Below are 114995 nucleotides of genomic sequence, written 5' to 3'. Positions count from 1 at the left end.
ATAGCTAATGCTCTGTTTCCCTAATTATTTGCTCTGAATTGCCAAAGAGAAGTCTGCCACTCACTCTTCCCAGTCTTCTCAACTGTAATTAGTATGTTTTGCTCGGTGTAACTTTTTTTTTTTTTTTTTTACCTCTTCCCCTCCCCTCTAGCCATTTCTATTTGAAGTAATTGGAAGGCCATTGCAATGAAAGCTGAAAGACTTAATTCTCTTGTGGCAACATCTCTGTTTGACGTGCTGTTGAAAGCATACTGGGTATTTTTATGTTTCAGAATACTGCAACTAACCAAACAGAACAATAAATACTTTAACAAAGGGTGGGGTGATAGCTGTTGCTGAATAGCATTACTTCATAGCTGCACATTGCATGGCTTTGGATATATGAGCCACAATGAGGTGCAAGGTGACATTCTTTCTTGCCCCAGTGTAATGCTCTGTATAACTATTCAGAGACACTTTAAAAGCATTTGTGCCCTTTAGGGTATCCTGGAGAGGGGGTGAGGGTGGTGTCACTTCACTACTAGGTCAATGTCTGTGTGCTAGCATAGTCTGGCTGATGGATCTGGTCTGTTTCCCCATCCCCAAACTAAACAACAACCAACCAAAAGTCTATGTCAGTCAGGTGAGCTAGTAGTAAAAGTATTAGTCAGAGTGTGCAGTAATTCTGTGGTATCTATCTCTTAAAAACTAGAACAGATTAAGTCAGGATGATGGCAGATCTCTGGTGCAGTTCCCAGCTGTCAGGTATCATAGGGCAGATAAAAGGTTGTCCCTGTGGTAATCATCTTACAACACAGAGCTGAGCTTTATGAATGGGAAGAGTCTGTGGGTTACTGCATTTAAATGTTAGTTTTAGGAAAGAATTTAAAAACTTGGCTTTGTTTCATTTGAAGCTCTAAGCAGTGAACAAAAATGTTTTTCAGTCAAGCATATTTTTCAAACTGAAACCTTCAAGTATGTATCTGCTTTTTCTCATCCTCTCCTGAGGGTGAGAGACTGAAAATACTGCTTTGCTTCTAGGCTCCTGGAGAGATGAGACATGTTGTTTACAAATGATTTATGTTTCAAAGTAGTTGATAGATATGTTTTTTGGCTCATTTAGTCACTGCTGTGTTTCAGAGAAAGCTGTCCTCTGTAAACAATGACATGGATTTCATCGCTTGAAGTTCTTATTTGTTATCCTGTAGCCCACCTCTTGAAAAATGGTTATTCATTAGGACAGATACCCAACGCAGAGTGAAGAGCTGGGGGAAGAAAAAAAGCAAGAGGGCTGGAAGAGAATGGTTAGAGGTTGGGAGGAGCAGGGCAGGAGGAGCACAGAACTGTGTGGTCTACTCTTGCATTGGGGTGGTGCATCACACATGAAAGAAATGGGGGATTTTTTTAGTGGTTACCAGCTCATTTGCTTCTTTGGCTTCAGAAGGTGTGAAAAACTGCTTCTTGTGTGCTTGTATCTCCCAAAAGACTCAACTCTCGTTACTGAGGAAAGTACCTGCTCTGTTCCTGCAGTTCTTAGATGAACAATGGGAGGTAGGACTGGGGACTGCTTTTAAATCCTTATATTGCCTGCAGAAAAAAATCTATGAGAAGGGAAGAATCTTAAGGTGAGACGTCCAAAGATTCTTCTCTATGTCTAATTAACTCCTACTCACAAGGCCTTGTCTGTTGCCACTGGTCATAGAGCCATATGTTGGATACTCATAGGACTGCACAGGAGCACTGGAGAAATTGTCTGATTTAATAATTGAGCAGGACCTTGGGGTTTTTTTGTGCTGTGCTTTGTTGTTATCATATGTTCTTTCCCTCCCATTCAGTGCAAAGTGTCTAAAATCAGTTTGCCTGGTGTTCAGAGGGAAGGAGATCCTCTGAGGAGCCAGCATATTGATGGGTGAAAATATCCTACAGTAATGATTTTACAGGTGGATGAGAAAATTCTTCTGAGGCCTGTATATCGTTACTGGTGAAGTAAGTCTCAAAGAGTACAGTTTTATGTCTGAAAGGAAGTCAACTGATCTGATCATGATAAAACAATTTCTTTTAAGCCTAATATGTGAGTAAATACTAGAAATTTATGGTTTCAGAGATACCAGATATTCTTTTAAGGACAATCTAAGGTGGTAAATGACTTCAGCAGTCTTCAGTATCTACAATCTGCGTTAGAACAAACCCACACAATATTATGATGAACTTAAGTGTATTTGATCTTTTTACTAATCTTCTTCAATAGCATTTACGCATTACATGCATCCCTCGTAGTAGCATTGTGTTCTTGGTGGGTAGATCAGATTTGGTGGTTATACAAATAACCTTTAGTCCTGTGTGCACAGCGAGTAATTCCTGTATGTTTTGCAGATCAGGTCAGAAGCCTGAGGAAAGTGAGACAGACACCCTAATAAAAAAAAAATCTTAGCTGAGGACACGAGTCTAACCAGTGCCACAGCACCTAAGCATCTTCCCCTCCTTTTGTTTTAGTGCCCTACCCATTTGGACCCTGACTTCGTAGCCTTTTTTTTTTTCTTTCTGCTCTTCTTTCTGGGCAGGTGATAACTAGATGTAGCTGTATTTAATCTCAGGACACGGCATAAAAATGAGGTTACTTAGGTGTATGTGAAAGATGGTGTCCTTGTTTTCTTTGTGAATATGGGTAAGACTAAGCTTAGATTCCAAGCTTCTGTAGAAATGGGTTGTCCAAGCAGAGGGAGGAACACCTCAAACCATCCAACAGAAGCACTTTACAGTAAACAGACAGAACAAAACGGCTACAGCAGCACAAAAATTGTATAGCCAAACTTTGTCACATAACGTTGGGTATTACAGCGTTGCAAATGTGAAATGAGAGGGTTGGTGGGAGGCTCTTCCAAGAGAGCATCTTTCTTCTGGCAGGCTTGTGCACGAGGACAGGTAAGGTTAAGAAGGACCACGTGTACCCCAATGTTGAGTTTTCTTGCGCTCTTTCTTCCACTCTCCTTAGAGTCTTTCGTTACTGAATCTTACAAGGGAAGGTAGCAAAGCTTTGAATGTTGTGTTAGCAAATTGGTTAACCTATTAAGAGTAGACAAGAGGCTTCAGAAAACGTTAATGATTCTTTAAAAAATAAAGAAGAGCTATGTAATTCAAAGACCAATGCTGCTTGTGGATAGAAAACTGGAAGAAAATTATTGTAAATCTTTCTACTTTATGTTAATAAAATTGCAGTAGAGTGAAAGTGATCGGACACTGCATATTTTATAATATTTTAATGACTATCACAGTTAATATACATAACTTTTCTATTTTTTTCTTTTGTATAGATACTTCATTTCTAATGATATTGAAATATCATACTTTTTATAGTTGATTGCATTTTGAACTGCTACCACTGTAATACAAGTTTTAATGATATTTGCTAGTGTTGTGTATTCTGGGCTTTTGTTATTTTGCATTTTTCCTTAAGGAAAAGCCTCAGCCTCATCTGGAAACAAATGATTATATCTTACACTTTTATTACAAGTTTTTAGTTCTCATGGTTGTGATTTCCATTAAAACCTAATGATAGATGGTTTATTACTTACCTCTTGCAGATGTTATTATTGCTTAAATGTTTTATGGTTGTAGGACTTACTTTAGGATTTATTTGATTGTATTTTCTTACATTGTTTTACTCAAATGTAATAGTTGAAATCATGATTACCTTCTCATTTGTTCTGTTGTCAAAATTGGCATAGTTTCACCAGGTACTATCTTGGTCTGTTCTACATACACATGCTCTTAAACTTGCAGTGAAGTTCTGAAAACTGCCAGTGGCTCCTTGTGCAGAAATCCACTTTAATCTGGTTAGAGACTTAAGATAAAACGTAACGATTCATCCCACCTTTTCAGTGGAAGTTTCATGTTGTAGCCACAGGGTGGCATCGCTATGTTAGTTTTGTGTAGATTGTTACCCAAGTTCTTAGTTTTCCCTTAAGTCCTCACAGCTTGATCGATACTGTTATAATTGGACTGCTAGTTTGGAGGGGTGGGTGTTTAAATTACCCCTCTCACAAATCTGTAGGTCCAAAACAAATGTTTCCAAACCAGATTTTTTTTTTTATCCAAAATATTTTGTACTATTCATAAAATACAGCCTGAAATTCAAAATGGACCATTTTGCTGTCTATAAAGACAAAAGCAAAATGTAAATCATATGCATAAACATAAATTGATCATGCCATTTTTTTAATTTGAATTTTAACTTATCAGTATTATGAACGGGGTATTTATATGCCAGGCAATGTGTAAGTTCTATCACTCTATTCTTAAAAAAAAACAAAACACCACAACAACCCAAAACACAACCAAACCACAACAACAAAACAAACACCACCCCTCCTTCCCAGCCCCCCACGTTCCACATCTTGTTGCATTAAATGAACGTATTGCACCCAAGTTGCTTCTTGTAAAGATGGGAAAGAGTGTGGTGATTGCCGTGCCGATAGCAGGACTGCAAAGCTGGACTTTGAGATGTACCGGAGGGCGCTGAGCGAGCAGGCTGAAGTCACTAGAAGGCTGCCGTCCATCACCTTTGAATGGCAGTGGCAACTGGGGGATGGTCCTGATGATTAAGAAAAGGTGAGGGTTATGCCATTCTTTGAAGAGAACAATTTGAAGTATGACAGTCTGCTCAGTCGTCTGACCTCAGTCCCGCCCTGGGGACGGTCACTCCATCCACAGCCCAGGCTGGGTGCTGACTGACTAGAAAACAGATTTGTAGAGAAGGACCTGGCTGTCCTGGGGGGTGGGTTGCACCTGAGTCAGTGTGTCCTTCCCATGGTAAAGGCAGGCTCTGTCGGGCTGCATTAGCAGGAGCAGAGGCGGAGTGGTTTCTCTTGTGTGTGAGACCCAGAGGTGTTACTGTGGCACATGGAGGCTTTACTTGTCCTGAAGACCTTACAGCGCAGCGAGACAACCCTAGCAGGCAAGAAGCCTGATGACTTCCAGTTCACAGCCAGGACATGTCTGTGGCCTTCACAGCCTATCAATCAGAAGGATAACTATTTTATGATTTTTCTTGAGATGCCAAGGCTGTACGGTGCTTTTGAATACACTTAGGAATTTGTAGTACTGCTGAAACTCTTTAGCACTCTTAGACCTGCTGCATTCTTCCTCAGCTCTCCTAAACATTGATTACTGCTAGCTGTCAGAAACGAGGAACTGGTAAAAGGATATGTGGTCTGAGAATGTCCACTCTTACATCCTGTTTACTCTGCTAGAACTACTGATATGATGAAACTTACTCATATCCTTAAGTGTTTTGGTGGGCCATGCTGTAGAGTGCAGCACTCTGCAGAATATAGATTCCTAAGCCTAAAGAAACAATTCAACCAAGTAGCTTGCATACGTACAAAAAATAATGCACTTTTCTGTATCTCAGTCCCCGGGAGTTTCATTTTAGGAGCTTGATTCTCCCACGCTTTCTTGCACTGAGTAATACCTCACTAAATGAGTAATCTGATTGTTCTGATTTCTCTTTCCATGATAGCAAGATTATTTACTGCCCTAAACTATATTTTTTTTCCAATATTTTTAAACCCAGTAAAAACAAGCTTAGAAACCTGTAGTCATTTTTAATTAACAGGGTAAGGAAGTAAAATACAGTAAAATGCAAGGCTGAAAATATATAGTCAATGTGCAAATTTTCACAGTCTCCTCATAAAAACATTAAGAAAACCAGCTCAAGTACTTCCTTCAAGCCTTGTTTCATATTCTGCTGAGTGGTTTGACTCCACGTTGTTCTGGAAGTCCTCACTTCTCTGAAAATGAGAGAACTTGGTCTCAGCTGGGTGTAGCCACATGCATGGCTGCTTACAGAGCTGGTTTGAGATACCCTGTGTATTTAGACTGGTCAGATTTTCACCTGAATGCAAGAGCTTTCTTACTCAGCTGTTGTGTGGAGTAAAGAATTCCTACAGAAAACTGCTTCATTCACGTGAGTTTGTACCAGCACTGTTCAACACAAGCATCTCTTAGTCCTGAAAATATCTTTTGTTCCTCACCTATCCAACACTGGAGTGCACTGTCTTAGTGAGACCAAGAACTAGAAATTATTGTAAGTAAGGGACTTTCCCTCTTCACTGGTACAAGTCGTCTTCTCTTTGTTTATTCCATGCACTTTCATATATCCATGTATTTGTGTTTAGGATCATTGCTATAACCTTTTTTCTTACATCGTGTACTGACTTTGTCCCTTCTGTGCTGATGCTACTGATACGGATACAGCAAGAGGTTGTGCCCTTCTGTTCACCTTAATGCTACTAAGTTTTCCATTTGTGGAAGTGTAGTGCTGTCCCTGCTCTGCTGAAGGGATCGTCGGAGCTCACAGTGCTGTCCCTGCATTGCTGCTGAAACCTACTGCAAAATGCTGCGATTTGGGGTTCTTTCATGTTTTCCTTAGTGTCAGGTATTGTCTTTGGTTGTGTTTTATGGTGCAAGTACAGCTTAATACTCAAGAGCTGTGGCTTTGAGCTGTGTCTGAACTGTCCGCAATATTAACTTCACAGGTAGTCTCTTCTGCCCAAGTTAAAGAAAAACTTTCTATTATAATAACGAGCGCGTCAGAAACGCTGTCAGAAATAAGGCTGCCCTTGAATGCTAATCACTTGGACGTGAAAACTAGTTCAAACTTCAACACTCGTTCTCTGTATTTTCTCAAGAATTTCAGTTCTTGGGAAGCTCTTAACTTTATTCCTCCAGAATATTTTCTTAGTTTGCTTAACTCATGCTACCATCTGTTGTTCAGTAACTCTTCAGAGCCAAGACGGCTGGTGGAGATCTGAGTTCTCTTAGATCAGCACTTGGCACCGTGAGCTTTTTCACAACCCAACAAGCAGTTCCAACAGCTGCATGCATGAATCACTTAAGTTATAGTACCCTGCAGCACCCTGTAAGAATGGGTTTTGACAATCTGGTCAGATGCCACACAAGCAAAAGTGCTATGAACTGAGCTCCTTGGAAGGTGTGACATAAATTGATTATTGTTATTTTGATACTTATTTTAATGTAATGTGCCTTAAAGTTTCATTACTGCTCAGAAAGCTTTGGGAATACCTAGATTGTACAGTTAATTACAAAATAATTTCAGTAGGCTGGGGAGTGTGTGTGCACGTGTGTTTATTTGTTATAGCAAACTATTCTGACACATTCCCTATGGCATTTCATATTACTGAGAGACAGTTTGCCCCAGCAATAAAACTGCTCTTCACATGCTTTTGAGTCAGTCTATATTTAAACCTGTCTCCAGCAGTATTTTATTTCAGTTGTTTTAGTCTGGTTTGCTTAGCTGTGGATACATTCCTGATTACGCTCTATGTTTGTTGAAAGATTTGCTATCGTGTACCGTTCTTCTGCAAATGCTACAGAACATCATTTCATTCAGAGTTTAGCAAGCTGCAAGAGCACGTCTTTAAGGTTTGCAAGAGGATAGCGCGGGTGCCTTGTTGGTTTTGCAGCGGTTAGCTGACTGCACTAACACCAAGCCCAAAGGGCAGCTGTGGATCAGCCTAGTGCCATTGGGCAAACTGAGCTACACAGCTGAGGATCTCGTCCTGCGTGCAATTTGTGTTACACTCTAGTGTTGTCATTATTTGTTTAATGATAACCATTGCTTTGGCTGAGTATTTATCACAAGGCCATTCACAAAAGAATTTATGGAGTCCATATGTTTGTGTTTCACCGAGCTGCCTAAATAAGGGGGGGGGGGGGGGGAAGGGGGAGGGAGCAATACGGAGGTTATATTGTCTTGATTTTATTTTGAAGCTGCATCTGCAGACTAGCTGGAGCCAAGCAGGGTAACTATAGGATGGGACAGTATCATCCAGGAATAGGGTGTTGAAACTTCTTGGGCAACTTCCACTGAGCTGCCTGGCAGGACTTCCCCCCCAGTTCCTCTTAGATAGATCGGTGGGTTCCCAGGGGATAACGAGGGATGGGTGCCAGAGACAGAAGGCCTCAGTCTTTCTGCAGAAGTAGGATGGGAAAGGACATGATAAAGTCAAATACTTGGTGGTCTTCAGTATTTTGTATCTTCTAGGAAAGCCACCACACCCAGACCAGCAGCACACACAGTCCTGACCCCCCCTGGAACCTATGGCCAGGACCTTCTCCCAGTTTGTGTGCCACACCAGATAAGTGCTGGTGGGAGAAGGAAGGACTGCAGTATAGGCTTTAACTACCCTACCTCCTTTTGCTTATTAAATCTGCACTTGTCTGAGACCAAGGAAAGAGGGTCTTGCAACTTTCTTTTACCATTTAAAAGGGAGCTTAGCTGTATATTGGGTCTCTAAAGTCTCCACAGTGACCCAAGGAGCATCCAGCATCAGAACACTGCCCAAGAGAAAATAATTATTTAGAGTAAGAGGTGTTATGTCAGTTTATAATACACCCTCTAAAAAGGACTGCAGAAGAACATCTGAAATAGGCTAAGGCGGCATGAAAAAGAGTGAGAGAAGGCAGGGCAGAAGAGGAGGAAGGAATCCATTGTTTATTGTCTGCTAGGAATAGACAAGAGGAAGGAGGAAGGTGTCATAAGGAAAAAGTCAAAAGGTGAAATAAAGAGAACTGGAATTCGGACAAAACTGACTAAAAAGGGAGGGGGGACAGAAATGAGCAGCCTGGTCTCTACAGGTAACACCCAGCAAACTGCATCCAACCTCTGTGCAGCAGGGAAGTGAAAGCCCACCTCCCGGTGCCAGCTTTTTTCCTGCTCCCAGGAGAGGAGATCCGCTCTGCAGAAGCAAGACAGATGGCATTACCATTGCCTGTGCTCCTGTGGGGGATTTTTCCAGATGGGGAGTTGGAAGCCTCTTTGTGCTGCTCCAGCCTTCCTCTCCAGCAGCCCTCGAGTGCTCCGGGCCTCCACCAGTCTGCGTACCCGTATCATCTGCTACTGAGCCATGTGCACACATGCATCTCCGTACTGTGAAAATTTCAGCTGAACCTGTTAGAAAAATGGCTGTATTTATATCTAGGATTTTCTGCATGCTTGAAAAGTATCCTTGTTGACTTTTCCTTCCTTGTAACATGCGCCTGTGTTTTTTCATTATCGAGAGATTGCTAGTAACAACTGGGCCACCAGCACTGATCTGAAAAGAAAGTTGACACAACTGTTTTGTAAAGAGGAACCCCAGACAACCCTGCGTCACTCACACACTGGCTTCATCAGTCAGTCTCAGTGCTTTCCTATAGTGTTAGCACACACCTACCTCCAACAAAGCACAGATGTGACAAAGTTTCTCAAAGTTACCTGGAAAACTACTGGGCAGCCCAGGAAGCGACACCCTCATCACAACTCAGTTTGCTGCTTACTAGAACTAAAAATAATAATAAAAAAAATTCTTAATTTTAAATAACAAAGTTACCTTTGATCTCCACTTCCTTAACAGCTGAGCAAACGAGCATGGAAAGTAAAACTTTGGAAAGGTAACGTGATTTCAAGTTTTACAATCAAGTAAAGGGAGATACTAAGTTTAATCCCTTTATCTTAGTTACACATTAAATTTATGACAACCTCACCTGTGTAAATAAGTACATTTTGTTCCGCTTTCTTAAGACTTCCCTTCCACTGCAACTTTCCAGTCTGCGGTTGCACCATGCCACCTTGCTCTTTCCACTCTGTTTTTATTGTTTCATTTTATACTTGTTACTGGACTGTCAGCAGGTGTTTCTGTCTTCCTATTTAGTTTTATTGCCCCCAATAACATCGGAATAAGGAACAATCACAGCAGCTGAACATACCCTACGGGAAGCCTACTATATGCTGCAACCATCATAAGAATAGTATTGCTCCATTTTCAGTATTAAAGTTCATTAAAGGGCTTACGTTTTGAACTTTCTGCAAATCCATGAAGCCTTTCAAATCATAGGAGCGATTTAACAAATAAATTAGAAAAGTTCATTAGCTATTAAAAAATAAAAATAAAAAATCACTCAAATGCAGTATTGTGCCCACATGCCAGGCCTATGCGTGGGAAAGGTGTTGCCATTGTTCTTCATAGTCAGATTTGCACTTCACCGAATTAAAACTAAAAAGCCAGTTTCAGGTGGAGGAGCCTCTACAGTGCGGACTGTGCCCTCAGCCATTCTGGGGTTCCTGATGAGGCGCTGCTGCCACGTGCTGAGCTGCCGGAGCTGTCAGGAGACCGAAGTCAAACCAGCATTTTCAACAGCAGTCGGCAAACTGGAAGCATATGCAAATCCACGGGGTGCAGCTGCGAGGCTCCAGGTGGCAGCCACCTTAAGGGAGATGGCAGCTCCAGCCCGCGCTACAAACTATTTCTGAGCGACCCGTGTCAGACAGGTGAAAGGAACATTACAAGGAATCTATTTTGGGCATGACACTGGAAAGGAAAAGCTGCAACCACCAAAACCAAGCGGAGATGAAAGTGCCCGGTGGCGATGCTGTTAACGCAGCCTTTCAGAAAGAGCCAAAGGATCCCGTCAGAGTGCGAACCCGAACGCAAAGCAGCCATCAGCCTCCACCTGAAAGAGTAACATCGCTCAGGGTTTTCTCTCCTCGTCACGCCAGGAAGAAACCCGGAGTATCCAGCCTGCCTGCACCCATCTCAAGCAATGCAAGGGCAAGCACTGGTGTTCCTGCTTTAGAGGAACATGCTGACAATCTCCGGTTCAGTGATAATATACTAGAATCCAATATACTCCTCGTATCCCTGAGGAAATTACTTACAAAACTATAACGCAATAAAACCTGTATGAATTCAACAAAGATGCACATACTTTGCTTACAACACTAACTGCAACGAACTTGGGATGACCAGGGCCAATGTCATAAAAGAAAATGAGAAAAAGGTGGGACTTGGACAACTGGAAAGCATCTCAAAGCAAGGCTGGTGCTCAGCCACATAGATTGTATGAAAGCGGTATACAGGTCTTGTGAGTCTTAAAGTATAAATACATACCACAGACAGAAAAAGCACGTGAACACCCTCCCTGACTAAAGCACGTGCTCTCAATCCCAGGCCCTAAACCACCACACAGAACCACAGACTCGCTGAGGTCGGCAGGGACGCCCGGAGCTCGTCTAGCCCAGTGCCCCTGCTCCGAGCACGGGCGGCAAGACTTCCCCACATAAGTCCAATCTGTTACAATCACTCTACTCCAATAAGCTCAAGGAAGAACAATATTACTGGGTTTGCTTTTTTTTCCAAAACAATATAATGTTTAAGCACGTACTTTCTGATCATTTTCATCAATTTCAATGAATTCCCAGGCGCTCTGCTGAAGGTCACATTTGCCATTTTTTTGTTCTGATACGGGTTTTCCTGGTACTACGCAACAGTTTTCTGGCTAACAGTAAGCACACAACACTGTGAGGAAACTGATACAGTACAAACTAAAGATCACAAAATTTGGGGTAGGGATTTTGTCTCCTCTGTTTCTCTGAAGAATCTTCACTCTTGTACTTAAAATAATTATAGTGACTTCTTTGGGGTGAAAGTTATGCATTATTTTAAAAATGTGCAGAATTTGAGAGACCGCCAGAAATCAGAAAATACAGCAAGTGCCGCCTGTGCGGTCATCATCTTCTTGAAACAAGCTCCAAGACCTGATGAAGACACAAAATACAAGCAGTTACCGCAATATGAAAGAAAACATGAAGTAACAGTGTGGAAAAATTCCTAAAAATGGAATCTTAGCATAGACCGGGGTTACATTTAAACACGGGAAGAAGTTGATAAAGTCCACCTCGAGAGAAAACAGGTAGCGAGCAGTGGCAGGCAGACAACTGTGTGAAACAGCGCTTCAGCGAAGGAGAAACCGAGACCCGAGTTACCAGCACGCTGAAAAACCACAGAGGGAAGCAGCGTTTTCACATACAACGTCCTTGATCTGCTCCTTAAGAAAGAACCCACCATCGCTCACAAAACCAGGATGGTGGCCAGCAGTTACAAAACTTTAAATTAAAAAAAAAAAAAAAAAAAGGAAAAAAAAAATCATGGCATGCAGGAACTACTGTAACAAAATGGTTTTGTTTAAAATGATTTGAGACACAGAGCAACTAGTCATCACCTGATTAGAATGCAACATATGTTCCATTAGACAGAGCTACCAAACGTCTGTACGCTCAGCTGCATTGGGGATAATAAGCTCCCATTTGCTATAGGCACTGTGTGTTCTTTTCGGTTTACTTCTAGTGGCAATTAACCTCCCTGTTATTAAGAAAATTGAGCTAAAAGTGGAAGACAAACACACTCATTTGCAACACCGAAGAAACAAGATCCTTTCACATTTGCCCATGTCTTCAAATGTGTTTTTACCTCCAAAGCTCTTTTAGATACAGTGAAATAAATCAAACCTTCCTCCTAAATTATCGTTTCCCAAATTTCTCAGGCAGAAAACCCACGCAGCTCTCAGGTGTGGGCTTTACATGTGTGGGCTTCACTTCTGCAACTCCATCTCCTTGGAATTTGCATTCCCGCTACAGGTTGTGACCTCTAATTTGGGACCACTGTCCTAAATCCTGCTACTGGAAATAAAAATCTGACTTAGCTCTCCAAAAAGCAATGGGATATTTTCTCTGACAAAGATTAAAAAAAACCAACATGAACACTGAGGAGTGTGAAGAATACAATACTCTTGCATGGAGCCATTAAATGCATGTAAGCAACCCAAAGTAACAGACAAGAAAATTCACTCCCAGTTAAAGCAAAGATCATCCAATTCCAACAATCAAGGAAAGGTTTTACCCTCACTCCTCCAAAAACTATCCTAATTTGTTTCTCAGGTGAAAAAGCAGGAAGAAATTCCAATAGCAGCCGAGAGACTTGAGGCTTGCACAAGAGCACGTGGAGGCTACCTGCTGGAGGGGTGACGGTGGAGAAAGAAGGAAGAGCTGCTTAGTTTATTGGGGGGGGGGGGTGAGAGGTCATACTTTGTGCAGAGTTGGGAGTGCTACAAACCAGGGTGATCTTCGCCCAGTTTAAAGGGAGAACAGCCCGCCATATCCTAATGGGATCATACTGGAGATTTTAGTTACACAAGAGAATATAAAGTGGGATTTGCAGAATTACCAGGTTTCTGCTGATGTCTCTTAACCCCAAACAGCACAAGCAGCTTTGTTTTGACCAGTGCTCAGCTGACCCCTTCCGACTGTAGTCAGAGGCACACAGAGAGACTCCATGTTACTTATTTGCTCTTGCAAAGGTTTTTTCTGTTTTTCTCCCAACCCAAGTGTCAAGTTTACAACCGAGTTCCCAGGCTGTAACATATGTATACCGTCAGTGTTCTACACTTGGGATGCACCACCTTTGCTGTGGTGTACCACACCAGAGCAAGATGACATTTGTCAATGCCAGAAGGAAGAATGCGGAGGTTTTGGCTGTACAGAGAATTAGAAGAGTTTTGGGTTTTCAAATAAAAGAGCTAAAGGAACATGCAAGATTTAAGCAGTCTCTGCATATGTGGTACAAAAACAAGCCAAGGTGAGCAACACCCAGGGCACAGACTTTTGTGATAGAATTTTCTGTGCTAAATCAAAACTTAAAGAACACACTTCACGTTTGCAGGTAGACAGCTGTAATGCTGGTAATCATTCAGTTATAGAGGAGAGGCAAGGCATTTTGAATAATCACAGGCAAAATGAGGGAGAATACCCAAAAGACCCCGTATTCAGGTGTGGCACTCACAGCTCACTGTTGCTAACGATACTAAGATTCCCAGGCTTTTTTGGCGGCTTTTTTTTTTTTTTTTTTTCAAGTTCCATTTTATATATGGGAGATAAACCAAAAATCCATTAGCAACAACTGGCAGAAAAAACACCGTTCTGAGACATAATCAGCCTCAACAGAACAACCCAATCCATGTCTGTTCCTGCATTTGGAAGAACCAGATTTTCCCAGGGCAGATTGTGCTCATTCGTGTTGCCCATATTTGGATGCATGAAGTGTCTTAGTTCAGAACTTGTTGGGGCTTGTAGACTTGCAGAAGAGTTCTTTGGACTTCGTCCCCTGGCTGGCTGCAAACTCAGATGAAGGCTTGGGAGCAAAGGAAGGAGAACAGTTAAGAGATCAGAGTTGCAGAGCGGGACAGCCTGTCCAGCATCAGTCTCTACAGAGACACAGATCCCTTCTTTCACCTTCCCTCCTTGCATAAAATGTGCGGTAAATTCTGCTGGCAATTATAGCTTATTCCTTGAACCAAAAAATGTTTTGGATGTTTAATGGCTTACTACAGTTGCAACTTCTGTGCTTCGTTTGAAGCATACTGCAGTTCTTGGATGTTCTTGCATTTTTCTCTGTATTCTTGTTCGAAAAAGGACATTCCAGCCTTGTATAACTACCTCCCAGAAGCGATTAATATTAGTCCCTAGAAAGGAAACGCAGTATTATATATTGTACACTGGCCCGAGTGACTGGAATAGAAATACCTTTGAAGATTAGGGCCTCAGTAACACAATCTCACTGGCATCAGGAGGCCAGCAAAATGAGGCCTGTCCCTCATTCACCTCAAGACAAACTATTTCTGGCACAGGGTGTATTTCTTTTAACAAACATTTTCCAAAATTATCTTTACATAATGACAGCACAGAGATGAAACAACTAAGGAGGGGCAGAAAAGCCTAAATCCCTCAGTGATGTGCACATCAGACTCGAGAAACTGGAGCAGTTGTTGCACCTCTACAAATTCAGAAGGCTCCTACCACAAGAAATAAGAACCTAACTTGTTAAAGCAGTTTTTATTTAAGTATTTGGAGGGAAACTTTCATATCATGAGTAAAAATACTAGAGTTGAATGTTGTTAAAAAAAAAAAAAAAAAAAAAAATCAAGATGATGGGCTCTCTGTGCAAAGACAGCAGTTTCTGACAGAAAGGGGAAGCGAGGGTTTTCATAACATACTCCCTTTCAAATAAAAAAATTAAATGCTAGTTAACTGCAGTACATGTCATCATTTTTTATACAGTCAAGAGAATGAAAAACAAAAAAAAAGCAATTTAAGAGAACGCAACCTACAATGGAATAAATTCATTCGCAGCAGAGACAGAGTAAGACTGCTTTTTATGAAAATTACAAAGAAACATGATACAACAAAAATAGGGTGTGGGGAATTTTCCACTAAGATTAAAAATGAAAAACAAACAAAAAAAATTCACTTTTTGAACACCATTATTATTCAAACACATATGAAGTTTCAACCTAGTTTTTTTTCTTATACATGGGAAACACTGTTAAAGTGAATCTTCAAGAGTGAGAAGGCACCACGACCTGTTGGCCGATACCTTTAATGCACACTCAAGAAAGAAGAAATGATCTGGCATGATGCAAAAAATCATTAAGTGTTTGTATATATTCATATATCTTTTCATTAAAAAAAAGCGGCAACAAGTCATTACTTCAGTGCCAAAATGTACTTTTGTCTGGTTGACTCACTCATTAAGATGATTTCTCCCTTAGACCTGTATGGTATTTTTATACAGTGGTGAAAGTGGGTGATTTTGCATTGTTGCATTTCATATCAGATTGGTAAATCAAGCGTTTTCTAGGTTCTGAGAAGCCAATCCTAAGAAGTATTCCTAAACTCTACGCAAATGGAATAATTAAATGCACTGCCTAGAATGGAATACTCATCTGTACGATGTGGCAATTCCACTGGATTCGGTTTGATATGTAATGTCTTGTAGCAGATGTTATAACAAAAATAACTTTTGCTTTTTGATTTACCTCACTGAGGCCATTAATGCTGTTCCTATAGTCGGTTTTCTGGAGTTGGATGACACTTCACTGCTGTCCAAAATGAGTTTGAACCTTAACCCTCCAGAGTTTGTTCACTTTGTTGCTTATATTATTGCACTAGCTACTAAAGTCTTATATCTTCCTATATAAATCTAATTGTTCAGAGTGCAGATTCTATATTTAGATAATGAACTGTATGAAATAAATAAAATAAGGGGATTTTTCTGGTCAGAGTTGCTGATATGTTGAATACCTTAATTATTTCTAAAGTAAACAGTTTTGGTGTATATTCTTAAAAACCTATGGTCATTCAGCATAAAAGCCTTGACGTAATACTTTAAGAATGGATTTGTTTTCCTTCTCAAAAATGCATCAAAGAATTGTTTTAAATACAGAATCTGTGAGGCTTCCTACAAATTCATCTAAATCGTAATACAAACACAGTTTGTAATTCAGATAATATAGAAAGTTCTCTAGTGTCCATTGAAGTAAGGTCCCCAAAATGCAGTCTGTTTTGTTTCTGAACGGGAAAACATTGCAAAACATTAAGCGGTTCCACTGGCTGAATAGGAGAACTGAGGAAAATGAGGTCTTCTCTCGTTATCTACACAATCCATGCTGTCATCTGAAAAACGAAAAATGAGAAAAACAGTAGACAACATTTGCTACCTTTTTGATTTTAAGTCAGCAAACAGTAAGATAACGCACAGTAGAGTTATTTCAGAAAACTTCACCGTCCCCCTTTTCTTCCACAACTTGAAAGGGCAAAGAAACAGAAAGTCTTAAATCTCACTCCATTAAATGGGCATCACAGAAGATCCTGACTGTTGTAGGTAAACAGTTGTTCAGGTGTCCATTTAAAATCGCCAGGAGCTGCATTGCTTAAATCCATATTCAGTGTTCTGAATTTCTGGCAATTGCTGTTTCAGAGCATCAAACGTGCTCAGTTACTATGAAAATAAAATATATTTTGATTGAATATGGACATTAGCCCATACTCAATTGACTGCTTCCATACACACGGCGTGTGTGCAGATGTATGCATGCAGATCTCAAGAACAGAATTATTTTCCAGTGGGAATAGGCAGATTCAGAAAAGACAAGAGTACAAATAATTTCACTATCTTCTAAAACGGGTTTTTCATCTCTCAAACTGGAAAGATGTGGAAAGTTTCACATCAGTTTACCAACTTCTTGGTCAAATACGTATATAGAAACCCAGGAAGTTTAAACTGATGCTTTTTCAGATGTTCTGAAGAGACCAGGTAACGTTACAGCAAATTATTTCTGGTCAACTGGAGAACATAGTGGGCAACATTTAGGAAAAATTTACCTTGGTCAGGAGGAGTGATTGTTATCATCTGTGCTGTAAATTCTTCATCAAAGTATCTTGTATCTGTTTCAGACGTAACTTGTGGCTTAAACGGAGGTACAAGCTATGAAAAGAAAAAAAAAATACTGTCCATTTACAGGTTCTTGCAGCACTGTTTGAAACAGGTCGAATTTCAAATAGAGTTATAAGCTACAGTACCTTTTACTACATTCCTAAAGAAAGTTTAAAAATGCCAGTTCATAAAGAAGGAACCACATACAGTAAAAAGTATTTACTTAGGCGTGCGCTTCCTATTTATGGGGCATTTAAGGCATTTTGCCTCTAGGATTTAGTTGCAACTGTGCTGTACATTGGACCAACCCAGGAAAATTTAGGACAAGGCAGCAGTAGAGTTAAGTTTTTTATATTCCCAGTCTCCAAAAGCAGTTTGATATCAACTCTGAACTTAGCAAATCTGGAGTGCTTACAAAAAAAAACCCCAAAAAACCAAGCACACTTAGCAGTGAACATCTTCCTCTTGTTACACCACGAGTCGCACTATTTGGGTTTTATTCTTGACACTCGCTTGGGCAGACAGGCTGGAAAATCATCCATGTGTACCTAGGCAAGCTCTGGCAAGAGGAGCTCCAGATGGAGCGGAGCTGCTTGGCTGGGGCTGGAGGAGGAGCGCGCCCGCAAAGCGGGCTGGTGGAGCTAGTTGCATACAGATGCACAGAGTTGGAACACGTACAATTTTGGAGGGCAACGGCGCTGGGATTCAGACCTCGCTCACCTCCCTGCTGCACGGTGCGGTAGAAACAGAATGTAAACACTGTTCTCAGCCCTCCCACAGAGGACATGTAATAGCTCTCGGCGCTGGGCTTCAGTTCGCCCACCACTGGGGTTAAGCATGGCCATCTTTTAATAGCACTGAGCCACACCAGGCAACAATTTAGGAGCGTGATTGAGGAAGTATATGGCTTCCAATCTGAAACTGCAGGGAAAGGTTTATGAAGGCAAATGGTAAATTGCTCCAACTGGAATTAAGGAGTGACCCCGAGACTTGCACTTCTGCTCTTACAAAAGTAAGAATGACACTGACAGAAATCACTACCTGGAAAACAGCAGATCTTGAATGTACAAAACACCTCTTTCCCACCCCCAACTTTTTCTCCACCTTACATCTGAAGAATCATTTGCTTGGCAAGTCGGTAAGTAAGAAAAGCACTAGCTTCAAGCTCCCTGTTGCCACAGTCATCTTTCTGATCTGTTTTGAGAGCACCTAACAGTGTTGCCCTGTCTTACAAACAACAATCCAATGAAGCTCCTGCATTTTCAACATGAAGACTTTAAGAAGTGTAATCTACACATAAGGTGATATTTCTAAATACAGAGAAACATTCTACAGTTTTAAACCAATCTTTAAAAATTAAGGGACATAAAAATTCTGTTTATTAAAAGAGTACAATTGCAGTATATATTAATCATCATTTTTTAAAATTATTAATTATCCTCTGTGCCCAAGGATGGCTTAAAGGAGCCCGCAAATGTTCCTGCGAAAAAAAATTAGGTCCTTAGAAGTGGTCTTTATGTCCTGAATTTAAGAAGGAAAAGGAAGCAGGATATCCCAAAGCTACAAGTCACTCTGAACCTTACAGTCCCCCTGAAGCTATTGAAGAGAAAACGCTTCGCATTATAATGTTAATAATGCTATTCTCAATCAAGTCAAACCAGCATATAATGTATAAAAACCCTCCTGAGAATGAGCATTCTTTCTTTCACATTTTAACTCTATTCTCTTTCTCCTTACAGCAGTTGTCTACCTATTCCTTAAAGAGAACCTTGGTTTGTTTTTGCCGAGCTGCGTGTGTGCACGCGTGTGTGAAGTTCTAGCTGTCCTTTTAAGCTAATGGTGGTTTTGGCACTCGCAATACTCCCAGTTGCTCTAGCTTGCTGTGCGCAGCACAGAGTGATTTAGGACTTGGGCACTGCAGCAGACACCTGAACTCCGCACATCAAAATGACTCGGAGCAGCAATCCTAAGTCGGAACACATGTGTAATGGGCTAGTGTGGCCTGTATCATTTTCCCTTTTATTTTAGTATCTGTTAAAAGCAATTTGAGACAGATTATGATGCACCCACGAGATAATTTTTTTTTCCCCCCGTGCTGTCAAATTCAGAACATTAAGCTGGAAACAGAGGGGAAGCCGCAGAAAGCTCTAACGCTGGCTTTACCAAGCAAATATGCTTCTTTACTGAAAAGCTGTCACTGCAATAGCTCTGCAGTTCAACTGGCAGAGAGGTGCCACCTGGAGCCTCCCACTGCTGTGGACCAGCGTGACACCCACAGGTTTATGTTGGTTTAAGAGACAAAAAAGACCAGGAAAAAACCCATGTGATTAAAATCTCATTTCCTATGTTTCGTTTGTGGGTGGGCAAAATACTGCAAATTAAATCGCACCTTTCTTTGCACCAGAGACAAATAACAATGCTCTTCCAGGAGAGCCTAATGAGTATTTTAAATTCTTGGGACAAGCCCAGTTATTCAAAACTCCTTGTAATTCAAAGCAAAGCTATGTTTCCAAAAAGCTTAATTACAAAGCAAGTGTTCTCGATTACCCCAAGCCTATATTCATAAACATATTCACCATTATCTGGAGATAGCGGGTAACCAAGCTTAGCACAAACACCTCTAGGCAGCTGACAAAATTCAGCTTTTATCCCTGAGACTGCGTTTCAGGTAAATGCTGCAAGATCCGATTTGGACCACCCAGAACATGGGCAGCAATTACTCACAGGCTTTTTGAAACCTCTTCACTTGCACAGCATGGCTGTTTCAGATGCACATGCTAACGGGACAGGAACAAAACCAGAATCTAGTCTCCTTGGATATGCCGAGGTCAGGAATAGTCTCAATTAGCACACTGTTTTCTCCAAAATATTTAACATTTGGAATTTCCTGGTAATTTCCACAACAATCTGAGTTAGGACTACTATGGAACAATTTAGGAAGGCTTTCTCAGTCTCCAGCTTGTGTAATTTCTCCTCTATTCAGGGAACCAGGACTACCATCAAATGAAAAATAACTTCCCTGAAGACATTTGAGCCTCGTTATCAACTTTTTACCTTAAACTGCAAAAAACAGCAAAACCCCAAGTATTCAGCTTGTCATCTGGGTGAAAATGGGGATAACCTCCTGTTCAGAACAGTAATTCAGATATACTTTTTATGTTATACTGAATAAACTCCATGCAACTCCCTCCTGCCCTCATGACCGCGTGCAGCTCTCTCTCAAGGGATGCTTTGAAAGGACAGAAGTCTAAACTCTATCTTACACTTTCAAGGCACAAAAACTTATTTTATGATTTTTTCAGTTCCCTTTAGTCACACAAATGGGTGAGGAAGTGAAAGAAGAGAAGGAAACAGAGCACTCTTTGTAATTGTATATAAGCACTGGACAATTCTCCCACTACGGTATAGAAACCAGCAGTGTTATGCTCTATTTTTTTGAAGAACACAAACATTGCTAATAGGTCACTGTATTAATTTTACTGAAAGAATCCAAAGAATTAAAACTCAGTTTCTGCTAAGTTTCTTACCTGCTCCCACCAACTGGAGCAAGAACTAAACTGTACTTAGAGATCAAATGAGATCTGGCATCATGAGGGGCTGCAGGGGTAAGGAGGGAAATTGGGAAAGGCTGGGATTAAGTAAGATCATGTGGCTCCAGTAGATGGAAGCCTTGAATCACCAGACCCATGTTTTAGTTAGCTGCGTTTCACCTAAGTGTTAATGGGAAACGTGGCTGGTGAGAATCAAATGGGAGAGGACAACAGCAGATTGCCCTGAGAGCACAAATCGGGGCATCCTGGAAGAGTGGAATAAGTTATCTGTGAATGAAAGGACAGTGAGACACAGACAACTGATAAAACACGCTCGTAGGGAAAGGGCTGGGCTCTTTGACTTCAGTGGCTCCCACTGGAAAGCCTACAAACTCAGTGGGTCTCAAGGAAAACCAATGAGAAACACCGTAAAGTGCAGACACTTTGCATCAGCCTTCTGTCACCAAAAAAAAGATAAATATTAGGCTTGGATTGATGTAAAAGCCTTCACTTCTCTGCATTTGCCTATTCAGTCTGTTTTCATCATTCAAGACAGGAAAAACGCAAAGGGAACAAATAGCCCATCTTCCACTACTGCTTCTGGGAAGTTTTGCTTCAGACGCTCAGGAACCACCAATAACTCCTGGGCTTGCAAGGGATACGTCAGCTGACAGAAAGGAATGGCAGCATGAATTCACAGGAAAAGCCATTTTAAATACTTACATACTATCTAAATTCGGAAGCAATTTTGGTTGCATCCTATTTATTCAGTCACAAAACCAGGTATCTCATTGAGAGATACTCTTCTCATTGCGAAAAAACGCTTTGGTTCAGTAATCCGATTACAGTACTTTAAGAAACATGAAGCAATTTAGCCTCGTTAAAAACAATTGCAAACCTCTTCCGTGGAGGGCTTCTGTGTACCTTACAGAAGGCAATAAAATTTGAAACATTCAGTATATCCACAGCTACAATTCACCTTGGGAGAACAGTTGTATAAGTACCTTTTTCTCGTATACGTCTTGCCAAACAATGCCAGCAAAGAATTTGTGCTGCATAATCTCCTTGGCATCATCAGGACCACCACCTAACCTGTTTGGGGCAAAATAAGCAATTAAATGTTTGAGTACAGTTATTTTTCTCATAAAGTTTTTATTAAACGGTAACGAAAAAACTCTGAGTTTATATAATACATTTGGGAGCAGTTCTAGCATTTGCTTCATATTTGGTTTTGTGCGAGGGCTGCAGGATAGGCTATTTTAGGCTTCAACACAGTTCCACTAAAAGATTTGAAAACAGGCTAACAAATAGAATTAGAATAAAGGTCTCTCTTAAACAAACAAACAAACAAATAAAATTTAAAAAAAAAAAAAAAATCACAATTCAAAAGACCTGCCCTTCAGGAAAGATGCTGTTCTAGGGACCACAGCAGATCCTGCAAGTAAAAGGTCTGAGCCACACACCCCTCTTTCTAAATTAACAAGTGACTACCTCTTGCAATTTTCTAAAGCAGAGTGATACCAGCAGTAAAACTGAATTTGATTTTGAAGACAAGGATTTGTAAGACAAACTGATTTATGCAACCTGATTTAAATTTCCATTAAAGCAAACAGTTGACATCTGCAGTGATAATATCGTGTTGTATGCAAATCCTTCCTCCTCCTTGGCTTCACAAAAGCACAAAGGGTGTTTTACTGACTTACGGTATATCAAGATAAAGCACTTTTATTCCAAAATAAAACTGTCCACACAGCTTATAGATGCAATCAGTTTAGTTGCAGTCTTGAGCTAACAGATGCTTAAATTTTGCTGTGGAGGTTAAAACGTTCTCTAAAAGATTGAACCACATCTGCAAGCAAAGGCATGCACTGAGAAAACAAAACACATACTGAGTAATCAGCAGGAGACTCACTTTCAGGTAACAAGGTTAAGAAGACGCTCAGGATTTTAAGCTGAAGAGGTGTCACCATGTTGATCTGGGCTGACCTCTAGTATCTGCCCGTTCTCCGATTCTTGGTGCCACTGGCAAACTGAGATATTACCCCTATTTTAAGAGCTTGGAACAACGGCTCTACGTGACCAAGGCTAAAGCTACACCGTGACAGAAAAGCAGGTCAAGGACTGTTCTTTGAACCTGAGTGCAAGCCAGTCCTCATCCTTGCTGCACAGCAGTTGGCCCTGAATCTCCTCTGCGCCCCATGCAGTAACCCTGTGGCCCTAACACATGATTATTTGGGGGTGGAGGGAAGGGTTTCGGTTCAGAATATCAGAGATAATGTGAAGGCTGTGCTACAGCCTATTGAAGTGGTGGTATTTTGACAGCTTGAGACTGTACTGCATGCTCTGGGGCATAGTTTGAAGGTACAATGCTATTAGGATAGCGTTGGATGATTGTTTAGTGAGGAGTCAACAAATACAGTGACACTTTGTCCATACTGCTGACTGGGAATGGATCCCGGCGCATGCAACCCTCTCAGCCATGCCCGAGCACTGTCTTCAGAGAGCACAAGCTGGCAGAGGCCACAGCTGTACCAGAGACACCAAGCAGCAGAGCTGCCCGGCACTTTAGAGTCCCTGCTTGCTTCCCAGCCCTCTTTCATTTAGTGGCACAGCAACCTAAGGGGCTTGCTCCTTCACATTCCTTCAGGAAACGTGCAGTGAACAGGGAACGGATCCCCAGTCTTTGAGTCACAAAGTGTTGGGTGATGCTCTCCTTCCCCAGGTAAGCTCTAAGACCAAGCCTAAGTTCACCCTAGAGCCCCACAGGCCAAACCAAGCCGGATGATGGCTCTCCCATCTGCCTGGCAGCATGTTATACAGCTGCAGAGCAGCCTGGAACAGAGACAAACTCCAGGGCAGCCTGGGAATAGAGACAAACTCTGCGGGTAATCATCTCTCGGCTGCTTCCTCACAGGTCTAGAGGCTTTGCCAAGTCTCTACCAGCCTCCTTGTTGCTTCCCCAGTTCTGATGATGATGGCCGGTGAAGAAGAGGGTGGAGTCGATCCTCTTTATCCACAGCTGTCAACAGACTGCACTTCTGCACAGTTCAGGAGGGACTATGAGCTAAGAAGAACCCGAATCTTGTTTTGCAGAAGCATGCAGGAAGGCTGGCTGGCTGCAGCCAGAGTGCTTTGGAGAATAAGTTATCTAATATGAGCCTTTGTTCCATGAAGGGCAAATACATACTCAGGGAAATGCCAAGAAAACCCCCAGATGTTTTACTTACCTTTTAAAACTCTATACTATTAAACAAATCCATTCAAAGCGAAAGGGAAAACAACAGAAACTTCGTATTTGGATACAGACTTATTCCAAAACACACTCCTGCTTTTCAGAATAAATACAAAAGGACCCTCTCAAAGAGAACAAAATTAAACCAGCACCTAATGCAAAAATTGTGGTTAAGCACCACTGTGAACTGAAAAAGCAGCAGGTATGTCTTTCATAAGGACGTGCAACAACTGAAGGAAAATATAGCAGTCTTTAAAAGATTATTGTACAATAAAGTTAAATTTTGTGCATCTAAGCCTTCAGACAGAACCAAAAATAGTATAAATAGCACTTAAAAAGAAAAAGCTACTGAGATTTACACCATACAAGGAAATAAAGCAGAAAGTGTACAGGCCAAAAATCAATTAAAAAAAAAACAAAAACAAAAACAAAGAAAAACCCCCTCTTTAAAACCCAAACTTCTGTCTAAATTGGTCTCTCCTTTAAAGATACCTGCCAAAAAATTCTGGTTATTCACTTAACTTCCCTCAATATTTGAGAGTCTTGGTTTCTATATTTCAGCTAAATCCCTAGGAGAAAATTATTAATAAAGTGCAACATCACTACTAAACTGAAACAATTTCCACATTTTTTAATTTTTATGGAACTGTGTATTGCTTGCAAGTTCCTTTAATCATTTAATGACAAATGCCTGTGCTCCACAAATCACGGGCAATCAGCTATCTCTATCACAGACAAATCATGTGCAAATAATTTTAAAAATTTATGTACTATAATTTTACATATATATAAAAATATAGTGTATAAACACACAGTCAACAGTGAAAGCATTATTATCACAGGCCAGAAGACCCCAATTAGATCACAAGAAAAATACTGTTTCTCTACTTGTCCACGTAAAAGTAAACAGTGCTCAGCACCCATGTCCATTCTCAGCTCTTTAAGAAGAAACCCCCAAATTTCTAGTTTTATAGTTTAAAAGTTTCTAAAATAAGGACAGCCAGGCTCCAACACAGGAACGCGGGCAGCGACCGCCTTCACTCTGCCCTGTCAAATAATCCCATTCACAAGCTTATGCTTCACCATGTTAGGAGCTGCAATACAGATTCTGACTCTGGGCGAATCCTCATTCGAAGACTGTCATACTTTGAAGTGACAGATTTCTGTTGTTTACAGATTTGCACGTGCACCATCCTCAACTGAGAAGATGGCCACAGTTTTAGGCATCGCTTTTGTTGCCATTCTGTCTTCATATGATTTCTCTGACTCCCCCAGCCCCCAAACCTGGTTCTACAACAGTGCAAAGATACCCACCGGGCTCAAGAAAATCAGCTCAGCAAAAGCTATTGGTGTTCACCACCTCAGAGCAGAGAGACACGTATTTCTCCTTCTCTGATACAGTCAGGATTGAGACTAGTAACTTATTTTACTATGGCCCTTACCTTCAGAGGCCTATAATAGCCACAGGGAAGGATTTCAAAACCACATCTACATTGCTTTCCTGTAACCAGCACTATCAGCATGGAGAAGCTCTGGCTGTCTTTGGGAACAGTGTGGTTTGATGACTCCAGATTTGGAAGGAAAAGGCCACATTCTTCCCAAAGCCCTGTACATGCAGTCTTTGGGGGCTTTCCTGCTCACAGATTAAGACTTTCGGAAAGCCTAATGCAACTCCCAGCTCTGTACTGAGCTTTAATTCCCCATTTCTTCATTAACGACATGCATGCGACACAAACACAGTGGATCCAGTAACATTGGAAAAGCTCCCACTCCGCAACATTAACAACCATTGAGGAGTCACATTTGAGGATGCTGAGGCTTGGGAAGTCTCTGAACTACTGGTTTCTAGAAAGTTAGGAAAACAAAAAAAGTCTCTTCAAATTTACCTTTTCTGTTTTCCTCAGCTTCAGTTTAGATTTCTTATGGGTGAACTGTCTGAGTTTGTCCAAGCTCGTTCAGAACAGCTTTGGACTGAACTGATTTAGACTAAAATTATCATACACAACAGCTAAATTTCAGTCTACCCCAAAGCACCTGGTGAAATGTGTATGAAGATTTGATGAGCACTCTGCAATTGAAGTGACACCCAGGACACTGGACTTGTCTGGAGATAGAAACACTTTTGTACTCAGTACACATGCATTTCGGAGCAAACGTAAGAACTTGTCACGCACAGTTTCAAAACTCTGGATGCCCACAAGGCATGAAGCCTGCTGCCCAAGAGAAGTATTCGAGGTTACCTCCTCCTCCTGCTTGCCACCAGCTAGCCAGAGCCACCTCCAGGCCCCTGCAGTCCCCACGATTGTCACCTCTACCTCTTCCAACTCCAGCAGTGGCTGCGTGGGCTGCAGACCTAGCTGTGTCTGAGAGCAAGTTTGCTCAAGCCATCTACCCTTCCCATAGCAGAGCACCACAAAGAGAGAACACAGACATACACCTTAACTACAAATCACCTTCTTTCACAAGGAAAAAAAAAAAAAACAAACAAAAAACCACAGAGTTTGGTTTTCATGCAGGTGAAGGCTTGATTAACTCTGATATTCCTGAGCGTCTGCAGCCAAAGTTGCACTCTGAGCGTGGAAAGTACCTCCATCACTAGAAAGAATGAAGTGCCAGGTCTCTGCGCGCCTGCAAAGACTGATCACCAGTTCCCTGCGGCCACCTTCAGCACTCCAAAGCCAGAACTACAACTCTGTGAAGTCCTTAAATCTTTTAACTGGCATTTTTGAAATGCTGCATCTTCTTACTCTCATTTTTCATGAATGGCAAAGTCCAACAGAACCACAGAAGACAAGTAGATGAAGCAGCTTGTGACAAACCCCATCTGAAAGAGGCCGAATAACCCTGACCTATGACAGGAAGCACCAGAAAAAAAGATCAAAATTCAGATGAAACCATCCTGAAGTTCTCTCAAGTTCAAAACCTGCCAAGATTCAGAGCTTGTGAGACATTCCGCTGATTAGAAACGCACCCACCCGTCTAAACTCAGTCCGTTTACATGGAGCGCTCTGATCCGTGCCCACTTCCACAGGTTGCAGTCTCCACAGCCAGAGAAAGAATAATGAAAGTTAAAAACTTTGCTGTTTTATGCATGGAAAAAATACTTTGATTACCTCCTTCCATTTGATACATGTTACAAAGCACCAAAGGAGAATTTCAGGTCAGATTAAAAGGAAATACTTACAGAATAGATTTTTTTCCTTCTTAGGAAAATTAGGGCTTGCATTACAAGATTAATAAACTTCTATCAATCCCCAAAGAAACTTCAAAATTCCTTTTCTCTTACAAAATGGATTTTGTATGACCAAATTTAGAAAACAGCCATGATTAAAAGCAGAATGCAATTTATTGTTCTTCACATTTTCCCCATATGCCTGTAAGTTTGAGACTGAATTGGTATTACTGAATGCAGAGTGCTAAGACTGCTTCTATATCCCCATCGTTGAGCTTCGTTGTATCAACCTTTTTTGTTGTTGGGGTTTTTTTTGAGGATTTTATGGGAAGGGACAACACCTCCCAGTTTCATTTTTCTCATGATTTTGGCTGTCTCCTCTCTCCCACCCTGGAGTGCATCAGCAGTTACTAAATGCTGTCAATTCTGATGTTTTCTGCCACAGAAAACATTACGATGACACCAACTTCTGTCCACCACTGGGCTTTGTGGAAGAGGGGATTTCTGTTGAATTACACAGTGGTTCCCCAAAGCATCATCAATGGGCTAATGTCAACCAGACTATCGCACGTTATTTAACTTTCCACTGAATGTATTTTCGTAGCTATCTGGCTGTTTTTCTTCAATACGGGTCCACGAACTCACTATGAGTCAACTACCAAGTATGCCGGGCGCCCACCCCAGCACACAGACCCCACAGTGAACAGAACATAAAACTACCAGGCCAAGACTTAGGACTTCTACCCCTAGTGCTTCCAGCTCAGCTCTCCATACTGCCTGAAACACCACGAAGCACGGGGGATTTGCAGAATTGCAACTTCGGTTAAAAAGTTGAGTGAACGGTGATTGGTGAGAAACCCGTATTTAAGAATGGTCCATGATCCAAAAAGCTTGGGAAGCACCAGTGTAATTAGCAAGCTGCGGGCATGTGTGCAGGCTCGTCTAGTCTATAGTTATGTCTATCAGCAGCATGAAAATCATCTGTCCAACAGATCAGAGCATCGTTGGTTCCAAGCCTGCAGAAGATACATGTGAAGAAGCGGCTATTTGTATAAAATGAGCATATTGTGGAGTAATTATTGGCATTGGGAAAACCTTGTAATTAGAAACAAGTGGGTGTTCTTTGTTTGTAAACAAATTGCATTTTGGTTCAACAGAGATGCTCCTTTAAGAACAAATTACAGCAGATGCTGCTTGTGTTTCCAGTGACTGAAAGGACCCACCTGAACAAGCTACAAAAGGGTCACAACTGTATCTAACCCTACGCTTTCCTGGACAGGAATCCTGTTGGCAGGGGCTGCAACCACACTCGCTTACAAAGCGCAGTGCCGGGGGCGGGGGGGGGGGCTGCTAATCAATTACAGCACCTTCTCCTGGAGGTCCCCTCGCAGGAGGTCCCCTCGCAGGCGCCAGGTTCAGGAGGGGTGTGCAGCTGTTGCTACCTAGTACAAGGCTGGCCATGATCCCGACTACAACTGTTCCCGGTTCCCCATATCGCCACTATATTGAACCCTCTGGTAGCACAAATGGTGGATTTGCATTACAAGACCTCTCAGTAGGATTTGCCATCAAAAACAGTGATGGAAACAGCCTGCAGGGATGATAAAAATCCTTGCTAGAAGTATCCATGTACCAGCAAAAAACATTTTCCTGCTATGTGCAGGCACACACACAGACTAAACAAACATCAGAAAGCAAACCGGAATACTCTGCTGCACCTCACATGAAAGATTTCCTATTTGGGGCCCATTTACAGTGGAAGGTTCAGGACAGGAGATCAGGGGCAGAGTCACAATATTATTTGTTTTTAAAATGTCTGGGTTGACAAGATGGCAGGTTTTTAAACTGTTGTTTATCTTTGTGAGAAGGTCAACATCCTTTTTGGATCTTGTTCTATTTTCTTTTTGTTAGCCATTAAGGGCTTGGGGTTTTTTTTGTTTTGTTTTGTTTTTTTTGTTTTCTGTTTTTAAATCAAGGGTTACTTTTTAAATAATACAGCACAGAGGGGGAAAAAAAAAAAAAAAACAAAAATAAAAAACAAAAGGAGGAAATAGGAAAAGTAGATTAAGCATGGTATAAACTCCACCACAAACATGGTACAAACACCACCACCTACTGTCCAAAGCAGGATGCTAAATCACTGGCACAGATTTAAAAAAAAATTTCAAAAAATGGACAGCACCCTGAACTGGGACAGAAGGTGAAAGTATTGAGTGTAGAGCAGCTTATGATGCACAGCAACCACTGGATTTGTTATGACCGAAGGCAAGGTTCACTTGCTTTGTCCCAGGCTATAGTTTTGCATTAATATCAATAATATTCTGAATTAATATTCTGAAGTTCTGCCTTCTGATTACCAAAGCTGCTTCATGTCACCACTTGCAGTGTCAGCTCACGTCAAAGGTTAAAATAAAAATGAGTAGGTCCACTTGCTGCATCTTGGTGGATGATCATTTTGAATGGATTAGAAACAAAACTACAATTTTGACTGAAATACCTTCCTCAATTTTAAATAAAGTAAAATGGCTGGTATGCGTGCATGCAATAGCCCTTTGTGCGGTACCATGTTCAATTGTTTTTCAATGATGGCGATATGGGCATTTCATACAGCAGCATAGAAACAGTCACTTTTAAGTCACCTGTCTTGAGGATAGTTCCCTTTCATAGACACACTTCTGTATAGCACAATTATTAACTTATTTGTGAAGCCTTCAACAGAATTTCCCCCCCCCCTTTTTTTTTTTGTATTTCTAAGGGCACAAGTGCTTAAAAGTGCAAGTAGTAAGCAACAGTCTCACCTTTGCTTAGGATCTTTCTTCAGCAAACCTGACAAGAGAGATTTTGCTTCAGGTGACAAAGTGCGTGGAAATCTAATCTCCTCCATAAGGATGAGTTCAAAGAGCTTTTCGTGGTCCTGATTGTAGAAAGGGAGCCGACCACACATCATTTCATACATCACAACTCCTAAACCCCACCAGTCCACTGCACGGCCATAGTCATTATCTTCCAGCACCTGCAGAAACATAAGGAAAAGGCTTTAGAAGACATTCCCAAACCAGGTATGAACACAGAATTCAATAGGCAAAATTTACCCCAGCAAGATCATCTTTTCACGTCACAGCCGAAACCACCAGCACAGCATTTGCAGAGGATCCATTTGAGAAGAACTGGCATCCACGTTCACCACACTAGGTGAGCAGGAAGGGGGAAAGGAGGCAGTGGGTACATTATGGCAGCTTCCTTCTCTTCCTCCCACCCTCCCTCGCATTAGGACCATGATAAGCACAACCTTTGAAAGCCCAGAGGCTGAGAACTGTTCTCACATTACAGAGCCAGCTGTTAAATTCTCACTTTTTTTGTTGCAAACTGCTCCAAATGGGATCTCATTTTTTTTTTGAAAAAAACCTAAACCACCAAGGAGGGGCAAATAGAAAAGACTGTCAACTCGCTACCTTGCAAGTGACAAGCCAAACATGCCCATCATCTTCGTATCAACCTGTACCCCCCAAAAGGGTGGCTCTGCACATCCTGAAAGACTACCCACAAATACTAAATGACTAATCTACATTAAACGCTAAGAGCCAGAATGCCACTCCTAACATTTGACCGGCTGTAAGGCCGTTAAAATGGCAGCCAAACTGTCTGGAAATATTTCCCCTCCTCTCCCCTGCTCCCTCCAAAGGTACTTGCTCACTAGCTCTACCACTCCTGCCTCTGCTTAGAGGGCTGCAAACCCAGGAACTGTCAGTGGGGTGGACTGCTGCCAGATCTCACAGCGGGAGGAGTCCCGCACAGTTCATTTTTCCCTTCCCCTGGATGCTTCTGTGTAACAAAGCCCCGGCGGGTACAGGGACTCGGGACCCCAGCAGTGCCCTCCATCTCTCCCGCTTGCTCCAGAGAAGCCCCGTCGCAGCGCATTTCTCATCTTCCGCACTGAAGGTTGCTGAAGGGAGTGGGGAGTGTTTTGTGGCTTGTGGGGTGGATGGTACGAGGACTTCTCTAGACTTTGTGTCTCCTACGCAGTTGTCCGTAGCTGACACCAACAGGCTCATGTTCCAGACCCTGTCCTCAGGTTTTAGTTGTCATCTTTACTCTTTTCACGGGTCTGCACTGAACTGCTTACTCTTGCTAAGAGGACAAACCATAACCGCACCACCATTGTGTCTTCTTGTTGCATGGTGTGTGTGAGCTTTACATTGCTACAATTCAGAATACTTCACACTCAAAATTAAAAGGATGAAAGAGCCAAACAAAGTTGACAAAAGTTTAACAAAAGCAGTATCTGAACCTCTTACAAACCTCGATAAAGGTTTTGCACATAAAAAAGCAGCATTGAGACACTCCATGTTACAACTGTTTGCACTCTGCTTCTCTTTATTCACTAATTATTCCCCTTAATTATCTGAGCGAAGGAAAGGGCCTGCAGTAAAAATCAAAAGGCTGCCAGGTATTAGATTACCCCACGTTGGTCTATTTACGGCATCCCCTGCCGTATGATTCACACCAAACGACAGCTGGCTCTGCAGCTGCCCTGTATATGTATACGGCCGACACAGCTGCCGGCCGGACAGGATTCCGGGAGCTGGCCCCGTCCTTCCCGAGGCATCGCAGCCCTTCAGCTCACAGGAGATATTGAGTGACAATGCAGTTACCGCTCTCTGAGTCACTCGTTCAATAAGCGCTTCCTGTTCGCACTCCCCTACACTTGGGTTACCTAAAATAAAACAGTCATGGGGCCTCTGATTTTTATTTTTATTTTTTAAACTGCTGCGAGATATGCAATAGGAGAGGATTGAAAGAAAAACAAAACCACAGAGGCTTTTGTTGTATATGTAATAAATACTACAGGAGCTTTCAAAATGCAGCAAATGCTTCAAATGTTACTTTAGTGTGTATTAACACTCTGTATTATAATCTAGATTACTAACTACAACTCTTTCCTTGACCGCCATTAATTCTAAACAGAATATAAAATGCTTGTTTCTTCAAAGTGCTTTACCACAACAAGCATATGCTTGTCTTAGTGATTGCACAAAGCAGAGCAATGGTGTTAGTATCAAAAATATACCGTAACAAAAAAGGTATTGCACTCATCCATGATTTATTGCAACACACAGGATAGCTGGGGAACAGTAAAGTAACAAGGTCATTTCACTTAAATTAAAGGATCATCGTTTCTTAACAAGCAGCTCTAGACTGCTGTGAGATGGAATTTGAAAGAGAAGGCACAACAGCTGTAAACATCACAGCCATCGATGCATCTGACACATCAAAGCTGACATGGTTCAGTCACTGTCAGCCATGCAGGAGATTCCAGTATGAACCTAAAAACAACGATGCAACAACTGTACAAACACGCCGCTACGCTGGATTCAAGTTACAAATGCAGACAAGAACGAGACCCCTGCTTTTAAGGATGCATGACCTTAAACGCACAGAATATCGCTCGTGCACAATGTCCAGATTTTTTGCATGCTATCGACCAGATGACAAAAGCCTCCAGAATTTAACACTCCAACTCACAGATGGGATTTACAAGTAAGGGAGAGAGCTGGGTTAATCAAAAGGATTTGTCCTTCAGTGTTTTGGATGAGCCAACTCATCATAAATATTAAAAAGAAAAATAATAGCAAATAATATAACAGAAAGAACAACATAACGCCTGCACAGGGAATCCCCACATTCCAAGTTAGGAAAAAACCAAACCAATAAATATTTTTAGTCTCCTCATAAAATCCTTGATGAGAAACTTCAGCAACTGATTTTAAGAGGGAAGCTAAAATAAAAGCCATGTTTATGAATAATAAACACTCTGTCGTGCTGCTAATTACTCCCTGCATCAGTAAATCTCAAATTGTGGTGCATGGACCCCAATTTAGATTCACTGAAGGCTTCTGGTGATCCATGGAGAGCTGGCAGCTACCACCAGACTGGCTCCACCTCCTTGCTGCAAGCTACTTCAACAGGTGCCCACGTTCTTCATTATTACAAAGAGACTGGAGGCCCTTGAAAGCAGCTGGGAGTTAAAAAAAAAAAAAAAAAAACAAACACAAACCAAAACCAAAACAAAACAAACAAAACCCAAGAGCACGCTGCCACCACTATGCAAGCAGAGAGCACAAAAGTGCTGATCAGCAAAGACATCAGCTCTCAGTAGAAATATTCCTCCTCCACTCTGGTTTCCATACTCCTGCATACTTCAACTCAAGAAAGGTTTGCAATGCCCAAGTCTCCCACCTCAGAGAAAGGCTACATCCTGGCTGCGCCAGCAATGTATAATCTGCCGGCAGCCCAAGACTTGCTTCTGCCTGTGCTTCACGCCGGATGGAAGCCTCAACGTCGGGGTGGGAAAGCACCCACTGCAAGGCAACCAGCCCTTCTGCGAGGCACACGGCGTCAGCTCAGGCTCGGTGCCCTACTAATACAGCGAGTCTGCTTCCAGACAGCTCAGAGCGTGGGCAGAGAAAAGTAGTGTCTGCCTGCAAAATACCATGTATACATATATCCTCTATCACACACTTTCGCTTTTGATCTGCTGTAACTAACTCAGGGCTATACCACCACCTGTGTTGCACAACTCTCAGGAGGAGTTATTTCCAGGTTGAAAGTTGCAAGCACGCGTTTGCATTTTACACTTAGAAAAAAAAAAAATAAAAAAAAATCCCTAAAACATACAGCCTGGGGACTGAGATCCCCTGCTTGCATTTATTTCCTCTGAAACTGAAAAGTTCAAATTAACACTGAGAAACATCTCATGCTCTTACAGTCACAAAACAGTTGGATCTTTTAATGCACACCATGCTCAATACTGCAGAAGCAGCTTGGTCTGTCCTGTTTCTGAAAACATGTCACTTTATACTGTCTTCAACGAATACAAGAACTGGATAATACTTTTACTTCTTAAGCAAAGTCCTCTTGATAGCTTTCAAATAGCCTATGCAAATTGCAAAACAGTCACCAATCCATCAAGTAATTTAAGTTCAAATAATATTTGATTTCTGACACAAGAAACAAGCGCTGTTCCAGTAAAATGTAAATATTCCCTAAAGTGAAAGGAAGATACTACCCTGCCCGAAAATTATCACATCTTTATGCTAAAGATACGTCCCAGAACATGATGAATAAAAGATTCTCAGTATGTGTTGTTATATAACAGTAGTTACTGTATGAACACATTATGGCACAGGAATCATTCTGTATCACTACTGCTATCATGGATGGCACTTAAGAATATAATTTAGTACAACAGCCAACATAAACATACCTCTGGTGCAAGATACTCTGGAGTGCCACAGAAAGTCTTCATTGTTGCTCCGTCCTTTATGCCTTCTTTACATAGTCCAAAGTCTGTTATTTTTATGTGTCCATCTTTATCGAGCATAAGATTTTCCAACTGAGAAGAAAAATCCAAATGAAAGACGTTATTACGTATAACATACACTGCTCCTGAGCAAGTTAATGAAAGACGTGAATTTCTGCAGATCAGTTTTCAACCTTGTTCTCACAGGGGTCAGAACCATAGTAGCTGCCAATGTAAATATGCATTTATATCACTTTCCTTAGTTCTTTAGGGAACATTAGGTAACTAATTTGCAGTCTTTGTGTAACTGATCATATACATAGAAAGAACGCAGAATGTAGGCATTGTATTTATGCTTCTACAACATTATCACCAACAGAACACCAGTTCTTTTAAAAATATATTAAGTATTTCCCCTCCCACAACTTCATCCCTGCTTTTACTCCAAGTGATTTTATGAAGTATTCTGTACCAGTACAGGAGAGCAAATGAAAGAAAAATCAGATGCAACATCAAGGAACCACTTCCAAAGAGACCCTTTACGTGAGAACCACTTTATACATTTACTCAGCGCTTGGTATACATCCTAGCTTGTGCCACTAATTTTTGACAAGGCCATTTAGATTTGAGGACGGAGTTTCCAGATAGCATTCTTCATTAGAGACTGCTCCTAAATGGAATACCAGTATCCCCTCATTCTCTCCTGAAAACATTTCTCAGGATAAAAAAAAAAAAAAAAAAAAAAATGCTATCGTTGCATTTTCCTCAAGAATTTCCCAAGTTTGTTTGCCCTGAGATTTCTTGTTTGGCTGTTGGTTTTTTTCCCCCCTTCTCTGCTCACCAAACAAATAAGCAACTTGAAGCTTATCCAATTTTCTAACTGCAAGCAGGTACTATGAAGATAGTGCTGTGCAGCACATTGCAAGGAAGCACAACATCCACACAGCATGAATTCGCATCCATCTGATAAGACCTGGGATGAAGAGCCCAGGATTATGTTTCACCACGCAGAAGAGCCAGCAAGGTTTCTCTTGGAAAATAAGCAGGCAAGTGAAAATGTAACCCAAGTAGCTCAGTACATCTTCAAATTCTCTGAAATGCTGCCAGGGTCCTGATAAATGCATTATACAACCTCTTAAACTATAAAAGCGTTTAGATATCCCATAAACCCCAGTCCAACAGCTGTAATAACTGTTACGTTAAAGTTCAGTCAGGAAAGGTTTTCTTATAGTTCAGGCTTAAAAAAGCCAGAAAGCCTATGAAATTATTCTTCTACATACCTTCAAATCTCTATAAACCACATTCTTCTCTGAATGCAAGTAATCCAGTGCTGAAACAATCTCAGCTCCATAAAACCGAGCCCGGTCTTCAGAAAAGACACGCTCTCTTGACAGATGGAAAAACAACTACAAGAACAATAAATTGTTACCTTTAGATTGCACGTGTTTCTGAGTTATGTCTCACACTTCACAGGCCATCCTGCTTGGAATGCAGTATTACCTAAGAGAAAACCCTTTCCCACCCTCACCCAGCTGTGTTACCAAATGTGTTAAAAAGCATCATAAATTAAATGACTAGACAATTATATCTCATATTCACAGATGCACGCTGGTAACCAGTTTGTGTACTGCACATTCTTGTATGTGCACAAAATTATAAAAAAGCCATTTTGACTGAACTACAATTATATATTAAGACTACAGGTGATATTCCAACTTTTCCTTCTGAACTGCCTAACAGTAGTTTGGTGCGTCCCGTTCTCCCTCCAAAGTAACACATGCTCACAAAGTTCATTAAAAAGTGTTAAAAGTTGTCTGAAGAGCAACTAGAAAGCAACCTTGCCTTCTTGAGTTACTAAATCTCAGATTACAGTACGCTGCTGTCATGTAAAATATGACCCTGCATCCAAACCCTCTATTCTCTAAAAATGGAGTTAAGAAAGTTAAGAGTCTTAATATTAGTTAAACCTGCAAACACCTCTGTTTAACTGGGGCAACTTGGATTAATTAGAATTGCGAACATGGACCTTACCTAAATAATGTCAAGCAGAAATAGCAGCAGTACAGGAAAATCCTAAAGTATTAAACATTATTACATTTCCCTTACCTCCCCTCCATTAGCATACTCCATAACAAAACACAAGCGATCATGCGTCTGAAAGGAATACTTTAAAGCCTGAAACAGATTCAAAGCAAAACTTAGAAGACAGATCACACTGACAGTTACAAAAGCATTTTTAATAGATTTTCAGAAACATAGACAGACACGAAATTTTCTATTTTAATGGACTTTCTATCCTTGGCTCTGTTGCAGCTGAGGATTGATCCATCGCCAACTTATTTCATTAAATATATTTAATATAAACCACTAAAATATAAAACCTTATGGAAGCTAACAGTAATGCCTATAACGCTGTGAAACAAAGTCCTCCCCTTCTTAACAGTGATACAAAAAGTACCAATTGTGGCCCTGAAGTTTCCTCCCCAGGCCACAAGCTCCCCCCATTTTCATCTCACAGACAAGAGGCCACAACCAAACCCCACAGCACAAGGTTTTACCACCCCGGCTACAAGCCCTCTTCTATGAAACACATATATATTTACACACACCAGCCCCCTTGTCTCTGCCGGGCTGCCTGCAACTGCTCCCTGCTGACAGCCTGCCAGAGGATTGAGCAATGCTGTCAGTATCAATTTGTGAGCAGTTCACAAAAACAGACCGAACGGAGGGTGTGATGGAGCATCACAAGGTGCCTTTGTACAGTCCTGTCACGTGTATTGCTGTGGCAAGAGTAACATCAACTTGTTTGCCACAGTCTTAAGTTTTTTGGTCATAACCCAGTCTCATAGCTGACTTCTCAAGACAGCCCTTGTTTTGGATATTTGGGTTTATGAAAGTATTCAAAAGAAAATACTGCATATGATATCGTCGTCTTCATTACCAGGGGTGGCATTTTTAAACCAGTCATATTTTTGCAGAGAAAGGAAGGATCGTGTTTTAAACACGTCAACAAACATTTACTGATTATACCCAATACAGCCAATATTTACTTCCAGAGGCCACGCTTAAAAGGTGTAAATTCCAGCTGAGCCCTTAGGTAGCTGGACAAAGGAAACAACCAGGATCCTACACGGGGCTCTTAGAGGGCTTAAGCGGTCAGGAACAATTCAGAGCCAACTTATAATAAATACTAGAAACAAAATCTTGAGGTGGAACTTAGGTATCTGAACTCAACCCAGAGAGACTGCTGGCATTGGGGGTCTAAACTGAGAGTGTGCTTTGGTTTTACAGCTAAGCCATTCCAAAAGGAAAGCAGCGGATAAAGCATGGTCCTGCTCTTCCCTGTCCCATCCCACGTGCTCCTACCACTATCCTTTGGCTGGTATTACCACTGCTCTGATTCAACAGCAAGCTGGTTCTGGGAGCTTAAAAAAAAACAACAAAAGCAGGCAAAATTAAAGAGTTTTTCCCCCCACTATATCTTCCTGAACTTGTTTGTCACAAGATCAGGGTCACCCTGATCTCTGCTACAAAGAGGAGACCAAGAATTTGGAGGGCAAGGAAAGCAGATACTTCTCTCCGAGACAGCAAGCCATTAAATGGGTGAGCCATAAAGTCAAACCACACCCTGAATACACTGTCTTCAAGAGGTACTGAGGACCTGCTCTACAAGAATCAGAAGACTTAAAAAAGCATTTTAATTTGTGCTTCCCAAAAATGGAAGGGTACAAAAATACACAGCCACTCTGAAAACACAGATCTTAGATGTATTATATAAGTAACAAAAAAATAAGGAAAGTCTTGGTTTTCACGATGTCAAGTTACACTCAGCAGAGGGAGAAATGCTTACTGTTAAGAATGGATGCCGTGAGTTCTGTAAAACACGGTTTTCTGTCAGCGTGTGCGCTACTTCATCCTGAAACACAAGCAGAAGGAAATCAGCAAAGTGATTCCCCCGATCAGGGGTCCATTTCAGCCACTAACGGAGCAATTATTTACAAGTACTCAGAGAATCCTTGGTTTGACTTTCCCGAAGCTGGTATCAATGGTGAACCACATTCTCAAGTTTCCCATCTACTCACCTTTGCTACAATAACCTCCTTCTTCAGAATTTTCATAGCATAATACCGTCCGGTTGCTTTTTCTTTAACTAAAATGACCTTTCCAAAAGTGCCTTTTCCCAGTAGTTTAAGGTATTCAAACTCATTCATGGTCTGTTAATAATAATACAGATAAACAAGAACTTAATTATATGAGCTAACAACATGTATATCATTCTCGAACTAGAATTTCTCATTCATGTGAGAATAAATTGCATATGTGGGTTTTTTTAAAATCCTTTTGCTTAGTAGGATTCAGGAGCAGAAACGATTCTTCCATAAAAATGAATACCAGTGCACTCCCAAAGATAATCAATCAAACTATTCAGGGAAAACCATAAACTTTCAATTAACAGAACACATTTTCACATGACTCAACACTCAACTGTGCAAATACAACTCAACATATTATTATTAATCCATAGACATTTTGACCGTTTTGTCAGTGCAGACATTCACTAAAAGGCACGTGTTGCTCTGATTCCAGGGGTCTAACCCACATCTTTTTTCTGATGTTCCCCACCTCTCTAGGGGACCAGCTTTCTTGTCCTTCATTGAACAGCACCAATACCCACAAACAAAACAGCCGCCGCACAGATTAGCCATTTGCTCTTATTTGTTTTGCCATTAGGAAAAATGTTGGGGAAAATCAGAATCTGAGAATCAGGCTGAGGATAGTCTCTGTACTGTCGTATCAATGACTATTGCCAACATGGTAATAAGTAGACTTATACAGCTGCTACTGCAATCTCAGTTGGGGAAAAATTTTAAGATGTTCCCAACAGCAAACTTCCTCCATATTCTTCGCTAGAGCCGGCTGAGGAGACTTTCTGCTAATTGTTCAACACAGTTGATGCCAGGGTCCCAGTAATCATTTTGGTTATCCTCACTAACATGCCCAGAGACACAGTCACTGTCTCAGAAGAACAAGTATATTTGACCAACGAGGTGGTTCTTGCTTTTCTACGAAGAGCTGCTCAGCAAGAGCAGTTATCTGTTCAGTCAAGGACACAGAAGGCTAATGGCCGCTACAATTCAGAGTGATGTGTAAGTAGCCACCCATGTCAGTCTAAAAATCACTGACATGACACAAGGCTGGCACACACACCAGTGATGACACTGGCGGATGGCTATCTTTTCTCTTAAAAAATGTCATTGGTCTTCCCAAAACTGAAACAAACTTATGAAAGTGAATGGGGATGACAATGGTGAGATAAGGACACAAAGAAGTGCGCTGGTACAATCCACAGACACAGCATTCGCATGGGAGAAGGTTCTATAAATTCTTTCTTACAAGAGCAGGTGGGAACACTTTGGAAAATGGAAACCCAAACAGGAGACCACGAGGGGGCAGAAAGAAGTGAAGGGAGGTTGAAGACAGATACCTAAAAGGCCTCCACAGGGCAAAGATCTCCTCTGGCACACAACTCCTTTCATGGAAGGCCGTTGCTGAGCTGGCCCTGTGCATTCAGACAATGCTGTGTCTGATGCAAAAACCCTCTAGGAACACTATGGACAGACACCACAGCAGCTCTCTGGGAGTTAGCTTAAACCCTTAATCTGGAGCAATTAAATCCATCCTAAATCCTGCAAATCCACTGGAATATCTTTGCACCAGCCTGCAAAGAGTTTACACAGTCACACGGTCCAGCAGGAGCTATGATTTCGGGCTCTGTACCACAGGACAACAGGCAAATCAAATCCAGACCTGAGCTGGCCTTGAAAGCCATCCAGTAAGGACACCTGAACTCAGAATTCCAGTGGACCCAGACAGGCTTTGCCTGGTACCTGCTCAGCTCAGACAACTGTTTCCCCCAGAAGCTGCATCTGCAACCAACTGGGTAATTTTTATGGGAACAGATGTGTCTCGATGGCTATTTCTTGTCTACATTTGATAAGACCTAAAAAATCCTGTTATTCCTTCTATGCTTACTTACCACTTTGTGTTTTGGCTTTGTCATAGAAACTTCCATTTCTTCAGCACCTGAATTATCACTGGGAGAGCCAGATCTAAAATCCATCATCTCTTCCTCCTGTTTCTTGAGGCTGTCTGCTACTGTCTGGATGGCTTTTGTCCATTCTTCCCTGGCAAAACATAAGCAAAGACATTTATTACTTGTGACTTTAGATTACCATCTGCCATGGCAAGGGTCACTAAGGAATACAGAGCAACTAATGCTCTCTGATGAATCAATGCAACATACAATGAATTATGTGCATTTTCAAGCATTTTTAAGAGCACTTTTAATATATACATTCATTAGTCGTACTAGAAACAAGAGACAACTGAAGTCCTCCCCATCTGGATACAATATAAGGTTTTTCAGACAACAGAATTCCTAATAGGCATTCAGTCAGTAGCTCAAGATATGACCTGGTGATAATTTTACATAACAAAAACAGACTTGCCAAAACCAAAAAGCAAAAGGCTCCCATGCAGCACAAAGCAATTAAATACAGCTTCTCCATTCCTATGGCACACTGAAACATGTATATCCAACTACTGGGGGGGCACCATGCCACCTCTTCGCACATATATCCCAAATTTTAATGGCAAGGGGTGTTCTAGGAGAAGGTATTGAAGCCCAGGACGCTTAGGTTATTCCTCTGTTGTAAAGACAATAACATAAGTACAGCAATTCCTGTGGAAATTTTAGCAGAATGTCAACAAAAGCAGTGACATTTTATCTTAGGCACAGGTCTTGGTTACGATGAAGTTTCCAGAGCTGTTTCAGCGATGGGTGCTCAACTACTGACCCCTTCAAGTCCCATGGAGACCATTTCCACTCCAGTGTCCTTTGGGAAATTTCACACCTTTGGAAACTACTTAAGTGAAAGTTTTTGGCCTTCACTTCATTTCACTGCAAATTTATTGAACATAAAGCATATAACTCATAAGGGCTTACAGGATTTTGGGACAGGCTTTAACACATACAGGGGCTGAAGACAGGTTCAGTGGAGTCTGTGAAATTACCATGTTTTATTATCTTTTCTATCTGTAGGGAACGGGACATAGTGGTTTAGTTGATATTTTCTGCGCACTGGCTAAACTCTTCTCCCAAGGACACCTCAGGTCGCTACTACGGCAGGAACAGCAGCAGTAGCCAATGCTGAACAACTCTATGCATAATCTGCCATGAAGCCATTCCATCCTTAATCAATGTCAAATTTTTCACCAGTTCTATGAAATTATTAAAAATAAAATTTAAAAAAATCATATCTGAACATATGAATTTCATTTTGTGATGGATGGAAGAGGCAGATCATTCCCCAGAGGAAGCAAAGTCCATGGGAAAAAGTACCCAACATAAGATTCTAATAAAAACTGCACCAATTACACATAAGGTCTTTCCTGCCCTGCGCATTTCTTATTTTGGATATTGCCTTAATGTGCACTATCCATCCCTGTCTGGGGCAGCGAGGTAATGATAAACATTCTGAACATTCTCCCCACATAGACTATTTCATTCACCATCACAAACACATTCCTTTATTTACTAGTCATTTTTCATGTTCAGAACGATTACAAAAAACCTTTTCCTTCTATATTTTTATTTCTCCATCTGTCTGAAAAAACAAGTGTTGGTTTTAAAGGCACAGAGAATGCTAAAGGTGTATCTACCTTCACCCTTTTAAGATTTGTTACTGATTGGTTGAGAACTTGGCCCTGCTGAAGTGAGTATCTCTGATTTCTGGGGGACCAGAATTTCACCCTCAGCTTTTATGTCTCAAGCGTACACAACAGAGGTGACTAACACTCCGAGCCCTGAAGTGTCACAAAGCTGACTTAATTGGCTAGGAGGGAACAAAACAAGACTGAAATACAATCTTCCCCCAAGTGGAAACTGTTATTCACTCCCTTTAGGGTCACTGACCACAAAGCTACTAAAAGAAACAAGGACCAGTTTCTTTTTCTTTGCCTTTAATTTGATTTCACCTTCTTCCGCTCATTGTAATAGAATCAAAAGCAATAAACAGGAACCTTCTTTAAATCTGTGCATGCAAAGGCTACAGAAGAAAGGAGCAAAGAATATTAAGTAGAATTTGCTGATCTTAAAAATAACCATGTGCCAGTGTCATATCTAGGGAGGACAAGGGTTTTAAAATACCCCTTCCCCTAGGGCAATGGTACCGGAATAATTTAAGTTTAGTTCCTGAAAATCAAGTAAATATTTAAATACTCTGTAGTTGTAGAATAGCTGTGCTGGAAAACTGTTCTCTCAGGAGGTAAGAGATCAATTCTCCAATGATGAGAGCACAGGATGCATGCTCTTAGCTTTGTTTCCTAACAGCTGAAGCAGAAATCTGCACCTGCAGCAGAAAACTATCACCTTTATTATCTAATTTGCATAAAACATTAGCAATCAGCGATGATACAACTAACTTTTTTCCTTTAAAAACAGTGTCTAAAAAGACTGTAAAAGGTCAGTATTTTGATACAACTCAACTTTGCCTGAATCTGTTTCACTTGTGCTCACCCTTCCAGCAACTCCCAGATCAGAAACCCTTCATTTCACATACCATAACATTTCCAGTGAGAAATGAACCTTAAGTTTCCAGAAATAACTACCTGTGTGCTGTTACACACCTGCGCTTGTCCATTTTGGATACCCAACCCAGCAACATTTCATTTACAAATACTACTCAAAATCCACTCTCTGAAACCCCCTTTTAAGGTACCTTTTATACTGGAGCATGCACGAACTGAGGCGCTCAAAAATTATTTGTCGCTTTTTAGTCGACGTACATCATCTGATAAATAAGGGCTTCAGCAAAGGACTCGCTATTAATGCTGAACACTTGCATCTGCTTTTGCAAGTAGTTTATGTATTAAATATGAATGAAACATACCGCTCCTCTGGAGTCTCCACATGAAATGTTCTTTCAATTACTGTGGTCCACTGGAGGCATCTAATGATAAATGTGTTTGGTTTAGGTCGTTCTGTCTTCATCAGCTGGCACTCTACCACAATCAAGGAAGAAAGAGTCATGGTACATATAGCAGGCTTAAATAATCATTTGTCTTTATTCTTATCTAGCAAACTGTTGCGATTAATCAGCCATAGAAATCTCTGCAAGTACTTCTTTAGGAGACTTGAGACAATTTACTGTGTTGATGAAATCAATAAATAGCTTGGGAGATAGTCATCTAAGCAGCACCAAAATCAAATTCCGCTTAGAAAGGCTCCACATTTCGTCCACCCAGAGAGGTAGGTAGAAATGTGATGTGATGACAAAGAAGCCATTCAGACTCGGGTCCTACACTCCAAAGGTCATCCAAAGCAGAGCACACGGACAAAGTCAGCTGATAACACAGCAATTACACCCACTGAAACTAAAGCCAAGCCCCTATGTTTCCTCCCTTTGACTTTCCCGACATAAAACCCTGTCCTTGGCTTTCAAGGGGTTGTTAGAGAGCATGTTTGGTCATTTTGCAGCAACCTTATGAAGACTAGACTCAGCATTTCCATTCCTCAAACACTAGAGGGAACATCAAACTGCAGAGGCACCCCCAGAGAAGACCCCGTTCAAAACGCCTTCAGGACAGCTGTGGCAGATTCGGATGCTGTACGGACACGCAGCTAACAGCTTTCATGGCCGCCAGTATTTAAGCACCACCTAAAAAGGCTACAGAGGAACAGCTACATGCAAAAACTCCGCTTCCTTCATAAAAATGCTCTCTCTAAAGCTGAGCATTTTATTTAAAAAAAAAAAAAAAAAAAAATCACACCTATTATTTTAAGCTTCATTGGATGTTTCGAGCGTTTATCCGTCAAATTTGGGCCTGAAAATGCACCTGATTAAGGGTACACTAGCTATACTAAACCAAAGCATCTGAAAACCAAAATCAATGAAATAACAACAGAAACCAAAACGCCGCATTTTTCAGATATATATAAATAGAAAATCTAATGCTAATTAAACAGCTCCTGCTAAAGGAAAAGTCGAATTAAGAAACCAAGTGAGCAGTGGAAAAAAAATTAAAATAAATAAAAGAGATAATTGTTTTGTGTTTTTTTTCTTACATTAAACTCTTTTCCTTGCAGTTAATGAAACCACAAGCTTGCTATTATTTGGTCTTCAGGTTCTAAATCAACTTCCAAGTAAATAAAAAGGCACTATGAAGACAAGAAAAAATTTTCTGCTTACTGCTAGAGCTATGAACATCCTCCACCATCAGCAATGTGCAAGTCGAGGACAAAATCCAGACAGAAGAACAGTGCACGTTACTAAGGCTACATTGGTATCGTTAGGTTAATTTTATTATTGTGAAAATTTAGAATGTTCAGTTTTAAATTCAAGCTCTTAATTAGCACCAAGATAAAATATTTACTGCCAGTGTTTTTGGGCTCTCTATTTTTGGCAATATATTTCATGCCTCATTTGCTACTGGAATTATAAGCTTTTGAATGAGTAACTTTGCATTTTTCATGACAAGAAAATCTAATTTTTCTTTAATAGCACACTGAGGTTATGCTGCATCCTACTAAAGCACTGCAATTAGATAAGAGAAAGTTTATTAACGAGTCATGAAAAGGTTTCAGTGTGATAAACAGCACTCCTTCATTCACCGAGATTAAAGAACTTCCACACAGCGAGGCAGCCGTGCTCGCAGAGCGCCCTATTCAGCCTTCCAGCCACCTCCCTCCTCTTTGGCAGAATGGCACTGAAAGCTGAACACAAGCACACCAGCTGGTGCAGCCCAGTAAGCCCGGTTCTGATAAATTCAGCTCAAAACATCTCATTGCTGCTCCAGGATCGCACACCTTAGCTTAGTTGGTCGTCTTTTTTGTTGTTCGTTTGTTCTGTCTCCCATTTTCACCTGCTTAATGTGATTAGATTAAGGCTGGGGTTGCCCTCTATGAGCCTGCACAATGCAGTCCTACCAGATACTGAATTAGGCTGAACATTCGAAGAAGAACATCAGGCTATTTCTAACCTTGTGCTAATCCAGAGCTGTTCTCCTATACTTATCCAGAAGTGCAACATTATGAAGAAATAAACTGAGAGGTTTTGCTTACTATTTTTTAAAACAGACTTCAGATTCACATTTAGTGCCTCAGATTAAGTATTCTGAAGTAGCAGTACAGATATTCAAACCAGTCACGAACTCTAAACTTTAACCATTTAATTTCAGCATAATAAACCACACAAGGCATTTTCTGTCATAGAAGGGGACCAATTAAACATCACCAATTTTCCCCTAAATCAGCACTGTCCATTGATATTTGTTAAGCTTGCTGATCCAGCAATCTTTAAGGCATACAGCAAGATGAATAATAGAGATTTGTCAGTTAATAACCACTATAATTCAAGTATGTCACATAGAAGTGTTTTGTTTAGTGAACAATATGCTGTCTAATTACCCTGCTCAATCATAACAGCACATATCAAGAAATACAGAAGGCCTTATTTTTAAATTGCTTTACCAAAGTGCTGTACCACATAGGTTTCGGAAAGTTTGAAGCTACCACTTAGTTCTCCCCATATATGAGAAGCGCATGGATTTTTATCAACAAAATGATCGAGGAATAGTTTTTTTCCTACTTTTAAAACCAACTCTGCTCTTTACTGTAATTGGCAAGCTGGAGAAGAACCAAACTTGCCTTCTATAATCATGCACCACAACATATGCACCACTACAGCAAAGCACAGATAGAGATGCCATATAACATTAGGTCTGATTCATGGCACGTTTGGGGGTTCTGCTATAAAACCATTCACATTTCAAATACAGGCCGAGGGTCGCCTACCCACTTTGAAGACAGTCTTTCCTGTCAAACGGGCCAACATAAGTATTCCCCATTTGCAACAAAGTAAGTACTACAAACAGCAGCCTGTTCAAAATGATTTAAATTGCTCTAAAGACCCTCTTGATTCTTTCCTGGCATTTGGTCTTTTAAAGTAAGTAGGACAGAGAAATTGTTCCTAACAGGAATAGACACCAAGGCATTCAAATGTAAATTAACATTTTGTATTTGAAAGACACTTAGTATTATCCCAGTGACTTTCTAAAATGTCACAATATTTGCTTCCCCAGCACTTAAGCTAAAAGACAGATTACTTGCGATGAAAGTGTCAAACTCTGCTCCCTATATAATGACATCATACTTAAAACAATAATGTCAAGGAAGAATCTTTCCCATTCCTGCTTTGGTTTCTTTAAGGAAGGGGATGGGGTGGTTGAGGGGAAAAAAAGAAAAGTCAGGCAAGAAGAATGATGAATAAATAAAACTTTGGAAAGGCAAACAGGAATATTAAGTTGAAGTGCTCCTTTTCTGCTAGCACCACCGGGTAGATTTGCCCCCAAACAGCTCAGCACGGCAGAAGCGAGGAGCTGGGAGCCTTGAGTTACAGACCTGGTCTAAGGTGGCCACCAGTAACAGCAGACAGAAAAAAAAAAAAAAAAAAAAAAAAAAATCTGTCCACTTATCTGGCCATCCCATGCCCTCTGATAAATGCTCGACTGCAAACACGCAGTGTTTTCCCAAAAAGGAGCACTCATATTGTTGAGCAGTTAAGTTTTCAGCTGCGCAACAAAACCACCACAGTCCACCCTCCTTTTTGACAGTCGGAGAAATAATCCCTTCTTTCTAACAGGAACAGCATCTCTCTTCATGTGGTTTTTCACAATATACTGCTCTTCTCAGCTATATGGTTTTAAAGGCTTACAACCTAATAGGCAGACATACATGATAATCCCAGATTACAATCGGTATGAAGGCTACTTATCTTGCAGATTTACAACACAGGCTCTATTGGTTATTTATCCGCAGGGTCTCTGGAGCAGAATTTTTTAGGTACAGGCTTTTTTATTCCTTTTATCTTGCTAGTGGTACAGAACACAAACACAAATATGACTCAAAAATCACAGTTAAATGCTCAGGCACCATCTTTCAGAAGTTTTGCTTTGGTTTTGGGTTTTTTGGGTTGTTTGTTTTTTGTTGTTTTGTTTTTGTTTTTGTTTTAATTAATCATCAATAGGTAACTTCCAGGGAAAATAAACTCCTTAAACATATCATTACATTCCACACATAAATATATGGCTCTTTTAAATGGAAAATTAGGTGGAGAAAAAGAAAAAAAAAAAAAGTAAGCCTCTCTTTACCCATGGAGGCCCTAGAAACAAGTTTTCAAAGATGCACGATCAAAACTCTCACAGACTGAAAGGAAAAGGCTAGTGTAAGAGAAAGAAGAAACTGTCAAGCACATCGAAAGCACACTCTATTTATTGCTAATATTTTCTTCATACCTGTTAAGGGAAAAGACAGATCATCATTAGAAGTTATCTTTCATTGTTTTCTCCTGAATTGAATATTTCCTGCCTCTCATGGGCTGACAAAATCACTTGATATGAATTTTACACTACAAGTAAGAAGACTTCCCTAGTCATGAAAAAAAAACCTTTTATTTGCAAGGATAAAAAAGCCTACATTATTTTACAGCAGAAGAGGGTAAAGATTTTAATCAGAAACATGGGACCACTTCCAAAGAACAGACTGACAGAGACAGCCTGCCATCTCATTAAAAAAGAAAAAAAAATCTAGTTCACTAATTAACAAAAGAGTCAGGGTATCATGGTCTCTTGGAAAAAAAAAAAAAAAAAAAAAAAAAAAGAGGATGAATTTTTACAAAACGTTTAAGCTAAATTCCCCTCACCTTTCACTGGCAAGAGGCTTCTGCAGGCTGCCTCTGCAGCACGAGGCTGCGTTCTGGCCTGAGCCTTCTTCCAGAGGCAGCTCGACTTCATTCACGCTAACTTGATAAATTAACCCAAATGAAAGTACCAGGCAAGCAGGTTCAAAGGGAAAACTTGTGGTGCAAAACACATCCAAATGATACAAGTGTGGAGAGTACCCAGAAGGGAACCGCACATCAGGTGCTGGCAGCACTGCATGCCAGTGCCCACATGAGAAATTAAATCCTGGTGGGGCAATAGCTGCTTCTGTGAGCCCAAAACCACAACAGTGACTTCTAGCGAGAAGGGCCCTCCCTAATCATCAAGGCCTTCCTGACCTGCCACTGGCTGACCAGGCAAGAACTACTGCTAGGATCATCCTTCTACCCACCACCCTCGCCACAATCCTTCTTACGGGGGCTACACCTTACTCTATAGGCATGTGTCATGTCTTTTTCGACAATGCTCGGATACCATGGTAACAAACTTGTTTATCTAGAAATGCCAAGACTGATGGGCTCAACCTGCCAAAAAAAGCACCATATTCCTGTTGTGAAAACTAATTTAAATTAACCCTTTTTGAAGGCAACTTGGACAAAGAGAAGGCAATGGACACACCTTTTTTCACTCCTTAGCACTGAGCTGCAGTAAATAATTACCATAAGTAATGCAGTTAGCAGCAACAGGACGGAAGCGTCCTACAAAAAGTGCTTTTGTTGAAAGCCTCTGGCTACAGACCAAGTACCAAATTAATTTATGAATTAATGGCTTTCTGCTGCTTTTTTTTACCTTCTTGATCCATAGGAGATACTAGGCTAAAGAGAAAAGTACCGTGTCATTACCAAAATGAAAACACTACGACAATTCTCTCTCTAAAACTAGACAAAAAATCCCAAAGCACTCTTGGCATCCTGCACAGAGGCACCAGGCAACAGCATGTCCATTATTCATTCCCATCATCAGTCAGAACAGGTATATATGTTGCTACCAGAAAAAAAAAAAAAAAAAAACAAACAAAACACATTTGCTTTAACTCCTAGTGTTGCCCAGCCTTCTTTCAGGCCCAGGGTGTTCCAACATACATCTGTCTGCTTAAAGGTCAACTACAAAGATGAACCCCATATATTTCAAGCTACCCTGTAACGAAGAGGGAAAGCTGCTACTACCCTTCTCTCTGCAGAACTTTGCTTCCACTAGTCACCAGGAACACGGAACAGTCCATTGGTAATAAAAATACATCATTGTGGCACCTGTTAAGTGGTGGAACGAGACATAGGCAGACCAAGAGACAGGAAAGATTAAGAACGGGAGAAAATAAAAGCTGGAAGTATACAGTGAAAGGTTAAAAACACATGTCCTGGTTTGAGGCCTAAACCACAACAACATGAGCAAGAAAATGAAATTATCTTCAGAGTCCTCTATCACATCCTGTGCTGCAGCACCTGAGCCAAGTCAGAAATGTTTGCACAGGACAGAGTGCAGAGGTTAGGAGATGTTATGATTTGGCTCTAATAGAAGAAATACGGTTTTGTGCTCAAAATTAAGAAAGAATGAGTTACTTTCATTAAAAGCAGCGCTCGCTCCGTGCTCTCTTATGCTAACAATCAAACAACTTTGACCTATGTCAACACCACTTGAATCCAGATCTGGTGGCAGAACAGAGGCTGAAAAGCTTCGGCTGTGCCTGCTGGCCAAGCACTGAGACACACGCCTGGGTTAATTTTCACTGTAAAGCAACTTGCTGAATATCAGATATACAAAACATTAACAAATAAACCCATTTTAATCTATAACCAGAAACGGTAAATAGTAGAAAACTGAAGAAGAAGAAAAAAAAAAAAAAAAAAAAAAAAGCAAAAAGCAGAGCATCAAACCTCCACATCACAGTCATTCCTGAGAAACACAGGGGGATTTTATCATCTCAAATAAACACATTTAGTATTTAGATACATTGCTCTGGGCAGATTCGAATCTAACTGATGCAACTTACTGGCGCTACGACTACAAGACATCAACCCCAAACTGGATGAGGGAGCGTGTAAAAACACTTACGAGCTACTGAGAAGTTATTTAAAGGCGATTCCCGCTGGTCGACATCCTGCGGTCGTTCCTTGTAGCCAATGAACGTGCCATCGTTCTTTAAAAGAAAATACCGTGGCCTCCATGTTTTTATGTATTCTCCTGGAAAGAAAGTATGGGCAAAGGGAAAGATCATCAGAAAATACTCTGAAATACTGACTCACCAACTATTTTTTTTTTTTTGAATTATTGAAACTATATGTCATCCTGACATAGCAGCAGTTTTAAGAACATTCAGTTCATTCTGATACAAACAGTGGAAAAATACAGGCACTGAGTCAGATATTGCTAGCGATGTTAACCATAAAAATGGGACTTCATAAAAGGTAAACAGCTATGTTTTATTCTTCCATCTACTCCGATTTCCATTCAAATTCTGCAACATCTGCCTTAAATGCATTTTAAATTTTAAAAAAATCAGAGCAGATGTCCTATGTATTATTTTTGCTATTGTCATTTTTCATACTGACAAGTGGAGAAATTTTTTTCATTTACATTTTGCAGCGCAAGTATTTTAAACAACAATGGGTAATTTACTAATTAGTCAACTGCTTTATCAAACCAACAGTCAATTTTAGAACATAAGAAGATAATTCTCTGCTTAAGTTACATAACATCACTCACTCCTCTCACAACATCTCAAGCGTGAAATGCAAGATGATATATCACAATATGAAGGGGAAAACACTGGATGATGTATAGCCACCACAAAGAAGAAAACAAACATCTATTCTGAAAGATATTCCACCTTTCTTTGTCAGAGAAAACATCCCTTGCTCATGTGATGCTACTGCTCATCTGAGTAACCTGTGCAGGTAATAGTCACAGAACTGTATTACAGCCATGCTCAAAATCTCCAGCAGTAGAACAAAAAGAAAAGAGTTAATCAAAACCTCAGTTATTTACTGGATTTACTCAGTTGGGCTTCAGGGAAGGAAGACAGGGGTTCTACCTGTGGCTCTTCTGGGTGATATTGTTAATGTGTGCCTCAGTTTCCCCCCACTGCTCATTGCCCACGTTATCCTCATCTCAGGCAGTCTCTCCAGAACCTCAAACAGCTTCACATGGTGTCAGGCTGGGCCTCTAGGTCCTACAAGGTCCTGTAGTAATGTTTCTATTTGGCCGAATCACAAAAACCTCACTCAAGGTGCTATTCAAATCAGGGTACCAGCCATACTTATCCAGTTCTGCTCACCCCACCAACAACTGATTTTAAAAAATTATAAAAAAAGAAGTGGTCACTACAAAGCACCCACAGCTGGGCAGCAGCTATACCCTCCTCCCTCCAGTATGGTTTCTTGTTTGTTTGTTCAACATCAGGGAGAGGACGAGGGAGCAGACTAGGAGCCAAGCTTCTTTCTAGTCTGCCGCAGCAGGGGCATGCCTGTGCACCCCACGAGGTTGCCCCTGCAGCAGCTGGTACCCAGTGCCCACGGTTTCATCTGCTGGCGAGCTCTTCAAACAACCACCGAGAACAGTGAGAAGAAAAGGCTACCTGGATTTATTGGCTCTGGCAACCTTCTGCTGTTCTCCTGTTCTCCCAAGCTCCGCTCACACCCTCTTTTCCCACCGCTCGGCTCTCCTCTGACGGTAATTTCTCTCCCAGCGATGTGCACCCTGCCCCAGGAACTCCCCTGCAGCTGCTTTGCCTCCTTCCTCTCCCCACAGACCTCCTCTCCTTCTGCGGTGCAGTTTCAACCTGCTTCGGGCACCAGCTGTGTCATTTCTTCTCTGTTCAGACTCATACTTTTCTCTCCTGCCCACAGAAGAACAAGCAACCCCGATGCCCACACCATGTGGCCGTAGGTGCGTGCACCCCTAGCTGCTGCTTTCACCTGTTTAGCCCTCGTTAGGCTTTTAATTTCTAATTAAAGCAAAAAACTTAAGAGTTACTGAACCGGAGGAGAGAGTGACACAGAGCTACCTTTCCAACAGCAGCCATGCCTGCAGAAAACATCCATTTGCACTGATGAAGCAGGATGTGGGGCAAGAAAGAAGAGAGGAAAAAGAATGAGCACAAACCTTCCCAGTCTTTCGTTTAGAGATGTCTTTTACAGCTGCAAGTGTTATATTAACCTATAAGGGATTTACAAAAATGTCACTGTTGCTTTAGGAATTTCAGAAGAACTCACCTAAGCTGTCATGGTCTGACATTTATAAGCAAGGCAGTAGATGTAGAAGGTTTGGTTGTCGTCATCTTTTTAATTCTGACCTTAATTAAAAGCTGCAAACTTTCTGGAATCAGTAGGAGATTATGAAGCCTTTCACATTTAAATTATCAGTCCAACTCAGCCCAGATCAGTGAGATTACTCCAATCTCATTACTATTACACCACAGATGTGACTACAGGGACAAGAAGATACATGGCACGCTCAGCCTAGCTCTCAACGAGAAGTTTGCCAGGTAAGCAGGTCAGGGAGGCGGCTGCCCAGAATATCACAATTTTGGAATGCATTGTTACATACCTGACTCGTTGGTATTTTCTTCTCTTGCATAAACAGACCCAGAAGACCTAGGGAACCATCACATACCCCTTATCATACCTGCATTTAGGATTAAATCCAGATTGGATGGGATGAAAAATATCTGAAGAGGGGCAAGACATCGAGAGCTTCCATTTCCCTCACTCCTTAATCTATGCTACACGTCTTTCCTGTCAGTATTTACAGAGCAGACATTTATTTTTTGCAGGTTCTGAAATTATTATCTGGTTATTTTCAGTGAAGTATGCATAATTTTACACAAAATTACACTGTACTGTCACAAGAGAATCTTCCTCTTAGATTAGATGCTTATGTTTGGCTCCTGTACTTTCTTACAGCTTTATTCCACCGATCTGTTTCTCTGTTAGAAACACATCATCTAACAGGATTAATCACATGGTCTTTAAAGTGGTGTATTCCATACATATATAGCATCCTCCTCCACACTCACTCTTCACTCTTTCTGTGTGAAAAATCAAGGATTTCATCACTGACAGGCATTTTTCAAGGACCATTCTACTTGGGCCTTCCCTTATCCATTGCTTTAGCTGGTTCTGGTTCCTGATCCATCTTTTTAATTTGCAAAAAAAGTAACGTGATTTTAAACTTCTTTTTCCACATGTCTGGAGCTTAATGAATCCTGTAACATGGCAAGCATACACATTATTGATTATTGCTCCTGCAAGGGCAGTACAAGGCACATCTGTGGTATCAATTTTACTATGTAACACACCGAGGTTATACTTCTGCATCTTGCAGCAAACTGGCAAGGCATCGCCTGCTGTGTGACTTCCCGATCAGATAATCTGTAAGGATAATTTTACACTCAAATCTGAGCAAACTATCATTCCTCTACAGACATTCTGAAACACAGACTCAGCAACACAGTCATCAAGAAAACGTACAAAGTGTGTATTCTTAAGAAACAAGTTATATTTTTATGATTAGCTAAAAACCATAAACTTCCAACAACCTGTCAGGAGGACCACGTTGATCATGACAGCAAATCTGAATCTTTTAAGCAGAAAAGGAGTTTGTCAATACAGACAAAAAATTATTATGTGGAACTTCTGGGACAAAGCTGACTGAAAAACATTAACACCTTTTCCTTCCTCTGATATACTCAGTAAGCTGTCATGCCTAAAGAGTGAAGTGAGCTGTTTCAATTTTTGCCCCGTGTTCTTTGTTCCTGTTGCGGTTTTGTTTTTAAGAATCATAAGAAAGAAGTTACTTGAAGTCCCTACTATTAGTAGTTATGTAGTCACACTAGAAGAATTGTACCGAGTACAGTAAATGCAAGCATGTGTGGCAAATTCTATCAGACAACACTAAAAAAAAATAATAATGATCCACCATGGAAAAGTGAACAATTTACAAAGCAAAACATTTTTTCCTCTGTGATTCACTGCTTGTGTAATGCCCTGGCAGAGCCTTCTTTGTTTTCAGTAACAGAATGCTAACACTGCAGAGACAGGAAAGCAAAAGCATGGGTTATAAATCCTACATATAAAATCCTGGAACCAAATAGACTCCTCTGTAGCTTGCTATCTTTATTATTTAAAATCTTTATGTACCATTCTGTTTACTCCAAGCAATTTCCAAATTGCAAAGATCCCCAAACTGTATATATCTGGAAATATACACGAAGATTGTTATAGACCTATTTCCCTTTATTGCCTTGTGTCTGCCCCCACACACTGCACATTAAAATACTTAACACACACTTAGAATGTAAATCCATCTCGTGCCAGAAAAGCTTTTTCACAGTAACACATACTGCAAAGCACACTTACGCCTGAATATTTCAGAAAAAGTTAAACACAAAACTCTTTCGGCTCATGAAAAGTTAATTCTACTGAGGATTTACAATAATGCAGGGTTAGGTTATTTTCCTCTCCTCCCCACAACAGTATCTCACCGAATCTGGAGCTGTCTACCACTGATAGAGTGTCTAACATCAGAAACAGCTGCCACTCCCTGGGAAGCTCACGGGGTAAGTGGAGAATAATGAGCAGCAAGCACCAGCAGAACAAAAGAAAATCCATCTTTATTTACCAACTGCTGCATGCTTGTTGCTGCATCAAGCTCATTCAAAGCCAACACCACACCCTTTAATTCAGAACAGACTATATTTAAGAAGCCTCTGCTTTTTTTTCTTTTTTTTTTTTTTTTAAATCAACTCATACATACCAATGGTTTGAAAAAAAAAATCATTAGGTTAACCAAGTCAGCATCCAATGATACCTTTGATATTTACAAAAGCACTGGACTAACTATTAACTTTCTTATGCCCCAAAGTAACCAGAACAAGCCCGGGAGCACCGACTGAAAACAAGGTCTCACTTATATCAAATGCACTCAAGTGGCTACCACAAATATACGGATAAATAATGCATTAAACTTTCTGCTCTGAGCATCAGAAGTAGCACCATTAATTACAATTAAGGTTAACGCTCAAAATATTAGAGCTTTTGAGTTATGCAAGCCTTTGCTACGTTCCCACATGCTCCGGAGATGTACGACATTCCTTGATTGTACAGCCCTGAACCATCCGAGGGAAACACGAAAGTTATGCCAATTGCAGCGCTAATGTGCCACCGGTGAAAGGCGGAATGACTCATTTCTGAGACTTCAATGGCCGCGAGCAGTGGTCTGCATCCTGTCGGCCTAATAAGGTTTTGGCAAAACAGATGCCAGCTCCCTTGGAAAGACGTGAAGCTTTCAGGAGCTGCCATCTCGTACACACTGAAGAGCGGGATGGGGATTTACAGTCAGTTTCTACTGCTTGAGTAAATAGGGTATGTGTCCACTCACTTCAAAACCAGCTGAAATCAAAACAGATTTGGAAAAAGAAAGCAGGGCTTGAAAACTCGCCTTTGCATTTCTAAAGCACTCGGAAGCAAGCCCTTTCCAAACGCAGAGAGCTAATTCTGGATCTTGACAACTTGACACCAAACAATTAAACAAGTTTAGGGTGACCCGAATGAAAACTCTCAGTTCAAATATGTATTTATTTTTTTTTTTAAATAGCTGCACAGACACCCACCAGGCTTGTGCAGCACTCTTCCTTTCCCTTAACAAACTGTCAAAGCGAGATATTTAAACACAGTGCCAGGTTTTCAGTAGCTTGTGGAAAGGAAAAAGAAAGAAAGAAAAAAAGAAAAAAAAAAAAAGAGGTTATGCTAATGTCTTTCCCAACACGCTCTCAGGGAAAGGAGGACCTCTGGTTTGTCTGCCTATTCAGAGGCGCAGCAAAGGGGGCCGTTTTCTTTGATGATTTTTTTTTTTTGGCCCCTCTGGATGCCTCCTCGTCCGTCGCCTCTCGCGTACAGCTGCGGAGGCGCCGCCTGTGCCCTGCATCCCAATGCCTGTGCCCTGCATCCCAATGAGGCGGCCGGGGCTGCCGCCAGGGATGCTCCCCAGCGGGGAGGTCAGCCTGCAGCCCGCCGCCAGCCTGCGCTGGACCAAGGCTCCACAGCTCCCAGCCCGGCTCCTCCGCGCCTGTCACGGCCCCAACGCAGGGTCCCCACGGTCGCAACGGGCTAATTTGGGGCACAGCAAATCCGATCCCCGCTTTGTTGTCCCTCGGGCAGCTGGACGGTCGTGCGGTGTGCCGGCAGCCCGCATGGCCGTGACTGACGTGACTGCCAACAGGTTAAGAAGAAATACCGCCGCCTCCTCCTCCAGCTCAGCTCCGGCTTTTCTAAACCTACTGTCGTTTCTCACGCTCACACAAAGCTGCAATACAGGGCACCTGCTTCATTATCATATCTTGGGGGAATTTGGGGAGGGAGGGAGGGAGGGAGGAAAGAGGGGAGCTGGAGGTGGGGCAAAGGGGGTGGCTGGGCGGTCTGGCCTTCGAGCAACAAAGGGAGCCCCGCCAGGATCACTCCTGGTCACCTGGCACCCCACATCTGTAAATTAACTTCAGAAAGCGGCAAACAGCCTTGGCTTAGCACTTCCCACGACGCTCCATGGGCGCGCTGTGTAGAAAAGTAAGCGTATTGGAAGGTACCTCTGTCTTTAGTTACACAACAGCACAGATGGGAAACACCTAACGAAGGCAAGGAATGGGCGCTCTGATTCACAAAGCCTGGCCATGAGAGAGATCAGAAGTCAGGTTACAGAGAAAGAAAAACAGATTCTCACCCAATACTTTCTCCATGGAGGGGATGGACAACTACCACGTTCTCCGATTCCATCTCTGTCAAAGATTTGAGATCACCAGCTAACACCACCACTACAGAAGATGACACCTCTGTATTTTTTATCACTGTATTTCAATTGTATGGTTATGTAAAACAGAAACAAGAAGGTTTATCTTTTTCTTTTTTTTTTTTTTTTTGCTGAATTTCAGTTTAGAAGGTCAAAAATGTTGCCATATTGCTTACAGCAATCAATTTAAGCAATACCAGATATTCCCAAAGGAGCAAAAGAGAATTAATCAGCATGTAAAAAACTCCTTACTCCTACCTTTGGCACAGCTTAGTCAGGCTAGTCCTAACCTACAGCTGTCTCCAGTGGGAGAAGATGTAAATGAAGTTTCATTAAAAACAGCAGTTTTAAGGATAGCTACATAAATTACAGGAAAGTATAAAGCAATTTCTTAAGCGACGCTGAAAACAATCTCAGAGTGAATTGCATCTCCACCACCTAATGGTGGGAGCAAAAGGACTTAAAACTACCACAAGGTGTCCAATACAATTAGAGAAATCTTTTCTGTTAACATGCTCGCAAGCAACTACAGTATTTTAACAAAATAAAATGTTCCTGTAACAGAAAGTGCTGTCACGTATTCCTCTGCTTTTGACAGATGCCCAATTCTCTCATTTTTATAAATAAATAAAAATGACAGAGGAGGTGTCAGATTCTCTGAATTGAATTAAACATGCTTGGAACAATTATGTCTCCCCAAGTAATTTTTACCTTGACACTATGATGGAAAATAGCGCAAGCAGCTAACAAGGCACTTAAGCTAATAAGCCTCTGCAACTTTTTAAATATCTTCCCTTAGAGGAGGGAGGTACCTATAACTATTCCTCGAGCTCAATCTGAAGTTAATACAATCAGTATTTCTACAAGTCAGGCTCTTAAATACACTGCATGTATTTATGTAAAGGGTGTGACTTAATCCTCCAAAGATTTTATGATCTCTACTAAAAATACAAAGAAAAAAAAAAAACAAACCAAAAAACACTAAACATACCACACCCTGGTGTATTTAAACAAGGCAGGGCTTTTCTAGACATCATCTAAAAGCTGATTTCATTATTTTACCTCACAGCCTCCTTAGCCATGACTCCTGCACTTATCTGAACGCATGCCTTATTCGAATATGACATACCCAGTTTTGTTCTTCAGTAAATCCTGTCTAGAGACTGACGGATACCATAAGAGGGGACAAAGCAAAGAAATGCAAACACACCAAAGCTCTTCCAGCAGTTAAACAAAATAAGTCCGTCCGAAAGCTTACAAGTATTCCTTAGCTTGTATTCCTAGGGCTGCCTACACACCGAGGATGTTCAGGAAAAGCATCACTAATTGATTAAAAATTGATTTCAGGTCCCTTTTCCCTACTCTGCTCCATTAAAAAAAGGAGAGTCAAAAAGTCAGGCGAGAGCAATTTTTATGATGCATTTATTTGCTTTGCAAACATTAAACCTGAAAAGTACTCAGCAGAAGCTCCCCATTAAAATCCCAAAGCTGGTGAAGCTGAGAGGTGAGCTGGTAACGTGGAGGGGTGGGTGCACTTGGGAAAGCGAGAGCAGGAGAGGGAAAAAGCAGGATACAGCCACACAGCAAACACCCATGGTGGGAACTCGCGAGTCCCTGGCCCCCTCTTCTAGGCTCCCATTACTAGATTATTGTGTCATTCACAAAGTGAATCAAAACCTCAGGGAATTGTAAAGAAATGGTTGAAAAAAAGGCTAAGGGACATACGAGAGAGATTTATGGAAACAGCAGCTTTTCTAAAACAGATGATATGGACGAACTTCAGAGGCCGTTTGAAACAGAGGAAAAAAGCTCTATTTGTAAAAACTAAGCTGCAGAACATGGACTTTTATAAATAAGCAATTTATGGAGGATAAGAAATTAACACATCGTATTGTTATCCTTTAGCTTCTGGGTTTGAGTCCTAATTTTCAACATAAATACACAAAGTTGGTTTAGGCCACTTACAATAAAAGCTCTACCAGTAATTGTGTGATCATGCTGTGCATCAGGAAATTTCTTAAAAGTGCCAAGAAAAAAATCAATGCAGAATTTTAAACATGTTTATACAAACAGTAACTGGGTAAATATTTCAGAGAAAGATGCATAAAAGCCAAGTTAAGCAAATATTTCAATGGCAAAAATAAGAAGCAACACAAAAAAAGGGGGTGTGCGGTTTATATGGCTGGGGCTAATTTGGATTTCCCTTCTTCATTTCGTCACTAGCAAGTCTGCAAAACCCTGGAGAAGCACACGGAGACCATGTTAGTTCTAATAAAAAGTTTCATTTATCTTGAGCCATTTAATGGCCACCAATGGAAAAATTACAAGCACTTCCCAGAAAGCAAGTTCTAATATTTGTTATCATGGCAACCTCCTGGTTACGCCTCCAAATTTAGTATTCCACAGATAACTTTTACTGAGTCACTACCCCAAATTCAGCAATGAAGTCTCCTCCAGATAACAGGAGCGCTCGCCTCAGTTCAGAGGAATTTTGCAAAGTAACTTAATTGCATACTGAGAAATTATTAAAGCAACTTCACCACTGAGTAATGTGAGAGCAAACAGCCACCGTAGCTCTGGTGCTACGCTTAGCCGAACAACACAGGCATAAGAACCTTTGCCAAGGATTTTTGTGCCTTGGACTGAGGTATGTCGTCACCGTAAAAAGCAGAGCACAATCCACGCTGCTGCTTTAACAGGGTCACAGGCTCAGCTAGGCTCACTTCTGTCACTTTAAACACTATTAAGATTAATTTATTTTTACATTACATAGTAAAAACATTAAGTCTCAATATAATGAAACAGCAAAATTCCTGCTGGATTTCAGTGGTACGACAATTTAGCCTTGCAATATTGAAATACATATATGTACTACTAAAAACACACACATATATTCATGACTATTATTTTTTGAACCCCAAAGTCACCATATCTCTCCCTAACAGCTCCGTGCTCCAGGAGAGATGCATTCCAGTCAGTGAAACAAAAATCTGTTTCTTGTGCCAGGAGGAACGAAATAAAGACCCACGTATCTTGACAGTGTTACCATGAATTAATTTTCACGTTGCAACAGCATCTTGGTAGTTAAAGCCACTTTTCATTTTTAAAAAAGCATAAAAAATAAAAGGTATACACCACAGAGAAGCGAAGAGCAGATGGGCACAGGAAGATAGGAGCCTGAATTACAGTTTCCAGCCTGCGGCGCCCTACACTTGTTTTGGGAATACACGACAAAAACACCAATCTCCTCTTTTAAAACTGCTCCTATTCCCAGGGGAAGAACAAACATAAGCCCCTACTGCCAGCCAGCCCTAAACTCACACCAGGTTTCTGTGGGCATCAAACCTGGCACTTGCCCCATCACATTTTCAGAGGTCAGGGACTGCTGCATCGGACCCACCTTTCCTCTGCACCTGATTTGCCAAGCACAGCGCACCACGCGACTGCTCCTCACCATGCACGTCCCCTCTACACCTGAATCCTAAAAGCCCCCTCCCATAACTGAGCACAGTCTGCTCTCTGTAGTTCATCTTCACACTCTTACTAGCGTGTCCCCAAAGAACAGAAGCAAAACAAGCACCAAAACACATCCCTTGCCTAGCCGGGTTACAGCTACCCTTCAGGTTTGTAGGAGAACTTACAACTACAGCAGCTGTCCAGGAGAGTTAGGTTCCTCCATTTTAAGCGTGAGAACAACAGAAAGCCATAAATAAAGCTTTAAAGTCATATGAGGGTTGGGTTTTTTTTTTTTGCTTTGTGTTGTTTATAAAATACTTAATTAAAAAAAAAAAAAAAAAAAAAAAGAGAGAAAACCTACAGGTCACCTGAGGTAACGTTCCTGAAGGAGGTCACCTGGGGCCATGCTGGTGCCTCAGGGACTTCCGCAAAGGAAGGTACATGCACACATACAGAAAACCCCGCATGCAAACCCTGCTTAGTCGTTTGATGCTTAGCGCACGCTCTGGTTACAGCATTTTCTTCCACCGGTCCCTGACCTGATGCTATCAGCCCAGACGATGGCTGCTAGGGGCTCCTCTGTCGCCCCAGGGGTCAAGTCAAGCAAGGCCACCCTGAAAACCCTGCTGGTGACAGGAGGGGAGCAGGAGAAAGGGAGAGGACAGAGGCATCTTGCAGAGGGGGAAGAGTGTGGTAGACATAAGCCAAGATGTGGCTACAATTCTGGCTGGAGTCTGCTGCCTCAGAGAGGAGGATGCTGACAAAGGGAAAAGCCAGGGTGTCCCTGACGCTGTCTCTGCTGGGCAGGGGGCAAGGTGCTGGGCTGCTGAGAGCGCAGGCAGGGCAGGGAGAGGGGGGAGCCTGACCCTCACCCCAGCAGTGCCCATGGCCATCACCAGTCCCAAGTCTTGGTCCCGTCCCAGCAACAACGGGGGCAGCTGGAACAGCAGGTCATGCCCAGCCCATGGGGACAGTATTGCTCCCCATTCAGGACCTTGTGCTTGAAACACGGTCAACTCCAAGCAAGTTCAAATAGCAGAGCTACATCCTTTAAATACACACACACACACACACGTATGTATGTTAAACAGAGCAACCAGAGAGCCTGGCCATGAGGACACAGCATCGCTGCACTGACCCTGCTCCTTCACAGGCAGAACCAACGCTCACAGAGACATCTTCCAAAAGTCAGGCTGGCCATGAAAACTCAGCCCACCCTCTGGTCTGGGGAAGCTATAAAGCTTAGATTATTCCCAAATTAATGCTTTCATGCATTTATTTCCCCCACCATATTGTGAGAAAACCATCTGAATGTCAGGATTACAGTTTCAGTACCAAGCTAAGAGACAAAAAAAAAAAAAGGTTCCAAAAAGCAGTCACTGCACACTTGTAGTGGCTAATCTGCAATTTTCATTTATCTTCAGCACACTAAATGAATCTTTGTAGTGGGCAGACCTTCTTGCAAATTACTGTTTTCTAAACGAAGCCACGCTTGGGTACAGAAATTGGAAGGTATAAGTAACACCCTCTCCTTCTCAAAAAAAAAAAAAAAAAAAAAAGAGAAAACAAAGGACCCACATGAAAATTACCGACCTGATCATCCTGATATTATATTTGGTGATAAAATTGCAGTTCAACTACGAAATTAACTAAAATTAACTAAGCACAAGTCCACTACTGGGTCACCATCATTGGTTTGAGAATATGTTTTTCTACATACTTTTCCCCTCAAAGAACCCAAGTTTTCTAGTTTAATCATATTCTCTTTTCCAAAAGAAAAAGAAGTCTTTTTAAGCAAGACAATTAGTTATTTAATCACAGGGGCAGTACAAGATTAAAATGGATTAGAAAAATTAATCCAAACTAAATGTCTCCATTATGATAAAGTTTCCCAATGAACCTTAAATCAACAGGTTCCCAATTTCAGGTATAAAATTTAATTGACACTGCTGCTGCTTTGCAAAACTGCTGCTTTATCCAGCCCCTCCGTACTAAAAATTCAGTCCAAATTTCTATTTCCATAAAGAAATATGTCCAATATTGACAGGAGTTCTATGAAGAATTCTTGATGGCTTGCAGGGATCCTTGTACTTAACCCACAGGTAAAATCTACAGTAATTTATCATACAAAGATAAACTGTTCTGCAGATCAGGGCTCCCGTTTCACGCTGCAGTTGGATTTTCTACCAAACGGGGGGGAGGTGGGGGGTGGTAATTAAATAGCTTCATTTGCAGTCCTCAATTTTTTGCATGTACTTCATGAGAGCACACAGGATGGAGAAAGGTAGTTACAACACTCTATATACTTTCTATTTCACCTGGTATGCTTCCCTGTTTCAATCTTTAAAAATGACACTCTAAACAGTAAGTTGCAAAAAGGTTCATGACAAAACAGTAAGAGACAGCTGGGGGTGGAGGAAATAAAAATATTAATAAAAAAAGGTTTTCAGCATTGCAAATGTTGATGTCTTTCAAAAAGAAGATATCCAGCCACATTTCCCCCCCCCCTTTCCTTTGTACCGAAGTTTAATAAACATTTTCTCCAAGTTACCAATTTTGAGAAAATCGCTGGATAAACACTTGTGTTAACCCAGTTACGTGGCTCGGTGCCAAATGTAATGCCAAACTTCCCAGTTGCAAAACGAGCTGTTTTTACACACCAAAGTAACCACGCAGCAGGCCTGCCGAGCCTGAAGACAGCTGACAGAGATGACTGTTGCTGTCCCCCCATTGCACCGACATCCATCCAAATACCAACATCTGCTGTGCTACAATTTACTTTTTACACAACATTTAGCAAAACAGTGCCTCTGACTGCAACATCATTAAGGAAGTAACAACAAATAAATCGCAAAGTCCCATCAGACAATTGTAAAATTAAAGCGTAGTTTGTCTTGCATACACTGAGCTTTAGTTCAGACGTATTGGACTTCAGAAATAATAAGCATTAGAATCTGTTTTCTTTTATTAAACACACAAGACAAAATTCCATAAACCGTGACAAGCGTAATCCATCATTACAGTGAAAATTACAGTTTTGAAGATATTGACTTGACTCAGTAGGCAGAGAAGCAGACGCCTGCGAGGCAGCCTGGCCTGCCCGGCACCAGCGCAGCAACCCGGGCTACTAACAGGATCACGCTATGCCTGGGAGCACAAGAAGTGCACTCTCCATTCAGGGCCTGCTCCTTTTCAAACACCCAGAGCGTGTATTTGTGCTTGGGAAGTACAGAATTAACATTCCTAAAAACTAAAACACCCTTCGCTTTAATAGCAGGACAAAACATGATGGCCAAGGTGATGGGATGGCACCTCACAGAGGTGAGGTGGCAAGGCAGGCTCCGTAGCGAGTCCTATTAAAAATTCATAGCCTGGGGGTTCAAACCAGGAATTAGGCTCTTAAGTGAATCACAGAATGGTCAGGGTTGGAAGGGACCTCTGGAGATCATCTAGTCCAACCCCCCCACCAGAGCAGGTTCACCTACAGCAGGTTACACAGAACAACGTCCAAGCAGGTTTTAAATGTCTCCAGAGCGGGAGACTCCACAACCTCTCTGGGCAGCCTGTTCCAGTGCTCTGCCACCCTCAAAGTAAAGAAGTTCCTCCTCATGTTAAGATGGAACTTCCTATGTTCAAGTTTGTGCCTGTTACCTCTTGTCCTATCACTGGGCTCCACTGAAAAAAGACTGTTCCCATCCCCCCGGCACCCTCCCTTTAAGTATTTGTAAGCATTAATAAGATCCCCCCTCAATCTTCTTTTCTCTAGACTAAAAAGACCCAAGTCCCTCAGCCTTTCCTCATAAGAGAGATGTTCTAATCCCCTAATCATCTTTGTGGCCCTTTGAAAGCCAGGTTTGGTTAGCAGTTCCACTATACACGCTTCAAGTCACAGAATTCCCTGTGTGACCTGGTATCCTCCGTGCCTGTGTCACCCAGGCTGCTGCAAGCCAAGTTTGGGGAGCACTGCTGGCCTGCCACTGCCACGGGGCTCGGGCTTTCACTGGCACACATGCAGAGTGCAGCAAGAAAGGAGAAATTTTATCTTTAAAATTGTGACCGGTTTTCAAAACCAATTCCTTCCTCCTCCTGCCCTGCAGTAATTCCATGAATGCACAAATAAAAAAAAAAAATAAAACAAAACAATTCTCACTTTCTTTTGAAAAGCAGATACTGGATGAAAAAATTCATCAAGAAGGGGGTTTTGCCCTCAATCTTTCCGTTCCTCATCACCACCTTTAACACAACCTAAAAATCGCTGAAGTTACAAAACGTGAAATTTTGTTGTGGGAACAACCACTCCCCCGACATCTCCAGACAATGTGTCTGTCAGGAACAACAACATACCCAACACGCAGCTCAAGATACAAGAACTTGGCAGGCTGTATCTCAAAGCAGTTTCACCAAAACAATACAGTTTCCCTCAAATCACTATCAGCTTAATAGTGGAAGACAATAATATTTCAGATAACATAGGCAGCAAACATTTTGGTAAGTTCAGTGGACATTCTTTATCCAATTCACAGATAAGAACAGTCAACATGCACAGCTAGATTAACAAAAGTGCTTCGCTAATTTGGTGCTTAATTCATGCTAAATCAAGGGGTTAGATGCTTAAATACTTCTGGGGGTTTAGGCCAGCGCTGATTTGTGTCAGACTTCATGACAATACATATACACACCCATCATGGGACACAGGAGAAGCCCTGCAAAGCACAGCCGATGCACAGATCCTCTCCCAAGCAGGGATTTTAGAGGACAGTCTCCTCTGTGCTACCTACTACCTGTTTGCACAACAGGAGTCAAGGTCCATTGGAAACTTATCTGAAGAGTTGCTCCTGCGCAAACTTTAGGTTCAACCTCCGAGTTCAGAACTGAAAGGCTATTTGTGTTTGTCCATTTATCCCCTGGCACGGTTGGCTTTTTGTCAGACAGATGTATGCCACATGCAAGTCATTTCCCAACCTCTCTGCTCCACCTCCCTCCATGCACTCTGCACACACTCTGACCCCTCAGCAAATGTTAGAAGAGAGGAGGAAGTGTTTCTGACAGTTTGCATACTCTTCACAACAATTTTATTGCAGGGTATAAATGTTTTCTCCTGCCCCCCTACCCTACTTGTAAGGAAACAAAGCAAAACAAACAAAAACTCCCCCACTTCCCAAACAACTGAATGCCCTAAACCCAGCAGCAGGAAAGGAAAGGGGAGGGAAGGGGTGGAGAGGAAAGGACAGAAAGGATGGATTACACTGAAGTTATTTTTGTCCCGTTCAAGTGGATGGGCAGCGACAACTAAATATAGACTTTATCAAAGCAGGTGAACAAGGAAGATGACATGAGCCACATGTTTCAAGGAGTGAGCGATAAACAAAGTACACTCCTACCTCCTGGCCCAAAAAGCTCCCCAAAAACACACTTCAATTTGCATGAGCAAGATTTGATTCAACAAATATTCAAATCACCGCAGCCTTCCCTTTGGACATGTGACAATGTAAATGTTAAGCAGATAGGTTTCCTGTCCCTTACCTGCTTGTACTAAATATAAACAGACACTATGAAGTCCATGATAAAAGGAAAAGAGGTTTGCACTCTTCTGTGGTGTCTTTGGACAGAAATTCTTCCGAAGAAAGTATGTTTGCATGTACAGCTGGGTAATAAAGCACCACTTGAAATCAAACGTTAAGGAATGTTATGTTGTCAGTGGCAACACAAAGGATGTGGTTTCTATGAAATTTAACCAGTTATTTCAAGGACAATTGCTTTCTTCTGGTCAGACTGTAGTCCATGGCTTGCTCAGACTAACTGCTACAGTATTTGAGTTTTGCAAGTGAAAATCCATACATATTTTTAACTCCTTCCAGGGTCTGAGTGAGCCTGTGAAATGCACTGGGTGGCTGTTGCCAGAAGCACATACTCCATTCAGTCACTGTGAGCAGCCCACACTGGCAAACACACGAGTAGTAAGTCTCACCCAGGCTCTTGGGTTCTCAGAGTCTGCAGCCAAGGATGCAAACAATAGCATTTAGCAAGGACGTTAAGTGCTTTGCTGGTATGCATGCAGTAGTGAGCAAGAAAACACTTGGAGAAAAGACATGGCACCCGTCAAGCCATGACATCAGTGGAAGCCACGCTCACATCAGTGCTGTAACCTACTGCTGGGCTTAAAGAACAGAAAGCTTTTATGCAGAACATTTCCCTTCTTCCATCTGTGCCCCCAGTTACCACAGTATCCAAAAGCCCCACAGCCTGAGCTGCGTTTGTCCTCACAACATCCCTGTGAAGTAGGGAAGTGCTGTTATCACCGTTTTACAGATGGGGAACTGGGGCACAGAGAGATAAAAATAGCCTTATCCGAGATGATCATACAGGAGGAAGTCTGTGGCAGAGAAGGGGACGACTGGCTTCGATTCTCAGTTCCAGGACGGTACTCTAATACACCAGCCACTTCTTCAGCTTCTAGATGCTCTGCCTTCTGTTTGACCAACCTACCTATCTCCCCTGGGCAACGAGGAATGGGGAATGCCTACACCTTTTACTAACAGCATTTCCAGCCCAGCAAAAATGGAAGAGGGTACCAGATGCAAGTGTTGTCTGCATTTAGAAATCCAAATCCAAACAAAGAAAACAACTTTCAAAATAGTCAGCACTATCCTGGTATTGTGGGAAAAGGAAGGAAGACACATCAAGTTTTCAAAGTAGCAAAATGAGAAAAAAAATAAAAATCCATGGCAGGTCGTAAGTACAATTTTAAAATAATTAGTGAAAGTTTTAATAAGAAGTTGGTATTACACATGCATCCTTCAAGAAGCTCCCTGTTCTGGAGATTTTAGGTTATAAACCAATAAGAAATAAAAAAAAATCCCTTTGGAACTACAGCTATCTCATTTCAGACACAGATCTAAACACAGATCTGATGTAGTTTCATACGGAGACCTTGGCTCCAGACTTCACACAACAATCTTGTCTCAGATAAAACAAATTCCAGAGGCTGGAGACTGCTCAAGGTTTCTCATTTCTGACTCAGCCAGACTTCAACCCTGCCCTCAAAGGCTCTCTTTTCTAAGTGAAATGGCACATCAGGTCCAAAATTTACTCTGTCCTTTGGGACTCCAGTTGCAGCCACCCAGAGCACCAGTTGTGAAATAAGCTTCTACAACTTAAGGGCATTCATAAAGCAGCAATAATGTCAACTGTTTGAGGTGACTATCACCCTGGAACAAACTGCAGAGATCCATCACCCTATGGATCACCTGGTTTATTGAGTCTGACTCCAAATGGTGGCTGCTCATCATAATACCCAAAGGATAACAGACCACTACTAAACCATCACAAACAGGCCTTGATGAATGACACAGTCACTATACTGACTGGGACAAAGGAAGAAATTTGCAGGTTGGCGCGAGCTGAGGGCACCAGATCATGCATGCTCAGCTTCCAGGCCACCTCTGCTATCAGTAGACTATCCTGTCAACCGCTGCTGATAAGCTGGACCTTATGGTGCAGGCCTCTACTTTTATACCAGACTGTTGCTGTGAACTTCAGCTGCCAGCAACACAATGTGAATCTAAAGCACACCTCCTACCATGGTCAGAGTCTCAAGGAGCAGCAGCCAACCAGCTATTGACGAAGGACTATCAAGGCAACTAATTCAACTTCCATCAGTGACAAAAAAACTGAAGCCTTGCTTGAAGAAGACCAGAAAGAACAGAGCTAACCGCACTACACATTCTGCTACCCCTATATTTCCCCCTTCTTTTACACCAGGACTACAAAAGGGTGAAGGACAAAGGCTGGGATGAGGTTAGAAACATTTCTACTTTCTGACAGCGAGCCTCACAGCAACAACAGCCAACCAAGCAAACAAAAGAAAGCAAAACTCCCAGCAGCTTCACAGCTACGTAACAATCTCAGCAAACCAGACAGTCTAGTAATTAAAGCAAAAACCAACTTTTGGTTCCAAAGCACAGACCCAAAACACTAACAACAAGTAGTAAATTAGCGAGGTCTGTTTATTATTCCGTGTTTTGAACCTTTTCCTTCAAAAATCCCAACTTCTGTATCTGAGCAGATCAGCCAACATAGAAAAATGAAAAGGCCTGTTGACAACAGAGGAACCGTTATTTATTTTCTGTTTGACAGCCATCACAAGGAATATCAAAACTAAACCCAAACACCTCTACAAATATGGTTGTTATGCTCCTTCAAAATCAGGCTGGGCTTTCCATGAGATTCCCAATACCAAACCAGTCAGGAATTATAGAATACTTTATGTTGAAAGGAGCCATTAGAGGTGGTCTGGTCTACGTGTCCACTCAAAGCCGGGCCATTCAAAACACTACAAAAGAAATCCTAACACTAATAGTACACGCAGGTAATTCAGGAGAACTATAAAAATAAAAAGCAAAAAATAGAATGAATGCAACTTTATCAAACTGCAAATTTCAAATCAAACTCAAGGAACAAAACCTCAAGTCTGCTTGGCCATGTGCCCTCATTTTAATCTCCCTGCCTCCAGTAACTGGTTTGAGGATTATAAGAGTCAGCAGGAAGATGAGTATCAACAAACATTCTGTGTGTGTACTCAACATAAAAAAGAGAAATGAATTCTGTGTTCCTCCATGTTTTATTTTACCACATGAATGATGAGAGAAATAGCACAGGATTGTACATGGTCAAAAAGGTATGCACAGCCTCTGAAGCACAAACATGTATCTATAACCACACATCCTGTTCTGTGTCATTCCACTTCTAAAATGGTGCCTGAAAAGAGAAAAAAGTCTTCAGAAACATGAGGTTTTGCCATAAGCATACCCAGTCAAGTCGCAGGAGTAAACAAACCTCTCCAAGACACCAACAAGAGCTGTTGTGAAGTAGCCCATTCCTAGTAGCCTGGAGCAGCTGCTGAGAAGAAAGCTCTTCTCTGGCTATAGGGAGGATTCCTCAAAATGGGAAGAAAACATATATACTGATTTTTGCACATTCCCACTAGCAACCTGTCAGAGAAGTAACACAAAAAAAACCCAAATAACCAGAAAAAATCCCACCAACCCCCCTTAAAAATGCATAAAAGTTATCACAGTAAATCTGATCCCCCCTCCCATTTTAGATACAGCCTTGCATAACATAATGATTTGTATTACTGCAGTACATTGCAACTTCAGGTACACATCTGGAGCCGAGCCACCTGCTGTACAAATAAAACAATAAGACAATCCCTGTTCTGCAGAGTTAACCGTCGCAGGACAGGGACAATGGAAGGCCAGACAGATAGACGCACGAAAAAGGGGACCAATACTGGGCATTGCAGTGAACAGCAATCTCAGTACATAAGCACTGCAAGTTCATTCAAGGCCTTTTATAAGCAACACAAGGAGCGAGAGCTTTTAAAGAGGATAATAAAGCAGTACTGCAGCTGTTTACGGGGACCATTTCCCTAGTGTGAAAGGGTAGCACAAGAGAAAGCACAGAAGTGCTTGCTTGCCCCCACGTTGCAGTCACAGTAGAGACATGCTAGGCTAACTGGAGGCAGAAGTTAACAACTTAATAGCAAATCAGAGATGGTAAAAATAGGTATGAAAAGCAAAAGCAGCTGGTTTTGCAGCTCAATGCAACAGAGGAACTAGTAGATAGCAACAAAGCAGCAGCAAAAAGAACGAGCTCTGCCCTGTTCAGAGCAGCAGGATGAATGGGACAAGGTTACATGCCAAGCATACAAAGATGCAAGATGATGCAAACCTTAGAAAAGTATATTTCCCCCCCTCCATGTTTTGCTTTTGTTTTGCATTTCCATGAATAACAGTATACTGCAACAACTACAGCAACTTTGAAAACATCAACTTCTTTCAAGATCAAAAAATAGAGTCTCTGCAGATGATCTGGTTATAGTTGCTGTAGAGCCGAGACAACTATTTCAGAAAGAAATTCGACCACCTGCTGCTCTAAGCAGAGAAGGAGGTATACATGTAGAATCATGCTTTTCGCCAAAATTACAACTGATATTACCCAGGAAACAGACTAGACTGGGCAAACATGCATTAACTCCAAATGATGCAGTTATGCTGAACTCAATTGTACATGCCTGGCTAGTAGTCTTCACTCAGTTGTCACAGGTTTGCTCATCTTAAAATAATTTTGTATTATTCCCAACAAACAATTTACTACAGCTTAGACCTCTGGCTTCCTTTCAAGTCAGAGGGTAGATAACAGTAAGGCTGGGACATCTCAAAACCTCAGGCGTTTAAAAAAAAAGAAAGTTATAGCAGTTATTATGGAAGGATGAAACACCTACAGTACAAAAGGTTCCTATTACAGCAAGACAGCACATTCTAACCCAACAGAAGCAATCAACAAGTCTAGTTCTAGAGCTCACTTGGGATCAGAACCATCTATGCCAACGACAAGGTGTAAGCTTTAAGCAACTGCTCTTAATGCAGCTGAGCCACCACAGCTGAAGAGAAGAAGCTGCTCCGTTGCATCTGTCTGCACAGCCAGAGAAGGTGAAGCCTTGGCTTCACCAAGGGCAAGTCCTGCCTGACCAACCTAGTGGCCTTCCATGGTGGAGTGACTACATCAGTGGACAAGGGAACAGCTACGGATGTCATCTATCTGCACTTCTGTAAGGCCTTTGACATGGTCCCCCACAACATCCTGTCTGTAAATTGGAGAGATACAGATTTTATGGGTGGACTGTTTGGTGGATGAGGAATTGCTTAGATGGTTGCATCCAGAGGGTAGTGGTCAATGGCTCAATGTCCAGATGGAGATGGGTGACAAGTGCTGCCCCTCGTGGGACCGTATTGGGACCAGGACTGTTTAGTATCTTCATCAATGGCATAGACAGTGGGATCGAGTGCAGAGTGCACCCTCAGCAAGTTTGTGGATGACACCAAGCTGAGTGTTGCAGTTGACACACCTGAGTGACGGGATGCCAGGCAGAGGGACCCGGACAAGCTCAAGAAGCGTGCCTCATGAGGTTCAACAAGGCCAAGTGCAAGGTCCTCCAACCGGATCAGGACAATCCCTAGTAACAATACAGGCTAGGGGATGAAGGGATTGGGAGCAGCCCTGCCGAGAAGGCCTTGGGGGTGCTGGTGGATGAAAAGCTGGTCATGAGCCAGAAATGTGCACACACAACTCAGAAGGCCAACAGTATCCTGGCTGCATCAAAAGAAGCGTGGCCAGCAGGTCAAGGGAGGTGATTCTGCCCCTCTACTCTGCTCTGGTGAGACCCCACCTGGAGTACTGCATCCAGCTCTGGAGCCCTCAGCACAGGAAAACATGGACCTATTGGAGTGGGTCCAGAGGAAGGCCACAAAAGTGATCAGAGGGATGGAGCACCTCTCCTGTGAGGACAGGCTGAGAGAGTCAGGGTTGTTCAGCGTGGAGAAGAGAAAGTTCCAGGAAAATTTTATTGCAGACTTTCAGTACCTAAAGGGGACTTATAAAAAAGATGGGGACAAACGTTTTAGCAGGGCCTGCTGCAGTAGGACAAGGCATAATGGCTTTAAACTAAAAGAGGGTAGATTTAGACCAGGTGTAATGAAGAAATTTTTTTACAATGAGGGTGGTGAAACACTGCCACAAGTTGCCCAAAGAGGTGGTAGATGTGCCATCCCTGGAAACATTCAAGGTCAGGTTGGATGGGGCTCTGAGCAACATGATCTACTTGAGGATGTCCCTGTTCATTGCAAGGGGGTTGGACTAGATGACCTTTACAGGTTCCTTCCAACCCAAACTATTCTATGATTAACAGGGCTGTCCACTATGTTCAAAATGTGACGCCAGATTTGGCTGCTACATCTTTGCAACCCCACTGCGTAAAGGGGGAGAGTTAACCCAGCTGGTTAAGGCAACAGTCTGTAGGAAAAATGCTTCATTTTACCTGAACATGCTGAATCTGGCAAGAGCTGATGGTCAGGGAACACACAGAACCCTTTCAAAATACACAACACCATTTATTACACTGGGACGGTACTTCGTGTTGCACAATCCAAGCTTTTGTTTCAAGCAAGAAAATGTTTTCTAAATATTTTGTCACCATGACAGTCTAGCCTTGGACTCCAATTCTGCCCTTGGTTACTCCAGAAAACCCCTGTGAAGTCAACCGTGTTGTACAGCTCGTCACTGCGTCCTGGGCCACAGGGAAGGCTCACCTGGCAGTGCAGCTACTGGCCGCCTCTTGGCCCTCTGTGCTCTGCAGGGCTCTCTCATCCCAAGCTGTTTTGCCTACCCACAAACTAAAACATTCAACATAAGATCCGCATGAAGAAACAACATCATATGTAAGAGGAAGAGGGTTTTGCAACTAAGAAATACTAAACATCTCCCTGACAGGTTCAGCTTTATCCGAGGAATACAGGCAAAACAAAAACCATTCCTAAGATAGCAGAATGAAATATTTTAAACACACAGAGGAAAAAAAGACATAGACAAACATCCCAGCCTAGAGGTCCCTGTTCCAAGTAAAAACATTTCTTTCAGGGACATTAATTTGGCAAACTAAATCTGGGCAGATACAGCCTAAGTCCACAGCACAGCCCCAAAAAGAGCAGCGGAGCATTTCTGTATGATTCAGGAAGCCCAACGAAGTCTTCTGCAGAACAAGATCAACAGGGTGTTTATATACAGCCAGCAGCACCATGTGAACAGGCGGTTTAGTTTGTGAAATGAATGTTTGCATTGTCATTTAAAAAAAAAAAATACCAAAAAACACCCTCTATTCCACACTTACAAGTTTCCAACACTAAAAACATAGCAGGGGAAGGAAGTACTCCAGCAGCCAAAATTTACAAATTCTTACCATAACTTTGGCGCAGTAAACTTCTCCAGTGTCACAAAGGCCTATTCTTCAGGGGGCTTGGTTGCCTTTTTTTTTTTTCGGAAGGACTAATCCACATGTGAAGGCTATTAAAGAACACATACAAAATGCCAACAGAAGCATAAACATGCCCACTTCTTCTGTGTGTGTGTTCTCAAAGTGTTATCTGTCTTTCCTCACACAGAAAGATACCTCAGAACAGCCTGGAGGCAGGTATTTCTGCTTTCTCTCTTTTTACTAGCAAAACTCTGAAAGCTTTTTCCTTTCCTTGCCATAAAATGGCAATGCTATTTTACTTTAACTAATTCAAATTGGTGACAGAGATTCATCCTCATTAGTTGCATTCAGCAGCCAGGTTTCAAGAATTTAAGAAAAAAAAAAAAAAAAAAAGTTTTTAATACAGGGGAGGAGGTTGTTTGCTTGGTTCTGGTTGGGTTTTTTTTGGTTTTTTTTTTTTCTTTTTTTTTTTTTTTCACTAGAACAGAAATTCCTAACAATAAGCTTTTAATTGTCTGAGAGGCACCTTACTAGAACCTCAAAGAAAATGCTAATACTGTAAGTTACACTTGGCATTTCTGCACTGCAAAAACAAATCCAAGCTCTGAAAGTCAGCACTTTCTCCTTTTATTATCTGATGCTATATAAAAGCCGTAACATAGATTTGAAAGAAATACAACAGAAAATCCTGCCTGATCTAAATACAGAGAGTTAAATTTATCTTTCAGTCTCCAAAACACCGCTTGGAGATTGGGCATTTAGTGTTCTATTCACTGGCTAGAAAAAAGCCAAATGGTACATTTTAAAAAACTGACTTTGAAATATTGTTATGAGAACAGGGACAAGCTATGTAAACCCAAAAATTCTGTGGGTCTTTGTACTCGCGATTATTGTCACAAACTAAAAGGCTCATATTCCCTACTAAGCAAACATTTACAATTAAATCCATTCTGCACAAGGCATTTGCATTTTGAGATAGAACAGTCAGTTGTTCAGCTGCTGTGATTTAGATGGATTGGTTCATTATTGCTGCAGTTCGTTTTCAGCTACACTGTATAACAAAGGGGTGCCAATGTAGTCTTGAATGGCTTTAAAGCTAAGTATGCTGGTATTCTTCCATGATGATGTAATTTAACTATCTCCCCATCTCTTGGATCAAGATATCTTGACTTTACAGGCTAAACTTCAGCGAAAACGACAGAAACAAGCTGTCACAATAGTGTTCAATGGGCAATATCTCTGCAAGTCAGCTGAAGGCTGTTGCTGGCAAGTTTGCAGTGATTTTGCATGTATGAAAAAGTAATTTTTTCCCTAATTCTTATTTACAATAAATACTTTTCCTGTCATGCAAGTAACAAGGTAACTTCTGCACCAGGAGATACATCAATTACATACCTTCAAATGTTCATGCTATAGTAAAAATATATCTGTACCAGAAAAGATGACATAGAACTACAATGATCTGATGAAAAGAAATGTCAAGTTGAAAAAGTCAACTAGTATCCTGCTCCTTCACTGTCTGAAACGTATCACCAAAGGCAGTATTAAAGCAGCAAAACAATTTTTCTAGTAACAATCACATAAAAAAGCAAAATTTCTTTTTTTAAGAATATTATTGAAGAAAAAGCCACGATGATTAGTGGCGTTTTACCTCCCAATCTAAAGCACAGTCTTCTCAAGGCTGCCAGAGCAACACAGAGACACTTATCACAGAGTGACTTGACTACTTAATTTATAGTGGCAAAGGATTCATATCCTATGTCCAGAAATCAGTTTCCACCTACAAAACTACTTTCAACCCCCACAGCCAGCACTGTCACCACAGGTTATCAGAACCATGCATAAACTTGCAGTGGAATATAGCTAAAACTATACATTTAAGTCTAGTCTTGAATTAAGAAATAAATGCCTTCAATGCTCTTGGTGTTCTCAAAGTTTCATTTCTCTTTAATGAGGATAGGAGGGGAAGGAGATTGCATGATCAAAAGTTAAAAATTAAAAAACAAAACAAAACAAATTCCCCAAAAATCTGCTTTACAGAAAAAACACTATCATTTAGTTAACTGACTGCCATTTATAGGTTTAGACTACAGGCAGGAGCAGGGATACATATCACCCACAAAAAAAAAACCAAAACAATCCAGACAATCCATGCCTGAAAGTCCTTGAAAAGCCAGCAGCAAATATAAGGTAGAATTCCCACTTTGCAAGGATGAAGAGACCCAACAATGGATTGTGAAGTGCTTAACAGCTTTCTTCAAGGGTGTAGCTCCTTACTGTCAACTCAACTGTGAAGCTTCAACCTAGGCATAATGGCAAGAATATATAAAATAGTGGGCATCCTTGCATTTCAGGGCATAAACCCTACTTTGTGTATTTTCCACACCGGTATAACCACATCATTCTAAACAAGGCTGCATTAATTTGGCAGATGTAATATGGCATGTAAGGCATAGCTCATATGGAAATACATGGCAAAAATTTTAAATAAGTATTTTTTCTCTTAAATCTTGAGATTTAGTTTAACTGGAGTTTGAGGAATAAAAAAAAACAGTTCATATATAGTTTCATTTGTTTGTTTCTATTAGCCATTAGACAAGTCAAGCTTCTTGCAGCAAATGCAAAATTTATTCTTTCACATCGCTTGTTTTCTAAAGCGTAATCGGGGTACATTTCTTGATCCCCAGATCCTTTGACAAAATGGCAGAAACAGTAGGGTATACTGCTAAGGCTGTGTGTTCAGAAAAATAAAACCCCACATTCTAAATTATTTTAAATCATATATTTTCAGACTTTTAGTAAAAAGTAATTAAACAGCCCTTTTTCTTCTCCTTAGTCTAAACTGTGAAGAAGGCACTCAGGTTATGTTTTCCAATTTTCCTTCTACATCATGAGGATTAGCGAGCTCCTCTGCTTCAGAAAGAAAAAGGGCCAAAACATTCAAAATCTTGCAACTTCTACAGGTGGGAACTGATTTATAGAGCCCCAACAAACTGCTGCACTTAAACTTTGAGAATCAGCATCAATTACTGTAAGTAGCCTTGACCCCGATCAGCACCTGAAGTCCACAAAAATAACACCAGCGCAACTTCATGAGTTACACTTCCTATCAGCATACTAATGTTTGTCTTAAAAGACGTCTTCTAGGGAGGAAGGCTGAGAGATCTGGGGTTGTTTGGCTTGGAGAAGTGAAAGCTCCGTGGAGGCCTTATTGCGGCCTTTCAACACATAAAGGGGGCTTATAAAAAAGACTCAGAGAGGCTTTTTACCAGGACCTGTAGTGATAGGACAAGGGGTAACGGTTTTAAACTAGAAAAGGGTAGATTTTGATTACATATAAGGAAGAAATTATTGACTGTAAGGGTGATGAAACACTGGAACAGGCTTCCCAGAGAAGTTGCAGATGCCCCATCACTGATTGTGTTCAAGGCCAGGTTGGATGGGGCTTTAGGCAACCTGGTCTAGTGGAAGATGTCCCTGCCTACAGCAAGGGGGTTGGATTAGATGATCTTTAAAGGTCCTCTCCAAGCCAAACCGTTCTATCACTAAGACTGGAGCTCCCTCCCAAAACAGGTATCTCCTATGAAGGCGATGGTTCACAACAACACAAAACTCAGTTCCCCAGCATGCATGTTCTGTGGTCCTCATTAAAAGCACATTAGTAAAGCACAAGCAGAAGAGACTGATTTGATAGCCCTGTAAATAAGTCAATGCTACACTCAGTTCTCAATATTAACATGAAATACCACTGCAGTCATGCACAGAACCATTGACTCCAAGGCATATTTCTACATGCAGTTCACCAAAGGCCTGGGCTTTGGACAGCACTTCAAAACACGCTCTCCCAACTTACCCAAGAGACTCAGGAAAACAGTAACTGACTTGCCCACAGTCTGTGATGATTGTTTATCTCTGCTGTCCTCAAATAAGACCATGCACTTTTGAATAAATTGACAAATTTCACAATATTGTTTGACCAGCTATCTTTTTCACATTTTTGGCTCAACTTGAAGAGGTAGGAGAATAATCCCAGAGTTCTGTAACATGTTTTCCAACTGCACTCAATGTTGGTCTTAATTATTTCCCCCTTTCAGTCGCAATAAACATTTCTCACAGAAGCATACTACTTCACACCTAATATGGTGCTATTCTTTCTCCATTCTTTTTCTTCCTCTTTCCTCATATAGTTTCCTGGTTTTTGTTCCCCCTTTAAGAGGCACATTGTACCTGCAACATAATACATCTGAAAATAATAATCCTGCTTCTGTGTTCCCCCCATGAGAGATGACTTTTAAAATAAGATTTAACTTTTTTTTTCTTAGTATATCAGTTACTTCAATATGTAAAAGGGGAAAAAAAAAACCCACACACGGCTGACAGTTGTTTGTTTTTTACAATGCTCTGTCTTTTAAAATGTACTCAAATTAAACGCTGAAATGTTAAGCAAATCCCTCTTTCCCACACATATTAAGGTTTGTTACCTGAATGTGTCTGAGACCAACTACCACCCTAATTTTTAAGGGAATTATCAGCAACATAAAAAGTGGATAAAAGGAGATACACTACATATCACCATGTACTGCTCCAACAGCATCAAGGTCCCCGCCAGCTTTTTCAGATGGTGAAATCTAGGGCTAAGAGGGCTTAAACAGAGCAAGTTTAGGCAGGGGAAGCCGTGGGCACAGGCAAGGAGTGCAACTGAGGGTGCTCACACAGAGGGAGTGCCAGCAAGGAACGGTGGAAGAGAAGGAACCTTCTGGCATCCACACAGGGGCTGCAAGGGAAGACATTTTCAAGTGAGAACAAGGCGCCAAATTTAAAATGCATGGCACAGCACCTTTCCTAAAACCACTCCTGCAAGAACAACAAGCAAGCTTCACTCTCTTGATCTCTCTTCACCTCAAAATAGCATATTCACTTAGTACTTCTTTCTTCCTAAATCCAAACCTGACGACTTCTCAATATGCCTACTGAGAGAAAAAAAAGAACAGAAAACCACATGTGGACAACTTTTTTTTTTTTTTTTTTTTGCACAGGCCTACCTTTTCCTTCTTGAAAATGAAGGAACCATGAAAGAGAGGATCAAAGCCAATGCTGGCAGTTTCTAGATGATCCACTGTATCAAGCATTCCCAAGCTCGCTTTAACAGGGCTTGCAATGTCCTAAATCCCTCATTCTCAAATCTCTTTTAACGACAAGTAACAGTAATTTATGATGCCACCCCACTTTTAGAGATAAAATTGAGACCTAGTTTGTTTTGCTTCTGATGTACAATAAAACAGAATATGAAAGTAAACTTCCAGGACTGACATAAATAATGTGGGCATCAACATCTAAGCTCTTCCTCTTTGCCATTCAAAGCGAGAGTGTGTTTGGTGTCACTTACATGGAAGTTCCAGACAGTCAGTTTACAAACACAGAGAAAAACACCTAATGTAGCATGACTTCCGTAAAGAACTGAAAGTATTTTGCAAAAAAGGTGAGGGAAAATGCTGGAATAAAGATTTTTTGGGAGTAATTTTTACTGAAAAAAGAAACATTTGGACTTCACCCTTCAAAAATGTGAAGCTGTGGCTTAAAGAACGGGGTTTCCTACACGAAAAATGTTCTGGAAGAAAGAGTTTTCTAAAAGGACACTGGAAAGTAACAAAGATGGTCAAAGACTTAAGTAGTCAGCTCAGTGAAAGGAAAATGAGTAATCTCTAGGCTACGCTACATCTTTAAAAGATGTAATACAGTATAGTTACACTGTACTAGGTAATTCTCAGCATCTGACTTCCCTGTCATCCAAAGCAGACTTTTTACAGTACACTGGATCCAGCCTGTTTCCTATGATCTCTCCACAAATAATTCCATCAGATGAGATTTACCCTCCAAAAGTCTAGCTGACTAGCCATTATCAGCTCATATTTCTCCAGATGTTTTGTGATCTCATCCTTTCTTAATGTCTCTAGCATCTTGCCTACCACCGAGGTCAGATTTATTGGTCGATGATTTCCTGGTTCCTCCCCAATCCCCTTTTCCCAGAACAGGGCAAACAAAATGAAAGCAACCGAGAGCTAGCATTGCAAAACTATTGCCCCTTGTGTTGAAAAAGAGACACACAAGAAAAACCACAAACTGACACAGCTTATCTTTTGTTTCCAATAAGAAGAGCCACAGATTTCCCTACAAACCCAACCCTTCAGCTCTGTAAGTAGCATCAGCTTCTTTCCCTCTGTTCTAAACTTCCTCCCTCCCTTCTTTGTTCAGCCTCTATCTTATTTCTTACCTTTCCTCTTCCCCCCAGTTTTTCCTCTGAAGCAGCTGTGCCCTCTATAGCTGGCATCTTCAGAGTTCAGATGCATCTTAGGATCCTTTGTATCAAGTGCCACAGTCACTTCTTTTGAACTACCGTGAAAGCCAGACGATCCTTGAACTAATCTGAACCTTGAAGGTTCTGGTTACACAGGTCATCAAGGAAGTGCACCACTACATCCCAAGGACAGACAGAAGCCGAGGTAAAAAAAATCAAAAACACCCCAAAATAAAAGACACACACAAAAAGAGGTAGGAAACATGGTGAGAACAGAAAAGAGAGAAGAAAGAAGAGGTGAAGAAAAACAGCAACACAAGAGATTCACTCACTTAAAAAAAAAAGTTAACTTTGGTCATACCTCATAAGATCCTGTTTGATTCATACTAACAGAATATTGAAAGTATGAACCTGTGCTCAAAATAACAAAGTTAAAGTTCACCGTCTGTGCTATTCTGCTAGAGAAAGTTAAAAGAGCAACAATCAGCATTTAATTCTTGGCTTGTATCTTATATATGGATCCTGCATTCAGTTTATGCAATGAAGCTATAGAAAGACAAACCATCAAGGACTACTGGTTATTTATTAGAACATCAGTATCACTCCATTTCATTACAGAAATAATTCTTTAACAACAACAAAAAAGTATTTCCAGCAGTGGAATAAGTATCTTTTGTGTAATTTTTCATTTAAGGACCTGCAGTAATTTTGATCAGCTTGGCAGCCACACTCCCGACTAGACAAATAGTTTTGTCTGCCTAAAGTCCACACAGAAATGCATTTGGAGGACATGTCATGGTTTTCACAGTTAAAGTTACGGTGCAGCATTTATATACTATTTAAAAACAAAAGCAAAACGTAGCTCCACGTTTTCTGCTAAATACTAATGGATTAATAGACAGGTCTCTCCTACTGCTTATAATTGCTTCAGAGTCCTCAGAGTAAGAAATCAAGACTTCTAGTTCCTTTTTTAAATGTCAGCGTACATTTTTCCCTCCCCTTCTTTCCCTGCCTCCAAAAGACTCCTTTTTCCATATGAGTTTATGCCCTAATAAGAAAACCGGACATACTAGGGAAGACAGAGATGACAGAGTATCAAAACGCACAATCCCCCTCTTTGTTAGCCTTGCAGAAAGACTTTAAAAAAAAAAAAAAAACACACCAAACCAAAACAGGATGAAGCCTGAAGACAATAGAAGGACCTTTATAAACAGGGACCAGAGCAGAAAGATGCCAAGAAATCCAATGTGATCTTTAAAATGGATCAGTAAAGCAAATAAAATATACTCAGGCATACCTCTTTTATCCAAAAAGTTCCACAACACACTACTAAAATTAAGAATACTCATGACATACCTCCAGAAAAAACAGTTATCTCAGAACTCAACAAGGAGCAGTTTGGGCAGACCACTTTCTCCTTCCCCCCTCCTATTTGGTCACAATTATAGCACCTCTGCATCGACCCATTTCCCTCATCCTTCCCCACTAAACGAACCTTCAACATAACACAACCAGGGAACTACATATTCTGGACATACACAAACAATACACCAACCTCAAGTCTGAGTTTCTTCACGTTTTCTATTTGTGTGTTGAAACACTTCAGCCACGCAGTTATGCAAAGAGTGGTTAGCATTTTAACTACTGTTTCTGTCTTCCTGCAGGAGTCTATCACCTGCGATTAGAGTAACAGCACCAAGTGCTGCCAACAGGGAGAAGGTGGGGGGGAAGTTCATTCATGAATTCTTCTATTTCTGCCGGGTTGAGGTTAGACATGTCATGGAGATGACTCTGGCCCCTGCACAAACAAACATCTGTGCTACTGGAAGTACAGCTTCCTTTAAGCGACTGACTTACAGAACTGCCAAGAGCTCTCGGCTAGGCAGCAATGTTTAATTTCATTTCTCCATTTGTATTTTTAATCTTGGAAACAAAAACAGAAATGTAAAGCACGCTGACAGAAGAAAACAACCCCACAATTCTAGAAAGCCCTGATATTTCCCTGCCAGGCCAAAACACCTGCTCCTGCTAATGACGGCTTTATGCTTATATACACCTGCCATCCAGAAGGGCTCCAGAGCACTTTGCAGCCTGATTCATATGTACACAAATCATTAAAACCACCAAAATTAAGCCACTACTGGGGTGAGATGTAGCAACTGTTTAACTGCACACAGACACGCTGTTCAGCTGCTCAGGACATGAACTAAGAGACACCATATCCAACCAAAGCTACAGGGGGAATGTTAGGTAGAGAGGACATCATTGCCCAATATGGATTTTGGCCAGTCATTACTTAAAATATTTGCATGTGGAAAGTCCTAGGATCTTTAAAGAACTCATGCAGCACAACCCTCAGTTTTATAAATGATCCAAAAGACAAAGAATATACATTTCCTAGATCTAAAATCCTCCTTTAGCAGTCCCTCCCTGCAGTAATTACTGTTTATGCCTTAACTTCAGAAGCTCACAGTATCAGACATCAGTTTTGGAAACATCCTGTGGTTGAAGCACTTGACCTTGCAGAGCCAGCAAACTGATAGGGTCTGGCAATAAATGTAGACGTTAAAAAAAAAAAAAAAATCCTTTACAAAACACACACACACACACAAGTGGATCAGTTCCCCCCACAAGCACCCCCAGCCAAAAGAATTGAATTTCTCAAATGATCTCGAAATAGCTTTGAAAACCAAGACAGTAACGGAGCTAACACACCAGCAAGCTGAGAAGGAAAGGTAGCACTGCTTTCTAAAATCCTCCTCCCACGGACAATGCCAAATTAACAGCTGCAAAGTCAATGAAGTGGAATGAAATAGGTGTCACCACACATACCGAGAAGGCAAAAAGGCATTGGGGAACAGGTTAAAAAGATTAGGAAACCTGGCATCCAAAACACGCCAAGATACATTTAACAGTTTGGGCATTTGGGCACAAATTTGCAGTCTCAAATATGCAGAACATGTAGCGTACCATTTTGGAAATAGAAATGTGTTCAGCAGATAATCTCATCATAATACTATCAGCAAACCATCAGAGATAATAATCTGTTTCTAAGGTAATTTAAAAAAAAAAAGTCAGATCAGGAGATCAGGGCATCTTTTACTAAGAACCCCTCCAGAGGTCTCCTTACTTGAAAGTAGCTTTACAGTAATCCTAGAAACAATGAAAATTCAATTCTGAAGAGTACAGACAAGCTTGAAATATAACATGACTGTTTTAAAGTTTCAGACACGTCTCAATCATCCTAGCAATACAATTCCATGTTCATACATTTTAAAATAAAAGTTTCACCCTCAGATTTTTGTACAGTGCTCCTCAAAATAATTTTTTTAATGTTACTGTTAAGTGCAGAAGGGATTTTAACAATAGACAGTTAAAAAAAACCCTCAGCCTAAAAACATAATTTAAAACTAAAAACGTATCTTTCTAATTTGAAGAGTTTCTAGATTCATAAATGGGAACAGGAAGCATAATTTTGTGTTTCATTCTCCTGTTTTATCCAAACACAGCTCAATTCTCAAATACTTTATACCAGAATTATCAAATGAGTTATTTAATATAATGAGTGGAAAGGTGTTTCTACCTGAAATAAACCAGAAGAGAAAAACAAAACAAATCAAAACAAAAACACTTTATCAAAACACTTTTACTTCAAGCATCAGACAATTTGCTAAACTAAGCTGTATACCCAGCTGTTAGAAATATATGTTTCCACCCTTTTAAAACATGGATTAGCAACAGGTTTTCTAAACCCTTAGAAATTTCTTAGTGCTGCAGAAGAACCATCAGCCTTTATCAAGGTTATGATAACGTATTTCCATTTTCTTCCAGAAATAATTATGCTACACTTCTGCATCTTCAGGCAAGTTGCTGCAAACCCTCTAGAAAAATCCCAAGTCTGCAGAACCCTGTGAGCTTCCCTACTGCTGGAGCACACAGATTGCGGTTTTGGTCCAAAAAAATGACGGTATTATGGAAAGTACCTAACACTGCTCTCTCCTTTCCAAGAAACGGTAGCAGAATACAAAGAAGCATACAAAGAAGCAGGTAAGCCAAGTACCTTATAGGCAAAATCCTGTAGTACTTGAAAACAAACATCGCCCTATCCCCCCCCAAAAAAGACCAAACCTACTGTTTGGGGAATAAAACATTGAAGAATGCAAAAAGCATAACGGTACACGTGACTATGCTATTTCAGTTTTGCCACCCCGTCAAGAATAAAGACTTCTCATAAAAATCAAATGTCAGTAGCGGCACCACAGAAATGCACAGAGTGCACAAACTCAAGGCTATTCTTCCTTTCTAGGACACCGGTACCAAGCGTAGTTCGGACACAAACAAAATAGCACGTTCTCTAGCAAGTCTCTGCAAGAGCACAGCATTGCTCGCAAAATACAGGCATATTTTTCACCATTCAAATGAAGATTCACCTCAACAATTTTATCTTCTAACCCAAAAAGAAAAGCTACAGACCTACCCATAAACCAAAATAATTTGCTACAGTTTAACCTTTAACACTCTAAGTAGCATCTCCTTCAGTTGCTATCTTTACGATCATTTTCAAAGCAGTTGACGCAGTTTTCTGTGAACGCACACACATGCACACACCCAAAGAAAACCCCTTACACGTGCGTTTTCTCAAACTTGAGAGAAAGTCACGCACACTCCTTATATGCCGCTTCCCATCAGGGTGAATGGGAAAATAACAGACTATTTGCAGATATGCTGCTAAAGGACAGATCACTGCGAGAAAGTCAATCTACTGTCCTGGAGGGAACAGACACTTACCTCGTTTGTGAAGCCACCCTTCCTTCACTATTGCTACTTCATTCATAATGGCAGGAATGTCTCTTGAAAAACCAGTTTATGCCAAAAGATCACTCTGTTGAAATTCCTGAACTCCCGCAGAAGGCTCCACAATAGGGATGTGGGGGTGTCCGTTCTTCTTCTTCTCAGCTATTTCTAAAAGGATCAAAAGAAGAGCGCACCATCATTTTGAAGGATGTCACATATGTACAGTAAGAGATACAACTGAGAGTAGCTTTCATTGCTGGGTTGTTGGTTTGGGTTTTTTTAATTATTATTATTACAAATCCTAAACAAGCACTTAGCTCTTCCCAAGGATTTTTATATCTCAGCGGGTGGAGGTGCCAAAATACATGCTTGTTAAAACCCTGCTTCTTCACTGAGCAGGTTGATCATGGGCAGATTCACATCACCAGATGCTGTCTGGAATAGAGGTAGATCCAAGACCTTGCCCAGCAGACCTCCATTTCTCCAACACATCACTCCCCACAACAATAAAAATTCTGAGATTTCACAAAGACCAGTTTTAAATATTTCCTGGTAAGGAGACTTCCAGAACCTCTTCTGAAACGTTTCTTTACAGCCTGACGTATAGCAGTCTATCAACTAGCACACAGTGCATCTTAGAGATAAATCTCTGACAGTAAAAAAGCCCAATACTCCGCTGCAGATTTTTCTACCTTCAGCATCATCCTGTTAATCCTGCTCAGATGTCCTGGACTCCCCCAAAAGTATCTTCTCTACCTTTGATATTTATAAATCCTACCTCTCCTAGAGGTATACAAAGAATCTCAGATAAGCTCACATACTGTTATCCTAAATCAGCACTTATAGCACCCTGATCGATTTTACTGCTCTTCCCTGAATGCACTGCAGTTTGCCGCCGTCTTCCTCACAATGAAATAAACCTAAGTACAACTTAAGGTTTTTACGCCCCTGCCTTATGAGATGAAGTCCCTATCTAAATAGCTCAAAATTACCGTATCTTATTGAAAACGTGGCTTGCTCATAGCTGACTACCACAGAAAAGTTCTTCGCATTTCTCTCCCTCATTGAAAGTAATCTGTTCCCAAATGCATTAGCTTTTATTATTTTTCTAAATTGAATCTGATTATTTTTCTGCTTGTGGTACAAATGTTCTCTGTTTGTTTTTCTTTAATGAGTCCCGTGCTCTCCAAAGTGTCCATACGGCCATTCATTTTGGTATTACTTGGGTGATCAAAACATATAATTGGTGACAAATTCCCAGCAGCAACCAAGAAGTTTAATAAAACAAAACCCACCAGCATTTGTAACCCACCACCAAAGACCTGGCCTTTACTGGAGTTTCTCTCCAACCAGAGACATCATATTCCCACCTAACAAATATATACCATCTCTGCATGCATTTGGCACGTGAGCATCAATTATCTCTGAACATGCAGGTGATAGCCATCCATCAGAAACTAGATTAAAAAGCAACTAATTCCCCATAACTCACCAAGACACAACCCTGGATGGAAGAAACAGGTGGTCAAAATGAATCCAACCTAGAACTGAAACCCCAGGAGGGACAGAGCGTACATCACCAGTACTCTGAAACGGGCAGCCTTCAAAGCAAGGAGGTCAAATTTGAACAAGTCCCATCACTGCCACCAGAAATTGACTGGGAGAAAGGAAGTCACTCCCCTGATCTTTGGCCTATGAACTTTCAATGTTTATCACTATTCCTCAGCTTTTCCAGTAAGACTTTATTTTCTAGTTTTTCCCCAGAAACAAGGTGGGGTGGTAGTTTTTTTCCAAATTACGAGTCTGCCATATCTCACCAGTTATAATCATCAACTCCAAGAAACGGATAAGTCATTTGCCTGAATGAGGGAAAGCACAAAAAAAAATTACATTGGAAAGAGACATGAAAGAATTCCTTAATTTCGTAAATAAATATGAGAACACCATATGCTGCACAATAGAGACCAGTAACCCACAGTTGCTAAAGTTACCTTGAAACAAACTCCTTTAGCTCCAAAGCAATTAGGATAGAACCTGACTAACATTGCAGGCTTTCGTTCTCCTTTCAAAATTTCATACACAATAGTGATGTGAGCTAGACCTACTTGTTGATGTCAAGAGGAGAGTAGACCTCATTTAGAGGCTTCGTTCAAGCATCGACGAATTTGGAAAGTGCTGAACAAAACCCCTAAGACTATCACAGCTTACATCTGGAAATGCAACACCCCGGCGTGAAAGTTAACACTTCTAACGTTCTGCCATAACAGAATGCAGAGACTGCACAACCTACCTCTGCGTCTTGAATTCAATTATTTAGCTGCATTGAACAATCAATATTCTTTCTGATAACTACACGCAAAAAAAAAGGAAGCTACAAGCCAAACTAGTCTGTAGAAAGGACAACACTATTATTAAAACCAGAAAAAAAGTTTGAAAGCCCAAAATTCTGCAATCTGCAGCTAACTTCCTCCAGGTTTTGCTGGGTTAACACTTGCCAAGATTACCACTTGGCAGCCTCCTGCCTGTCATCGGCTAAACTGTCATCTCATAATCCGAATCTGAATGACGATACAGCCCAAAAAAGCAGAACAACAAAGAAAACCAAAGTTCAGAGGAACTACTTTTTCCACTCTCCGTGCTGTCCAAAAAGTTTGGACTGCCTTTTCCCTACAATTTCTACCCAAGAAACATTCCCCACCTGCTACCGCAGCCCTGCTATCAGGGATGTGTCTTTACCTGGCCGTCTCCTTCAAGGGCAGAGGGGTGGTGAAGGGGGTATTGTAAAGGAGCCATGCACAGCAGATTGGGCAGCACAGCATAATGAAGCGGGCTAACACTAAACATTCCCTGACACCAACCTGCAGCATGGGCTCCACCTCAGTCCTTCAATCAGCTATCCCAGAGCGCTTATTTTATAAGGGGGAACTCAAGTTAGTTTTTCTTCCCAGTGTGAAGAGCTCGGAATCCCTTCTCACTGTCCAACAAGATGCCCATAGAGTGGGTTTGCTTCTGTTGGAGCTGTGTCTATCTGGTGTATTTTAAAACACACATTCAAGCTGTGCCTAATATATCTATTTTATAAAAAGACGCTATTGAAGACAGTGGCAGCAAGTAAGAGTAATTTCTCGGAACAGAAGAGCCAGTTAACTACAGGTCAACATGCTACTAAAGATGCGTAAACCAGAGAAAGTTCCTTTTCCATAAAATCCTTCGAGTGGAAAAAAAAAAAAAAAAAAAAAAGGAATGATTACAGTCCTCATTTATGGCCATCTAGGAATGGTTCCCAGTGAACAGAGGGCATCTGAGGTAAGTATGACCTGGCTGCTCCAGCCTGTGTCTGCACATGACTGAATACTGTCAAAAGCTAAACAACTCCATCTTTATCTTAGCCTTCCGTTCGCCTGTTTTTCAATATGCATCTCTGTAATACCTTTTTCAATACCAAAGTATTCCTCACGTGGCTGAAGTGCAGTAAATCATGAATGGCATGACATTAGCATCGTATCATGGTGACACATATATTAATTCCTTAAAGGTTATTAACTTCTTCATAAATAATGAGATAACTCACTTCCCCAGGCACTGCAGCACCGAAAGCTGCTTTAAGGAGTCAGTCAAAGCAACCATCCAACAGAAGGTGGAACAGAACCATCTTTTCCGTATTTGGGAGAGCCGGGTTACAGCTCCTTCTCTCATGCTCTTCCACTTACTAAGCACACCTTCTTTTGTCTCTACAAAATCAAGAAATGAATCTGTCCTCCTTCCAAGATGAAATTTTATATTTGTTTCTACTCACACCCTAAAGCAGAGCAGAAAGAAAAGGAACTATTTCGTAATGCTGAAGCTGAAACCTAAGCTTACAGCATGCAGGAGCATCTATGGCCATTACCCTTGTCTATGAGGGAGAGTAAGCAGGCTGAAGGAGGATCAGACCCACCAGCCTTGGTCCTGCTGCTGCCTCACCTGGCATGTTAGACTGCATCCAGGTTACACTAATTAGCCCAGATCAGAAAGCAGGTTACAGCAAAGCTGCTCCTGGACTAACACTTTGCCTATCACACCACCACTTACTGATGCCCACTGCCCTGGTGTGGCACAGTCCTGATGCTCCCAGGTCACCCTGAGCCCTAATGTGCTACACATCCTTCCATGTTCTTATAATGCACAAAACCAGGAGCAGGTAAAAAAGGACCCAGCTGCCCTGACATGACACTGTCACAAGAGCAGATGAGACATGGAGGAACTGGAGGGGGGCAAAAGGGGGGGTGTTTAGGCCCGTTACATGGGATACCATGAGCAACCTAAGCTTTCTTCCCGCAGTAGATCCCAGATCCCAGTGTAAGCTCACAGCTGACAGCCAATTGCACCTGAACAGCACAGACAGAACAAAGTTGGGCTCCAGCCAACATTTCAAGTGGAGCGTACAGATAGGTGTCCCCACCAGGCTTTGACCAGTGAAGTACATCTCCTGCATTATGCAAATCCTGCCTTGGGTGTTTCGCAGGAACAGCAGTGGTTCCAACACGCTCAAGGCCCTCTAAACACACAGTAGTAGCTTCACACCATGACCCAGTTACCAAATCTGGGCAGACAGCTTTCCAGAAAGCTCAGAAGTACCAGGTTGTTCCAGCATCTTACTTTACAAAAACGCATTGTGGGCTTTCAGTTAGGTGTGGTCGCTAGTACTTGCTACTATATGTTCTGTGTCGAATGACACCACATCTAAAATGGTATTTCACGGCAGCATGTGCAGCTTACCACAAGGCTCCTCTGATACCAAAAGCTACAGGGAAAATGGTAAGTGGAAAAGAAAATTAAAATCCCTAAAGCCACATCCACTTCTCTTTCAATCTGTTAGCCTGATCTAGGTTTACAAAACTGTATTCGAAATGCTTGTGCTCTCCTGCCTTTGCAGATCAATAGACAGGAGGTTTATATTGTTCAGGTGAGGGGGCAGAGTTACGACATCCAGCTGGCCAAGCTGCAACCACAACTATAGTTTGACAGGACAAACTAAGCTGCTTATTTCAAAACTCAGCGATGGCAGAAAAGAGACTTCTTCATACCCTGTCAAAGGCACAGCCCAGACAAAATCCTCTTTATGTTCCCAAACAAGAACAAGTCCTTTTACAGTTTATGCTCATATAATTTAAGAACTGTGCTGCTCGGAACTTCTGTACCAATTTGAGATGCATTTAATCAAATCCCATTTTAAAGTCTTTATAACAGAAGTTTTGTTCTATCCCCAAACAAATCAAGTCAGTTGTGAACCTATTTAATTCTTAATGTAATCACTTACAGGACATTTTTATAAGCCGGCAAGTGAATGCTGGGGCTACAAGTTACTGTGGACATTGGATCAATTCTTAAATTTGATTTACCACTGCTGCACACCAAAACCAGTTCTATAAACATCACACACAACAAAACCCCTCCTATTTAAAAAATCAAAGGTAGTTCCACAGTGTTGTTAAATCTGTTAACTCAGACAAATGTTGTGGCTGTCATCAGGAAATTAACTACTACATAAAAGTAATTACTAGTCATGCAGTATGTCAAATTTATTTACCTGTAAACAAATATTCTTCTGAATTAAGTGTTAGTAACTCCCCTTTATAACTGTATTTTGAAATGTACATCCCTCCTGTGGTATAAATAACACAAACAAGCGCAAATCAGGGATTTGTTTCTTATATGTTAGAGGTGGTAGGAAAACAAAGCTAAACCAAAAACAGTTAAATACTTTCCCCAGCGGGGTGGGATACCGATAAGGTGCAAGCTGCATTAGCATCAGTAGCGTGCTGTCAGTAAAATAGATAAGAAATCCCAGTACGTTCATATACTTGATTATAATTTTGTGTTTTACAAAGAAACAGAAACAAAAGTCCTAGAAGTCTCCAAGAACATTTCTGCAACTGCAGAATTTCACAGGGGGGGGCGGGGAGGGGGGAGGGCATCTGCAGACAGCTCCCTACACCTACAGCTCTGCAAAACACGACTGCAAAAAAAAATAAAAATCAAGTCCACAAACGCTGCACAGCCACCTACACACGCCAAATGCCCACGGAGATAATCACACCCCCGCCGGCAAACGCTTAGTGGTCCGCAAAGCGGAGCTGGGCTGAACAACGCGGCTACAGAAGACAAGGGGCAAAAATGGGGGGGGAGGTAGGAGAACCGGGGGGGGGGGGGGGGCACTCGGCGACTTTATTTGCCACAGTTTTATAAATACCCCCGCCGCAACCGCCCCCCCCCCCCCCCCCCGTTTCCCTGGGGGATGCTCGGGCAGGTCTCGGGCGGCTCCAGCCCCCTCCCCCGGCTACTGGAAGGCCTCGGTTCCGAGGGGGCCGGGGGCAGGGCCGAGGGCCGCCGGGGGAGCCCCCCGCCCTCTCATCCACCGCATCCCGGGCGAGCCAACAGCTTCCTGCTCGCCCCGGGCCCGCCGGCAGGACGCCGGCCGGGGGCCGCCCGCAGCCCGGCCCCCCTCACCCACCCTCCCACCCCGCCCGGCCGCCCCGGGGCGCCGCTGCCCGGCCGTGCCCGGGGACCGGGGGGGGGGGGGGGAAGCGGCGGGGCAGCCCCCTGCCCGCCGCCGCGGCCTAGGCGGGTCAGCGGCCGCCGCCCGGGGAAGGCGGAGGGGCGGCCGCCCCCCTTCCCTTCCCTTCCCCTCCCCGCCCGGCCCGGCACAATGCGGCGGGCACGGCACGGCGCGGCGCGGTCGAGCGGAGCAGGCCCCGGCCCCGTCGCTTCCTTCCCCCAGCCCTTCCCAGCCGGGGGAGCGGGTCACTTACATGGCTGGAGCCCGGGGAGGAGGTGATGGGAGGGTGGTGGCGGCGGCAGGGGAAGGGAGCCTGGGAGGGAGGCAGGGGAAGGGGAGGGAAGGGGGGAGCGAGCCAGCGAGCGAGCGGGGGGGAAGGGGGAGGCTGGCGAGGCGGGCTCTCCGGCGGGTGCCGAGCGAAGGCCTCACTGGGCTCCCGGCAGCCGCCGCCTCCTCACCATCCCCGGGCGGCGGGCGGCGGGGCGGCTCCTCCTCCCCCTCTCGCAGGCGCTCGGCCCATGGGGCTCACACGCCCGCTCCGTCTGCCGGCCTCCTTTCCCCGCCGCTCTGCCTCGCCCCCGCCGCCGCCGCCCTGCCTCCGGCCGGGAGGGGGAGGCCGCCCCTCGCCTCACTCTGCAGCCCCCCCGCCGCCGCCGCCGCCGCCTCACCCCGCGCCACCGGGCCGAGCTCCCGCAGCCGGGGCCGAGCTCGTCCCACACGCGTCTCCGCGGCGCTCGCTCACATCCTCCGGGGAGCGGCCGCCGGGTCCTACCGCCGCCGCGCCGCTTCCCGCCCGCCCCGCCGTGCCGAGGGGCCGCCCCGCTTCGCTCCGCGCCGCTCCGGGGAGGAGGAGGAGGAGAGCCGGGGCGGGATGGGGGTGTGGGGGGTGTGTGTTGTTCACCGCCCGGCCCCGACTCGCCGCCCTCGAGGCTCCCCTCAGCGCGGCGGGGCAGCGCCCGCCGGCCCGGCCCTCCCGCCGCCCCCCTCCGCCCACCCGGCACGGCGGCCCCGGGCCCCGCGGGCGGCGTTTCCGGGCCCCCGGCGCGGCCTGGCCCCCTCACCCCGGGCCCGGCCCGGCCCGGCCCTTGACCCGGGCCATCGGGTCGCCGTGCCCCGCGAGGTGATGCGGCCTCCCCCTAACTGGGCCCTGCGGGAAGCCGCCAGCGTTAAGCGCCTGGTGCTCGGAGCATGGGCAATTTACCCCAAAAAACAGAGGCCCGACCCCGCCGTAGGGGAGAGACCCGGGCCGCCACCGGCATATCAGCCTGTGGGAAGGGCCAAGCCCCTCATAAAGCTCTTAGGGTGCCACCAGAAAGCTCCCCTGAAAGCCTGGGGCTGCCCATCCGCTCTCCTTGAGCTTTCCCTTGGTGCCCGCCAAGTAGTGATTGGTGAAATAATGAGGTATCACGGTACCTCGGAGAGTATTGTGATATCCCTTTCTGCAGCAGGCGGGCTGTGAGGCGTGGAAAGGTTCAGAGGTTCCCCCCGGGGACTCAGGGTGGCGATGGGGCCGGGGCGGTGGGTCTGGGTGCTGCGCTCGAGGCCGTCCTGCTCTCGCAGGCAGGAATGGCTCGAAACATCGCAAATGGCTTGGAACTATTGCTTCCAGCATGGCGGTATTTTGTAAGACTTTTAAGAGCCGTTCTGCTCTGAAAAAGGATGTTGTAGAAATGCCTTTGACAGATTTATTGTTTCTCCGCGCTTGCAGTATCAAAATTTGCCCTCTTCGGTCATTAAGGGATTTTGTTTATTTTCTAATTGAAGGTGCCATAAACGCTAACTGGGCTGTAAGAACTGATTGGATTTCTTCAGAAGCATATGATCACCAATGATCGCATTTGTGCAACAGCAAGCTGGCTGGAATGTAGAGAACAGTACATTCTCCTGCAGCTCTGCACTGTTAACAACATAAAGGCGCATAAAATGCGTTTACAGCAGTAAAGCTGTGGAATACGACTGCCTTTACACTGGTAGCAAACCAATCTGATCTAAGGAGAGGCTTTTCCACCACATCATTTGAATGACTGTACATGTTTAGTGAAATTTACTTTCCTCTTCAATTTTGATCGACTAGGTCTGTCTGATGCTGTCTGTCACGAGGGTTCCTAAGTGTCAAATGGATCACTGGATTTTGGGTACACTAGTGTGCTAGAGGAGCCAACGATGAGACAGAGGAGGAAAGGCTTCACTCTTCTTCATGGTGGAGGGAAAAAGAGCGAGACCTCCTTTCCCCCAAGGAACAGTCCGGTTCCTTCTGGCAGAGCTGCTACACCAGTGTGGTATTTTCTACGGCTCTCCTTTGGGTTTACTGGGGCATATTTCAGCACAGCTTTAAAAATGTACCATTCGGGCAACCTAGCGGAATAAGCAGACCCCGTGGTACAGGCCCAGTTACCTCATTTAGGGTCAGATCCTCAGCTGGGGAGAATGGCAGAATTTCATTCAGGGCAGAATGAAATGGCTGAGAGAATTTTCTAAGATGCAAAGGTAATGGAAAGGAAAAATCTGGGTTTGTGATCACATTTCAACCTACTGTGCATTACATTCAGAATATTTAGGGTAGATTAAAATGTAAGTAGGCATTAAAGATATATTTAAAATTAAATTAATTGTCAGTGTGCAAAGCTTACATACCCAGAGGATATGCATAGAACTTAAAAAAAAAAAAAAAAAAAAAGAAGAAAATTCATTTATGAACTAATTTTGAGTCTTCAAACTGGAGTTACACCTAGCAATAAAGAGCGTGTGTAGGTACAGGAGTTCACCAGCTGTTAGATGCTTGTGTCCAGGCAGGGGGATCTCTGGTAATCGATCTGGTTGCAGGAGAGCTTTCTTGCCTTCCTGCCAAACCCTGTACTGATTGATAATCTCCCAGGCTGCGTGGTGAGCAAGGTCATTAGGACTTCCCCCTGCAAATGAAACAGCAGCTTAAAAAATAAGGTCATACGGTAAACACTTTTCTGTCCTGAAGAGAAGAAAATAAACCTCCGTTGTTTGCTAGAAAGGAAGTACAATTAAAAAAAACCCCAAATTTCAACATGAGCAGATTGTTTAGATTTGACAACTGTTGATTTACCGTGATGAAAGACAGGCCCCAACTAGAAAGTTTGGATCCCAGTTTGGATCTGACATTGCCCAAATTTGAGGGGGAAGTACGATTCAGAGTCTGGAGTAATGGCTTATCTCTCAAACGCAGCAAAGTACTGTGGATAAAAATACCCAGGTAAAGTAGGAAGTGCCTGGTCTGCAACAACAAGAGTGACTTTGTATCAACAATGAACAAAAGCAGCTTTTTTTTTTCCCTTTGAGAACAATGAAATCACTCAAGAATTGTTATAAATGCAAACAATGTGGGTTTTGTCACTCAGTTATCATCAATGGGATTATAGTCTATAAACCCTAATTTTCAGGGAAGTCCCTAGATTTCCCTGAGCGCTTCCTCAAATTTCACATCTGTTGACTCTAGTTCATTAACTGCTTCAGGATAAGGTGCATCGACTGTTCCTTGGTATTATATTACCTGAAAATACTGAACGTGGGGGTTAGTGGCAGAGAATGGTTGATTGCTAGACTTTGTATCGATACACCACCAGAAGAGCAGGCACTCCTGTTCTTATCCATTTTTACCACATATATAGGTAACGTATAATTCAATGTAACTTTTTAAAGTTATTTTAAAACATTGAAATTATGCAGCTTTGGATAGAAATTGTTTGGGTTTGTTTTTTTTTTTTTTATCCAGTCAGGCATGAGAAGAAAGACTAGCGTGGTAAGATGAAGTGGAATTACTGAGTTAAGCCCCAGTAGAGCAAATTCTGTTCCATGACTGCGAGTAATGACAGCACCCTTAAGCCAACGGTGGATTTGTTCCTTTGTTTTTAAAAGGTGGGCTGTAGTCAAAGGTGCTCAAAGGAGGAGACTATATGACATCCTGTTAGAATTACAGAGCTAGCATCTCAGTCTAGGCACTAACAGATTTTAAACAAACACCTCAGGTTTGGTCTCGGACAAAAATCAAGCTCAATAAAAATAAAAATTAAAAGCGCGTTTCGTGGTGCCAAGTATAATAAACATAGTTGTGCTTCTAAAATTGAACGAATCCCATGTTTGAAGGTGTATTTCTCAACAGCAAAACAATAGCAGGCTATCTGGAAAAAATAATAAATATACTGAAACATTGCACTTTTGCTTTTTCAAAATTCATCTTGTGACTAAATACATGTATCATTTTGTTTGTGCTTCTCCGGTGAATTTCCTACAAGGCTAAGTGTCAGCTAAGGAGCAGCGACCTGAATGATGCCTGTTGGCTGAAGGATTTTTGGGAGCTCTTCCTGGTGGCTTGCTAAAAGCCCTGGGAGAGGTCAGACAGGAGACGTAGGTTTGGTTTCCAGCTCCCGTTCCTGGTTAGCAGGCTGTTACAGCTGGACAGCCCTGGGATGGCAGCGTGCTTTCTCCAGCTGCAGCGGGAGGAAGGCAGCACGCTTCACAGTCCAGCAAAGAGCTTTTCTGGCTGGGTGACTAACACTGGTGACAAACTCCAAAGTGAGAGCAGTACAGTCCTCTTCACCAGGAATAACGATAGCTGTGACATGGGGCAGCAAACACGCTATGGAGAATTTGGTATGTAAACAGGAACCAAATTGGTTTGCATAGAAAATGCACTAGTTAGATATAGAACGTACAAAAATAGCAAATATATCAGTTCTGTCCCATACACCACCACAGTTGCTTTTGTTGTTACAGTAATAACCACAAGCCCCAGTCTGGACCAGGCACCATTAGGCGCTGTAGAGACATATCAGAAGACGCAGTTTTTGATCTGAAGGGACCGACGTCTGCTTCAAACCGCTGCTTTTCCCCCTTGCTTATAAAGTAACACTTCACGAGTTCTTAGTTCTGAGAAGATACCTGCAAATGCTGAGATTCCAATGATCTGTGTGAGCAAACACCATGATCTTAACCACAGTCAGAAAGGCAAATCCTCTGGGACTGAAATACTGCAGTTATATACACATATTCAAACTTAAGTAAAAACTGTCAGGTTCCTGTTGCATTCCCACCTCTCACACACCCAACGCTGATTATGCTCTTCACCTAAAATTACACAGTTAAGCACAATGTGGGCATATTAACTTGGGTGCAGTTTCAGTGGTTGACTACGTGGAAACGTGGAAGGAGCAGCAGCTGCACTGCTGGACGTGGGCATGGGCACAGCGATGGGTTCTTGGAGCACTGGCTCTGGCTGCATTGAGCTCCAGGTGAAAGCTGGCACAGAGCAGTCAGTCTTCCCAATTTCCTTGAGATGCAGAGCTGTAAGGTTTTAGGCATTGTGGTGACAGGGGCTTCCGAATCCTTTAGAATGTATATACGTATGACATTTATCCAGTGGACTGGCAAGGTTTTTTTATTATTATTTGTATATTAACGCTAGAAGATAAGGGATTGCTTTTAATTTCTTCAGCGCATTTTTAATGGCATCTGCATGCATGCAAAATTCTGCTACCCTTTGAATTACATCCTCAAAATTTTATAGTTTGTTAAGTGCAGAAGCGACTGTTTCAACATCTTTGTGGTCTGACCCTCTGGCTACTGCAGCCATAAAATTGCACTTAGTGGTGTCTTCATCTGTATTCACACCTCACAGGTAAAAGAGATGACACTACCATGAATAAAAGCAGGAAAAGAGAGGGAAGATAAATTCGTATCTTTGGTGCTGTCTTTACTTCAGAGCCCTGCTGCATCCTCGTTTCTGCAGTTGTGACGATCAGTCTGCAACCAAAGAGCAATGGCTTATGGAGCAACAAGAGAGAGGAGTTTCTGCTTTGTTTATAATACAGGAAGCAGTCCTACGAACAGGGAGCCTGGTAATAATTTATATATTATATGAGTATTAATATATATGTAAAAATATATATGTTTAATTTTTTTTTTCTGTTAGAACATCTCTCTCCTGTAGTGTGATGTCTAATCAGGTTTGAGCTCATACTACCTCTTGCCCTCAGTGAAATCATGGTGGTCTCCTTTTCTGCCTGACTTCATAGTGTCACAAAACTTCCGAGTGCTTTTACTAGCCTTTGGCTACATCTATGCCGGTTTTGTTAGCTGTGCCTACAGATAGAGTTGTGGCTGTTGCACCCTGTGGCCACAGCGAGTTATGTCCATCCTGCTTGGAAGGGCAGGGTTCCTCTCCTCTCCAAGCCCTATCCCTCTTCCTCTCCATCCTGGCCTGAAGTTTTTTGTGGGTAACAAACTGAGATGTGCTCAGTCTGCATGAGCAGTAGTGGCCCTGGAGGAGAGGTTTTCTGGGGTGATTCAGTTAAGTGTTGAGGACCCCGTCTCCACAGCAGAGGTGTTTCAGTGAGGTGGGGGTGCTTCAGGCTAGCTGTAATGGGGTCCCTTGGACTGCATGCCCCGTGGTGGGCAGAGTTCACACGAACTGGTCTGGGGGACATCACTGCTTTAGGTTCACTGGACGGGAGCCCAGTTCGTGCACTCCCAGAGTGGTCTGTGATACAAGCCAAAGCACAGTATATCAGTATGATCAGGCGACGTGCCTCAAAAGCACACTCCTGATGCAAACATGCTGATGTAGATGCAGGCACTGAAAACGTTGCTGCCACGTGAGCTGGTAGTATCCAGAAGCTAAGATATTAGGAAGAAGAAGTTGTTTAAGAAGATGTTAGGAATGAGTATCAGGTATATGCACAAACTGCAAAATTCAGGCTAAAAACCCCTGCACGTGTGCTGATATAACAAGTACCTATTTGGTTGCCCTCCCCACCCCACCTCTTGCCATACGCAGCACATAATACCAGTTTTCTTGGACATCAAGTCTGCAAACTTTGCCTGTTTGCTGAACTTCCCATCCCAGCCTTGGACGGAATGGCTTATGCGTTAAGCTGCATGAGCCTCTGCAGAACAGGACCATGCCTTTGGGGCTGTGTGGGACAGGACCTACCTCTCGGCATGTCCGTGCTCAGTACCAAGCACGGTCTCCACAGCACCATCTTGGTGTTCATCTAATATACACGCTAAATATTGAAATAATAAAGGCAACTGTGAAAGAAAGGAACCTGTTGACCTGCCTTGCAGTCTTTGCTGCCCTCAGCCTTGTCATCTGCATTCGGCTGGAGAACTCCCTGCTCCTCGGCCAGATACTCCTTGCCAGCCTGGAGGGAACCAGTCCCACTGTATTTTTCTGCAGCATCCAGCCTGGCTGTCACACAGCGTTCCCGCTGCAGCCCCTGAGCCTGCCAGGACAGGCTGGAAGTTGTAGAAAATGATGTCACCAAATGGGCAGGGCTTCTTCGCCACCGATAACATCTCAGCAGATGTCCTCCAAATGTGCTCACAGTTCTTCCCATAATAGCATCTTTATTTTCCATTTACCTTTAATTGTCCCACCTTTTAAGTTAGCAAAGAGGTTACTCTTTGCTAAAGACTATTCATGTGAAAAAACAGAGAAGAGCTTTGCTGCAGTCGCTTTAAGTGTTTTTTATGTATTCTTGGGCAGGAAAACTTTGCAATTCGGTAAAACACCAGTACTCAGATACTTCAAAGCATACAGGTACCAGACTCCCACTGAACACGTTTATGATTTTCCTTTTGTTCATTTACCCTCTTCCAAAATAAAACAAGTGATCAGCAAAGTTGCTACACTGCATACCTTATGCAGGCATCCCTCTGATCCCATTACCTATAATCTGCTCCCCATAAATCCTGCAGGTTTTACTTCCACCTACTGCATCTCATGCCTATTTAGAAAATCAGATCTACCCCAGGGTATCCTTCTGGACGTGTAGAGTTCCACTGAAATCAGCGGGGATCTGTTTAAGGACATGCCTGCAGAGAGTATCTGTTATTCTATATTTACACAGTACCCAGCATAATAGGACATGAAACCTGATTAAAGCTTCCAAACGCTACTGCCATGGAAATCAGTCTTGTTATTGACTGATGACTCAACATGTCTGAATTTAGATGGAAGAGGGCTACTTTCAATTCCCAATTCTTTTATAGACTCTCTGCATAATGTAGCCAAGTCATTTAATCTCCATACCTCAGACACTCCTGTATTTAATGCAGAGAAAGTCAATCATTGATTAATTCCCTTCCCCCAGCCCCTTCTCTGGTTTTTGATTATAGGTTCCTTGGGGCAGACATTGCCTCTCGTGAGCTGCCAGGACACCGCACAGCACCAGGGACCTCTGGCAATCCTATAAATGATAAAATAACAATCATGTTCAGCAGCACGGAAGCAGCTGTGATTGCCCTAATATTTGTCCTCATAGAGTCATTTTTAAATTGAAAGCACACCTGGGACGATTCAGTTCCAGAAGAGATTCAACCTGATCCCGGGATGATGACAACCCCAGAGTAACCTGAGCTACAGCATTGCCTTTAACAAAGTAAGAAAGGGTAAAATGAAGAAAGTCATAGATTATTTTTTTTTTTTTTCAAAATTTAAAACAATGTGGATGGATTCAAGCCTTAAATAAAATATGAGCAGCCACACAGCTTTTCCTCTTCACGAGAACAGATGTGGAAAGCTATTATTATAATTTGCAAACAATGTTACCCCCCTTATGTGTGTCATTGGGGCTTTTTTATGACATGGCTTCAGCTAGACAGTTTCCTACATAACACTGTCATTCTGATTTTATTTCAGACGTAGTTGTTAGGTGATGGTTTTCCGTGTATGGGTTCCATTACTAAATAGCCATCCGTTACACAGCTAGTTATCCCTCAAAAAATTAGTATTTTGAAACTGTGGAGATATTTCCTAGGTTAGAATATGTGCCAAAAGTTAAGCCCAGGAGCAAGCACAGATCCCCGCATGTATGCCATATAACTTGCACAGGCGACCGTTATTAATACAAATCACTTCAATTAAAATTGACACATGAGCTAATTAATAGTATGTTGATTGATAAACAAGACCGCGCTCATTTTATCCAGGCATTTGTTAATTACCTGGCTGACGTTGCAGCTGACCGGTGAGGACACACTCCTGCTCTAGGAACGTAGTGGGTTTTGTGTGCGTTCCAGTTTACCGGCGTTTGGCTGTACCTTGAAAATAGCAGTATTTTTGAGCCATGGGATATAAAGTTTTCTGTCTACCTGCGTCACAGCTGGGATACAGTATGCATCAGTTCATGCACAATAAGGTATATATTATCTGCCATGTGACGCTACAGTAAATTCTCACAGTATTTGCTGACCGTATGGGTTTTTTTCTTCTCTCCCCTATTTCCACCCCCCCCACACACACATCTGACAGCACTGGCAGCCTCCACAGCGCTCTGTAGCAGCCTGCACACTGCGACACTGTTGCAGGGGTTCCCTACAGCAGAGCCTTCCCCGTGCCATTGATCAAGCCAGGAGCACTAGTTAAGTAATGCAAGGTTGCTCTAATTCCCTGACTCATCTCCTGTTCCCCCTGGAAATCCTAAATGTGGTGCTGGAAACCAAACTGCAGTCCCCTGACTGCAGCAGGACAAAGTAACTTTGATTGCTGAGTCACCACGTTGACCCACACAGCTCAAATTTCTGTTTATAGTTAGCAATAGTTGAAAATGCTCATTGTAATCTTACCACAGTCGAGGTACTAACTGCACATTCCCTGGAAATGCAGTCAGCCTGGCTTTCTGCTCGGGGCTCCAATTCCCCAAATCACTATTTGTGTAGTGTTTACAAAAACACATTTCATTTTAAGTAGCCTTGAATTATTGTATTCTTGGGGTCCTTTTTTTTTTTTTTTTTAACGCATATGTCATCTTAGAGCTCATCAGCATTCTGCTCTTGTGTTTGCAACTGCTGAGAAAGTCAGATCTTAAAAAGCCGTAACTCCCCGACAATTTCTGCCCATCAATAGCTTGTACGAGCTGTTTGGGCATAGTAAGTAGTGTGGGGGAAAACCGAAGACCAAATTATTCGCAGGTATGAATTAAAATCTATTGCTTTGTAGCTGCCGACATGTCTCCTTGCTCTGCATGATGAAATTCTCCTCGTTATGTACCGCATGCTTTTACAAACGCTGCTGTCCTGAGCATGCTGTATGTTTCTCCGATAGAAATCTATGTTTTGCTACAGTGGCATCACTGTGCAACGCTTCTGTTAATGTTTGCCATGAGTCCCACCGTTTATAGATGCAAACCTTTTGTTCTGGTCCGTGATGTGGCATGGAATGTATTTGACGTGTGCCTGACTGCAGAGACAAATGGAAGAGTAGAAACACTTGCGTGCTACAGTTTGTTTCTAGAATTGATCTTGACCAGTCAGCATAAAATGCATCGTGTCGACGCGATTGCTCTAATGCTCTTTCGTTAGGAAAAATGATTCCTCTCGGGCACAGGACAAACGGGAGCTGAGCTGGGACGCCCCTGCCACCCTTTCAAACTGGCTAGTAGATAAAAGCGCGCTTGCAATTCAAAGCAAAATATGAAAACAGATCAATGCAAATAAAGACGAAGGAAGAGGAGACTCACGTCAGAGAAGACACAAATGAAAAGGCATGTGACCAGTTTAAAATACGAATGAGCTTCTGTTAAAAGAGCTCTCTTCAGTGACCTTCTTTCCTGCCATGTGACCAAATTCTTCAATCAGGCACTGTAAAGTAAAGGAATACTAAAATTGCCTTTATTTCCATCTCAGATCTGTCCACATTAGCATGTACTTGCTGTATTCATTTGTTGCCCAAATAATCTCACTTTCTGCTGAAGTCAAAGGGAGTTTTTCTCGTAACCCCTCTCCTGGCTCTGCTCGGGGCTGCAGCGGTGGTGCCTGCAGCCTTTTACAACCCCGAGGGCCCGGGGCCAGCCAGATCCCCGCCAGTACCGGGCCCGCCTGGGAAGGCAGCAAGTCACTTTAAAGCCAGCAAGTGGCTATGAAGAAAGCTGGTGTCTTGGTGTAAGGTCTTGGGCCGAAGAGCAAATCTTCCTGAAAACAGCCAGCCCCGGGGTGAGCAGAGGGACCCTCTCTTTGGAGTCTATGTTTAACCAAGCCAAATGTCCTAAAACAGGCGTGGAAGGGGTACCGAGGTGGGTACCTGCATCTATGCAGCCTCTTTAATTTATCAAAATCCTTGCAGAATCACAGACCCAGACCTGGAGGCAGTGTTCACTCGGTTGCAGCCGGTGCCAAATGCAGCAAAATGGTAACTCCTTCTCCTCCATCCCCCCTCACTTAGACTTCCAAGGATCACAAAAGAATTTCTGACGTGCTCCAACATTGAACAAAGCAATCTCTGATCTTGGGGGGGAGGGAATCAGGTTCAGTTTAATATAGGCAACTGGCAAAGAGTCAAATTGCATCTTATTTTAGCCAAAGCAGTTCACCAGTCCTGAGGAGAGATGTGAATTCTCAGCTCCATTCAGATGCCTCATTATTCATTTCTCCTTATCTTGCTTTTAAAATCTTGCCAAGGCTGCACCCATCCCTATATCTCCAGGCATTTGAATACCACTCAAGAAGCATCTGAACCCTTTGACAGTAGGCCCGTTTTCAAGTCACCACGTAACCTCTCAGAAACCCCTGCAGATGACGGTGTGCTGACAAAGCGCATCTCACCTTGGAACGATGCTGCCTCTTACCTGTAGAGGTACCACTCCATCCACCATACCTGAAAGGATCTCTGGGACTGTCAGCCTGGTCTCACCAGGCAGGAAAATGCCCTTTTCTAAGGGATGTTTAAGCAGAGCTACTGTGTGTGACAAATAATATCATCTTTTGCTCTAGGCAGAGCCCAAGATTGAATCCTCAATCGGTTACTGACTACACAGTAGGGACTTCCTCAAACTACCGAGTCTAAAATGAAAGTGAATGGGAAAGAGGGTAAAACATACAGGTTGTGCAGCATAAAATTAGACTTTTCAAAAATCCCGCTTTTGTTTTCCTCCCAGATACGTTCCCCACCCAACTTCCTCATCTTCCATTCCCTCCCCACCCAAGTTTTCTGCAAAGATGCCTTTTGGAGATGCACCATACACTTGTTTTCTTCCGAGCTTCATTTCAGTCCCACTGAAGTCCATGTCAGTCCTGAAGAAGGATGTGAGAGGATCACAGCTGAGCCCCAGAGGAAGGACACTTAGGCTTCTGGCAGGGCATCATTTATAAAGTCAGAACAGATTTTTTTTATGCGCCGCTTGCAATTAGAGAAGCGGCCTGAGCGATGGATAACTCTTGCGCAGGTTTTCCACAGGGGCTGGTTTCACCCCAGGTAAGGGTTAGCCCCACTAGGAGAGACTGACAGCATCTTGTATGGCCTGGGAGAAGCACTATACAAGCCACAAGGATTAGGTTCTAAGCATATCATATAAGAGGACACTACGGTTTCCTGTATCATCTCCCACTTTTAGATCTGCTTATAAAAGTGATTATTGGTCATTCCCTTTGGCTTCAAAAATGGCCACCTGCAACTTTGGAGTACAGGACACGTTGAGAGTGAAATTTATTTCAGTTCCCTCTCTTTTACCAGCGGCTTTATGCATGGGCTGCAGGTTGGGGTGAGGAAAGTTGAAATTAAATTCAGATTGGCTAATGCAGAACCAAAGTGACTTTTTTAACCTTACAGACCTTTCTAAACCACAGCATTTTGCATGATCCTTGGAGACCGTGTGACACCAAAGCCCCTCTCTGAAGAGCTTGGCTGTGTTTCTCTTACGCCTTAGACAGAGCAGGCATCAGTGGCATTGATACATAATTTAGTCACCACCTCCAGGGTACGTTAAATTAACAAATTCCCTAATTTGCTAGGAATTCGCATAGATGAATTGATGATTAAATAGGTGAAGAACCCAAATGGAACAGTTTGTTGCTAATTTAAATGCCATCTATGTCTAGACCACTCTCCTTGTTACATTCTAATTGACCTCATTATTTCCAAAAACACTCTTATTGTCATTTCTTTCGCATTTAGATCGTTCTGTATGGGGGCTGGATATGGGAAAAAGGCTGTTCTGGTATATTCCAACAGCAAAGGATTTCAAGCAGCGACTTTGGATCGCAGCAGCAGCGACTGGTTACAAAGCTGCAGATCTTCACATAGACCCGGGGAGAAGATTGTGGGCTCCCTGTTTGAACTTTACCGCCGTACAACCGCATCCACTTTTACCCCGTCTTAAGAATGAACGCACCTCCAAAAAGGTCTTCTCGTTTTCAGCAAGGTCTTCTCGTTTTTCAATATTAGTGCTCAGACATTCGATCGAGTCACTGCCCTTTGACAAGCTAGCGCTTGTCAGCCCCACCGAGCTGGGCAACTGTTATAGCCCTGTGCACGCTTCGTCTCTTGTAAGGGCAGTGGAATGGCACTTCTTGTGGTGGGGAAAGCAAAACTGAAGTAGCGCACAGTTGCTGTAGGGAGCTCTTGTTATTGCTTGTAGGAGCAGGTACCCGCAGCGTTACCACATCTCAGCTGACATGAGGCAGCTTGTTCACTCACAGCAACCGGATCGTGCATCTGAGCCCTGCAGAGACCCGGGTTTCCCTCAAACAACAGCATTATCTTTCATTTATAGCAGCAATAACATCAGGTGTAGGACGAAGGAAAACGGAACGTTAAAACACATTTCTAGTCCTCTAGAACCTCTATTTTTAATATCAGGAAAAAACCCAGGCTGCCTGTAGATATTGTGGGTGTAGAATCCACCATGGTCACTGGTAAGCCGTTGCAGTGGTCCATCAGCTGCCCTAAAAACATGCTCTACCCATTCAGGCCAAACTGAAAAAATTTCACCCTCCAATTCCTGGTCCTGTTTCACCTGTTCACCAAAAGTTACGTACAATCATCGATGGATACAAAATGGCTGTAATCACGTTTAACTCTTCTAGACTGCTCTGGCAGATATCAACGTGCAGACCAACGCAGTCTCTCCGTTCCCAGAAACTGAGGTGAGGGAAGGAAAAGGACTTGCCCAGGATAGTACACAAAATCAGTGACGGTGCAAGTAGGAGAACCTAGATGACCTGGTTCAAGGATGGTCTCATCAGGCAGGAACATTTTAACCAAAGTTCAGGCTAACTTTAGCCTGTCCTTCACTGATTGTAGCTGAATTACCCCTGGCTCAGGTCTGGTGGCTGACAGAAGTGAATGAAGTTTAAGTTGCATAAAACCACATTTTGTTATCCCTGGTAGCTGCTGTGATTTTTCTCAGCTTGCTGTAGCTGGAGACGCGTCAGTCAGATGCCGTGCCAGATGTTTCCCACAAACTGTCACATAAATGAAATAGCTGGAGCGAGGTAGGAACGTACCCGATTGTCAATCGGCTGCCAGTGCCCGCTGACTGCGTTTGGCAAACTATGGGTCTGCTCTCCTTCCAGTCAACCTCAGAAGACCTGGCCAGCCAAGAGACCCAGAGCAGGTGGTGACAGCCACAATGACTGGGAGAAGACAATTTAAGTGGCCACCCTGGAATAGGCTGCCTCTTTCTCTCACTCTGAAAGGTTTGGGACCCCTTGGCGAGGGCTGGTCAGTGTGGGACTCTTTTAGTGGCAGTGCTGAAGGCCTGGGCAGAAGGGCATTTGCCCAACCATGGACAAGAAATGGCCCAAAGCTTGTTGGTGTGAAAGGTCCTGCTCCAAAAAACCTCCTGAAAACTTCCCCAGCAAAGTTTGTTTTCCAAATCTGGGGTGCCAGGAGGGTGTTTCCTTCAGATAGGATTACACCTGGATCTGGGGCTTTATAGGAGGTTTTCCGCTTACAGAGCACTGAATGTTTTCTGTTGCATCAAGCCATCAGAAATTTCTATCGTGTACTCATTTCTCAAATTAAGGGCATAAAAAGATGGTGCAGGCAGCCAAGTCTCACACAGATCCGGCGATGTACTGCCAAATCTTTACACATTGCCACTGACCGCTGCAACAGGCAGCCAAAAGCAGCTCTGTAAATCCAGCAATCTCCTCCAGAGCTGGTGCACGATGTCCAGATGCAGAACGTCCCACCTCCCCTGCGGACCACTGGCCAGAGGCTGCCCAGCCTGGCCCCTAGTCTCCTGTTCCCACCATGCGACACCGATAGCAGGGAAATGGGTCTTTTCCTTTCCTCAGGACAATCTCTCCGTTCCCACCCTTGAATCCTCCAATTCTTGTTGATTGCATCCAAGAAATAAACCCTTTATTACGGAATTTAGAGATAAAAATCACTGTAACAGCAGCTCTGTCCTTCCAGTGCTTTGCGCATTATTAGTCACTGCACCTTCGGATGTATCTTAGGAAGTTTGTGGTTTAGGAAATCAATCATCACCTGAAACAATATCCTACACAAACCCTCTAATTGCATCAGTGATCTCTCCTCTGCCCATCACAGACTCCCCTCCCTCTTCTGGTGCTTCGGGGAGCTCTTTGGTATTTTCCAGGTTTTCTATGTTAGTCCTCTGCTCATTTGCTATGATCAAATTACAGATAAATTCACGAGACATTTGCAGATAACTTTTTCTTTTTTTTTTTTTTCCTTATAGCATGATTTTTCATTTATGATTTTCCCAAAACATGGGAACGAAAATTCTTATGTGTGCACAGTATTTTTCTCTGAACAATATCTCTGCCTGCAATTAAAAAACCCTGATTCTGTACATTTTATAAATAAAGCCTCTGGACTTATATTTAGATTACAATGATCTCTTGGGCCTGAACTGCCTTTCCAGTCTCTATTTATGAAGCACACAACACAATAGTAACAACAAAAACAATGTCATCTAGTTGCATTCAGACAGTAAAGATCTATTATCAGCTATATCTGGATATCCTCCTCTCATCAGTGGCATATGAAAAAAAAAAAACTTCCATGACAATTTCTTACTAAAAAAATAAATTAGATTTTCAGCAAAGAGAAATATTTTGGGGAAATTTCAGTTTTACTCATTTTGTCGTTTTCATTGGAAAACTGGGCACCTAAAATCCCTTGCAAAAAGTTCTGTTCAAACAAAACTTAGAGTTTGGGCATGTTGAGGTAAAAAACCACAATTTTTTGTTTCAGCAGAAAGCTGCCAACAACAGAGGTTGTTTTTTAATTGAAATTCAAAAATTCCTCTTGCTATTCTTTTGTTCTTCAGCAAAAACTGCCGAACAACATTTTCTTGCCAACTCTAGTGCAAATAACCTCTCTTCTGGTTTTGACAACTTCCTTGGGATTATGTTACTCTATTTCAAGTTTTTCCTTGTTTTCTTTCCTCTACCTTAATGCCAGCGTTGGCACCAAAGCTTCCCTTAATGATGACATATGTTCCTCACTCATTCAGAATATGATCTAACGCTTTATATAGAGCATCTGTTTATTTATCTGTGGGACATGTGGCTAGAACATAAACTTGAACGAGCTGTGGGAAAGGCCAATTTTAAATATGAAAATAGACTAACATTGGTGTACTTACAGACACTCACAACTCCCTGATTTGATTATTAGTCACAGAAAATGCTTACACATTCTCATGACGATTAGTATAAACATTATTCTTTCCATTGGAAAAAAATATTTTCATAGCTGGGCAAATAAACTGACCCACAACTTGAAAATGAATGTCATTTCAAAATTGTCTTTGAAGGCATAATTCAGTAGCGGTGCTTAATATTCTCAGCTGTCATCGACCATGCAGTAATTAGTTTCAGTTCTAATGACTATTTATTTATATGAACAAGGTAGAAGCATTGCAAATATCATATGTATTTGACCACAGTTTATGATGATGATATTGTACGATTGCATGTATGTATTCGTTATTATTACATGAATATTTCATAGATCAGTGTAAAATGTAATTACACCCTACTATGTTTGCTTAATGTCAGTGTCAACAGTTTGATCGAGATTAGCATAAGATCAAATCATTTTCTCAAAGCAGACTCAAGTTTCTCATCTCTGGTATCAGGATCAAGATTTTGGGGACCATAAATCGCAGTAAGGTGCTCAGGGCACCTGACGTTTTCCGCAGCTTGAATCACTTGACTGAAAACTTTCCCTCAAGTCAAAGGCAAACGTAGGAGAGGGGGGAATAGCATGTTTAGTTTTCCTGAATGTTTAATCCTGGAATAATCAAATAGACAGAGCATTTAGTTATTGTGTGCGATGCAAAGATCTGCAGTCCATTTAAAGACACTTATCCATCGTTCTTGCTAGTTTCAGGAAGAGTCCTAAATACAAGAAATCTTTGTATCCTGCTGTCAGTAAGAATAAGATATTGTTTCCTTGCATGCTAACACCTAAACTTTTGTATCAGTTGTTTAAAAATCTCCCATTTGCCTGAAATGTTGGAAGTTCTCCGTAATCACAAATAGTCCCTAAAAATGAAAGACGAGAGGCAAAATTTGAAGCACTGCTTTCTATTTTTGTCAGTGTTTACTCTGTTCCCGTTGTTCACATGTCATACATGAAGCCATTTCAGTTTCCTCCATTGAGACAGTTTCTCTTGCAGTTTCAGTGTCTTTCTCACAAAGACGGCAGAGAAAACATGTTTTAAAAATAGGAAAATGTGATTGTGAAACCACAAACTTGTGTTTTGTACAGAGGAGAGGTGAAGATGGTCAGAAAGAAGTACTGCACAGAAGTCCCTTTAATTGAGTTTTGAATTGACAAAGCCTTACTAAAGATGAAACTCCTCACTTTTAGAGTCATACCAGCCTTGGTATCAGAACCTGTGTACTTTTGCGCGTGGGAGATGATTTCTCAATATTATTCAGCTACATAATTTCCCTTTTTTTCTTGTGATTCCCCATTTTCAGCTCCTTTCATTTGCTGGTAATGCTGCCCCAAATTGTCGATCATTTCTGAAATACGTTTGCTGAGGTCCTAAATCATGAAGCTTTCACTTGATTAATCCATCGGCGCTGCAATGCCATGGCAGCACTGAGGGACTCGGCTCAGGTCCATCTTTGGCTTCGTCTGTTTTGCTGTTGCTCAGGGTTTGGGGGTTTTTGTAATGATGATGGGATGGCGGGGAGTGTGAGATGTGAAAGAAACCCTCTCCATGGACAGGTTCACAGACGGCTTGCCTTTCTGAGCCTTTTAATTGTGAAGCGTGTGCTGACGTTTTCTACTAGTTGCTCTTGACAATCTCTGAATGATGTATATGGTTTTGCTTAAGACTTTAAGCAAAGTAAATTTTATGTTTACTTGCCTTCCTTGTGTGTAAGGCAGAACCTCATGTGTACTCCAAGGGGCACATTCCCACTGGTAAAAACTGGCTGTGCTGCTCCCAGTCCCATTCCCCTGAGCATTACAGACCCAGACCACGCATAGATTTCACGAGAGGCGGGTGGCAGAGGCGTGGGAAGGGCTTCAGAGGTTCAGAGTGCTGAGCAACCCCATGGAGGGGGTCAACTGTTGGTCAGAGATCTCTTTTGAGGCCTTGAGTGGAAGAACTGATGGATTTTTGTTGCTTTTAGGAATTTATTTGGTTTGGAAAAGTTCTGGAAAAGGAGCCAGGATTTGTCTTTGCCTAAAGGCCTTCTAAGTCATGTCGGCTCAAGAGGTTGAGATGGTTCCCAGGTGTTTGGACCGAAACCACCAGCCAAGGTGACGGTATGCACACAGTTCGTCACAACATGATGTGCACAGCACCTGGCACAGGCTTTGTAACACATCGAGTCATGCTAAGACAGTGCCCAGAGCAGTGTCTCTGCTGTTTCCCTCTAAAAGGCCACCAGCTACCAAAGCCTTGAAAGATGTTTGGCAGAGGGGTGACGAGAGCCACAAGCTTCTCAGGCGCTGCTGATTTTGGGGTTGTGTAGCACTCTGTGTTTCGTCTCACGTGGGCTATTTTTCCGGGTGTAACGGGTCGATTTCAGCACTTTGCTACCATGCTTCTACCAGCCGTTCCCCGAATCCCTGCGTAGCCAGCACCGTTGTAACTTCAGCTGCTAAGCCTTCAGCTCTTCCTGGGCTTAATCTTCCTACACTTTTCCCCGAATCAAATCGCAAAGGTCCGTCGTCATGAAGAGCAGTCCTTTTCTCATTGCGCTACTGCTTCTTCTGCGGCTGAATCTTTCCCTGATGCTTCCCCGGTGCTTTGCGTCTGAGGCACGACACAAAGGCATGCAATGCCATGTGCTCCCCCCTTATTATTATAGATTGATGTTGAAAGGAGTGCTGCACGTAAGATTTTAATCAAGAAACTGCAGCAAGTTTATGAGCAATATATATCTCTCTTAATTTGGCCAGCAATGAAAATAGGGTTGGCAGGGGGAAAAAAGCAAACTCCTCTCTCACCAATGTACTTTCCAACATGAGAAAAGGATTTTGAATAAAGTGGCAATATGGATGCATTTGAAACTGCGAAATGTGATTCTTAATTGCTCATGATTGTCTCTCCAACAACTGGTAGGTTAACCACGGCAGGCTGACAGCCTGTACTAACTGACAATCAATATTGTTGAAGTGCAGAACCTTTGCCTGCGAGACACAAAAACATTTCATTTTCAAACACTACAGGACATCTGCTTCTGGAAAGAAAAAGTTGCTTCTTCTCGGCAATATGCACCGACTTGTAACTTATTTTTTCTCCTTGCTCGGAGGAAACAAAAGTCTTCTTTATACCATATCCTTTCCACTAATCTGGCAGCAATCCAGTGTGGGTTTAAACAGATGTTCTGGAAAAAAATATGGCATATACAAATGAGATGGAATCCAGCAACTCAGTCATGGATTATTACAGATATAAAATATGAAGAGCTAAATTCTTCCCAGATACGCATTCTATAGAATATTTGGCACTAGATGTAAGAACAGCACACAAACAAATCATTAATACCCTCATTATAATAATTATTATATATTTAGCACAAAGACCCCAGGCTGGCTCAAACCCTTCACGTTAAATACTGTACAGATGCACATTCAGGCTGAGGAGTTTACATTCAAATGGCTGCATGCACCAAAGGCGTAGATATGTAAGTAACTTTACCAGTGCATGTTTACAGGATTAAACCCCACATGTGATTATATTATTGGCAACAACGGGCATTTCTTACTTTCCGTGCTGCAGCCTTTGAATAACTCACACAGCAATGAACGATTTGATGTCAAAAGGAAAGAATTTGAGTCTTGCTGCATGTAAGTCTACTAAGCCTTAGGGCTGCCACGGGGTTAGAAGCTCAGCGGCAGAAGTCATATGGACACACACTTCATACATACATATGACACACAAGGCAGTGAAACTGATAAAATCACCTTTTAAATGCTGAAATGCATCATACGGTCTCCTGATGCGAAGGGCAAACGCTTAAGCCCTGAGCTCCGCTAACCCTCCTGGGATGACCTGTAACAGCAGCTGGGAAGAAGAGCCGGTACCACGCGATGGGCCAACTGCGAGGTGGGAACGAGGGATGCTGCAACTTTGGGAAAGGCACAAAGAAAGAAATTGCTTTCAGCTTTTACTGTTACTGTAGAGAGAATATGGTCCGGTGGACAGAATAATACCTAAGGGCAAGTGTACCTGCATGGCCGTGGAGACCCTGGTCTTCCCCTGCCTATGGGTGAATCTTCGCCTCCCGTGTTCAGCCTGAGCTCCTGCTGGCTGGGAGTGCGCATACCATAACCTGCTTTTCTCCAAAGCTTTTATTTTTAACTTTTCCCGTTTTTCCACCTCCTTCACCTTATGTCATCTGAATTTGAAATGAATTTGCTTCAGGCAACTCTGGTGTCCTTTCCACAAAATGTGCTCTCCCAAAAAACAACCCCCCTTTTAAATAGCTCTGAGAATGTATAGCAACGAAGCCTGATACTTATGGAAATAAACTAAGAAATCAACCTTTTTGAGCATTCACAAAAGACATTTGATTACTTGATAAATAATTCTGTTTCCTATTGTTGTTATTGCTGAACAAAATAAAATGGAAGATGTTGGGGAGATGCCAGGGTGAGGAGTGGGAGGGATTCATTTGGCCCCGTTTTCCCGGCTGCTTTTCTTTTCAGTCTCTAACTTCTCATCATTTCACCAACTTCAGAAAAGTTACAGGGAAATGCAAGTACAGCAAACTCTAGCTTTCCTACCCCCGTACTTTTTGAAACGAGAGCTTCCTTGATGGGTTGCAATGGAGAAATAATGAGAAAATGTAAATGGGGAAGATAAAGAATTGGGCAGGTTTCTTTTTGCCCTGGAGCCAAGGTGAAACACTAAACATCAGAAATTTGTGAAATCCGAGGACAGCAGAAAATCACCATCTAAGAAGTATCCCAAACACAACCGGAAAAGCATTTGAAACGCCATGAAAGAAAAACAACCTGAAATTTTCTTTCCAGGAGTATACGACGAATCTGTTCTTTCCTTTCCCCACTGCCGCCTGTTGCTGCTACAGGTATTTTTTGCCCGACTGCTGCAAAGGGCCGGGTTTGATGTGAGAGCAGTGCTGCTCACTGCTGCTGCCCTGTGCCGGGGCCAGATGTTCTGGCGCTGGGAAAGCAGAGGTGCCGGCACTGCCCTGTGCCGGGGCCAGATGTTCTGGCGCTGGGAAAGCAGAGGTGCTGCTCACTGCCCTGTGCCGGGGCCAGATGTTCTGGCGCTGGGAAAGCAGAGGTGGCGGCACTGCCCTGTGCCGGGGCCAGATGTTCTGGCGCTGGGAAAGCAGAGGTGGCGGCACTGCCCTGTGCCAGGGCCAGATGTTCTGGCGCTGGGAAAGCAGAGGTGCTGCTCACTGCCCTGTGCCGGGGCCAGATGTTCTGGCGCTGGGAAAGCAGAGGTGCCGGCACTGCCCTGTGCCGGAGCCAGATGTTCTGGCGCTGGGAAAGCAGAGGTGGCGGCACTGCCCTGTGCCGGGGCCAGATGTTCTGGCGCTGGGAAAGCAGAGGTGGCGGCACTGCCCTGTGCCAGGGCCAGATGTTCTGGCGCTGGGAAAGCAGAGGTGCTGCTCACTGCCCTGTGCCGGGGCCAGATGTTCTGGCGCTGGGAAAGCAGAGGTGCCGGCACTGCCCTGTGCCGGAGCCAGATGTTCTGGCGCTGGGAAAGCAGAGGTGCCGGCACTGCCCTTTGCCGGGGCCAGATGTTCTGGCGCTGGGAAAGCAGAGGTGGCGGCACTGCCCTGTGCCAGGGCCAGATGTTCTGGCGCTGGGAAAGCAGAGGTGCCGGCACTGCCCTGTGCCGGGGCCAGATGTTCTGGCGCTGGGAAAGCAGAGGTGCCGGCACTGCCCTGTGCCGGGGCCAGATGTTCTGGCGCTGGGAAAGCAGAGGTGCCGGCACTGCCCTGTGCCGGGGCCAGATGTTCTGGCGCTGGGAAAGCAGAGGTGCCGGCACTGCCCTGTGCCGGGGCCAGATGTTCTGGCGCTGGGAAAGCAGAGGTGCTGCTCACTGCCCTGTGCCGGGGCCAGATGTTCTGGCGCTGGGAAAGCAGAGGTGGCGGCACTGCCCTGTGCCGGGGCCAGATGTTCTGGCGCTGGGAAAGCAGAGGTGGCGGCACTGCCCTGTGCCAGGGCCAGATGTTCTGGCGCTGGGAAAGCAGAGGTGCCGGCACTGCCCTGTGCCGGGGCCAGATGTTCTGGCGCTGGGAAAGCAGAGGTGCCGGCACTGCCCTGTGCCGGAGCCAGATGTTCTGGCGCTGGGAAAGCAGAGGTGGCGGCACTGCCCTGTGCCGGGGCCAGATGTTCTGGCGCTGGGAAAGCAGAGGTGGCGGCACTGCCCTGTGCCGGGGCCAGATGTTCTGGCGCTGGGAAAGCAGAGGTGCTGCTCACTGCCCTGTGCCGGGGCCAGATGTTCTGGCGCTGGGAAAGCAGAGGTGCCGGCACTGCCCTGTGCCGGAGCCAGATGTTCTGGCGCTGGGAAAGCAGAGGTGGCGGCACTGCCCTGTGCCGGGGCCAGATGTTCTGGCGCTGGGAAAGCAGAGGTGGCGGCACTGCCCTGTGCCGGGGCCAGATGTTCTGGCGCTGGGAAAGCAGAGGTGCCGGCACTGCCCTGTGCCGGGGCCAGATGTTCTGGCGCTGGGAAAGCAGAGGTGCTGCTCACTGCCCTGTGCCAGGGCCAGATGTTCTGGCGCTGGGAAAGCAGAGGTGCTGCTCACTGCCCTGTGCCGGGGCCAGATGTTCTGGCGCTGGGAAAGCAGAGGTGCCGGCACTGCCCTGTGCCGGAGCCAGATGTTCTGGCGCTGGGAAAGCAGAGGTGCCGGCACTGCCCTGTGCCGGAGCCAGATGTTCTGGCGCTGGGAAAGCAGAGGTGGCGGCACTGCCCTGTGCCGGGGCCAGATGTTCTGGCGCTGGGAAAGCAGAGGTGGCGGCACTGCCCTGTGCCGGGGCCAGATGTTCTGGCGCTGGGAAAGCAGAGGTGCCGGCACTGCCCTGTGCCGGGGCCAGATGTTCTGGCGCTGGGAAAGCAGAGGTGCCGGCACTGCCCTGTGCCGGGGCCAGATGTTCTGGCGCTGGGAAAGCAGAGGTGGCGGCACTGCCCTGTGCCGGGGCCAGATGTTCTGGCGCTGGGAAAGCAGAGGTGCCGGCACTGCCCTGTGCCGGGACCAGATGTTCTGGCGCTGGGAAAGCAGAGGTGCCGGCACTGCCCTGTGCCGGGACCAGATGTTCTGGCGCTGGGAAAGCAGAGGTGCCGGCACTGCCCTTTGCCGGGGCCAGATGTTCTGGCGCTGGGAAAGCAGAGGTGCCGGCACTGCCCTTTGCCGGGGCCAGATGTTCTGGCGCTGGGAAAGCAGAGGTGCCGGCACTGCCCTGTGCCGGGACCAGATGTTCTGGCGCTGGGAAAGCAGCGGTGCCGGCACTGCCCTGTGCCGGGGCCAGATGTTCTGGCGCTGGGAAAGCAGAGGTGCCGGCACTGCCCTGTGCCGGAGCCAGATGTTCTGGCGCTGGGAAAGCAGAGGTGCCGGCACTGCCCTGTGCCGGGGCCAGATGTTCTGGCGCTGGGAAAGCAGAGGTGCCGGCACTGCCCTGTGCCGGGGCCAGATGTTCTGGCGCTGGGAAAGCAGAGGTGCCGGCACTGCCCTGTGCCGGGGCCAGATGTTCTGGCGCTGGGAAAGCAGAGGTGCCGGCACTGCCCTGTGCCGGGGCCAGATGTTCTGGCGCTGGGAAAGCAGAGGTGCCGGCACTGCCCTGTGCCGGGGCCAGATGTTCTGGCGCTGGGAAAGCAGAGGTGCCGGCACTGCCCTGTGCCGGAGCCAGATGTTCTGGCGCTAGGAAAGCAGAGGTGCCGGCACTGCCCTTTGCCGGGGCCAGATGTTCTGGCGCTGGGAAAGCAGAGGTGCCGGCACTGCCCTTTGCCGGGGCCAGATGTTCTGGCGCTGGGAAAGCAGAGGTGGCGGCACTGCCCTGTGC

At 42.9% G+C, this 114995-nt stretch overlaps 1 protein-coding gene across 3 annotated transcripts; it reads right to left on the bottom strand.

Annotated features, from left to right (window-relative positions):
• Nucleotides 1-15005: 15005 nt before the first annotated feature.
• AKT1 (AKT serine/threonine kinase 1) lies at nt 15006-91545 on the bottom strand. 3 transcript variants are annotated; one of them, XM_082484936.1, is made up of 15 exons: nt 91023-91284; nt 89801-89875; nt 84226-84399; nt 50150-50278; nt 43270-43381; nt 40356-40503; nt 38401-38532; nt 38169-38234; nt 36425-36493; nt 35599-35724; nt 34283-34411; nt 29817-30031; nt 21619-21706; nt 17033-17135; nt 15006-16324 (listed from the first exon to the last, which is right to left on the bottom strand). In XM_082484936.1, the coding sequence occupies exons 3-15, from the start codon at nt 84269-84271 to the stop codon at nt 16245-16247; spliced, it is 1443 nt and encodes a 480-aa protein (XP_082341062.1). In that variant the 5' UTR covers nt 84272-84399; nt 89801-89875; nt 91023-91284; the 3' UTR covers nt 15006-16244. The 3 variants fall into 3 exon arrangements, with proteins under 3 accessions (XP_082341062.1, XP_082341064.1, XP_082341063.1); XM_082484938.1 differs by lacking the exons at nt 89801-89875; nt 91023-91284 and adding an exon at nt 91438-91545; XM_082484937.1 differs by lacking the exon at nt 89801-89875.
• Between the last annotated feature and the right edge of the window lie 23450 nt (nt 91546-114995).

This window comes from Vanellus vanellus (genome assembly GCF_965231255.1).
Source record: "Vanellus vanellus genome assembly, chromosome: 6".
Taxonomy (NCBI): Eukaryota; Metazoa; Chordata; class Aves; order Charadriiformes; family Charadriidae; genus Vanellus; species Vanellus vanellus.
This window is presented reverse-complemented; position numbering and strand designations above follow the sequence as displayed.

Coding starts and splice junctions, on each gene's coding strand:
- AKT1 (XM_082484938.1), bottom strand. CDS start 84,271: ATGAATGAAGTAGCAATAGTGAAGGAAGGGTGGCTTCACAAACGAG. Junction 43,382..50,149: donor AAATAACTTCTCAGTAGCTC/GTAAGTGTTTTT, acceptor TGATTGTGGTAG/AGTGCCAGCTGATGAAGACA. Junction 16,325..17,032: donor AATCACTCCTCCTGACCAAG/GTAAATTTTTCC, acceptor TTCGTTTTTCAG/ATGACAGCATGGATTGTGTA.